The sequence below is a fragment of the Chionomys nivalis genome, chromosome 6, assembly GCF_950005125.1.
Source record: "Chionomys nivalis chromosome 6, mChiNiv1.1, whole genome shotgun sequence".
Lineage (NCBI taxonomy): Eukaryota > Metazoa > Chordata > Mammalia > Rodentia > Cricetidae > Chionomys > Chionomys nivalis.
The window spans coordinates 12,412,366-12,556,544 of record NC_080091.1 but is presented as its reverse complement, the minus strand read 5'-3'; the positions used below and the strand labels follow the sequence as shown (position 1 = coordinate 12,556,544).

The window sequence follows — 144,179 nt, the reverse complement described above, 5'->3', positions numbered from 1 at the left end:
TTACCTTCACTTCCAGGTAAAGTCACAGAGGTGACTCTCTTCAGGAATCTGAGAAAATTACCCTTCACGACACCACCATGAATCACACACATTTTTTTATTTTATTTATTTTATTATCCTAGAATTTTAAACATCCTTGATGTTCCTCAATTGTTGAACAGATAATGAAAATGTCATATATTTCCACATGAAAATATCATCCAATAAGTAAGAAAAATATGACAACTATGACAGATAAGACACTTATGATATTCCGAGGTTAAAGTTGTAGGAAACAATAATTCTTAGTGATGTGCCAAGATGGATAGGTACCACACTTGTCTTTTATTTGTTGATATCAGCTTTGAATATTTAGGTTGATATGTTTCTGAAAAAATAGCAAGAAATGTCAGAAAATTATTAGGAGGGCAAAGAAAGATTTTGAAAGGAAGGTGTTAAAAATTAGTGATATAAAAGCTTAAATGGGATTAATGGGTTGGAAAGAGTTTTAAAAGAGTGGGAGATGGAAGGTGAGGTAGAACAAAAACTCCAGAAAGACAGAGAACTCTGAACACGTTTGCAAAAATTCATTTAGAAACTTATGTATTTCTGTGGAAGACTTGTCTCCCCAGTAACTTTTTACTAGGTGAAAATGCTCTTACTAAACACCATAGGCTAGCAAATAAAAATGTACTATTTTAGGAATATGTCTGTTACTTTAGAGTGTTTGGCCAGTGAGGTCTCCTGGCCTCCCATGTACTGCAGGCTATTCATTGCCAATGTTCTTGTTACTTTCCAAAACTTGAAGGGGAAATTATAACATTGAAAACACCTGATATCCAAGTCACACAACTTATAGACGTTAAACTATACAGACAGGTAAATTTTTTCTCAACTGCACAGCATAAGTAGTGCTGAAAGCTACTATGGTTGCTACTGTTGAAAAGAAGCAAACACCAGTTTACTCTTTTATTTATTTGTTTATCAAAGATTTCTGCCTCCTCCCTGCCACCACCTCCCATTTCCTTCCCCCTCCCCCGATAGACTCCCCCTCCGACAGCAGCCCAAAGAGCAGTCAGGGTTCCCGGCCTTGTGGGAAGTCCAAGGTTCTCCCACCTCCTTCCAGGTCTAGTAAGGTGAGCATCCAAACTTCCTAGGCTCCCACAAAGCCAGTAAGTAACACGCATTTTTTAGGACTTACATTGGGCATGCAAGGGGGAGACCACATGTTGACGCTGAGCTTGCTCCTGGTAGCCACCCTAGTGACACCATGGACTCTCTGCAACATTATTTTTGACAGGTAATAACCGTTTGGAATGTTTTATAAACAATCACAACCATAAACTTTGTTACAATTAGGGACCCTCTTGGTTCTCCACAATGATACTGAGTATGCTCACAAGGGGTTCCCATTGTCAAATCTTAAAACAAGCATCTTTAAAAGAAAAAGACTCAGCAAACTACCATTTAACTTGTTTTCATGTTTCTTCACAAATGGTGAAAATACTAAAGTACAGACAGTATAAACATGATGTTGTGGCCAATATTACAAATATGGAATTATAAATTTTAAACATGTTCTGGTTTTAAAAAATAAATGTAGTCGTCCATGTAGCTCTGCAGGTCTCTCTAGTAGGGCCGGTCTCTAAGTTCCTGACTGTGCTCGCCTTTATCCATTTATGCAGGTCCTCCAAGTCCACCTCTTCTTCATTCCACCTGTTCCATCAATGGTCCAGGAGGACCCGAAGGACCACGTCGTATTCCTCCACCAAAGCCACCTCGGTCCAAGCTACAGACACCTCAGAAGCCACCTCTGTCTCCACCTCTGCCACTTCGGAACATTTCTCCAGGACCACCACGGTCCATAAGTCCATATCATTCTCGCTGCATGCCACCAGGGCAGCCTCAACAGGTGAAAACAGAGAGCCACCTTATGAAGGTCATTCTCTGCCCACACACACACACACACACAAAAAAAAACATAAAGCTGAGCAGGTCCCCTTTTAAGATTCTCAAACTCTGGGCTTTGAATGAAACAGAAAGGAACCAAAGGTTACACGATATCAGTGGTTATAGTGATAAAAATTCCTGAGCAAACAAATATTCGGGGACTATAAATCAAGACCCTGGCATTAACAGATAAGTTCTTCTAAAGTGAATTAAAATCAGTGACATTTTTAATGAAAACTAAGATCTCAAAATTTCCTTGAAGGTTGAAGAAACCAAGCCGGAAGGATTTCTTCCTGCAAATGATGACGATGGCCTTGTGCCTCAGCCTACCGCCGACACTGAATTACCTTCACTTCCAGGTAAAGTCACAGAGGTGACTCTCTTCAGGAATCTGAGAAAACTCCCCTTCACGACACCACCATGAATCACACACATTTTTTTATTTTATTTATTTTATTATCCTAGAATTTTAAACATCCTTGATGTTCCTCAATTGTTGAACAGATAATGAAAATGTCATATATTTCCACATGAAAATATCATTCAATAAGTAAGAAAAATATGACAACTATGACAGATAAGACACTTATGATATTCAGAGGTTAAAGTAGTAGGAAACAATAATTCTTAGTGATGTGCCAAGATGGATAGGTACCACACTTGTCTTTTATTTGTTGATATCAGCTTTGAATATTTAGGTTGATATGTTTCTGAAAAAATAGCAAGAAATGTCAGAAAATTATTAGGAGGGCAAAGAAAGATTTTGAAAGGAAGGTGTTAAAAATTAGTGATATAAAAGCTTAAATGGGATTAATGGGTTGGAAAGAGTTTTAAAAGAGTGGGAGATGGAAGGTGAGGTAGAACAAAAACTCCAGAAAGACAGAGAACTCTGAACACGTTTGCAAAAATTCATTTAGAAACTTATGTATTTCTGTGGAAGACTTGTCTCCCCAGTAACTTTTTACTAGGTGAAAATGCTCTTACTAAACACCATAGGCTAGCAAATAAAAATGTACTATTTTAGGAATATGTCTGTTACTTTAGAGTGTTTGGCCAGTGAGGTCTCCTGGCCTCCCATGTACTGCAGGCTATTCATTGCCAATGTTCTTGTTACTTTCCAAAACTTGAAGGGGAAATTATAACATTGAAAACACCTGATATCCAAGTCACACAACTTATAGACGTTAAACTATACAGACTGGTAAATTTTTTCTCAACTGCACAGCATAAGTAGTGCTGAAAGCTACTATGGTTGCTACTGTTGAAAAGAAGCAAACACCAGTTTACTCTTTTATTTATTTGTTTATCAAAGATTTCTGCCTCCTCCCTGCCACCACCTCCCATTTCCTTCCCCCTCCCCCGATACACTCCCCCTCTGACAGCAGCCCAAAGAGCAGTCAGGGTTCCCGGCCTTGTGGGAAGTCCAAGGTTCTCCCACCTCCTTCCAGGTCTAGTAAGGTGAGCATCCAAACTTCCTAGGCTCCCACAAAGCCAGTAAGTAACACGCATTTTTTAGGACTTACATTGGGCATGCAAGGGGGAGACCACATGTTGACGCTGAGCTTGCTCCTGGTAGCCACCCTAGTGACACCATGGACTCTCTGCAACATTATTTTTGACAGGTAATAACCGTTTGGAATGTTTTATAAACAATCACAACCATAAACTTTGTTACAATTAGGGACCCTCTTGGTTCTCCACAATGATACTGAGTATGCTCACAAGGGGTTCCCATTGTCAAATCTTAAAACAAGCATCTTTAAAAGAAAAAGACTCAGCAAACTACCATTTAACTTGTTTTCATGTTTCTTCACAAATGGTGAAAATACTAAAGTACAGACAGTATAAACATGATGTTGTGGCCAATATTACAAATATGGAATTATAAATTTTAAACATGTTCTGGTTTTAAAAAATAAATGTAGTCGTCCATGTAGCTCTGCAGGTCTCTCTAGTAGGGCCGGTCTCTAAGTTCCTGACTGTGCTCGCCTTTATCCATTTACGCAGGTCCTCCAAGTCCACCTCTTCTTCATTCCACCTGTTCCATCAATGGTCCAGGAGGACCCGAAGGACCACGTCGTATTCCTCCACCAAAGCCACCTCGGTCCAAGCTACAGACACCTCAGAAGCCACCTCTGTCTCCACCTCTGCCACTTCGGAACATTTCTCCAGGACCACCACGGTCCATAAGTCCATATCATTCTCGCTGCATGCCACCAGGGCAGCCTCAACAGGTGAAAACAGAGAGCCACCTTATGAAGGTCATTCTCTGCCCACCCACCCCCCCCCCACACACACACATAAAGCTGAGCAGGTCCCCTTTTAAGATTCTCAAACTCTGGGCTTTGAATGAAACAGAAAGGAACCAAAGATTACACGATATCAGTGGTTATAGTGATAAAAATTCCCTGAGCAAACAAATATTCGGGGACTATAAATCAAGACCCTGGCATTAACAGATAAGTTCTTCTAAAGTGAATTAAAATCAGTGACATTTTTAATGAAAACTAAGATCTCAAAATTTCCTTGAAGGTTGAAGAAACCAAGCCGGAAGGATTTCTTCCTGCAAATGATGACGATGGCCTTGTGCCTCAGCCTACCACCGACACTGAATTACCTTCACTTCCAGGTAAAGTCACAGAGGTGACTCTCTTCAGGAATCTGAGAAAATTACCCTTCACGACACCACCATGAATCACACACATTTTTTTATTTTATTTATTTTATTATCCTAGAATTTTAAACATCCTTGATGTTCCTCAATTGTTGAACAGATAATGAAAATGTCATATATTTCCACATGAAAATATCATCCAATAAGTAAGAAAAATATGACAACTATGACAGATAAGACACTTATGATATTCCGAGGTTAAAGTTGTAGGAAACAATAATTCTTAGTGATGTGCCAAGATGGATAGGTACCACACTTGTCTTTTATTTGTTGATATCAGCTTTGAATATTTAGGTTGATATGTTTCTGAAAAAATAGCAAGAAATGTCAGAAAATTATTAGGAGGGCAAAGAAAGATTTTGAAAGGAAGGTGTTTAAAATTAGTGATATAAAAGCTTAAATGGGATTAATGGGTTGGAAAGAGTTTTAAAAGAGTGGGAGATGGAAGGTGAGGTAGAACAAAAACTCCAGAAAGACAGAGAACTCTGAACACGTTTGCAAAAATTCATTTAGAAACTTATGTATTTCTGTGGAAGACTTGTCTCCCCAGTAACTTTTTACTAGGTGAAAATGCTCTTACTAAACACCATAGGCTAGCAAATAAAAATGTACTATTTTAGGAATATGTCTGTTACTTTAGAGTGTTTGGCCAGTGAGGTCTCCTGGCCTCCCATGTACTGCAGGCTATTCATTGCCAATGTTCTTGTTACTTTCCAAAACTTGAAGGGGAAATTATAACATTGAAAACACCTGATATCCAAGTCACACAACTTATAGACGTTAAACTATACAGACAGGTAAATTTTTTCTCAACTGCACAGCATAAGTAGTGCTGAAAGCTACTATGGTTGCTACTGTTGAAAAGAAGCAAACACCAGTTTACTCTTTTATTTATTTGTTTATCAAAGATTTCTGCCTCCTCCCTGCCACCACCTCCCATTTCCTTCCCCCTCCCCCGATAGACTCCCCCTCCGACAGCAGCCCAAAGAGCAGTCAGGGTTCCCGGCCTTGTGGGAAGTCCAAGGTTCTCCCACCTCCTTCCAGGTCTAGTAAGGTGAGCATCCAAACTTCCTAGGCTCCCACAAAGCCAGTAAGTAACACGCATTTTTTAGGACTTACATTGGGCATGCAAGGGGGAGACCACATGTTGACGCTGAGCTTGCTCCTGGTAGCCACCCTAGTGACACCATGGACTCTCTGCAACATTATTTTTGACAGGTAATAACCGTTTGGAATGTTTTATAAACAATCACAACCATAAACTTTGTTACAATTAGGGACCCTCTTGGTTCTCCACAATGATACTGAGTATGCTCACAAGGGGTTCCCATTGTCAAATCTTAAAACAAGCATCTTTAAAAGAAAAAGACTCAGCAAACTACCATTTAACTTGTTTTCATGTTTCTTCACAAATGGTGAAAATACTAAAGTACAGACAGTATAAACATGATGTTGTGGCCAATATTACAAATATGGAATTATAAATTTTAAACATGTTCTGGTTTTAAAAAATAAATGTAGTCGTCCATGTAGCTCTGCAGGTCTCTCTAGTAGGGCCGGTCTCTAAGTTCCTGACTGTGCTCGCCTTTATCCATTTACGCAGGTCCTCCAAGTCCACCTCTTCTTCATTCCACCTGTTCCATCAATGGTCCAGGAGGACCCGAAGGACCACGTCGTATTCCTCCACCAAAGCCACCTCGGTCCAAGCTACAGACACCTCAGAAGCCACCTCTGTCTCCACCTCTGCCACTTCGGAACATTTCTCCAGGACCACCACGGTCCATAAGTCCATATCATTCTCGCTGCATGCCACCAGGGCAGCCTCAACAGGTGAAAACAGAGAGCCACCTTATGAAGGTCATTCTCTGCCCACACACACACACACACACAAAAAAAAACATAAAGCTGAGCAGGTCCCCTTTTAAGATTCTCAAACTCTGGGCTTTGAATGAAACAGAAAGGAACCAAAGGTTACACGATATCAGTGGTTATAGTGATAAAAATTCCTGAGCAAACAAATATTCGGGGACTATAAATCAAGACCCTGGCATTAACAGATAAGTTCTTCTAAAGTGAATTAAAATCAGTGACATTTTTAATGAAAACTAAGATCTCAAAATTTCCTTGAAGGTTGAAGAAACCAAGCCGGAAGGATTTCTTCCTGCAAATGATGACGATGGCCTTGTGCCTCAGCCTACCGCCGACACTGAATTACCTTCACTTCCAGGTAAAGTCACAGAGGTGACTCTCTTCAGGAATCTGAGAAAACTCCCCTTCACGACACCACCATGAATCACACACATTTTTTTATTTTATTTATTTTATTATCCTAGAATTTTAAACATCCTTGATGTTCCTCAATTGTTGAACAGATAATGAAAATGTCATATATTTCCACATGAAAATATCATTCAATAAGTAAGAAAAATATGACAACTATGACAGATAAGACACTTATGATATTCAGAGGTTAAAGTAGTAGGAAACAATAATTCTTAGTGATGTGCCAAGATGGATAGGTACCACACTTGTCTTTTATTTGTTGATATCAGCTTTGAATATTTAGGTTGATATGTTTCTGAAAAAATAGCAAGAAATGTCAGAAAATTATTAGGAGGGCAAAGAAAGATTTTGAAAGGAAGGTGTTAAAAATTAGTGATATAAAAGCTTAAATGGGATTAATGGGTTGGAAAGAATTTTAAAAGAGTGGGAGATGGAAGGTGAGGTAGAACAAAAACTCCAGAAAGACAGAGAACTCTGAACACGTTTGCAAAAATTCATTTAGAAACTTATGTATTTCTGTGGAAGACTTGTCTCCCCAGTAACTTTTTACTAGGTGAAAATGCTCTTACTAAACACCATAGGCTAGCAAATAAAAATGTACTATTTTAGGAATATGTCTGTTACTTTAGAGTGTTTGGCCAGTGAGGTCTCCTGGCCTCCCATGTACTGCAGGCTATTCATTGCCAATGTTCTTGTTACTTTCCAAAACTTGAAGGGGAAATTATAACATTGAAAACACCTGATATCCAAGTCACACAACTTATAGACGTTAAACTATACAGACTGGTAAATTTTTTCTCAACTGCACAGCATAAGTAGTGCTGAAAGCTACTATGGTTGCTACTGTTGAAAAGAAGCAAACACCAGTTTACTCTTTTATTTATTTGTTTATCAAAGATTTCTGCCTCCTCCCTGCCACCACCTCCCATTTCCTTCCCCCTCCCCCGATACACTCCCCCTCTGACAGCAGCCCAAAGAGCAGTCAGGGTTCCCGGCCTTGTGGGAAGTCCAAGGTTCTCCCACCTCCTTCCAGGTCTAGTAAGGTGAGCATCCAAACTTCCTAGGCTCCCACAAAGCCAGTAAGTAACACGCATTTTTTAGGACTTACATTGGGCATGCAAGGGGGAGACCACATGTTGACGCTGAGCTTGCTCCTGGTAGCCACCCTAGTGACACCATGGACTCTCTGCAACATTATTTTTGACAGGTAATAACCGTTTGGAATGTTTTATAAACAATCACAACCATAAACTTTGTTACAATTAGGGACCCTCTTGGTTCTCCACAATGATACTGAGTATGCTCACAAGGGGTTCCCATTGTCAAATCTTAAAACAAGCATCTTTAAAAGAAAAAGACTCAGCAAACTACCATTTAACTTGTTTTCATGTTTCTTCACAAATGGTGAAAATACTAAAGTACAGACAGTATAAACATGATGTTGTGGCCAATATTACAAATATGGAATTATAAATTTTAAACATGTTCTGGTTTTAAAAAATAAATGTAGTCGTCCATGTAGCTCTGCAGGTCTCTCTAGTAGGGCCGGTCTCTAAGTTCCTGACTGTGCTCGCCTTTATCCATTTACGCAGGTCCTCCAAGTCCACCTCTTCTTCATTCCACCTGTTCCATCAATGGTCCAGGAGGACCCGAAGGACCACGTCGTATTCCTCCACCAAAGCCACCTCGGTCCAAGCTACAGACACCTCAGAAGCCACCTCTGTCTCCACCTCTGCCACTTCGGAACATTTCTCCAGGACCACCACGGTCCATAAGTCCATATCATTCTCGCTGCATGCCACCAGGGCAGCCTCAACAGGTGAAAACAGAGAGCCACCTTATGAAGGTCATTCTCTGCCCACCCACCCCCACACACACACATAAAGCTGAGCAGGTCCCCTTTTAAGATTCTCAAACTCTGGGCTTTGAATGAAACAGAAAGGAACCAAAGGTTACATGATATCAGTGGTTATAGTGATAAAAATTCCCTGAGCAAACAAATATTCGGGGACTATAAATCAAGACCCTGGCATTAACAGATAAGTTCTTCTAAAGTGAATTAAAATCAGTGACATTTTTAATGAAAACTAAGATCTCAAAATTTCCTTGAAGGTTGAAGAAACCAAGCCGGAAGGATTTCTTCCTGCAAATGATGACGATGGCCTTGTGCCTCAACCTACCGCCGACACTGAATTACCTTCACTTCCAGGTAAAGTCACAGAGGTGACTCTCTTCAGGAATCTGAGAAAATTACCCTTCACGACACCACAATTGATCACACACGTTCCTTAGTACCTACCCTGGGCATGCAAGGGGGAGACCACATGCTGACTCTGAGCCTGCCCCTGGAAGCCATACTGGTGACACCATGGACCCTCTGCAACATTAATTTTTTGAAAATTTATAAACATTTGGAATTTTATTTTTTTTGGTTTTTGGTTTTTCGAAGCAGGGATTTCTGTGGTTTTGGAGTCTGTCCTGGAACTAGCTCTTGTAGACCAGGCTGGTCTCGAACTCAGAGAGATCTGCCTGCCTCTGCATCCCAAGTGCTGGGATGGAATGTTTTTGAAAACAATCACAACCATGAACTTTTTTACAATTAGAGGCACTCTTGGTTCTCCATAATGATACTGATTATGCTCACAAGGGGTTCCCATTGTCAAGTCTTAAAACCAGCATCTTTTAAGAAAAAAACTCAGCACACTACCATTTAACTTGTTTTCATGTTTCTTCACAAATGGTGAAACTACTAAAGTACAGCCAGAAATAATCATGATGTTGTGGCCAACATTATAAATATGGAATTATAAATTTCACACATTTTCTGGTTTTAAAAATAAGTCTGGTCATCCATGCAGCTCTGCAGGTCACTCTAGTAGGACCAGTCTCTAAGTTCCTGACTGTGCTCGCCTTTATCCATTTACACAGGTCATCCAAGTCCTTCAGGTCCACCTCTTCTTCATTTCATCTGTTCCATCAATGGTCCAGGAGGACCCTCAGGACCACGTCGTATTCCTCCACCAAAACTACCTCAGTCCAAGCTACAGACACCTCAGAAGCCACCTCTGTCTTTACCTCTGCCACGTCGGAACATTTCTCCTGGACCACCACAGTCCATAAGTCCACCCCATCCTTGCTGCATGCCACCAGGGCAGCCTCATCAGGTGAAAACAGAGAACCACCTTATGAAGGTCATTCACTGACCACCCCACCCCCACACACATAAAGCTGAACAGGTCCCCTTTTAAGATTCTCAATCTCTGAGCTTTGAATCAAACGAAAGAAGCAAAGGTTACACGATATCAATGGTTAAAGTGATAAAATTTCCCTGAGCAAACAAATATTTGTGGACTATGAATCAAGGCCCTGGCATTAACAGATAAGTTTTTCTAAAGTGAATCAAAATCAGGAAAATTTTTAATGAAAACTAAGATCTCAAAATTTCCTTAAAGGTTGAAGAAACCAAGCCGGAAGGATTTCTTTCTGCAAATGATGATGATGGCATTGTGCCTCAGCCTACCGCCGACACTGAATTACCTTCACTTCCAGGTACAAGTCACAGAGGTGACTCTCTTCAGGAATCTGAGAAAATTACCCTTCACGACACCACAATGGATTACATACGTTGTTTAGGACTTACACTGGGCATGCAAGGGGGAGACCACATGCTGACGCTGAGCTTGCTCCTGGTAGCCATACTGGTGACACCATGGGCCCTCCGCAACATTAATTTTTGACAGTTAATAAACATTGTAATCTTTTTGAAAACAATCACAACCATGAACTTTGTGACAATTAGAGGCCCTCTTGCTTTTCCACAATGATACTCAGTGTGCTCACAAGGGGTCCCTATTGTCAAGTTTTAAAACCAGCAACTTTGAAAGAAAAAAAACTCAGCAAACTACCATTTAACTTGTTTTAATGTTTCTTCACAAATGGTGAAAATACTAAAGTACAGCCAGTGTTAATGATGATGTTGTAGCCAACATTATAAATATGCAATTTAAATTTAAAACATTTTCTGGTTTTAAAAAATAAATCTGGTCATCCATGCAGCTCTGCAGGTCTCTCTAGTAGGGCCAGTCACTGAGTTCCCGATGGTGCTCACCTTTATCATTTTATGCAGGTTTTCCAGGTCTTCCAGGTCTACCTCTTCTTCCTATCATTTCCTCCATCAATGTTCCAGGAGGACCCTCAGGACCATGTCGTATTCCTCCACCAAGTTCACCCCGGTCAAAGCTATGGCCTCCTCAGAAGTCACGTTTCTCTCCACCTCTGCCACCTCAGAACATTTCTCCAGGACCACCACGATCCATAAGTCCACCTCTTTTTCACTGCATGACACCACTGCCGCCTTGGCCACGATCACATCCTGAAGGTTGGAAGGGTTGCGGGAGGTATCCCTCAGGTTTGGTTCCTTACACTGCTTGCATTCTGTTCTCCAGGTCAAGTTCTGGGTTCCCCAGCCTGGCATGGGACACTGCCAAACTTCGGCTCAGTGCTGGATATTTCCTCCTCCAGAGGGGCTAAGGAGCCCCAAGGTTTTCATGGGGTGAATCCTTCTTTTCTCCTCCAATGCCTCCCATGCGACCCATGGGTCCTTTGGGACCTCTTGGGCTATTATGACCTCCACGGAGTGGTGGTGGCATCCCTCTGCCCTCATGAGGTGGCATGCCACTCCGCATGCTATTCTTTGGAGGCTTCTTTCGGGCAAGAGAAGCTTTAAGTTTGCTTCCTTGAAAATCTTTTCCATCAAACCATTCCACAGCAGCCTTGTCAGTTGGCATCACCTTTAGGTTTTCCTGTCCCCTTATCCAAATAGATGTGCATCATGTGATGCCTGGTTCTCTTGTTCATCTTGACAACTCCACACTGCTTACAGAAGTCTGCCAGATCATCCAGAGTCACATTGTCATTTAAACCTTGCAGATAAATTGCACTGTTATCAGAATCTTCATCAGGATCTATAGGAAGGCCTAGATCAGGACTTGGTCCTTCATCCATGGGTCTACTGGGCTTATTGATGTCACCTCGCTCTCTAATGCCCATTCCAACATGTCCTCCTCCCCGCCCACCTCTGCTCATGCCTCCATGATTAAATCCCCTTCTTCTCCTCTCCCGGTTATCAGGGCCACTCATGCTCAGCTTCTCTCCTGGTCCGGAAAATCCTCCAGACTCCTGCTCCCGACACCATGTAGTGTGGTCCTGTCAGAATGAACTCTGCTGCCCGTAGCTGCTGCTCTGTTGGCTATATTGACTTGGAGCCTGGCTGTAGGATCCAGTCGGAGGGGGGTAACTAGTGGGAGGCTGCTTCCCATAGCTGCTTTGTTGACCATAGCTACTCTGCTGTCCATAGTTGCTAGGTTGCCCTTAGATGTTCTGCTGAGAGTAACTGCTCTGATCGTAACTAGTTGGCTGTGAAGAGGAGGAGCTGGTAGGAGGATAGGGTGGAGGTGCGGTGACTGGCTGCATGGGGTAGCTCCCAGGTACCTGGGGATATCTGTAATTACTCTATTCATACCCTAGTCTGGGCTGGTTATAACCCCCTGTGCTAGATTGAGGTTGACTAGTCTCAGTGGGCAGTTACCGTCCTGTGGTCTTGCAGGTGCAGTGGCTGCTGGCCATAGGCTGGGTAGGCAGGCTGGGTGCCATATGCAGACTGAGCTGCACAAGAGGCTTGGGTTGTGGTGACTGGAGCAGTGGTGGTGTCATAAGCACCAGTGCCACATCCTTGTACAGGTTGCCCTATGCATGGGGGCAGTTGGAGTGGTATCACCTTGGGAGGCTGTCCATAAGAAGTTGCATATGCACTCTGCCTGTAGGTGGCAGTGCTCTGAGGCTGGGTAGAGCTGACATCAGTAGGCTGTCCATAGGTTCCATAGCTTTGTTTCCCATACGCCTGGGTGGTCTGTGCATATCGTTGAGTTGGCTGGGCTGTGTAAGCACTGTAGCCCTGCTGGGCTGCAGCTTGGCTGTAGGTACTGTAATCTGTGAACGCCATTTTCTCGCCTTTCTCCTCGTTCTCTCCCCCTCAGCAACATTCTGACCCTGTTCTTGAAACTTGCTTAGAAGAGAACACAAGTGTGGTAGCTTCACTACTGATCAGGAATCTGCTCTTGTTCATGTTCCAGGTGACACTTTCGACCCTCATAGTGCTAATGAGTATTTCAGTGCTACCAGTCCAGCTGAATACACCCACTATGCAACTCACTCCAAGGGTCTGCCGCTTTGGGAAGCAACAATGGCATTGCTCATGCTAACAACTGGAATATGGTTTCTGAAATTCGTATCAACAGTGATGATGTGGGTATTCAACCTAATTTAACACGTGACATGCATTAAAATGAGTTTAACAAGGTAAGTTAGACCACAGCTGTGGTTTAAAATAGATGCTAGAAATCCAATTCTCTTTGGCACCAATACATATCATAAATAAATTTTGTGATATATATGACTCTTTTTTTTTTTTTTTTAATTTTTGAGACAGGGTTTCTCCGTAGCTTTTTTTTGGTTGTTGTCCTGGAACTAGCTCTTGTAGACCTTTAGCCATTACCTAAAACTAGAAAAAAAGGTTATCTTTTCGAATCATATTGAAAATGCATCTAACATGAAACTTGTGTTGTCTGAATGGCTAAGCAGAGAAATGTAACCGTTAGATATTAGTTTCTATTTTTCTCTGTCCATACACTGTGACTTATGTGGATAGCATCATTTTGGAAATAAACACCCCCAAAGAAGCAACATGTGAGAATTAAAACCAATGAAATAAGACTCCACATTGTCACCACTTCTCAACTACAATGACATTCATTGTGACATGACACTACATATGATTCTACTGGTGATGCCTCTGTTACTGCTCATCCTGTCACTGCCACCAATGATGTTCTTGATACTACTGATAATTCTTGCTTTTCTTTTTAGTTGCTGCTGAAGCCTATGAGGAGCTACTACTGACAACAATGACAATTTCAGGAATATTTAAGAAAATTTATAAAATTTAATGCTAAATATTTCTTGACACCGTATATATTGATTTCAGTATATAATAGTTTTTTCATTAAAATATGTTTTAAAAATATTTTAAACTGTATCTTGGTATTGTACAAACTGTTGACATGATGTCTTGGTGACATGTTTAAGGAGAAAGCTTCTATAATACCTATCAGAGATAGAACAGGTAGTGGCATATCGAATCAGACAGAGCAGGAACAGATGTAGGCTGAACACCTGACTATGAAAGAAGCAAAAGCAGAGAGGCAGAGGGAGAGAGACAGAGGAGGAGACACACAGAGAGGGGGAGGAACATAGAGACAGGAGGAGACAGAGAGATAGGCTTAGAAAGAGAATGAGGAGCTGGGGTAGGGATGCTTCTGAACTAGAGGAAGGTTAGGGGAGGGCAGGAGGGTAGAAGACCTAGAACACTAGCATGGACTTTGAACTGTACAGCAGGTACTTGTGCCACTGAAGGAGCCTGGAGGCCAGTCTGTATCTTATTGTGATAATAGACACCACAGGCCACCAATATTCCCTACTTCTAGTGATAAGAGAAATGACACCTTTGGGTAGAAGAACTAACTTCACAAGTTTGTAAGGAATGTTGGCTTTTATCTATCCTCCAAATATCCTCCAAAGTCCAGGTTGAGCCCATTTCTGGGTATCTGAGCCTCCCATTACTTTTTTGGGAACTGGAGTTCAATAATAGGCGTCAATGAATTTTAGTGGATTTTCTAAGTCAAAGACCAGTCTTGTAGAGGTTTCCATACTCAACTCTAACATAAGTAAAAAGCACCACCCAAACTACTCTATTGGCCTTAACATCCACAGAGTTAAAGTGTGGCTGCTTACCTGAATTTCCTTTTTCTGTAATTTTTATGGCATCCCATCCCCCAGCACAAATTAAGTGAGAAAAGTCCCTCACTGAGGCTGGGGCCTTACGAGCTCCTTCCTGTGTGTGATGATCATTGTGTCCTTGACACCATTTCACAGAAACCATCTACAACCTCCGCCTCTCTCTTCCAGAGTAGTCCCTGAGGAGCCTTGGAGGGTGTTGTGCTTCAGATGTCCTGCTGAGGTCTGAGAACTGCACAGTTATGCATTCTCTAAACTTTGGCCAGGTGTGAGTCTATGCATTCACCAGAGCCCATTGACTAAAGAAACATCTCTCATTAGGGATCACAGTTGCTCGAATGTATAGGTGTCAGCGAGAGTACTTAGAAGGCAGCTTGAGTCTATGTAATTTTAACAAAACAACAACAGAGGGCCTAGTGTGTGAATTCAACACATCAGTGATTAACTCAGGGTCACCAATACTTCATCAGTGTGGCATTAAGGAAAGAAATAAAAGCACTTCCACTGGGAGTCATTTCCAGATTTGAATTTTCTACATGTTCCCTGTCTTCCCTTCTCTGTCTGGTGCATGAATCTAAATCTGTGCCTTTCTGAAGAAGTCTGTCTGTCCCTGTGTCTGTTTTCATGTCTGAGTCTGTGTCTGTCGCTATGTCTGTCTGTCCCTGCATCTGTCCCTGTGTGTGAATGTATGTCTGCCCCTTTTGTTGCTCACCCTTTTATTGAATTTCCCCATAAGAATCACCTGGGGAAGGAGTGGGATATCTTACAGAATCATTCGTGGAGTCTGACAAGGGATGAAGGTAATAACTGCGACTGATCCCAACTCACCCAGACAACAACAACAAAAAAAAAAAACATTACAAACACCATGTTTGCCCATTGATGATGCTGTGTTCAACTGTTTTGGTAGATATTCATTTAAGAGTGTTTTCAACCTCTGTGTATGCTGTTTTATACAAATTATACACATTTGTTCTGGATCAGGGGGCACAGAAGAAAATATTAGTTAAGTATTAGTTTAGTTTGTAAAAGGTGGCTATGTAGGAAGACCAAGGAAAGTAGTGGTCATTGTTACATTATTCTCTTAAAAGTGGGTTAACAATCAGTTTGAGTACACAGTAAGATAGCAGCCTTATATCTTAAATGACCTCAAAACATGTTATGACCTCTGACTGTGATGTCCAGCAAAGGTTTCAGTCTCTAGAATCAGAGAGATTTCCATATTACATCACCATGGCCTTAGTCATTGGGCTCTGAACCAGGTTTAGAGAACCAGCCAAGAGTTCCCTACTGTGTGGTAGACTTAAAATCAAGTCACAAACTTTATTGTTCCTATAAGAGTCAACACACTATCACACGGACAATATCTTGCCAGGCAAGTTGTCATATGCAGGGTCTACAGATGGGTAGAATCATCACCAACTTTCCTCATCCAGTAGCTTGCATAGAAGCTTCTAGTACTGTGAAACCTATACAGCACAGATACAACATGACCTTTAAATGTCCTATATCCCAAGTATATAGTGTGTTCAGAATTGTCCAACAATCTAATCCTCGTGTGTTAATGAGGACATTGGTAGTATCCTGTAATGTTTGACAGGAGCCCCCTTTCTTCACATCAGATTACACTATCTCACAGTATTGGAACCTTTGTTTAGTCAACTTAATCTTTGGGAAGAACATTACACATGCATGCAGGGCTCCTTCATTCAGTTGTTTTACGTAGGCTTCCAAGGATGCAACTCCATTCATTAGGCTTGGTGGCAAGCCACGGTTCATGTGTAGAGGTCAGAGCAGCATTTTCTAGATCATTTTCTTACCTCTACCATGTGGTTTCCCAACATCAAACTCAACAGCATATGGCTGGCATAAAGCACCTTCACATGCTAAACTATTTAACCAGCCCCTCAAATGGTTTTAAAGGACTTCAAATGTAGTATCTTTCCAAAAGGATTTTTTTCCTCCATACTTAATTTTGGTTAACCCTTTCCCCACCACCATGCTTCTCCCCTCGCTGATGAAAACTTTCCACTTTCAAGGTTTCCTTACCCCTTCCACAGTGCATTTCCTCTGCCATCCCACTTCCCTCCAGGCCTGTTCTCCACTATGATCCATTTCATGCTTTGAGTTTTACAGACACTCGAAATTTAAAACATTTATCTGAAAATTCAAAGCTTGGAACCACATGTAAGATAAATAATTCAATTAAAAATGGGGTACAGAAGTACACAGAATTCTCGGAAGAATCTTAAATGGCTGTAAGACATTTAAGGAAAGGTTCAAGATCCTTAGACATCAGAGAAATGCAAATCAAAACAACTCTGAGATACCATCTTACACCTGTAAGAATGGCTAAGATCAAACACACTAATGATAGATTATGCTGGAGAGGATGTGGAGTTAGGGGACCACTCCTCCATTGATGATGGGAATGCAAACCTGTACAATCACATTGGAAATCAGTATGGTGGTTTATCAGAAAATTGGGAATCAACATACCTCAAGACCCAACAATACCGCTCTTGGGCATATACCCAAAGGATGTTCAACCTTAATATAAGGACATTTGTTCAGCTATATTCATAGCAGCATTATTTGTTTATTTCCAAAACCTGGAAAAAATTAGATACCCCTCAACCAAAGAATGGATAAGGAAAATGTGGTACATTTACACCATGGAATACTGCTCAAAGGTAAAAAGTAACGACATCTGATATTTGCATGCAAATATATGGAACTCAAAAAGACCATCCTGAGTGAGGTAACCAACCCAGATGCAGAAAGATGAACATGGTATATACTCATAAGTGGATACTAACTGTAAAGCAAAAGATAATGCGTGTATAGTCCATGATCCCAGAGAAGCTAAGTAACAAGGTGAGCCCTAAGAAAAACATACTAGATCCACCTTAGAAAGGGGAAATAGATAAGATCACCTCACAAAATTGGGAGTATGGGGTGTAGGGAGAAAGGAGAATGGAAGGGGAAGAGGAGGGAAGAATGGAAACGGGGAGGAGAACTTGAGGGAATGGGATAGTTGAGAAGGAGGAAGGACAAAGATGAGAGCAAGGAAAGGGATATTTTGATTCAGGAAGCTCAAAGAAACCTGACACTAGGGAAATTCCCAGGAATCCACAAGATGACCCCAGCTATGACCCTAAGTAATAGAGGAGAGGGTGCCCGATCTGGCCTTGCTTTGTAGTCAGATTGATGAATATCTTAAATGTCATCATAGAACCTTCATCCAACAACTGATGGAAACAGGTGGAGACCCACAGTGGAGCACTGGGCTGAGCTCCCAAAGACCAGCTGAAGAGTGTGAGACGTGAGAATATGAACAAAGAGGTCAAGACCATGATGGGTACATCCACCGAAACAGTTCACCTGAGCTAATGGGAGCTCACCAATTCCAGCCAGACATGAAGAAGCCAGCAAAGGACCAAAGTAGACCCTCTGAATGTGGGTGATAGTTGTATGATTGGGGCAGACTGTGGGGAAATTGGCAGTGACACCAGGATTTATCCCTGCTGCATTCACTGGCTTTTTGGGAACCCATTCTCTTTGGATGGATTTCTTGCTCAACCTAGATAGAGTAGGGAGAGGGCTTTGGACCTTTCCCAAAGCAATATTCCTTACCCTCTCTGAGGAGTGGATGGGGTAATGTTTTCACAGTGTAGGTGGTGGGAATGGGACAAGGGGAGGGAATAGGAACTAGGATTGGTATATAAAATGAAATAGGATAGTTTGTTTTCTTTTTAAAACTTAGATTAAAAAATAAAAGGCAATATATTAAAAGAACAAGGGGGGGGAATACAGGGAAATCTGAGGAAAAAAGAAAAGGGGAAATGTGTAGTTATATTCTAATTCAAAATTAAAGGAAACAAAAGTATTTCAGTGTTGGACACTAAATCAGAAGTGAATAATGACAACTAAAGTTTAACAGACAAGAAAATATAGATCTAGAATATTAAGACTAGGAATCCACAAAAGGTAAACTATTTCAAAAGGCTAGAATAAGAAATATAAAATGATATATGGTACAAGAAAACTAAGTCTTTCGAGGAGAGAAAAAAAATGAAACAACCACTGAGCACACTGCAGATGGTGTCATTTATCCAGACTGACAGTGTGACTGCATGTGGTTGGCAGAGGGCAAGTGAAGCTACACTACAAATGGATGGCACAGCTGGTTCCATGGCTTCCACTTCTCCATTAAGTATGGGACCTGAGTTCCTATCCCCTGCACCCAGGTTAAAGTTTGGTGTCCTTGGATATGCACCTGCAACTCCCGCACTGTGAGACAGAGAGTCAAGGTGGCTGAGTCTGACTGGATGCCAGAGGAGGTCCAGGTTCAGCTGGAGTCTATGTCATGGGAATAAGGTGCAGAGTGAGCAAACAGGGCACAAGATGACCCCCTCTATCCTCTTCATGAATATTCACAGGTGTGCATCCAGTATATATGTGGGCATACATTATACCACCCATGTACATATATAATGATAATAAATTTAAATACATAATACTAAATATATGAAAATCTCAAAGTAAAATATGTTAAACAAGTACATTCAAAATCACAGTTAGTGCAAATAAATACCTTGGCTACCTATAGACTGTAGAATTACATAGGAATGCCAGATCTGAGTATATCCTGACCACATGAAATGCCAAATTATATGTGAGAATCAGATAGCATATTGTAGATACCAAAAAAACACATGTGGGCAAAAGGATGCAAGGAAGTTAGAATACACATAAAACTCCAAATTATAATCCAAATGACCTACGTAGTATAAAAAAAAGCAAAAACCTGATCATTTCTATATTGAATGCTATGCCATGACATAACTTGAAAACAAGTTAAAAGAGACAAAAAGAGTGAGAAAATTCATGTTGTTTTCCTTGTTTATAACATGAATGATTTGCGAGCCAGACATCTCCCCAAGTAGACTAACTTGATTGTGAGTTCATCCTTGATCAACCTTGTCTTCAGGCTGGAGAAATGGGTCAGTGGGGAACATACTCTGGAAAAGCATGAGTTAGAGCCTCTAAAGCCCACAGTAAAACACTGTACAATTGCATGTGCCTGTGCTAGGAAAGCAGAGGAAACCAGGAATTTCCTGGGCAACTAGCGTAGCTGAAAGTACAAACTTCAAGTTCACCGAGGGACCAACCTTATTTTAAGTCACTGATAGAAAAAGATGCCTTGCTTTCACCTCTGGCCTCTGCTTGTGAACATATCTGGATATTTCACAAATGCATACATACACAAACTCACACTAATACATTCACACTTATACACTGCATATGCACATATACACCACATTCACATGTACACACCACATATATACACACAACACACACATACACACATGTGGTTATATATGCACATGTATCATATACAAATACAACATAATGACATGAACCAGAAAAAAAACTAGAAAGAAAAATGGTCAAAAATGGCAAGGTGTCAAGAGATGAGGATCAGAAATACAAATGACAAAAGCAATAACCGGGAGTTGAAATTTTTGAATAAACTGATGACTTAAGCCTAACAAGTCTGTGAAAAAGTACAGAATCCTATAGTCAGCGCTGGGGGCGAATCCTCAGGGCAAACAGGCGGGCGGGAGTTCCCTTGTTTCACTGGCCTGCCTGCACCAAGCAAGGTAGGCGCTTTGTTTACGAACTACCCAACCAGCACGGAGATCTGAGCTCGGTACCAGGAGAGCCATCATTGGGGTAAGTTTGTGACCCATGGCAGCAGCCCCGGACAGGGAACTCAGAAGTTCCTCACACCCCTCCCATCCCTCCTGGGCTCCCTGAAGACAATCTACTCCCTGCAGACTGCCTCTCTCTTCCTACCCCACCCAGCTAGCATCCAGAACCCTTCTTCCTTCTGCCCCCTTCCTTCTTTGGGCACATAACACCACCTAGCTCGGCCTGTCTGGGCGCTGGGAGCGAATCCTCAGGGCAAACAGGCAGGCGGGAGTTCCTTTGTTTCACTGGCCTACCTGCACCAAGCAAGGTAGGCGCTTTGTTTATGAACTACCCAACCAGCACGGAGATCTGAGCTCGGTACCAGGAGAGCCATCATTGGGCACGGAGTGCTAATCTTGGCACCAGGAGAGCCATCATTGGGCACGGAGATCTGATATTGGCACCAGGAGAGCCATCACTGGAACACCAGGAGAACCATCACTGGGGAGTACCATCACTGGGAAGGTACAACAGTAGGCAAGGAGACCTGATCCTGTAAAAGAAGATCCACAGGAGAGCATTCGGAGGAAGAGATGGGCAGGTGCCAATGCAAGAATTCACCCAACAATCTGAAAAATAATATGAAACCACCAGAACCCAGTGACCTCACAACAGGAGGACATGAACACCTTAATCATGAAGAAGTAGAAAAAATTGACTTTGAAAGTGATTGACACCCTTAAACAGCATTAAGAAATGCCCTTATAGAAATGGATGAGAAGCATAACAGAAAGTTTGAAGAATTGAGTAAATCAGTGAATGATACCCTAGGAAACCAAGGAAAAACAATCAAACAGATAATGGAAACAGTTCAAGTCTTGAAAATTGAAATGGAGGCAAAGAAGAAAACACAAACAGAAGGCTGGCTGGACATGGAAAATCTAGGTAAACGAATAGAGTCTACAGAAACAAGCATAACCAACAGAATACAAGAGATAGAAGAAAGAATCTCAGATTCTGAAGATACCATAGAGAAAATAAACACGCTGATCAAAGAAAACAGCAAGGCCAACAAACTCTCATCACAAAACATTCAGGAAATATGGGACACAATAAAAAGACCAAACCTAAGAATAATAGGAGTAGAAGAAGGGGAAGAAGCGCAGCTCAACGGTCCAGAAAATATATTTAATAAAATTATAGAAGAAAACTTTCCCAACCTAAAGAAAGATATACCTATGAAGGTTCAAGAAGCATACAGACCACCGAAGAGGCTGGATCAAAAAAAAAAAAATCCCCTCGCCATATAATAATCAAAACACAAAGCATACAGAACAAAGAAAGAATATTAAGAGCTGCAAAGGAAAAAGGCCAAGTTACTTATAAAGGTAAACCTATCAGACTTACACCTGACTTCTCTATGGAAACAATGAAAGCCAGAAGGTCCTGGATAGATGTACTGCAGAAACTAAGAGACTGTGGATGCAAGCCCAGACTACTATACCCAGCCAAACTTTCGTTCACTATAAATGGAGAAAACAAAATTTTCCAGGATAAAAACAAATTTAAACAATACGTAGCCACAAATCCAGCCTTACAGAAAGTAATAGAAGGAAAATCACTAACCAAGGAGTCCAACAATGACCACAATATCTTAGACAACTAGAGACCCTTCACCAGCGCAATTCGAAGAAGGGAAACACACAAAATTTACTACTAAGAAAATGACCGGAGTTAACAACCACTGGTCATTAATATGACTTAATGTCAATGGACTCAACTCACCTATAAAAAGGCACAGACTAAGAGATTGGATACGAAAACAGGATCCAACATTCTGCTGTTTACAAGAAACACACCTCAACTACAAAGACAGACACCTACTCAGAGTAAAGGGTTGGGATAAGGCTTATCAAGTAAATGGACCTAAGAAACAAGCAGGTGTGGCCATACTAATTTCTAACAAAGTTGACTTCAAACTTAAATCAATCAGAAGAGATGGAGAGGGACATTTTCTACTCATAAGAGGAACAATTCATCAGGATGAAGTCTCAGTCCTGAATATCTATGCCCCTAATACAAAAGCACCCACGTACGTAAAAGAAACATTGCTAAAACTCAAGGCAGCAATCAAACCGCACACATTAATAGTAGGAGACTTTAACACTCCTCTCTCACCAATGGACAGGTCAATTAGACAGAAACCTAACAGAGAAATAAGAGAATTATTGGAGGTAATGAATCAAATGGACTTAACAGACATCTATAGAATATTCCACCCAAATAGGAAAGAATATACCTTCTTCTCTGCAGCTCATGGAACCTTCTCGAAAATTGACCACATACTCGGTAACAAAGCAAACATCCACAGTTACAAAAAAAATCTGTAACCACCTGTATCGTATCAGATCACCATGGATTAAAGCTAGAATTCAACAGCAATGCTACCCCCAGAAAGCCTACAAACTCATGGAAACTGAACAGTCAACTACTGAACCATACCTGGATTAAGGAAGAAATAAAGAAAGAAATTAAAGTCGTCCTTGAATTCAATGAAAATAAAGAAACAACATACTCAAACCTATGGGACACTATGAAAGCAGTCCTGAGAGGAAAGTTCATACCACTAAGTGCCCACTTAAAGAAAACAGAGAAAGCACACATTGGAGACTTAACAGCCCACCTGAAAGCTCTAGAAAAAAAAGAAGCAGACTCACCTAGAAGGAGTAGAAGACTGGAAATAATCAAACTAAGGGCTGAAATCAACAAAATAGAAACACAGAAAACAATTGAAAGAATCAATGAAACAAAAAGCTGGTTCCTGGAGAAAATCAACAAGATTGATAAACCCCTATCCAAACTAATCAAACGGCAGAGAGAGAATTTGCAAATTAATAAAATCAGAAATGAAAAGGGGGACATAACCACAGACACAGAGGAAATTCAGACAATCATTAGATCTTACTACAAAAGCCTGTATGCCACAAAACTGGAAAATGTTAAAGAAATGGAGACTTTTTTAGATGAATACCATATACCAAAGTTAAACCAGGACCAGGTAAACAACCTTAATAAACCTGTGAGTCGCAAAGAATTAGAAGCTGTTATCAAAAACCTCCCTTCCAAAAAAAGTCCAGGACCAGATGGCTTCAATGCGGATTCTACCAGAACTTCCAAGAAGACCTAATACCTATACTCCTAAATGTATTTCACAATATAGAAACAGAAGAGTCATTGCCAAATTCCTTTTATGAAGCTATAGTAACTCTGATACCAAAACCACACAAAGACTCAACCAAGAAAGAGAATTACAGGCCAATCTCACTCATGAACATTGACGCAAAAATTCTCAACAAAATACTGGCAAACCGAATCCAAGAACACATTAGAAAAATTATCCATTATGATCAAGTAGGCTTCATCCCAGAGATGCAGGGCTGGTTTACCATACGCAAATCTATCAATGTAATCCATCATATAAATAAACTGAAAGAAAAAATCATATGATAGTTTCATTAGATGCTGAAAAAGCATTTGACAAAATTCAACATCCCTTTATGATAAAAGTCTTGGAGAGATTAGGGATACAAGAGTCATACCTAAATATAATTAAAGCTATTTACAGCAAGCCGACAACTAACATCAAATTAAATGGAGAGAAACTTCAAGCCATCCCACTATAATCAGGAACACGCCAAGACTGTCCACTTTCCCCATACCTCTTCAATATAGTTCTTGAAGTCTTAGCAATAGCAATAAGACAACATAAGGGGATCAAGGGGATTCGATTTGGAAAGGAAGAATTTAAACTTGCGTTATTTGCAGATGATATGATAGTGTAGATGAGCGACCCCAAAAACTCCACCAAAGAACTTCTACAGCTGATAAATACCTTTAGTAATGTGGCAGGATACAAGATCAACTCCAAAAAATCAGTTGCCCTCTTATACACAAAGGATATGGAAGCAGAGAGGGAAATAAGAGAATCATCACCTTTCACGATAGCCACAAAAAGCATAAAATATCTTGGGGTAACTCTAACCAAGGAAGTGAAAGATCTATTTGAGAAGAACTTTAAGGCATTGAAGAAAGAAATTGAAGAGGATACCAGAAAATGGAAGGATCTCTGTTGCTCTTGGATTGGGAGGATCAACATAGTAAAAATGGCAATTCTACCAAAGGCAATCTATAGATTCAATGCAATCCCCATCAAGGTCCCATCAAAATTCTTCACAGATCTTGAGAGGACAATAATCAACTTTATATGGAAAAACAAAAAACCCAGGATAGCCAAAACAATCTTATACAATAAAGGAACTTCTGGAGGCATTACCATCCCTGACTTCAAACACTATTACAGAGCTACAGTAATGAAAACAGCGTGGTACTGGCATAAAAACAGAGAAGTCGACCAATGGAATCGTATAAAAGACCCGGATTTTAACCCACAAACCTATGAACACCTCATTTTCGATAAAGGAGCTAAAAGTGTACAATGGAAGAAAGAAAGCATCTTCAACAAATGGTGCTGGCACAACTGGATGTCAACCTGTAGAAGAATGAAAATAGACCCATATCTATCACCATGCACAAAACTCAAGTCCAAATGGATCAAAGACCTCAATATCAATCTGAACACACTCAACCTGATAGAAGAGAAAATGGGAAGTACCCTACAAGATATGGGCACAGAAGATCGCTTCCTATGTATAACCCCAGCAGCACAGACATTAAGGGCAACATTGAATAAATGGGACCTCCTGAAACTAAGAAGCTTCTGTAAAGCAAAGGACACTGTCACTAAACAAAAAGGCACCCTACTGACTGGGAGAAGATCTTCACCAACCCCACATTAGATAAAGGTCTGATCTCCAAAATATATAAAGAACTCAAGAAACTAGACGTTAAAATGATAATTAACCCAGTTAAAAAAATGGGGCACTGAACTGAACAGAGAATTCTCAACAGAAGAAGTTCGAATGGCCAAAAGATACTTAAGGTCATGCTCAACCTCCTTAGCGATCAGAGAAATGCAAATCAAAACAACTTTGAGATATCACCTTACACCTGTCAGAACGGCTAAAATCAAAAACACCAAGGATAGCCTTTGCTGAAGAGGTTGTGGAGAAAGGGGTACCCTCATCCATTGCTGGTGGGACTGCAAACTTGTGCAACCACTTTGGAAATCAGTGTGGTGGTTTCTCAGAAAAATTGGGATCAACCTACCCCTGGACCCAGCAATACCACTCTTGGGAATATACCCAAGAGATCCCTTATCATATGACAAAAGCATTTGTTCAACTATGTTCATAGCAGCATTATTTGTAATACCCAAACCTGGAAGCATCCTAGGTGTCCTTCAATGGAAGAATGGATGAAGAAAGTGTGGAATATATACACATTAGAGTACTACTCTGCGGTAAAAAACAATGACTTCTTGAATTTTGCATGCAAATGGATGGAAATAGAAAATACTATCCTGAGTGAGGTAACCCAGACCCCAAAAGAAGATCATGGGATGTACTCACTCATAATTGGTTTCTAGCCAGGGATAGGGGGCCACTGAGTCTATAACTTGTGGTCCTAAAGATGCTAAACAAGAGGGCAAACCCAAGGAAAAACATATAGTTATCCTCCTGGCTATGGGAAATAGACAAGATTGCCGGGCAAAAAATTGGAATCTTGGGGGTAGGGTGGGATGGGGGTAAGGGGAGATGGAGAGAGAAAAGTGTGAAGGAGAGGATGAGGGGAACTTGGGGAAATGGGATGATTGGGGATATAGGAAGGTTGGATAGGGGAGCAGGGAAACTCATATCTTAGTTAAGGGAGCCACCTAAGGGTTGGCAAGAGACTTGAACTTGGAGTGGCTACCAGATGCCCAGGGCAATGTCCCCAGTAAGTTCCTTGGGCACCTGAGGATAGGGAACCTGAAATGAACCTATTCTATAGCCATACTGATGAATATCTTGCATATCACCATAGAACCTTCATCTAGCGATGGATGGAGATAGAGACAGAGACCCACACTGGAGCACCGGACTGAGCTCCCAAGGTCCTAATGAGGAGCAGAAGGAGGGAGAACATGTACAATGAAGTCAGGACCATGAGGGGTGCACCCACCCACTGAGACAGTGGGGCCGATCTATTGGGAGCTCACCAAGGCCAGCAGGACTGTGACTGAAAAAGCATGGGATAAAACCGAACTCTCTGAACATGGCGGACAATGAGAGCTGACAAGAGGCCAAGGACAATGGCATGGGGTTTTGATCCTACTTCAGGTTCTGGCTTTGTGGGAGCCTAGACAGTTTGGATGTTCACCTTCCTAGATCTGGATGGAGGGGGGAGGACCTTGGACTTTCCACAGGGCAGGGAACCCTGACTGCTCCTAGGACTGGAGAGGGAGGAGAAGAGGAGTGGGGGGAGGGGAGAGGGGCGGGAGGAGGGGGAGGGAAATGGGAGCCGCGGAGGAGGCAGAAATTTTTTTTTTCAATAAAAAATATAAAAGATAAAAAAAAGAATCCTATAGTCTTTCTGAAGTGGAAAAATGAGCATAGAAAGCAGAGAACTAAGGTAGACAATGTTGCCAAAGAAAACACAGGAAGTCTCAGAACCAGAAGCCTTAGGAATGGTAACCACAACACAAGTGGAAGCCCTAGCCCAGGAAACTCAAGTTTGACTTACCTGTTGCACTGGCACCAGCCAAGTACAACCTTGGACAAGGACATAGATCTGTATTTCCCTCTCTCCTTTCCTAAGGGTTTCTTGGAAAGTCTTAGCTCACTCTGATTCCCCACAGCAAAAATATTCCCCATCCCCAGAATCACAGAAAATATGTTTATCACTTTTAAGAAGGATAGGCATTGCAAGATAAAGCCTTGTGACAATCATGTAGTGACTGCCTGCTTCATGAATAGAAGATAGTTTTCTTGCTCTATACTCATACAGGAAATACATGAATAATTGTTCTAATATTAAAAGGCAGAAATCTCCAAATAAACTGTTAAATATGATCACGACCCATTCTACTGACCTCCAACTGATCTTATATTGTAACATCATCAAATAACAAGATGTGGTTTCAACATGGGGAATGTAAGGGTAAGCTTTCATTTAGTGTGTGACAGTTACTGTATTCATTTGTAAGACAATGGTAATTGAAGATTGTTCTGTAATGATACCTAGTTCTCCTACACAGAATCAATACCAACCACTACCAATTTACAGTAGCCTTGACTTTTGCCATTGAGGAGATCAAAAGGAATGTCTTTCTTTTACCTAATGTGTTTCTGGGATATGGTATCTACACTTCTGGGACAGATCATCAAGGGACATATTTTACTTTTCACTTCTGGCTCATAGAGGAGAACAAACCATCCCGAACTACACCTGCAGAAAAGAGGAAAAATCTATGGCTGCAATCACAGGAGCAACATTGGGAATTTCTTCCCTAGTTGGCACATTTCTGGCACTTTATAAATAACCACAGGAGATATTGTATGAATGGGAACAAATAAAAAATTCTCCTTAATACCAACATTTGACTATAAAGAAAAAGCATAAAGGAGAAGACTCCATTTGTGAATAATTCAAATTATATAGTCTTTGTCTAGATTATGATGCAGGGTGCAAGCATGCATGCTGTGCATCATGACAATAGGGGATTGAAAGTTAGCACCACCCATGTCCTCATGACATCATAGCAGATAAAGGGATGATCTCTCTGACTTCCTGTCTTTAAGTCAGCCCAAAAGTCATGAGTTTGGAGACTTGCCTCAAGAAGAATACATTGATAAATGTAGAGAACACACATTTTCCTCTTATAGCCTTCATAGGCCTACACACATGTGTATACATGTACAAATTTGTCCAGATACAGTTCATGAACACATACACATCCACACAAGCAACTAAACAATCTTTGGAAACACATAGTGTTTTTGTTGTTGTTGTTGTTGTTGTTGCTGTTTATTTTTCCTTTCAAAAATTTACACTTCCTCCCCTCCACCCATTCCCCTCCTGCTCCCCCACTCACCCTCCTCTTTCCCCCTTCCTTCTTTCTTTTTTTTTACCAATTTATCTTTTTATTTAAAAGCAATATACAGACAGACTTTTCAAACTTTACTTAATGTAATATTACCATCCTTTTTCACTATTGTGTGAAATTACTTATTTCTTAAGCATTCATATGTCTTATTTTTTCTCTTTATTTTATTCTTTTTTATATTTATTTATTTATTATGTATACAATAGTCTGTCTGTGTGTATGCCAGAAGAGGGCACCAGATCTCATTACAGATGGTTGTGAGCCACCATGTGGTTGCTGGGAATTGAACTCAGGACCTTTGGAAGAACAGGCAATGCTCTTAACCGCTGAGCCATCTCTCCAGCCCCTATTTTATTCTTTTTTAATTAAGATTCCGCCTCCTCCCCATTTCCCATTTCCCTCCCCCCTCCCACACTTCGCCCCCTCCCCCCAATTCCTTTCCCCTCTCTCCATACCTCTCCCCCTCCCCCCACTCCATTCCCCCTCCCTCTCAAGACTGAAGAGCAGTTCAAATTCCCTGCCCTGCTCTGAACATGGCGGACAATGATGAGAAGCCAAGGACAATGGCACTAGGTTTCGATCCTAATACATGAACTGGCTTTATGGGAGCCTAGGCTGTTTGGATGCTCACCTTCCTGGACCTAGATAGAAGTGGGAGGACCTTGGACTCCCCTTTCCTTCTTAAGAGAGGGCAGGGAACCCTGCCCTGTGGGAAGTCCAAGGCCCTCCCCCTTACATCCAGGCCTAGGAAGCTGTGCATCCAAACAAACTAGGGTTCAAAAAAAGCCAGTATATGCAGTAGAAACCAGTCCCAGTGCCTTCTCAGTCAGCCCCCATTGTCAGCCTCATTCAGAGAGTCCAGTTTGATTACATACTCGTTCAGTCCCGGTCCAGCTGGATTTGGTGAGCTCCCATTAGAACAGGCACACTGTCTCAGTGGGTGGACCAACCCCTCACGGTCCTAACTTCCTTTCTCGTCTTCTCCCTCCTTCTGCTCTTCAACTGGACTTGGGATCTCAGTCCGTTGCTCTGATGAGGATCTCTATCTCTATCTCCATCAGTCTCCGATAAAGATTCTACGGTGATATTCGAGATAATCATCACTGTGATAGTGGGGCAAGAACATTTCAAACACCCTCTCCTCTGTTGACCAAGGACCTAGCTGGGGCAATCCCCGTGGACACCTGGGATCCCCTGTAGAGCCAAGTCTCTTGCCAACCCTAAAATGGATCCCTTAATGTAGTTATCTTCTTCCTTGCTCCTATATCAGCCCTTCCTCCATCTTCACAGAAGCTTCTCAGTTTCAGGACATCCCATTTATTCAGTGTTGCTCTTATTGTCTGCGCTACTGGGGTTGTAGGTGTTGCAGTCTACTTCCCACTTTCTCTTCTATCGGTTCAGTGTGGTCAGTTTTATATTGAGGTCTTTAATCCATTTCGACTTGAGTTTTGTGCATGGTGATAGATATGGATCTATCTTCATTCCACTACAAGTTGACATCCAGTTATTCTGGCATCATTTGTTGAAGATGCTTTCGTTCTTCTGTTGTATACTTTTAGCTCCTTTGTCGAAAATCAGGTGTTCATAGGTTTGTGGGTTAATATCTGGGTCTTCAATTTGATTCCATTGGTCGACATCTCTGTTTTTATGCCAATATCAAGCTGTTTTCATTACTGTAGCTCTGTAATAGAGTTTGAAGTCAGAGATGGTAATGCCTCCAGAAGTTCCTTTATTGTATAGGATTGTTCTGGCTATCCTAGATTTTTTGTTGTTGTTGTTGTTTTTCCAAATAAAGTTGATTATTGTTCTCTGAAGGTTTGTGAAGAATTTTGGAGGGATTTTGATTGGGATTGCATTGAATTTATAGATTGCCTTTGGTAGAATTGCCATTTTTGCTATGTTGATCCTACCCATTCAAGAGCATGGGAGATCCTTCCATTTTCGGGGGTCCTCTTCAATTTCTTTTTTCAAAGTCTTAAAGTTCTTGTCAAATAGATCTTTCACTTCCTTGGTTAGAGTTACCCCAAGATACTTTATGTTATTTGTGGCTATTGTGAAAGGTGAAGTTTCTCTGATTTCCCTCTCTGCTTCTCTATCCTTTGTGTATAAAAGGGCTACTGATTTTTTTAGTTGATCTTGTCTCTTGCCACATCGCTGAAGGTATTTATCAATTGTTGGAGTTCTCTGGTAGAGTTTTTGGGGTCACTGATATACGCTACCTAATCATCTGCAAATAACAAAGTTTGACATTTTTCCTTTCCGATTTGAATCCCCCTGATCTTCTTATGTTATCTTATTGCTATTGCTAGAACTTCAGGCACTATGTTGAAGAGATAAGGAGAGAGTGGACAGCCTTGTCTTGTTCCTGATTTTAATGGAATGGCTTTGAGTTTCTCTCCATTTAATTTGATATTAGCCGTTGGCTTGCTGTATATTGTTTTTATTATATTTAGATATGGTTCTTGTATCCCTAACCTCTCCAAGACCTTTATCATAAAAGGATGTTGAATTTTGTCAAATGCCTTTTCAGCATCTAATGAGATGATCATGTGATTTTTATTTTTCAGTTTGTTTGTCTGTGAAGTCCCTGGCCAGCAAGTGGCCCTGATCCTGTACCAGAAGATCCATCCTGAGGGGTGAGTGGGTGCCTGACAGGCCAGCCTGACTCCCCGGGAAGGGAGCACAGGCACCCTAAATTCCCCTAAACTTCCTGGCCATTCAGCGGGGGCTTCTCCTGGGCTACTGCCTTTCTCTTGTTATCCCATCCCAGCTTCCCCCCAAGAAGCTTTTCTATCTGCGGGGTCATAGGATCCCTCAACTCAGCCTGCTTTGGGGGCTGAGGGTCTGGGAACAAAGTGGTGAATGCACCTGCTGCAGGAGTTTCTTTGTTCCACTGAGCCTGCACCCAGCAAGCCCGTGCTTTTGTCCGTGAAATCCCTGGCCAGAAAGTGGCCCTGATATTGTACCAGAAGTTCCATTCTGAGGGGTAAGTGAGTGCCTGACTGGCAGGCTGGACAACCCGGGAACGGAGCACAGGTACCCCCCAATCCCTAAAACTTCCTGGCCATTCAGTGGGGCATCTCCCTGGCTACTGCCTTTCTCTACTTATCCCATCCCAACTTGCCCCAAAGCACTTCTTTCCATCTGGTGGGTCCTTAGATCCACCACCACAGCCTACTTCTGTGGATCTGAGAGACGACTCCAGTGCAGAGGGGACCTAAGAGAGGGCAGACCAAGAAAAACCCCTAAGTACACAGGTAGCCACAGCAAAGATTGGAAAAAGTCTCAAAGACGCTCCTAACAGCATTTGAAGGAAGAGATGGGCTACCAATACAAGAATTCCTCCAACAATCTGAAAAGCAACATGATAACACCAGAATCCAGTGAACATATAACAGGAAGACTTTTCATTGGGATGGTGCAAAATGTCACCAAGGGAACTTAAATAAATGGTCCTACAAGTACTCTAAAAAGGTATCTTGGGATTCTTTTTCCAAAGAGAAATTTTCTAGACTGTTTTACTATCTGACACAAAAATGTAGAGCTGGGTAAAAATCATAATTTAGGTGCCAATGTCATAATAGGAAATAAATACTTAAGAACCAAGGGCAAAAAAAATTTGTTCAAAAAGCCATCAGTGTCCTGCCCTTGTAAGGTTCTCAACAGGAAAACCCTGAACTTTTCCCACAAAGTTTCCAAATATGAACAAGGAGAGACTGTCATTTCAGGATCCTAAATAAATTGCATGTAGATTATGACATTCTGATTTCTGGAATTTTCTACAAGGTCTTGGTTATAAAGTGAAAGTAGGAACGTTTTCCCTATGTTTTCCACTGGGTGAACAATTGTCATAGACAGGAGAACAAGAGATAGAGAGGTGTAGAGTATTTAAATTATCTCACAGAACGATATCTGCTATAAACACTGTTTATTTCCTTTTTCTAAAATAAAATATGTGGATCGAAGCTACTTAAGTGAGAAAAGAATTATGTGACTCAAAATTCCAGTTTACAGTCCATTATCCCAAGGAACTCAAGGCAGTCAGAACTGATTGAAACAGCTTGTCACATCACCATCAACAGTGAAGAGCAGAGACCAGTGGGTTATTTCATAGATCCTATTGGTCAAGTGACTCATTCCAATATATTCTGTCCAGGCCCAGTTCATTAAATGATTCTACTTAAAGTCATGGTGGGTCTTTGTGCCCCAGTTAACACAAGTTACATAATCTCTCAGAGGCCAAATTAATCTAGGCAACTCTTCACTGGGACTTCTCTCCCAGGATACTTTAGAATGTATCAGGTGCATCGCTGAAACAAACCATCACAAACTTTGGTGATCAACACCGAAAACCATTTGAATGCATAGTGAACCAGAGACTTATCTGAACACTCTGTTCACATAATGCAAGGATAGTTTGGTTAATTCACTGTAATCGTTTATTTTTACTGTTACCAGCATATAATGATGTTTCATGTTGAAAAACACATTAATGAAAAAGTGAACATGACATGATTCCATTTGTTTTCTTTTAACAATTGGGCATGCCCATAATCAGTCATGCATCTTTCTTGGCTGAACCACATCCTGAAGAACATGCAATTCACAAATACTAGTGGAGATTCAGGAACCTAGAATCATTTAGAAAAATTACATGTATATTATGACATTCTGAACTTCTGGATTTTCCACAAGGTCTTGGTTATAAAGTGAAAGTAGGAACGTTTTCCCCATGTTTTCCCCTGGGTGAACAATTGTTATAGACTGGAGCACAGGAGATAGAGAGGTAGGGGTCATGCCACATTATGCTTTACAGAACAGAAAAAACTAAAAAACAAGCAAAATCACGCTTAGTGAGCTTCAAACCGCTTCATCGATTTAAAGATGACTGTACTAGCATATTCGCAAACTCAATTGCCTCAATCATTTATTTTTCATGGGTTAATTCCTGCTAATTATTAACATATTCTTTCAAATGTATATACATAATTATAAACACATGTTTATTTATATATTATTATGTGTGTTTATCAGTATATTTATATGTGTATTATTATATATTCTATCGTAGGATATATATATATATACATTCATTAATTAATGGAATATGGATATATAAAGTTAAATTTATCAATGGCCCAGTAGTCCCATGAAATTCAGTTACTAGATTAATTTTTTATTGATTTTTATTGAGCTCTCCATTTTTCTCTGCTCTCCTGCCTGCCTCTCCCCTCTCCTTCAATCATCCCCCAAAATCTCCATGTTCCCAATTTACTCAGCAGATCTTGTTTTTTTCCACTTCCCATGTAGATTATCTCTATGTATGTCTCTCTTAATGTCCTCATTGTTGTCTAAATTCTCTGGGATTGTGATTTGTGTGTGATTTGTAGGCTGGTTTTCTGTGCTTTATGTTTAAAAATCACTTATGAGTAAGTACATGTCTGGATTTCTCTGTCTGGATTACCTCACTCAAAATAATGTTTTCTAGGTCCATCCATTTTCCTGCAAAATTCAAGCTGTCATTATTTTTTTTCTGCTGTGTAGTACTCCATGGTGTAAATGTACCACATTTTCCTTATCCAGTCTTCAGTCAAGGGGCGTTTAGGTTGTTTCAAGTTTCCGTCTATAACAAACAATGCTGCTATGAACATAGTTGAGCACATGTCCTTGTATCATGATTGAGCATCCTTTGGATATATACCCAAAAGTGGTATTACTGGGTCTTGAGGAAGGTTGTTTCCTAATTTTCTGAGAAATTGCCACACTGACATCCAAAGGGGCTGTACCAGCTTTCATTCCCACCAGCAGTGCAGAAGTGTTCTCTTGTCCACACAACCTTTCCAGTATAAGTTGTCATCAGTGTTTATGATCTTGACCATTCTTACAGGTGTAAGATGGAATCTCAGAGTTGTTTTGATTTGCATATCTCTGATGACTAAGGATGTTGAACATTTCCTTAAGTGTCTTTCAGACATTTTAGATTCCTCTGTTGAGAGTTCCCTGTTTAGGTCTGTACTCCATTTTTTATTGGACTGTTTGTTCTTTTGATGACCAATTTTTTGAATTGTTTGTATATTTTGGAGATCAGACCTCTGTCTGATGTGGGGTTAGTGAAGATCTTTTCCCATTCTGTAGGCTGTTGTTTTGTCTCGTTGACCGTGTCCTTTGCTTTACAGAAGCTTCTCAGTTTCAGGAGGTCCCATTTATTAATGATTTTTCTCAGTTTCTGTGTTCCTGTGGTTATATTTAAGAAGTGGTTCCTTGTGCCAATGCATTCAAGTATACTTCCCACTTTCTCTTCTAAAAGGTTCATTGTGGCTGGCTTTACGTTAAGGTCTTTGATCCATTTGGACTTGAGTTTTGTGCATGGTGATCGATATGGGTCTATTTCCAGTCTTCTACATGTTGATATCCAGTTATGCCAGCACCATTTGTTAAATATTTGTTCTTTATTCCACTTGATATTTTTTTGCTTCTTTGTTAAAAATCAAGTGTTCAAAGGTGTTTGGATTAAAATCTAGGTCTTCGATATGGTTCCATTGGTTCTCCTGTCTTCTTATGCCAATACCAGGCTGTTTTCAGTACTGTAGCTCTGTAGTAGAGTTTGAAGTCAGGGACTGTGACACCTCCAGAAGTTCTTTTATTGTACAGGATTGTTTTGGCTGTCCTGGGTTGTTTGTTTGTTTGTTTGTTTGTTTGTTTTGTTTTGTTTTGTTTTGTTTTTTTGCTTCTTCATATGCAGTTGAGTACAGTTCTTTCACGGTCTCTGAAGAATTTTACTGGGATTTTGATGGGCATTGCATTGAATCTGTAGATTGCTTTTGGTAAGAGTGCTATTTTACCATGTTAATTCTGCCTACCCAAGAGCATAGGAGTTCTTTCCACTTTCTGGCATCTTCTTCAATTTCTTTCTTCAAAGATTTAAAGTTCTTGTCATACAAGTCTTCCACTTGCTTGGTTAGAGTTACTCCAAGATATTTTATGTTACTTGTGGCTATTGTGAAGGATGCTGTTTCTCTGGTTTTCTCCCAGCTCTTTTATCATCTGTGTACAGGAGGGCTACTGATTTTTTTAGTTAATCTTGTATCCTGTTACATTGCTGAAAGTGTTTATGAGTTATAGAAGTTCCTTGGTAGAATTTTTTGGATCACTTATATAAACTATCATATCATCAGCATAGTATGAGAGTCTGACTTTTTCTTTTCCAATTTGTATCCACTTGATCTCCTTTTGGTGTCTTATTGCTCTACCTAGGACCTTAAGAACTATATTGAATATAGAGAGAGTGAACAACCTTGCCTTGTTCCTGATTTCAGTGGAATTGCTGGAAGTATCTCTTTATTTAGTTTGATGTTAACTGTTGGCTTGCTATATATTGCCTTTATTGTGTTTAAGTATGTTCATTATATCCCTGCTCTCTCCAAGATCTTTATCATGAAGGGATGTTGTATTTTGTCAAAAGCTGTTTCGGCATCTAATGAGATGATCATGTGATTTTTATTTTTCAGTTTGTTTGTATGATGGATTACATTGACAGATTTTCATATGTTGAACCATCCGTGTATCTCTGTGATGAAGCTGACTTGATCATGGAGGATGATGGCTCTGGCTCTGATGTCTTCTTGGATTTAATTTGCCAGTATTTTATTTAGTATTTTTGCATCAATGTTCATGAGTGAGACTGGTCTTTAATTCTCTTTCTTAGTAATGTCTCTGTGGTTTGGGTAAAGGGGTAATTGTAGCCTCATAAAAAGAGTTTGACAGTGTTCCTTCTGTTTCTATTGTGTGGAATAATTTGAAAAGTATTGGTATTTATTCTACTTTGAAAATATTGTAGAATTCTGAGCTGAAACCATTTGGACCTGGGCTTTTTTTTGTTTGGGAGACTTTTGATGACTGTTTCTATTTCTTCAGCCATTATATGTCTGTTTAATTTGCTATCTTGTCTTGATTTAATTTCGGTAAGTGATATTTATCCAGAAAGTTATCCATTTTCTTAAAGTTTTCCAATTTTTTGGAGTACAGGTTTTCAAAATATGACCTGATGGTTCTCTGTATTTCCTCCATGTCTGTTGTTATGTCCCCTTTTTCATTTTTGATTTTGTTAACTTGGATATTCTCTCTCTGCCCTCTGTTTAGTTTGGACAAAGGTTTGTCTATTTTGTTGATTTTCTGAAAGAATCAACTCTTTGTCTCATTGATTCTTTATATTGTTTTCTTTGTTTCTATTTTGTTGATTTCAGCTCTCATTTGATTATTTCCTGCTGTCTAGTTCTCTTAGGTGAGTTTTCTTCTTTTTGTTCTAAAGTTTTCAAATATTCTGTTAATTCACTAGTATGGGATTTTCCCAACTTCTTTATGTAGGCATTTAGTTCTATGAACTTTCCTCTTACCACTGCTTTCATTGTGTCCCATAAATTTGGGTATGTTGTGTGGTCATTTTCATTAAATTTTAGGAAGTCTTTAATTTCCCTTTTTATTTCTTTCTTGACCCATTGATGATTCAGGTGAGCATTGTTTAATTTCCATGTGTTTGTGGGTATTCTGGAATTAGTATTGCTGTTGACTTCTAGTTTTAAAGCATGGTGATCTGATAAGGTACATTGGGTTATTCCAATTTTTTGTATTTGTTGAGGTTTGTTTTGTTACCGAGTTTGTGGTCAATTTTTGAGAAGGTTCCATGAGGTGCTGAGAAGAAGGTGTATTCTTTTCTGCTTGGATGAAATATTCCATAGACGTCTGTTAACTCCATTTGAGTCATAACATCTGTTAGTTCTCTTATTTCTCTGTTCATTTTTTGTCTGATTGACCTGTCCAGTGGTGAGAGGGGAGTGTTGAAGTCTCCCCCTATTAGTGTGTGGAGTTTAATTATGATTTAAGCTTTAGAAGTGTTTCTTTTACATATGAGAGTGCCCTTGTGTTTGGGGCATAGATGTTCAGTATTGAGATTTCTTCTTGATGGATTTTTCCTGTGACTAATATGAAATGTCCTTCTTTGTCTTTTTTGATTGATTTTACCTTGATGTCTATTCTTTTATATTTGAGTGAAATGTTGTGTGTGTGTGTGTGTGTGTGTGTTAAGTTCATTTGAGTCATGAAATTTTTTATTTCTGCTATTTCTCTGTTAAATTTCTGTCTGGCAATCATGTCCATTCATTAAAGTGGGGTGTTAAAGTCTCTCACTATTAGTGTATGGGGTTTGATGTGTAATTTAAACTTTTGGAATGTTTCTTTTACAAATGTGAGTGCTCTTGCTTTGGAGGCATAGATTCTCAGAACCGAGAGTTCATCTTGATGTATTTTTCCTGTGATGACTATGAAATGCCCTTCTCCAACTCTTTTGATTAATTTTAGTTTGAAATCTATTTTGCTAGATATTAGGATAGTTATACCTGCATGTTTCTTGTTGAATATATTTTCTTTGCCTTTGATCTAGAGTTCTTCTCCCTCTTCTACCCCTATTATTCTTAGGTTTGTTTTTTTCAAGGTGTTCCAGATTTCCTGAATGTTTTCTGTTAAGGATTTGTTGAATTTAATGTTTTCTTTAACCAATGAGTCTATTTCCTTTGTAGTATCTTCAGCGCCTGAGATTCTTTCTTCTTTCTCTTGTATTCTGTTGGTTGTACTTGCTTTGTAGTTCCTGTTCATTTACAAAGATTTTCCACATCAAGAATTCCCTTGGTTTGTGTTTTCTTTATTGCCTTCATTTCAGTCTTCAAGTTGAACTGTTTCCTTCACCTGTTTGATTGCTTTTTCTAGGTTGTTTTTGGGGGGAGGGGAATATCTTTTAGGGATTTATTCATTTCTTCCAACTTTTTGTTGTCTTCTCTTCCATTTCTTTAAGCGAGTTTTTTATTTCCTCTTTAAAGGTGTCCATCATTTTCATAAAGTTATCTTTAAAGTTGTTTCCTTCTACTTCTTCTGGGTTAGGATGATCAAGTTTGCTCGGTTCTGATGTTACCATGTTGCTTTTTAGGATATTGGAGGAATTCTTGCATTGGCGCCTACCTATCTCTTCCTTCAAATGAGGCTGGCAGTGTCTTGGCATCTTGTTCCAATGCTTGCTGTAACTGACTCTTAGGTCCCCTCAGTGTTGGGGCAATCTGTGTCCCAGGATTCCACTGAGATCTCAGGCAAAAAGGTGGGTCTGTGGGCAGGGTGGGTTGCAGGATAGCCCAGCCATAGGAATACTCCCTGCTGGCTGGCTAGAAGGACCAAGGGAGTTGTGGGGGGGATCCTTGGTTTTGTCCCACTTGGGGAGGTCCAGAGAGGATGACATCTGGCTGTCTGGCCCTGTGGCAACTGACTCACCTCTTAGATCCCCTCAGCATTGGATGAGGTGTATTCCTTAAAGGAGGAAGGGAAGGTTAAACACAGAAATACTAGAATTATGTAATCATAGATAATCAGCTTATCCTTCAGCCTACAGATAGCAATAGGGATTAAGTAAACGCATAAATAAAATTAAAAAGGGGAAACATCACAGTGAAGCCATGAAGCCCAAGGGAAAAGACCAATATGCTGCTGCTTAGTTGACATATTCTAGATACAAATAAATTTTTGTGGTGGAATATTATTTGTATTTTAATAAATACATTTTCCTGAAGACCAGAGGCAGAGTTAAAGTCACTAAAGGTCAGGTATTGGTGACACACACCATTAATCCCAGGATTTGGGAGACAGAGTCAGATGGATTTCTGTGAGTTCACTGCCACTCTGGGCTACACAAGATCAATGCAGAAACAAATCTAGGTGGTGGTGCCTCGTACCTTTAATCCCAGTCCTAGTGAGTCATATGCATTAAACCCAGCACTAAAGGAAATATAAAATGGAAGGAGAGAGAATTTATGGTCACCCAGCCTTGGTAGAAGTAAGACTTCTCTATTGGTTTGACTGCTTTGCTTTTCTGGTTTTCAGCTGAACCTCAATTTCTATCTCTGGGTTTTTATTATTTGTGCTACATTTGAGGAGATACCATGTATCTTCCAGAGGAGTAAGATGCCAGAATATTACCAGTAAGCCACAGCCTTGTGGCAATACATAGTTTAATGGAAATGGGTTAGTTCAGAAGAACACACTTTTAATAGCTGAACTAGGGACTCATTGTGGTTTGAAAGCAGTAACAATGGTAGCCTGGCTATTGCTGAGATACCTTTCTTGTTAGAACAGGTTGGTGATCAAGGGTGATTATTTCTGCCCTCAGCTTCCTGATATAAAATACTATTTATGAGTGGGTATGCACCCTGTGGATTCCAAATAGAGCTGACTGGTTGTCTTTCGTATTTAAAAGTTTAGGTTTGCTATTCCTATTGTGCCCAGACCCCTCAACCCCCAGAGAGACCAAGACTTAGATGAAAAAGCAAGGTTTATTATAAGTCACAAATACGAGACAGGCAAGGAACACGTCTAACATATTCAACACAGTGAGGACAGGAGGAGCTTCCCTTCAGGGCTTACAGGGCTTTTTATAGGCAAAACTTGTATGATCTTTTTTATAAGATTAGCTTTTGAGATGAATGCTAAAATAATAATTGATCCTGCCATTGTAACCACAAAGTGCATCCTGCCAGCAAACTAGCTGAGAAAGTTTACTTACACTCTGATAATCTATAACAAGTTGCTTGGGTGCAAATGTATGTGGGCTCTTGGGACAACTTGTTTTTCACCTGTAATACAGAAAAGGTTCAACCCTGTAAGGGATATGTAAAACATGCTGCTTTTTATTTGAATTCAGGATAATCATTCACTTAGAGATATCATGTAACCACATTATAATTTTTAAACTGCTTGAAAATTTTTGCTGGGATATATAAGCTGTAAAGGAAAAAATAAAGTTAGTTATAAGGAAAACATCAAGAGAGAAAGAAAAGAAACATCTGGATATACCTGGATATATGTAAGAAAAGAAATAAAAGATAAAAAATATGATAGTATGTGTGTGTGTGTCTCTGGTCTCTGTGTGTGTGTGTGTTTATTTCCCCTTTTGAACAAGACCCAGATAATCAAGTTTTACTCCCTCGGATACAAAATCAAAGATGAGTGATTAATCCATTGACTCTGCGGCTTTCCTTCTATCTCTGGGCTGCTGAAGCTGGTCGTCACAAGAGTGGTAGGTGCACGTGCTACTCTCTCAAACCCTACATATAGACACAGTAGAAATGGTTCAGAGCTTCTTGAAAGTTCTTGCATCTCTAATTTCACCCTCCTTGACAATATTGATCCCCACCTCCTTGACACACCATCTCTTGTTTGAGACCTTAATCTTTGCATATCAGCTATTGAATGATATTGACACTGACCACTTTGGAGAATGCTTGCTGTGTGTCCCTCCAATGTCAAACACAAAACCACCAGTTGTGGCCTTCATTTTTTTACTAGATTACTTCACCTTACTGACTGGAGCCAAATATCACTACCACCTTATCTCTTTCATATCTCTATTCAGTTCCACAGACTGCTTTAATTCCTCAGGAACACACCTGTGGACCCCAGATTCCACAGACAGCAATAATACCATAACCCATAGTACTATCACCCAGCTCCTATGTCCAAACATTCACAATGACTCTATTTGCTGTGGCATTCATGTTTATTGGAACCTACCTGCTAAGTGGTCTGGGATGTATGCCCTGGTATTCCTTTTTCCTGAATTAGGTGTGGTACCCAGTAAAGAGCCCTTGCCAGTTCTCATCACTAGGTTCATAGCAGCATGGTATAACAAATTCAGGTCAGACCCTTTCTAGCAGCCCTGGGAAAAACTGATGGTGTCACCACTGAGCAGTGGGACTTGCTACTTCCTAGCTATTTACCATCAGGTTTTTTTTTGTTTGTTTTTGTTTTTGTTTGTTTTTTTTTTTTTTTTTTTGCAATTCACCCAGGTTTGTAAACATGGCCCAAAGTATCCTTACCCTTTAGGGGTAAGTAGACTCTCCAGCCAGCATAGTACTACAAAATAGGAGAGGATTCGATTAACTAATAGCAGAGAGAGATGGTCTTTGTCTCTTCCTCAGGGAGGGATGTTGTTTCTATGTTAACCAACTAGGTAGAGTGAAACACAAGATCCAACAACTCCAGATGGATCTTCAAAAACAAACAGCTTGAAACCTCTGGCAAGTGGCTCACTGATAGTCAGATACAGGACTGGATGCTACCCATCTCAACCCCTCTTCTCTTCTCTTTCTTAATCCCACTGATTGTACTCTGCCTCGTAAACTTCTTGTCTAAATTTCTTCAACATCAGATCCAAAAGGTTTATAAACCAGACTTTTAACCAGTTTCTATTACAGGTTTACCAACCTATAGGAATGGAGACAGGGACCTGAACTATCCAGTTACATCCTGACAAAAAATAAGGATTGCCCAAGAGCCTCAATGGCCCCATTCAACAGGAAGAAGTCTAATGATAATGGAACCCTATTCCAGGCCCTTGTTGATTAATTATAAACAAAATGGGGGGATGTATGGTAAAAGAGGCTGGTGAAAGAACACCCTAGACCTGAGACCAGAGCCAAGGAAACACACCCTGCCCCTAACCCATTCAGAAATTGAAATCCAACCAATCCCTAAGCATGAAAACCAAACCCAAAGCATGAAATCCAACCAATCTCTGAGCTCATTCCAAGCTCAAGAAACGCGATCCTACCAGTCCCCACCCTGAAAATCTTCACTTTGGAATGTTTATCCCCTAAAAAACTCTATATAGACAGTTTCCTGCCCTTTCACTAAGGCTACCAACCCAGACCAGTGAGTGCCTGACTAGAGGGCAGGCCTCAAGGTCCCCGCCAGGGAAAGCGGCCCCCGCCTGCTGGGGCTGCAGTCTCTGCTGTGATCTCCTGGACCTGCTCTGCCTGCGCCCTACTTCCCTTAGTCCCTGGCTCATTGGGGCATCCAGGAGTTCCTGTGTAGGTGCCGAGAAGTTTCATCGGGACGGGTGAGTGTGTACTATCCTGGGGCGGACTGTCCCGGTAGAGAGCACAAACGCCCCTCCCCCAGCTCCTGTTGCAGGGCTTTCTCTCCTACACACCCGCCCCCACCCCCACCCCCAAGCCTGCCTTGTCTGCAAGGTCCTTAGCTGTGGAACAGTTTCCTGCCATTTCACTAAGGCTACCAACCCAGAGCAGTGAGGGCCTGACTAGAGGGCAGGCCTCAAGGTCCCCGCCAGGGAAAGCTGGCCCCCGCTGCTGGGGCTGCAGTCTCTGTTGTGATCTCCTGGACCTGCTCTGCCTGCGCCCTACTTCCCTTAGTCCCTGGCTCATTGGGGCATCCAGGAGTTCCTGTGTAGGTGCCGAGAAGTTTCATTGGGACAGGTGAGTGTGTACTATCCCGGGGCGGACGGTCCCGGTAGAGAGCACAAACACCCCTACACTAAGGCTACCCAACCAGAGCAGTGAGTGCCTGCCTAGCGGGCAGGCCTCAGCAACCCCCGAAAGGGAACGCAGGCACTTCCAGCTTGTACTGCAGTGTCGCCTGTGTTCTACTCGACCCCGCCCAACCCCTTGCATTCGGCCTTCTTTACGCGGGTCATTGGAATACCACGCATCCATGTTTTGGTGTTGAGGAGTTCATCTGGAAGGGAACGGTTCCTGCCCCCACACTGAGGAGATACACCTAGAGAGTTAGTCACAGCAAAGACTGGTCCAAGACATCAGGCCTCTCCTGGCTCCATTTGAAGGAAAAGATGGGCAGGCGCCAATGCAAGAATTCCCCCAACAACTTGAAAGGCAACATGACATCACCAGGATCCAGGAATCCCGAAATGAGAAGTGTACACCCTAATCCAGAAGAATTAGAAGAATTCGACTCAAAAGTGAATTTTATGAAAATAATAGAGGACCTTAAACAGGAGGTGAAAAACTGCCACAACCAATTAGAGATTACAAACAAAAAGGTAGAGGAAATGAATAAATATCTCAAAGATACCCAAGAAAACCAAGAGAAACAAGAAAAAGTAATCAAACACATAAGGGAAACGGTTCAAGACTTGAAGAATGAAGTGGAAGTAATAAAGAAAACACAAACCGAGGGAAGGATGGAGATGGAAAATTTGGATAAATGAACAGGAACTACAGAGACAAGTACCACCAACAGATTACAAGAGATAGAAGAAAGAATCTCAGACACTGAAGATACCATAGAGAAAATAAACACTCTCATCAAAGAAAACAGCATAACCAACAAATCCTCATCACAAAACATTCAGGAAATCTGGGACACAATAAAAAGACCAAACCTAAGAATAATAGGGATAGAAGAAGGAGAAGAAGTACAGCTCAATGGTCCAGAAAATATATTTAATAAAATTATAGAAGAAAACTTTCCCAACCTTAAGAAAGATATTCCTTTGAAGGTCCAACAAGCATACAGAACACCAAATCGACTGGATCAAAAAAAAAAACATCTCCTCGTCATATAATAATCAAACCACAAAACATACAGAATAAAGAAAGAATATTAAGAGCTGCAAAGGAAAAAGGTCAAGTTACCTATAAAGGTAAACCTATCAGACTTACACCTGATTTCTCGATGGAAACCATGAAAGCCAGAAGGTCCTGGATAGATATACTGCAGAAACTACGAGACGATGGATGCAAGCCCAGACTACTATACCCAGCCAAGCTTTCGTTCACTATAAATGGAGAAAACAAAATTTTCCAGGATGGGGATGTTCTATCAGGAACTCACCAAGTCCAGCTGGCCGGGGTCTGAAAAAGCATGGGACAAAACCGGTCTCGCTGAACATAATGGACAATGAGGACTACTGAGAACTGAAGAACAATGGCAATGGGTTCTTGTTCCTATTGCACATAATGGCTTTGTGGGAGCCCAGGTAGTTTGGATGCTCACCTTAATAGACCTGGATGGAGGTGGGTAGTCCTTGGACCTCTCACAGGGCAGAGAAACCTGCTTGCTCTTTGGGCTGAGGAGGGAGGAAGACTTGATTGGGGGAGGGGGAGAGAATGGAAGGTGGTGGCGGGGAAGAGGCAGAAATCTTTAATAATTAAATAAATTAATTAATATAAAATATAAAAAACAAATTTAAACAATACGTAGCCACAAATCCAGCCCTTCAGAAAGTAATTGAAGGATAATCACAAACCAAGGAGTCCAACAATGCCCACAATAACTCAGACATCTAATGACCCTTCACCAGCACAACTTGAAGAAGGGAAACACACAAACTCTACTACCAAAAGAATGAAAGAAAGAAAGGAAAAATGACCAGAGTTAACAACCACTGGTCATTAATATCACTTAATATCAATGGACTCAACTCACCTATAAAGAGGCACAGGCTAAGAGATTGGATACGAAAACAGGATCCAACATTCTGCTGCTTACAAGAAACACACCTCAACCACAAAGACAGACATCTACTCAGAGTAAAGGGCTGGGAAAAGGTTTATGAAGCAAAGGGACCTAAGAAACAAGCAGGTGTGGCCATACTAATTTCTAAGAAAGTTGACTTCAAACTAAAATCAATCAAAAGAGATGGAGATGGACATTTTTTACTCATAACAGGAACAATTCACCAGGATGAAGTCTCAATCCTGAATATATATGCCCCTAATATAAAAGCACCCACTTATGTAAAAGAAACCTTACTAAAACTCAAGGCAGTCATCAAACCACACACACTAATAGTAGGAGATTTCAACACTCCTCTCTCACCAATGGACAGGTCAATCAGACAGAAACCTAACAGAGAAATAAGAGGATTAAGGGAGGTAATGAATCAAATGGACTTAACAGACATCTATAGAACATTCCACTCAAATAAGAAAGAATATACCTTCTTCTCTGCAGCTCATGGAACCTTCTCGAAAATAGACCACATACTCGGTAACAAAGCAAACTTACACAGTTACAAAAAAATATCGGTAACCACCTGTGTCTTATCAGATCACCATGGATTAAAGTTAGAATTCAACAACAATGCTATCCACAGAAAGCCTACAAACTCATGGAAACTGGACAGTCAACTACTGAACCACACCTGGATCAAGGAAGAAATAAAGAAAGAAATTAAAGTCTTTCTTGAATTCAATGAAAACGAAGACTCAACATACTCAAACCTATGGGACACTATGAAAGCAGTGCTAAGAGGAAAGTTCATAACATTAAGTGCCCACTTAAAGAAAACGGAGAAAGCACACATTGGAGACTTAATAGCCCACCTGAAAGCTTTAGAAAAAAAAGAAGCAGACTCACCTAGGAGAAGTAGAAGACTCGAAATAATCAAATTGATGGCTGAAATCAACAAAATAGAAACACAGAAAACAATCCAAAGAATCAATGAAACAAAAAGCTGGTTCTTGGAGAAAATCAATAAGATTGATAAACCCCTATCCAAACTAATCAAACGGCGGAGAGAGAATACGCAAATTAACAAAATCAGAAATGAAAAGGGGGACATAACCACAGACACAGAGGAAATTCAGAGAATCATTAGATCTTACTACAAAAACCTGTATGCCACAAAATTGGAAAATGTAAAAGAAATGGACACTTTTTTAGATAAGTACCATATACTAAAGTTAAACCAGGACCAGGTGAACAATCTAAATAGACCTGTTAGTCGCGAAGAATTAGAAGTTGTTATAAAAAACCTCCCCACCAAAAAAAGCCCAGGTCCAGACGGCTTCAATGTAGAATTCTACCAGAACTTCCAAGAAGACCTAATACCTATACTCCTTAATGTATTTCACAATATTGAAACAGAGAAGTCATTGCCAAATTCCTTTTATGAAGCTGAAGTTACTCTGATACCAAAACCACACAAAGACACAACCAAGAAAGAGAACTACAGGCCAATCTCACTCATGAACTTCGACGCAAAAATACTCAATAAAATACTGGCAAACCGAATTCAAGAACACATTAGAAAAATTATCCATTATGATCAAGTAGGCTTCATCCCAGAGATGCAGGGCTGGTTCAACATACGAAAATCTATCAATGTAATCCATCATATGAATAAACTGAAAGTAAAAAACCATATGATCATTTCATTAGATGCTGAAAAAGCATTTGACAAAATTCAACATCCCTTTATGATAAAGGTCTTAGAGAGATTAGGAATACAAGGGTCGTTCCTAAGTATAATAAAAGCTATTTATAGCAAGCCGTCAGCTAACATCAAATTAAATGGAGAGAAACTCAAAGCTATTCCACTAAAATCAGGAACACGACAAGGTTGTCCACTCTCTCCATACCTCTTTAATATAGTGCTTGAAATTCTAGCGATAGCAATAAGACAACCTAAGGGGATCAAATGGATTCAAATTGGAAAGGAAGAAGTTAAACTTTCATTATTTGCTGACGATATGATAGTGTACATAAGCGACCCCAAAAACTCCAGCAAAGAGCTCCTTCAGCTGATAAACACCTTTAGTAGCGTTGCAGGATACAAGATCAATTCCAAAAATCAGTTGCCCTCCTATACACAAAGGATAAGGAAGCAGAGATGGAAATCAGAGAAGCATCACCATTCACGATAGCCACAAATAGCATAAAATATCTTGGGGTAACTCTAACCAAGGAAGTAAAGGATCTATTTGACAAGAACTTTAAGTCAATGAAGAAAGAAATTGAGGAGGATACCAGAAAATGGAAGGATCTCCCTTGCTCTTGGATTGGGAGGATCAACATAGTAAAAATGGCAATTCTACCAAGGGCAATTTATAGATTCAATGCAATCCCCATTAAAATCCCATCAAAATTCTTCACAGATCTTGAGAGGACAATAATCAACTTTATATGGAGAAACAAAAAAACCCAGGATAGCTAAAACAATCTTATATAATAAAGGATCGTCTGGAGGCATTACCATCCCTGACCTCAAACTCTATTACAGAGCCTCAGTATTGAAAACAGCTTGGTATTGGCATAAAAACAGAGAAGTCGATCAATGGAACCGAGTAGAAGACCCTGATTTTAACCCACAAACTTATGAACACCTAATTTTTGATAAAGGAGCTAAAAGTATTTCAATGGAAAAAAGAGAGCATCTTCAACAAATGGTGCTGGCAGAACTGGTTGTCAACGTGTAGAAGAATGAAAATAGATCCATATCTATCACCATGCACAAAACTCAAGTCCAAATGGATTAAAGACCTCAATATTAGTCTGAACACACTGAATCTGATAGAAGAAAAAGTGGGAAGTACTCTACAACATATGGGTACAGGAGATCACTTCCTACGTTTATCCCCAGCAGCACAGACATTAAGGACAACATTGAATAAATGGGACCTCCTGAAACTGAGTAGCTTCTGTAAAGCAAAGGACACTGTCACTAAGACAAAAAGGCAACCCACTGACTGGGAGAAGATCTTCACCAACCCTGCAACAGACAAAGGTCTGATCTCCAAAATATATAAAGAACTCAAGAAACTAGACTTTAAAATGCTAATGAACCCAATAAAAAATGGGGCACTGATCTGAACAGAGAATTCTCAACAGAAGAAATTCAAATGGCCAAAAGACACTTAAGGTCATGCTCAACCTCCTTAGCGATAAGGGAAATGCAAATTAAAACAACTTTGAGATACCATCTTACACCTGTCAGAATGGCTAAAATCAAAAACACCAATGATAGCCTTTGCTGGTGAGGTTGTGGAGAAAGAGGCACACTCATTCATTGCTGGTGGGAATGCAAACTTGTGCAACCACTTTGGAAATCATTGTGGCGATTTCTCAGGAAATTTGGGATCAACCTACCCCAAGATCCAGTAATACCACTATTGGGAATATACCCAAGAGATACCCCATCAAATGACAAAAGTATCTGTTCAACTATGTTCATAGCAGCATTGTTTGTAATAGCCAAAACCTGGAAACAACCTAGATGCCCTTCAATGGAGGAATGGATGAAGAAAGTGTGGAATATATACATATTAGAGTACTACTCAGCAGTAAAAAACAATGACCTCGAATTTTGCGTGCAAATGGATGGAAATAGAAAACACTATCCTGAGTGAGGTATCCCAGACCCAAAAAGAGGAACATGGGATGTACTCACTCATAATCGGTTTCTAGCCATAAATAAAAGACATTAAGCATATAATTTGTGATCCTAGAGAAGTTAAATAAGAAAGTGAACCCAGGCAGGCTGGAGAGATAAGCATGGGTTGAAACTGGACTCTCTGAACAAGGCGGACAGTGAAGGCTGATGAGAAGCCAAGGACAATGGCACTAGGTTTCGATCCTAATACATGAACTGGCTTTGTGGGAGCGTAGCCTGTTTGGATGCTCACCTTCCTGGACCTAGATAGAAGTGGGAGGACCTTGGTCTTCATGTAGAGCAGGGAATTTGGACTGCTCTTCAGTATCGAGAGGGAGGGGGAGTGGATAGGGGGAGGGGAGCGGGGGGAGGGGGCAATATGTGGGAGGAGGGGGAGGGAAATGGGAAACGGGGAGCAGTTGGAAATTTTAAGTAAAAAAGAATAAAAAAAAAAACTGAAAAAAAAAAAAAAAGAAAGTGAACCCAAAGAAAATCATATAGTCATCCGCATGGAGAGGGGAAGTAGACAAGATTGCAGGGCAAAAACTGGGAACTTGCGGGTGAGGTGGCATGGGGCAAAGGGGAAATGGGATGAGAAACATGAGAAGGGGAGGATGGGAGGAGCTCGGGGGATTGGGATGGTTGGGATATAGGAAGGGAGGATACGGGAGCAGCGAAGTATATATCCTATCTAAGGGAGCCATCTTAGGGTTGGCAAGAGACTTGACTCTTGAGTGGTTCGCAGGTGTCCAGGAATATGTCCCCAGCTGGTACCTTGGGCAACTAAGGAGAGGGAACCTGAAATGACCCTATCCTATACTGATGAATATCTTACATATCACCTTAGAACCTTCATCTGGCGATGGATCGAGGTAGAGACAGAGACTCAATTTGGAGCAACGGTCTGAGCTCTTAAGGTCCAAATGAGGAGCAGAAGGAGGGAGAACATGAGCAAGGAAATCAGGACCACGAGGGATGCACCCACCCACTGTGACAGTGGAACTGATTTATTGGGAGCCCACCAAGGCCAGCTGGTCTGGGACTGAATAAGCATGGGTTGAAACTGGACTCTCTGAGCATGGCGGACAATGAAGGCTGATAAGAAGCCAAGGACAATGGCACTAGGTTTCGATCCTAATACATGAACTGGCTTTGTGGGAGCTTAGCCTGTTTAGACGCTCACCTTCCTGGACGTAGATAGAAGACCTTCGTCTTCCCGCAGGGCAGGGAATTTGGACTGCTCTTCAGTATCGAGAGGGAGGGGGAATGGTGTGGGGGGAGGAGAAGAGGAATGGGGATAGGGGGAGGGGAGTGGGGGGAGGGGGCAATATTTGGGAGGAGGGGAGGGAAATGGGAAACGGGGAGCAGGTGGAAATTTTAATTAAAAAAGAATAAAAAGAAAAGAAAAAAAAACTCTATATAAACCTTTTACCTGTTCAGTTTGGGGCTGCCTTTTTCTATCCTGGCAGAGGAAACCACTCTCCTGTATTCCTCCATCCCAAAAAGTCTCTTGAGTGAGGTTTGTTGTAACAATTTTCTTTCACCAAAACAGAGTAGAGTAGAGATGTAACAACTTTTGCCAGAGCCCAACAGAGCTGTAATGGCTCTGGACAGAGCACAGTGGAGCAGAGGGGAGTAGAACTGTAACACTTTGGATGAGAAAACTTTCCCCTTGATGTAGCAGAATTTTTACACTCCAAGGAAGCTGAGCAGAGTGGAGCAGAGCTATGATAATCCGGCTGGGAAACCCTCCCCTGCTAGAGCAAACATCTCTCCAGAGCAAAGAACAGAACTGTGACCACCCTGCTCGAGAAACCACTCATGCAGGAACCAGGTTGTTAGACTGGCATCAGGGAAACCTTTCCGGGAACAAGGACTTTAACACTTTGCTGGGGAGACGGTCCCCCCACTCTGGAACAGAGCTGTAAGACTTCTGTGGGGATGCCTTTCCTTTCAGAGCTGTAGGTATCCCTTGGCCTCCAACTGCCAGGATACATTTCCCTTTAGAGACATAACACTTAGAGGTTTTCCTTGGCTTCTGGCTGCTAGGATACAGTTCTCTCTGAGCTATAGGCATTCTTTGGCTTCTGACTACCAGGATACCTTTCTGTTGAGAGCGGTAACACAGCATGGATAGGAGTAGGCCTCTTCATTCATGTGGTTATTTGGTTTCTATGGGTTTTAATTTAAAATTGATAACCTCATTTGAATTTTCACCTCTTTCACACCTTCAACACTTGACAGACATTATTGACGAATTCTGCTCAAATCATGAAAAAGTTTCTGGAGTTATAAATGGTCACAGTCTCACCATTTTGTAAAGCTCATTCATTTTTGTTGAACAATGACAATTCCCAAAACAACACGATTTGGTTCCTAGAACTAACATTAGTTGATTTTCTATATTCTTGTCTTCTAACCTGCATAGCTGACCCAGAGGTGGCCTGGCTGCAAGCACATTCTATGGGTACAGCAGTCAGTCTTCAGCCACACACTGTAGAACCTCTGCCTTCACCTGACTCCTATCAAGAATCTCCCAAATTCTCCTTAGAGCCCCCAATATGCTGCTGCCTGACACTCTACAGCACCCATAGTGCTTCTTTTCTCAAATAAATGTTTTGCTTTTCAATATTCCTCTGAAATTTTGTCTAGTGTGTTTGTAACTGGGTTATAGGAATGCTGCTCATTTATATGTGTTGATTTTATGTCCTTCTACTTTGCTGAATATCAGCTTTAAGAGATTTGGGGTGGATTTAAGAGTCTCTTGTGTACAGACTCCTGTCATGTGTATATGTATGACACTTGACATCTTTCCCCAACTTCCTTTATCTCCCCTTGTCTTAGAGCTCTAAGACTTAAAGCATAACATTGAAGAGTGGAAAGAATGTACATGCTTAGTTTCCCTGATCTTAAAGAGGATGCTTTGATTTTTGGTCATTTAAGATGGTATTGGCAAGCTGTCACATGCAACCTTTTCTAAAAACCTCTTAACCAAAGATGATAGTTCCATTATGGTTTTACTGATCTTTTCTTTAAATCAGGAAGACGTAGAGACTCTTAACTTGTCCAAGTTCTGAGAGAAATGACTATTTAATGCTTGACCCTAAGTAAGAGAATTATATGAAACCCATAAGTCAGGGAACATCATGGAAGAGGAGATAGAAAGAATGTTTGTGGTGGAGGATGGGAAGAAGAGATGTGAACCAGTGTCTTCTGGGCAGGGCATGGCTAGTGTACTTAAGAATTCACAGCAGCTGTGCTTACTGCACGTGATCAGCCACAATATCAACATGACCATCCACATCCTAGCAGGCAGAAGCACTAGCTGGACTCATTGTGATACAAGAAATAAGATGTGCAGGTAAGAGGGAACACATTGGGTTTGCCCAGAGAAGGTTGAGGATTAGGGTGGATATGATCAATGCATATATCTATGAAACTGACAAAGGGAAAATAACAGATAGGTAAGTCTCTCAGAAAGACAACAAATCATTTATTGAGAGCTACTCTATGTCCAATACACGACATATGTTAGATGAAAATGCCTGAAGCCCCACAACAAAGGACATAGGAGACGGGAAAATGGTAGTATTTGTGCCACTGAAGTGGGACGTGCTCTTTTCAAAACATGTGGAGCTTCACAGCTGTAGAGCACGAAGGCAAACTAATTTGGGGCAGTAACTCATGTTTCTCCTTGCTGCATGAAGCCCTTGTCATTTGGTCCCATCCAACCATGCTTTGAATTAACAAGAAAGTTCCTCCACTTGAATTTCCATAAGCCAGAGAGCGATTAAAAATAGGCTCCTGAAATCTTCTCAGAATGTCGCTCCATTGTATATTTAAAGGCAAGAAATGATGTTAACCCTGAAAAACACAAAAGAGAATTACCTCTTCATCAATCAAACATATTGACCCAACAATTATCCTTAATATCTTGTCTGCAGGGGCATCAGTCTCACATGTACACAGAGATCAATAGAAGCAGACTACAAGCATAAACACTGAAATTTTGTTCATGCTTTTCCTTCTTTGTGATTCCTTGAGTTTAACTAGTTATTTGTGTGAGTATCTTTAGGATGGTGGGTTGGTGATTTACTAGAGCATAGGCAATTTATCAGTGGTACACTACCAAGCAATAGGAAAGTTGTCATGGCTAATTTTATCCATCAGCTTGACACAATCCAGAGTCACCTGAAAGAGAGGCTCAGTGTGGTATTTTCAGATCAGGTTGGCCTATGGATATGCCTTGACTATATTAACTGATGTGGAAATAGCCACCTACCATCAGTGGTACCGATCCATGGAAAGGTGTTTCTAAACTGTAAGGGTGGACAGAGTATGCTGAGCACTTGCATACATGCTTTAGTTCATGGCTGTCGGCTCCTGACTGTGAATATAATGTGACCTATTTCAAGAGCCAACTGCCATGGCATCCCTAAAGATGAACTATTATCTAGAAGTGAGATAAAATGAACTCTTTCTCCACTGAGTTGCTTTCTTCAAGGTCTTCTGTCACAGCCACAGAAAGTGAAGCTATGACAGACCCATATGGCACAGCATTCAATATGCACTAAGTGAATAGTGAAGTCACAGTGTGAAGTTAAGGTAAAAATCCACTTAATACAGCAAATAGTGTGTGTGTGTGCATATATGGGTAAGCGTGTATTCGCTCTGTCCTTATTAGTGTATTGAACAGAACAATGTGTTTCTCTGTCATGGTTTCATTCACACATATCATGTACTTTGATCACAACATGCCTATTCCCTGTTCTTCACCAGTCTCCACTCCCACTGATCATTGTTTCCTCCCAAATGGTTATAGTTTTAATTTTGTGTCACTTATTAACCTGAATTCCATGTATGACAGACAGCGTGTGATTATTTGTACTTCTGTTTCTGGATTATTTCACTTAACAGAATGATACCAAATCTAACCATGTTTCAGAAAAAATTACCCCATTTCCTTTGGGTGGCAGAATAAAACTCCACTGTGTGCATACCGTCTGTGATGGTTAACATTGACTGTCAACATGACAGATTCTAGAATCACTTAGGAGACAAATCTCTGTCTGTGCCTGAGATGCACCATCCAGATTGCATTAACTGAGACTGGAAGGCCCACTCTACATGTGGTGGACCCATTCCATGGGCTGGAGGAGAAACGTGAGAATGTGAGCCAAACACTACAGTTCATTTCTTTCCTTCCTAACTCAGATACCGTGTGACCAGTTGCCTATGGTTCTGCTACTATGATTTATTTTCCATAATGCACTGTACTCTTGAACTGTGACAGAATAAACACCCCCTTGAGCTGCTTCTGTCACGTATTTTGTTCCAGCAACAAGAAAAAAGTAACCGAGACACCTTCCTTGACTAATCCACTTATCTGTTACTTGGCAGCAAGACTGGCCACAGAACTTGAGAATGTAAATTATTACATCCTATTAAACCAGTAAGAACATCTCCTTGATAGCCTCATAGGTCATTGGCTAGGATAAAATCCTTAACATGTATGTTGTCTTTGCACCAATAGATCTAACCTCGTTTAGTTTGCACAGTTAATAAGTCATAGAGGTGGGTGTAAACCTAGGCATCCTGCTCTAATATCCCCATCCATCAGTTGTGCATGAGCACACTTAGCAGCCAGCAGTACTGACACTGTTGAGTTTGCTGAGCAAATGTGCCCCTTCCAGTCAACATCAGTGGGAAACACATAGTCATTCCCTCACCATCTTGGAAATGGGTTGCATAGATGTCAGTAAGATCCCTGAAGTCTGGGAATGGGAGCTGGATTCAGTCTTCCTGCTGATGACTTTCCTATATTCATCTCGTACCTGAGAGGGAGACACAACAAAGTAAGGTAAATAAGGCTGGGATTGGACCAGTCAGTAAGTTTGCTGCACAACATGATATCTTGGGTTTGGATCTCCAGCACCGACATAAAAAAAGCTGAGTATGGTGCTCAGCCCTAAACAGGACACAACATCACCCAACACACCAAGGGCAGGGAACAACATGGAAGATAAGGTAAAAAGAATGTAAGAGCTGGAGGAGGGTGCTGTGAATGCAGTCTTCCAGAAATGACAAGGCTATCACACTCATGGACTCACAGCAACTGCCAGTGCCTGTACTAGATCAAGCCGGCCACATCATAGCATGGATTGGGAAAAAGACCTACAGGCCCCTCCCCTTACTGAGAAATGATTGCTAGTTGATCATTTCTGAGACAGAGAAAATTTTCCTTCTCTGGGGATGTGCTCCAGTGGATGTCCCCACACCCATGCATATATGGAAACACTAACTAGACCTAGTAGGGTTTTTCAAGTCATGAAGCATGAAGTTGGTTGAGAAACATGTTCAGAAGAATATGTAAGAATCTGGGGGAAGAATTGGAGTGGATATGAACCTAGTTTATTGTGTGCTTGTATGAAATTGTCAAAAATAGAGAAAATTCAGAGTGGAATCAACATGGAGGCAGAGACAGAAGGATGCTTGCTAGGCCTTGACTGACAAGCCTAGCTCAACTGATGCTCCAGGTTCAGTAAGAGACCTTGTCTCAAAGGACAAGCTAGAAGAGCTAGAGAGAAGATGCAGTGGTTAAGAGTGTGCCTTGTTCTTGCAGAAGGCCCGGGTTTGGTTGTAAACACCTATGACAGGAGGCTCACAAACACCCACAACTCCATCTCTAAGTGATCCAGTGTCCTCCTCTGGCTGCTGCAGGCACTACACTCATGCTCATAGGTGTGACAAAACATTCTTCTGTAAATACCCTCTGCCTTAGGAGACCTTGAACTTTTCCCAAACCTTCCAACTAGGTTAATAATTTACCTTGAAATCATCTAAGACTGTGTGCTCAACCTTCTCTCCTACCATTGCCAAGCCTGCCTAATTCTATGCTGCCTTTAAGAGGACAATGTGCCTAACCTTACAGAGCCTTGGATTGCCCATGTTATCAGTTTTTAAAATCTAAGCCAAAGACAGAGCTTTAATCATAAATTATGTGTTCTCCCCTTTTCCTAGAATAGTGTGTGTGTGTGTGTGTGTGGTGTTGTGTTGTGTGTGTGTGTTGTGGTGATCATTTGCTGAGAACAGCAAACAGGTTGAATACAATCTGAAGAAAAACAAATATCCCCTAAATGTGGGAAAAAACACATAGATACAGATTGATAAGATCTGCAGTTCTGAGTGCTCTCCTAGGTCAGCTGTGGTCAGTAAAGTAATTACTCCCCTTGTAAAACTCTGTGAAAGACTTCTATGAGTAATTACTTGACCTTTTCCATGCTATGTTTTGTGTGTGTGTGTGTGTGTGTGTGTGTATGTATGTGTGTGTGTGCTGTCCAATAAACACAGAGTGATCCCTTTGCTAGACAGAGGCACAACAGATAGACAACACACACAGGCAATACAGACAGATCCAACATATAGCACATGTAGGTCAGACAGACCATAGACCACAGACTGAAGACAGACAGGAAGCACAGGCAGTAAGACAGAGAATTCAGTTTGGCTTTCTTTTGGTCAAACTTCTCCAAGAGGAGATCACACACATGTCCATATGAATTTAAATAAAGTACCAGATGTGAGGGGGACATGATGGAGAAAGCACCAAATGTCAGTCTCTAGTCTCCAGGAAAACAAGAGCACATGTATGAATACACATGTACAACACACAGTTACGTACACATACACACAAATACATACAACACACATGCATACACAACACAGAATTCTATATAAGAAAGTGGGTCTGCTTCAGACATAGGAAGTGGATGGTTCTATGCAGAGAGGAAGGTGGAAATGGGCAGCCCCATACCTGGCGGTTGAGCAGACAATGAATGAGGAAGATGAAGGCCCCCTGCAGACTGTTGATAATGGTGAACAGGTACGCCATGGTGCTTGCCATCGACTCAATCTGGAAAATGCCCAGCACCCAGGAACAGCCCAAGATGAAGATCTGGGCAACGGCCTTGAAGGTAAGCAGCCTGGAAGGTAATGTGTACAGAAGGAATTGTCCTGAGAGCCGGTATGGTTTCCATGGAAACACCTAGCACTGTCTGAGGATGATATCAGCTGGCTCAGCACCATGCTGGGGATGCAGACAGAGTGAAATTTGATGACACAGGATAAAAAAATCAAGTCCTATGGGCAACTAAAATGCTGTTGTCCAAAGATACACATGGATTCAAAAATTGTGGGTGTGTGTATTGAATAGATTTTAGTTTGGCGGTGAATGGCTATAAGAGCCCATTGTCCAGACCCTTAGACATCATTATATGAAAGCTAAACCCATGGTTATAAAATACTAAGAGTTCCTTCTTTCATTCAGGCAAAATTCACCATTTTGAGAACACAAACTGTGATTCTGTGACTTGAGTATACTCACACGTCCTGTGACATCACTACTATGAAGTTCCAGATCCTTTTATTATCTTAAAAATGAAACGTACACATATAATAAAAGAAACACTGTACATGCAAAGTACTTATTCTCTTTTCCCCCTCCCGAGGAAGACAATAGCCAAATATTCCTCAACATATAAATGAATATAATAATTATAGGTAAATATAAGGTATATCAGACATGGCATTTATGGTTAATGGTCATACTGTAGAATAAAGAAAATGGGGCATGGCCATTCAAAGCTGCCATAAAAAAGGAATGAGGCACTGATAGCTGACAAATATGGACAAATCCTATGAACTTCATAATAAATAAAAATCTAGGTAAATGCCATTTATTACATGAATTTATTTAGATATCAAGGCTAGATTAGGAGAGACAGATGGGGGAAGAGAGAAACAGAGAACAAGTAAAGTCAAAGCTGTTTTGTAAGATAGTACGATGGTGACAACAGTGTGAAGGAAAAGAGGAGAGTGCGTGGCCACCTGCTTCATTCACTAGTTCTCAGACATTTGTGAGGCACTCACCTTCTCTGTACCTCACACTTTCCACATGACTCAGCGGCTCACACTGTCTCCCTAGCCAGAGAAAGAGATTCCAGGCCAGATCATATGACTCCCTGTAACCCTAGCACCCAAGAATCATGGATTTCAGACCTGCTGGTCCTATGGGAGAATCTGTCTCAAAATAGAGATTTTAAAATATTAGCGTTTTATCACATTTCTGTGTGGTGTGTGTGTATCTCTGTGTATACATATGTGTGTGGTGTGTGTACATGTGCATGTGAATGCATGTGTGCATGTATGTGGGTGGATGTGCATTTTGTATGCTTGTATGTGCTTGTGTGTGACTGAAAATGCATGTGTGAATGTGCATTGCGTATTTACATTTGAATGTATGGGTTTGTACATGTGTGCTCATGAGAGTGTGTGCATATTGTGCATGCATGTATATGTATATTTGGGTGTGGGAGTGTGTGTGTGCATGTTTATATTATTTGCATGTATATGTGCATATATCCATGTTTATATTTGTGCATATGTCCATGTTTGTCTGTATTCATGTGTGCATTTGTAAGTATGTATGCATGTATGAGTTCATGTTTGTAAGAATGTGTGTGCATGTATGTATGCATACATCCATGTTGGTGTACATGTGTGTGCATATCTGTGTTGGTTTGAAAGAAAATAGCCTACAATGGTTGTGGCAGTACTGGGAGGTGTGAATTTGTTAGAGTTGGTATAGCCTTCTTGGAGGAACTGTGTCAATGTGGGGGTGGGCTTTCAGTCCTCCTATGCTCAAGCTACTTCCAGTGTCACAGTCTACTTCCTGTTGCCTGCGGGATTAATATGTAGTAGCTCCTTCTCCAGTGCCATTTCTGCCTGCACACCTCCATGCTCCCCACCATGATGATAATGAACTAAACCTCTGAAACTGTAAGCCACCACTACTGTGGGACAATGGTCTTGTATTCTGTAAAGTTTTGTCACTTATACTGATTTAGTAAAATGCTGATTGGCCAGTTGCCAGGCAGGAAGTATTGGCAGGAGAGTTCTGGGAAGAGGAAAGGCTCGGTCTACAGTCATCACCTAAATGCAGAGGAAGCAAGATGAGAAGGTCTCACTGATATAAAGGTACCAAACCACATGGCTAACACAGATAAGAATTATGGGTTAATTTAAGATGTAAGAGTTAGTAAGAATCTTGAGCTAATAGGCCAACCAGTTTATTATTAATGTAGACCTTTGGTGTTTCTTTGGAACTAAGCAGCTAGAGGACCAGGCGGGAGAGAAACCTCTTAACATGCCACCTCAATTAAATGTTTTCCTTTATAAGAGTTACTGTGGTCATGGTGTCTCTACACAGCAATTAAAACCCTAATACAATGCCCATATTTTCATGTGTATCTGTATGAGCATGTATGCTTGTGTGCATTATATATATATATATATATATATATATATATATATATCCATGTTTTATGTGTATGCATTGTGCGTGTATGTCCATGTTTTCATGTGCATGTGCTCACACTGAATGTATTGACAATCTATAGAAGGTTTGGTGTTCCCAGAAATTGTGGCAATGCTTATTACCAACCTAAAGGAAAACATATCACTATTCTTTCCCTACAGATGAAGAAACTGAGCTCTGTGAAGGTCATGTAACCAATGCAATGTCACACAAATCATAAATGGCATCGATTGAATAGGCAGTTTGACATCTGGACTCTGCTATTCTGTACAAGCCCCATCACTTGAATACCATGAATATACAAAAGGTGATCACAGTCCAGCAGGTGGCTCAATGGGTAAATTGCTGCTTGGTGCACAAATGTGAGGACCTAAGTTCAAATCCTGAGGACACACGTGAAGTCAAGTGCAAAATGTGTAATCTGTAATCCCATTACCCTGTGTTGAGAAGGGAGGAACAGACAGGAGGATTGAGCCAGATGTCCCAGCATACACAGTGATGAACTACAAGCAACTCTATCTCACACAAGATGGAAAAAAACAGCAAGATGTCCTCTGACCCCTACATGTGTGTCATAGCATGCATGTACCTGCATAGGCACACGATATATACAGAAAAGTGACTGGTGGGGCTCTTTCAGAAGAAGGAAGACAAAAGGGGAAAAGTCAGAAAGAGGTTGCACCTGGTGTCCTTGAGTTTTGAGACTTCTGAGCTGACGCTGCAGAGCTTCTGCCTTAGCACCCACAGGGTCCAGGTGAGGAGAACAGAATTGATCTGCAAGGTCAAGCAGAGGGTAGGTAGACCAGACACACAGACCGATCATAACCAATCTGACATAGAAATCTGGCCTCCAGTCACCCATCCAGGATGCCAGACTTCGATCCTGGATTTGTCAGATCCAAATAACCAGGACTGAATCAGTTACAGATGACTTCCCAACTGATGCCTCTGCTTCCAATTTAGGATGAGCAGCAGAAAGCCATCATCACTCCCGACTGACCACATCAGACACCCCACTTGTACTTAGTTGACCTGCTGCTTCCCCATGCTACAGCATCCAAAACACACTTCTTATGCAGTGAAACTGGTCCCTCCCTGCTCCTGAGACCACACTGTGACAGTTATATATACCTCCTGTATTACAATAAAACAACCTTGCAACAAATTGTCTTTGCTGTTCCCATGTTGTTGTTTTTTTATTTCCACCATCTATTAAATTAGAATTGAAGCCAAGGTTGGTGTTATAGATTATGACACCCGAGAGTTGGTTGATTCTCTTCAAATGTATTTCCCAAGCCTCCTCAAAGTGGTTTGATGGTTACTATTAATTGTCAACACCTAGGAGGCAAGCCTCCAGGAACACCTGTAAGAGACTGTTTAAGGGTCATCTCTAAGTATACATGTGGGAAGTATCTTGACTAGAGGGAAGACTCGGCCACTGTGGGTGGCACTATTCCCTAGGCAGAGGCTTGTGTATATATGAGAGTGGAGAAACTGAACTGAGCACAGTATGCATGAGCTCATTGCTCATTGGTCTCGACTGTGGGTGTGATGTGACTAGTTGTTTGACTTCCTGTGGTCTTGATTTTTCACAAAGATTGTCTGTAACTTGGAACTGAGAGCCAAATAGGTCCTTTCTCCCTTAAGTTTCTTTGGTAATAGTGTATTGGGGGGAGTCCACTATAATCATAATCATTTTCTCCTTCTCTTTCCTCCCTTCAGTCCCTCCTTGCTCGCTTTCAAATTCATGGCCTCTTTTGTTAGTTGTTGTAATATACATATATGCAAACACACCTGTTTATGTGGGTGTGTATGTGTGATCTGCTGTTTGGCAGTATCTGCCTGCCTTTGTTGCTGTGGCCCTGCAATATAATTTGATTTAGTTTTGTTTCTTGTTCATTATTATTTTACCTGCATGAATGTCAATGTGAGGGTGTCAGAGCCCTGAAACTAAAGTTACAGACAGATGTGAGCTGCCATGTGGGTTCTGGGAATTGAACCTGGGACCTCTGGAAGAGCAGCCATCTCTCCAGCCTCAACTGCACTATAATCTGAGGTCAAGTATTGTGACAACTCCAGTCATCATCTCCTGATGACTTATTTGGTTATTTCTGATCTTTTATAGTTCTGTGTAAATTATTGGGTGGTTTTTATAGATCTGTGAAGTATTTTTATGGAAATTTCACTGAATATGTAGATTACTTTTGATAAGAAAACCCAGCCATTTTACTACATTAATTCTGCCAATCCAGAATCATGGACAGTCTTTCTGTGATCTGGAATCAGATATCAATGACTCGAGGAAAAAGGACCAGGGGTGACAGCAGAAACACAACTTCATAAGAAGCAGAGGCTTAATGGAAGGCAAGTAGCAGAGATAATGTTTGCCACATTTGACTTTGACAGCCAGTGTAACACAGTCTACAGTCACCGCAGGAGAGAGTGCCAGCTGAGGAGCTGCCTGGGTCGGACTGGCCTGTGGCTATGTCTGAGCGTCACTGTCTTGATTGCTATTTTCTGTTGGAGGGCCCATGCCAGGGTGGGAGGTACCATTCTGACAGCAGATGGTCCTGACATGTTAGAGCAAGCTAAGCAGGAGTCCACGCCTGGACCAGCAAATGGCAATGCTTTTCAGGCTTCTATTTCAAGTGCCTCCTTGCATTCCCACCCTGGCTTCCTTCAATGATGGACTATGGCCTTGTCTTAAAGTTCCTATTGCTGAAAGGAAACACCATGGCCAGGAAGCAAGTAGCAGAGGAAAGGGTTTATTTGACTTATACTTCCACATCCCTGTTCATCTTTGAAGGAAGTCAGGGCAGGAACTCAAACAACACAGCAACCTGGAAGCAGCAGCTGATGCAGAGGCCATGGGGGTGCTGCTTACTGGCTTGCTCCTCCGTCTTGCTCAGTCTTCTTTCTTATAGAACTCAGGACCATCAGTCCAGGAAAGACCCTATCCACAATGGGGTGGGCCTTCCCTATCAATCACTAATTAAGAAAATATTCTACAGCAGGATCATATGGAGGCATTTTCTCGATGGAGGCTCCCTCCTTTTAGGTGACTCTAGCATGTGTCAAATTGTCATAAGCCCAGCCAGAATAGACCTGAAGACTGAAATAAACCCTTTTCTCCTTGATAACTTTTTGTGCACATTTTACTGCAGCAACAGTAAGGGAGCCAAAACAGTACTCAGGATCTGCAAATATCACTAGGTTTCTGCTTTTTTCTTAAAATTTCTCATCTCAGTTTTTCTAATCATGACCATTGTTCGTCACTTTATTCCTTATCTTCCTTATTTTTCTTTTGGGTGCAGTGTCTTTCTATTTTGCAATGTATCCCTAGCTGGTATAAAACTTAATCTGTTATGTAGACCAGGCTGACATCAGACTGACAGATATCTTCCTGCTTGTATATCATAAGTGCAGTTAAATTCTTTTTACCTTGTCTTCCATTCAGCATCTAGACCTAGAAGAGACTGATGGATCTATTTCTCCCCTAAAACACAAAGCATGAATAAGAAGGGTTGTTGCTCCTTCTAGATGTTTCTGTACCTGAGCATGACTGAAAAGTGACAGACAGAGAAATCACACCCACCTGGGCGAAATCTCAAGAACCAAGAATCATATGAGTGTTGAGAGTAGTAGACTTTGCAGTGTGATGACAGTTCCTAACTTTGGCTTTCCTTGTTCCCAAAATGTCCTTGAACACAGTTTTCCTTACCGTGATGATCATGCAGACTGGCCCCAGGAAACTCCAGATGAACCCAGTCTCTCTATTCAGCCAACAGCTGTAGAGCAAAACACAGGAGGCATGAGCATTTGTCTCACCACACCAACCTGGCAATTGTGCCTTCTGCAGAACACTGCAGGGTGAGATGCATATGGAAGCACTGCTGGTGGGGTGGGGCACACCAGTGTCAAATGAGCCAAGATCCACCATGGGCAAATACTCCTGAGACCTTCACCTAGAATGGAGTTCAGGCTGACGACTGGTTCATAACTTTCACAGAACTTTCTTCCTCCATGCGGCGCTCCACTAGTACACTTTGTTACTCAAACCCCACCTCCAACATTTCCTCCAGTGAGAGCTGATTACCCACCACTTCTGACTAAGAAATATACTAGGGTCTTATCAGCTTTCCACCCCCTCCTCTTCAATGTTCCCTGAGCCTTAGGTGTTTCAGTTGGAACTGGGCCCCACACTCTGCATTTTGATTGGTTGTGGTTTTCTATAAAGGTTCTGTCTATTGTAAGTTTTTAGGTTTCCTTGAGGAGGGGTAAGGACTATATTTATCTCTGTACAAAAGGAAAAATATTTAGAATATGGTTAGAAATTATGCCGATTTAGTAAAGTACTGGTTATTCTTCAATATCGGAGACTTCACTAGCCTTTAGGAAACTGACAAAGGTTCTAGTACCAGGTATGATTTCTCTCTTGTTGGGCAGGTCCTAAGTCCAGAACAGGTCTTGGAGAACTGTTGGTTACTACCAAGGTGTGGAGACCACTGTTGCACATGTAGGGTTATCCTGCCTGGCATCGTAGTTGTAGTTCATAGGCTTCCTATGGGGGAAATTCCGCCAGACCTCACCCCTACACAAAGAACTGCTGTCAACTAAGGAAGGCTAAATGCGGGAGACGTAGTCTCCAGGGAAGAGCACACCAATTGGTTATCCAATATTAAATGGCTAGTCCTGAAAGCAAGCATACAAGTAGCACTGTGCATTCTGAGCAGGTTTTATTTATGCATTTAGGAAAACAGTAAAAATAGCCCAACTAGATAATCTCTTCCTGGGAAGTTAAACTTACACAGTTGTGAGTCCTCTCTGTAGTGAACAATTTGGTGGCCCTGATACCAACAAAACTAGAGGACCTACTCCTTCCTATGGCTCAGCAAGAGTTGAGCATTGTTAGAGTAGTGTAAAATGCTATTAAGCCAGCATTTAGTATTCAAAATAAGGCCCAATTACAAGGGTTCGTTTTGATATTTTAATAAGTTTAAATATTGGTGTCCATGTTGAGTTGACTATATGACTGACAGCTATTACACACTTCCTGGGAACCCCAGCTTCCTTGAGAAACAGACTACCAGCCAAGCATACGCCCCCATGTGAACACAGCTAACTTAGTACACCACAGGCCCTACCTCTCCTGTGGATCTATAGGCAGCTATTAGTTGCTGGGAGAGAGAGAGACAGAGACACTTTCTTCAGTGGTGCAGCTTCTGGCAAGTTGGTCACACTCCTGGAAATAATCCCTCACCCATACTCTATAAGTAACCCCAATTAAACTCATTGGTGTACCCAAAAATGACATGAAAGTTGAGGTGTCCTCATTGGGAAGATGGAGATCAGCATGGTCAATTGGAAGTAATTTAATTGATGTGGAAAGACCCATACCACTGTGAGGAGAACCATTCAATATTCTGGGGATCCTAAACTGTGTAACTGGAGAAATGTGAGAACAAGCAAGTGAGCATGCGTGCGTTTATTCATCTGTTCTTCACTGTGGATGTCATGTGACCAGCTGTTTGATGTTGCTTTTTAGCTTCCCCATAATGATGGACTATCTCCTGGAACTACAAGCTAAAATAAATCCTATTCTCTATGGCATTGCCTTTTGTCAAAGTAGTTTATCAGAACAAGAGAAATGAAACTATAATGCCTCCAACCTGAGTACTTTGAGCCTCAAATCTCTGACTTTTATACCCTGGACCTGTAGATGCCTAGCTCCTGAGGCTTAGAGCTATAAGGTATCTACATCAGCCTTGAACACCCAAGGGCCCACACCTTCCACCCTGGAAAGTTTCTCCTTGTCTATACACATTATCCTTCTGGGTAGAGTGAAGGGTTTCCATCTGGTCAACTGGTAACATCACTGCTAGAGTGACTGTTCTTAGTGGCTGCATTGTGGTTTGAATGTTATGCCAGTTAACATTCGTTAACTCAGTACAAACTAGAGTCACCTGGGAAAAGGGAATCCCAATTGAGGGATTGCCACCATTAGATTGGCCTGTGACTATACTTGTGTGTTATTTTCCAATGCTAATCAATACAGGAGGTCCTAGCCCACTGTGAGCAGCACTATGCCTAGGCAGGTGGCCCTGTGCTGTAAAATGCAGCTCAATGAGCATGGCTATAAGCATGCCAGAGAGCATCATGTCTCCATAGTCCCTGACTCCAGGTTCCTACCTTGAGTTCCTGCCCTGATTTCTCTGCCATGATAGACTGTTCCCCTTCAAATGCTCTTAAGTAAAACAATTATACCTTGATTTCATTATTATTTTGGGTACTTTTGCCATGGAAACCATTAAGGTAGCTAGTACAGCCATCATCACAAAGCCTGGAGCAAGATCTTCAAAAAGAAGAAAATGACACTCACATATTATGCATCCCATAGCCCTGTGGCTGTACGCTGGCAGAGATCACGACAACCAGGCCTGGAAGCCCATAGCCAAAGGCACAGAGGTGCAGCATCTTGATGTTTCGAGAGCTGAAATAATTGACCACCTTCAGGTTTCTCACCATCAGGAAGAGCATCACTGCCTCCACCAGCATCCAGAAGAAGCAGGCAAGGAAAAGATAGTGCAGGAATCCCGCAATGATGGCACAGGCCGTCTGCAGGGGAGAAGTCTGCATATCAGGATCCTCCAACACGGGCAGAAGGTTGAGGGACAAGAACAAGTGCGGGATGGCCTCAACTGGGGTTCCTCAAACAACCCAGCCTGTTTTTTCTGAGCATAATGTAGTCACTCCTTCACCATGATGGAATAGTGAATACCCAAGCCAGGTAGCCATGGCAACAAAAAGAGAAATGTCTATGGTGATGGAGCTAATAAAAGGGGAAGAGAGGAAAGCCACCTGGGACTCCAGGTGCTACTTACTCCAGGTTTCCCTCAGCTGAAAGTCACCCTAGAACTTAGTGTACATAAGCAAAGGGAAGAAGTTAAGGGAGGGAGGGGCTCTATGATGCAGCTTCCATGAAGACATCATCCATGATGGTGTGGGACATATGCAGTGATGCAGCTGTTTGTTGGTCCCTCAGACTCCTGTGCTCTGGAAGCACTATGCACATTTGTTCTTCAACTGGACCCGTGTGGAACCTGATTTTGTTTGTCATCAGCCAGTAAAGTATTTCCCCCAATCCATGCACCACGGGTGAGAAAATCCATTCCCAGCACCCTGATACAAGCCAGGCTGCACACCTGTGGTCACCTAGTAGGGAGCAGAGACAGGGGCTGCCTGGGGATCACAACTAGCCAGCTGAGCCTACTTGCTTAGTTCCAGACCAATGAGAGACCCTGTCTCAAAAAAGCAAGGTCAGGCCGAAAAGATGGCTCAGTTGATCAATGCACTTGCTCCCAATATTGATCACATGGAAGGAGAGAACCAACTCCTACAAGATGTTCTATGTATTCCATGACAGGTGCATGTGTGCACACATTCAAGTACACACCCAGGCAAATAATATATAATGCACAATATTTTGAAGTAGGGGTAGTGAGTTTCTAAAGTACTTGCTACATGAGTGTAAGGGCTGAGCCAGAGTTCAGATCTCCAGAGTCTGTATAAGCGCTAAGTGGGCATACTGGCACACCTGCAATTCCAGCTCTGGAAGGAAGCCTGCTAGTGAGATGATTCACATTGTCCAACTCTGGATTGGTTGAGAGACTTCACCTCAATAAGAAATGTGGAAGAGTGATTGAAGTTGAGTCATTACACCAAGTTCACATGCACACTCTTGTGTTCACACACATGCAAACACGCATGCACGCATGCATATGACACATACAAGAAGAAAGAAAAATAGAACAATAGGAAGAAACAAAATAATTCATAGCATGATCAAGGAGCTGATTTTAAACTGACAACTGTCACTAGAAGTCAACCCAGTGAGAAACTGACTATGGTGGTTAGCTTCCTGTCAACTTGACACAAATGAAATTCAACTGGAGTGATGGAACTTTGATAAGACTGACCTATAGGCAACAGTGAGAGGATTGAGATGGGAAATCATTGTGGGCAATACTATCACTGGGATGGTGACCCTAGGTTGTATAAGAAAGCAGACTGGGTACACCAGGAGAAACAAGGCAGCAAGCAGCTTTCCTCCACGGCCTCTGCTTCCTCTCTTTGATTCCCTAAACAGTGAACTGTGACATCAAAGTATAGGCTGGAATAAACCCTGTCCTGCTGAAGTTGCTTTTGGGTATTTATCACATCAACAGAAAGAAAACCAGTGGCCCTGGGGAGGGAACTAGATAGTGATGAGGAGAGGAACATGGGAAGATGGTGCAGCTGCATTAGAACACAGTCCAAAGGTCACTAACCTGGTTGTCTGTCTTGTCTACACCCGTGAGGAAGAGAAACTTGGCCAGGAAGAGACACACACAAAGGTGCAGGTGCATGTAGGTGTTCTGGTTCTGAACAGCACGGCATAGCAGGAAGGTGGCTATGGCCAAGGCGAGGCACACCAAGGAGATGACTGTACCCACGTGGCTGATGACATACAGGGAGAATTCCATCTAGCAGGAAGGAAAATCATTGTTGGCCTCACAGTAGAACTGAAATTCATCCTCAACCCCAGAAAGAAAGAAGAGAGCACCTTATTCAGACCTGAACTGGGAGGAGAGTCCCAGGGCTTCTGTCCCCTAGAGTCAAAATAATCTGAATGTCATTCCGGAAACTCTGAAAAATTCAATAGCATCTCTGAGTACTCACTCCCCATCCCCAATGAATGTTGGCCTTCCATACTGGAGAGAACATCCACAAACTACAATTCCCATAATTGCTTGCTGTAGAAATCCTGGATGTAGTATTGATTCTCCAAGGAATATGGACATTTGAGAATGTAGAAAAAGAGGAAGCTACCAACCATCTGTAGGTATAGGCAAGCTGTGGCCAGACTCCACACCCTAACTCTTTAGCCCCACCATTGCCTAGAAACGTAGCATATGTGACCCTAGCAATCTTTGGGCCCTTTGAACTGAGCTGTGAGGGGAGGGAATCATGAAGCTCCTATATCTCCTTCATCACTCAAAATGTCTGAAGCAGTTTCTTCCTCTGGGTTTGAGCACTACCCAAGATGCTGATATCTGAAACATTTCAGCTTAGAATGAAACTAACAGTCATACTATTCATTAATGTGTAGTTGTAAAATTCCTGGTGCCTTCTGTGTGTTAAAGATATTGCCAGTCAGGGTCCTCTACACAGTGTTGTCATACACTGTTAAGAAAATTGCCCACACAGGGAACCCTGACTGCTCTTCGGGCTGATGAGGGAGGGGAACTTGATTGGGGGACGGGGAGGGAAATGGAAGGCAGTGGCGGGGAGGAGGCAGAAATCTTTTTTTTTTTTATTTTTTGAGACAGGGTTTCTCTGTAGCTTTTGGTTCCTGCCCTGGAACTATCTCTTGTAGACCAGGCTGGCCTCAAACTCACAGAGATCCGCATGTCTCTGCCTCCCGAGTGCTGGGATTAAAGGCGTGTGCCACCACCGCCTGGCTCAGAAATCTTTAATAAATAAATAAAAAGAAAGAAAATTGTCCACAATTTTGCCAGATCCCAGGTATAAAAACTTTTGAGAAGACATAAATACCTCAGCTTGCTAATCACTAAAAGAAGGAACATAAGAACTGTCTTGTTTTGTGTGCACGTGTACATGTGTGTATACACTGTATGTGCAGGTACACATGTTCACACAGGCACATAGAGACCAGAGGACAGCCTTTGCTCTCTCATAAGGAATATCATCCACAGGAACTTTCATCAGCCTGGAGCTCACCGACTGGACGAGCCTAGATTACCAGTGAGTCCTGGGGGTACATTGTCTCTGTCTCCCACCACGGAAGGAATTCCAAGCCTGTGTCACCACCCCTGACTTTTGACATGGGTGCTAGGGAATGAACTCAGATCTTCATGTCTCAAAGCAAGCACTCATCAGACTCAGCCATCTCTTCAGCCTGTGGCTGCTTTTTATGGCCATTTCTATAGAATCACAATAAATCATATTAGTACTTATAAATGTATCTTGTCATGTTAACTGTGTGTTAGTTTTTTTTCTTCTTGCTGCTTTACATGGGAGCTGGGTTCCACTCAGATAGGCTAAGTGGCTTATCCAAAAACAAAAACATGACTCCCACAGAATCTAAAAGGGAATGTTATTATCATCCCACTGCAAGTCCTCAGCCCACAGTCCCCTGCATGGGTCTTGGTACCTCTGTTGTAGGGAAGAGCCCCTCTGTTGTGTAGTATTTTGATCACATTCTGACAATAAAGCTTGCTTTGAATCAGAGGGTGGAGCTAGTCACTACTTGACAAAAATAACCATAGAGTTTATAGGACTAAGAAAAGATAGAGACAGGAAGTGGTAAGGCAGGAGTTAGGATCTCAGTCCTTTCCGATGGAGGAATTGAAGAGATGGGAGGTCACTGGTGGCTTTTCCACTGCTGCTCTGATCATTCAGGTTCCCATATCTGACTCCTGATTTTTTTATTGATAAAGAAATTTGATAGGCACAGAGTGGATCAAGAGGTGAGAGAACAACTCCCCAACTAGTCAGTCCAGTCTCTAGGCCCTAGGCCCTGGGGCAAAACCCGGGCCCCTCCCCAACCTGCCTCAGCTTCACTAGCCTTCCAGGAGTCAAGCTTCCTGCAGGTAAATAGCTCTAACCCCACATAGAACAGACCCTGTGAGCTACAAGTCCTACTCCACCCACAAGCCCACGCTTGCCCAGTGACCTCAGAGGACCTCTGATGTACAGACTGCAAATGCATATGGCAGACCTAAAGGTGAGTGCCCAGCTCCCAAGCTGGATATCCCAGGCTCTAGGCCCTGAGGCAAAACCCAGGGCCACTCCCTCACCTGCCTCAGCACCACTAATCAGGCAACAGGAAAGCCTCCTGCAGGTAGGCTGCTCCACTCCTGCATCAATCAGACCCTGTAAGCTACAAGTACCATTCTGCCCCCAAACCCACCCATCCACAGTGACCTTGACAGCTCTCTAAGGCACAGACTGTGTCTGCACGGAGCGGACCAAGAGGTGAGTGGCCAGCTCCCTAAGTGGTCAGTCCAGTCTCTAGGCCCTAGGCACTGGATAAAACCCTGGGCTGCTCCCGCACCCACCTCAGCTTCACTAGCTGGCCAGTAGGCAAGTCATCTGCATGGCTCCAACACACACTCATCAATCAGATCCTATAATCTACAAGTCCTACTTTGCCCCAAATCCCACCCATCCATGGAGACCTCAGCAGCTCCCTGGGACACAGAGAGCAACTGCACAGAAAAGACCAAGAGCAGCTACCTAAGACACAGACAGCAATTGCAATGATCAATCCAAGAGAGGAACCCTGAGACACAGACACCACCTGTGAGGATTGAACCAAGGGACAAAGACACTTCCAACACCAGTTGGAGGAAGAGATGTGTAGATGCCATTGCAGAAATACATTCAGCACCCTAAAAAACAACATGGCAACACCAGAACCCAGTGGTCATAAAACAGGAAGACCTGAACATCCTAACCCAGAAAAATCAGAAGAAAATGAACTTAAATATAACTTTATGAAGATGATAGAGACCCTTAAAGAGAAAATGAAAAACTCCCTTTAAAAAATGGAGGAAAAGGTAAACAAAAAATTAGAAGAAACCAATAAATCTCTTAAAGAAAGCAAAGAAACACCATAGAAAAACAATCAAACAGATGAAGCAAACAGTTTAAGACTTAAAAACTGAAATGGGGCAATAAAGGAAATATAAATCAGAAACACAGTTTGCTCCAATACTGAGGGGACTTAAGAGGTGAGTGACAACCATCCAGTAGGACACCCCACTCTCTAGGACCTCCAAAGTGGGACAAAACCCTGGGCCCCTCCTCTAACCCCCTGAGCTTTTCTAGTCAGCCAGCAGGAGAGTTTCCTGTGGGTAGGCTCCTGCATTATCCAACCCCATCCACCAGACCCTACAAACTACTAGCCCCCTCCTGCCCCAACTCACCTATCCTTCTTCAACCTTGGTGGAACTATGAAACACAGCTTGCCCCAATACTGAGGGGACCAAGAACTTGCTATAATACTGAGGGGACCAAGAGCTTGCTACAACACTGAGGGGACCAAGAAGAGAGGACCAAGAGAGCAAACCAGGAGAAAAGACAAGAGAACAGGCTTAGAGAGAACTGAAATGTTTCTTGCAACACAAACATTGACAGTATAGCAGACCAAAAAAAAAAAAAACTCCCAAACACTCAGACAGCCACTGCAGGGATTGGACCAAGATGCAAAGACACTGGAAGACTCATTTGAGGGAAGAGATGGGTAGGCGCCAATGCAAGAATTCATTAGACAATCTAAAAATCAACATGGTAACACCAGAATCCAGTGGTCACACAACAGGAATAATTGATCATCCTAACCCAGAAGAAGCAGAAAAGAGTGACTTTAAATGTAACTTTATGAAAATTATTGATGGAGGAAGGTCATTGGTTAATTAAAAAAGAAACTACTTGGCCCTCATAGGTTAGAACATAGGTGGGTGGAGTAAATAGAACAGAATGCTGGGAGGAAGAGGAAGTGAGCTCAGATGCAGGGCAGCTCCTCTCAGAGACAGACGCCATGCAGCTCATCACCAGGGCAGACGCGATGAAGCAAGCCACCAGGTCAGACATGCTGAATCTTTCCCAGTAAGACTGGTGCTACACACATTATTAGAAATGGGCTAGTCCAGATGCAAGAGTTAGCCGAGAAGAGGCTAGATATAATGGGCCAAGCAGTGTTTAAAAGAATACAGTTTGTGTGTCATTATTTCGGGGCATAAGCTAGCTAGGCGATCAGGAGCTGGGGCGGCAGGAACACAGTCCACAGCTCCTACTACAAATTATGGGGACCTTTAAAGAGGAAATGAAAAATTCCCTTAAAGAAATGGGGGAAAAGACAAACAAAAAATTGGAAGCAATTAATAAATCCCACAAACAAACCCAAGAAAACCAAATAAAAAAACAAACAAACAGGTGAAGGAAACAGTTCAAGACTGGAACACTGAAATAGAGGCAATAAAGAAAACACAAACTGAGGGAATTCTGGATGTGGAAAATCTGAGTAGATGAATAGGAACTACAGAGACAAGTATAACCAACAGAATAGAAGAAATAGAAGAAAGAATCTCAGGTGTTGAAGATACTGTACAGGAAATAAACTCATTGATCAAAGAAAACATTAAATCCAACAAATACACCCAGGAAATCTGGGACACCATGAAAAGACCAAACCTAAAAATAATAGGGGTAGAAGAAGAAGAACTCCGGCTCAAAGGCACAGAAAATATATTCAACAAAATCATAGAAGAAAACTTTTCCAACCTAAAGAAGGATATCCCTATGAGGGTACAAGATGCTTACATAACACCAAATAAACTGGATCAAAAAACATCCGCTTGCCATATAATAATCAAAATGCAAAACATGCAGAATAAAGAAAGAATATTAAGAGCTGCAAAAGAAAAAGGTCAAGTAGCATATAAAGATAGACCTATCAAAATTACACCCAAATTCTCAATTTCCATTGAAAGTCAGAAAGGCTAATGTGCTACAGACATTAAGAGACCATGGATGCAAGCCAAGACTATGATACCCAGCAAAACTTTCTATCACCATCAATGGAGAAAACAAGATATTCCATGACAAAAACAGATTTAAACAATATGTATCCACAAACCCAGCCCTACAGAAAGCACTAGACAGAAAACCCCAACCCAAGGAAGCAAACTGCACACACAAAAACACAGGGAACAGATAACCCTCCACCAGCAAAACCCAAAGAAGGGAAACACACAAGCACTACTACTGAAAAATAACAGGAATTAACAAGCACTGGTCATTAATATCTCTTAATATCAATGGACTCAATTCACCTATAAAAAGACAGGCTAAGAGAAACCTTGGCCCTTTCTTTTATCATCTGTGTAAAGGAGGGCTACTGATTTTTTTGAGTTAATCTGGTATCCTGCTACATTACTGAAAATGTTTATGACTTGTAGAAGTTAGGACCTCAAGAACTATACTGAATAGATATGGAGAGTGGGCAACCTTGTCTTGTTCCTGATTTCAGTGGGATCGCTATGAGTTTCTCTCCATTTAGGATGGCCCTTGGCTTACTCTATATTGCCTTTATTATATTTAGTATGTTCCTTGTATCCCTGCTCTCTTCAAGACCTTTATCACGAAGGGATGTTGTATTTTGTCAAAAGCTTTTCTTTGGCATTTGATGAGATGATCATGTGGTTATTTTTTTCCAGTTTGTTTATATAGTGGATTATGTTGACAAATTTTCAGATGTTGAACCATCCCTACATCTCTGGGATGAAGCAAACTTCATCATGGTGGATGATGGTTCTGATGTGTTCTTTTTGCCAGTATTTTACTAAGTATTTTGGCATCAATATTCATGAGTGAGATTGGTCTGTAATTCTCTTCCTTAGTAACATCTTTGTGTGGTTTGAATATCAGGGTAATTGTAGCTTCATAAAAAGAGTTTGGCAATAGTTCCTTCTATTTTTAGTGTGTGTAACAATTTTGAGGAGTATTGGTATTAAGTTTTTTTAAAAAGTCTTGTAGAATTCTAAATTGAAACCATCTGGTCCTGGGCTTTTTTTGGGTTGGGAAACTTTTGATGACTGTTTCTATTTCTTTAGCAGTTATAGGTCTGTTATATTTGCTTACCTGGTCTTGATTTAATTTTGGGAAGTTATGTTCTTGATATTTATCCAGAAAGTTGTTCATTTCCTTTAAGTTTTCCTATTTTCTGGAGTATATGTTTTTGAAATATGACCTCATGACTCTCTGGATTTCCTCCTTGTCTATTGTTATATCCCCCTTTTCATTTCTGATTTTGTTAATTTGGATGTTCTTGCTCTGCCTTTTAGTTAGTTTGGATAAAGGTTTGTCTATTTTGTTGATTTTCTGGAAGAACCAACTCTTTGTCTCATTAATTCTTTGTATTGCTTTCTTTGTTTCTATTTTGTTGATTTCAGCTCTCAATCTGATTATTTCCTGCCATCTAGTTCTCCTGGTGAGTTTGTTTCTTTTTGTTCTGAAGTTTTCAAATGTTCTATTAATTTACTAATATGGGATTTTTCCAGCTTCTTTATGTGGGCATTAAGTGCCATGAACTTTCCTCTTACCACTGCTTTCATTGTGCCCCATAAATTTGGGTATGTTGTGTGGTCATTTTCATTGGATTTTAGGAAATCTTTAATTTCTCCCTTAATTTCTCCCTTGAGCCATTGGTGATTCAAGTGAGCATTGTTTAATTTCCATGTGTTTGTAAGCTTTCTGTAATTAGTGTTGCAGTTAAATACTAGTTTATAGCCATGGTGATCTGATAAGATACATGGGGTTATGCCAATTTTTTTTGGTCTGTTAAGGTTTGTTTTTTGTTGTTACTGAGTATGTGGTCAATTTTTGAGAAGGTTCCATGAAGTGCTGAGAAGAAGGTATATTCTTTTCTGTTTGGATGAATATTCTATAGATGTCTCTTAAGTCCATTTGAGTCTGTTAATTCCCTTATTTCTCTGTTAGTTTTTTTGTCTGACTGACCTGTCCAGTGGTGAGAGCAGAGTGTTGAAGTCTCCCCCTATTAGTGTGTGGTCATGACAGGAGAACTCACAGAGTGAGCTCCAGGGAACTCATTGACTCTGAACTAACAGTGAGGGAGCCTCCATGGGACTGACTGACCTAGGCCTTCTGCATGTGTCTGACAGTTGTGAAACCTGGGTCTGTTTGTGGAGCTCCTAATAATGGGATCAGGATCTGCCCCTGACACTTGAGCTGACTTTTGGGAACCCATTCCCCATAGGTTGCCTCACCCAACCTTGATGCAGGAGGGAGAGCTTGGTCCTGCCTCAACTTGATGTGGCCTGCTGTATTGACTCCCATTGGAGGTCTGCCCCTTTCTGAATGGAGATGGAGGAAGAGTAGGTGGGAGGATAGAAGGAAAGTAGGAGGAGAGAGGGGAGGGGGAAATGGTCAGTATGTAAAACAAATGAAAAAAAAATAATTAAAAAGAACAGGTTAGGAAAAATTCTGCCTTAATAGAGCCTACTTAAAATAATTCCCAGCCTATTAAAAGATATCTGTGGAAAATCCTTCCACAAGGAAGGTTAAACAGTTCCCCCTTGTGTCAATATTTTGTACAAAAGCCATTGGAAATAATCAGGTTTCTCAATCTATAATTTACCATTATATGGATGATATCTTGCAAGCTGATTCAGATGTAAATACATTAGAAAAATGTTTAAGGAATTACAGAAAAATTTGCCTTGTTGGGGATTACAAACTGCTCCTAAAAAACATTTCAAAGGGAGAGTCTATTACTTACCTAGGATAAACACTAGGTTTACAAAAAAATCAACCACAGAAAGTACAAATCAGGAAAGATCAATTATAAAATAATAATGATTTTCAAATATTGCTTGGAGATATTAACTGGCTATCACTCACAATTGGAATGACAACTCAAGAACTAAGTAATTTATTTCAAACATTACAACGTAATAAAACTTAAATAGTCCAAAAGATGTATCTGCTGAGACTGAGAAATAACTAGTTTTAGTTTAAAAGTATTTACAGGATGCACATGTGTATTGTTTGGATCCAGACCTTCATTTTCTTCTGGTTATTTTACCTTCTATGCATTCTCCTACTGGAATTCTAGAAGAGGAGCTAATATCTTAGAATGAATATTTTTACCAAAAAAACAAAGTAAAAACTTAAAGACCTATGTAGAAAAAGTTTCCAAATTGATTCTGAAAGGAAAATTAAGACTTCATCAATTAGCAGAAATAGACCCAGTGGAAATTGTGGTACCTTTTACTAACGCTGAAATCTCCTCATTATGGACAGAAAATGAACATTGGCAAAGATATTGCAAAAATTTTTGGGAGAGATTAGCAACAAATATTCCAAAAGCAAGAGTCTTCTGTTTATAAAGAGAACGAATTAGCTCAAGTGGTACAGGGAACATCAATTTCCTGAGTCCCTACAGCCTATACTGAGGCCAACCAATCAGGAAAGGCACATTTTTAAATCAGGAATTAAAGCGACTCAAATCCCTTGCGATTCTGTTTAAAACTTAGAATTATATGCTATTCTCGTGGCATTATTAGATTTTCCAGAACCACTTAAGATAGTTACTGACTTTCAATGTGCAGAAAAAGTTGTTTTACATATTGAAACTACTGTATTTATTGCAGATGATTCAGAATTAACTTTAATATTTATTAAATTACAAGTAATAATCAGAAATGGAAATCATTCCTTGTATATGACACAGGTCAGAAACCACACAGGTCTACCAGGCCCTCTAGCACAAGGTAATTATGAAATAATACTGGTAGGGAATGTACTAGAAGCCTCATAATTTCATGAGAAACACCATGTTAATAGCAATGGTTTGAATAAAAATGTTTCCATCACTTGTCAACAAGTTAAGGAAATTATAAGGAAATAGCCTACTTGCTTTTCATATGACCAAACTCTACTATCTCCAAGAAATAACCAAAAGGGAACTCAAAAAATAAAATTTGGCAATGGATTTGTTTCATTTTGTAGAATTTGGAAAACTGAAATATGTTAGACCACACCATACATACATATTCAGGATGGGCATCTTCTTTGAGCTCTAAAAAGACTGATTCTGTAATTACACATTTATTATAAGTTATGGCCATCATGGGGATACCTGTAAAAATTAAGACTGACAATGTTCCAGCATACATCCCTAGTAAAGTGAAACAAATTTTTATATATTACAACATAAAGAATATTACAGGTATACCACAAATTCCTACAGGACAAGCATTTATACTAAGATCTAATTGCACTCTAAAAGAAATGATTAATAAACAGAAAAGGTAATAAAACCCCAAGAAATAGATTGAACAATGCATTATTAACTTTAAATTTTCTAATGCTAATGAGAAAAAATGACAGCTGCAGAAAGACATTGGATATAGAAAAAAACTGCTGAATTAAATCAGCTCATACACTTTAACGATGTGTTGACCTAGAGTAGAAACCAGGATGTGTGTTCTGTTGGGGAAGAGGTTTTGATTTTGTTTCTACAGGAGAAGAAAAGCTATGGATACCATCAAAATTGATAAAGATTATATTTGAACATGAGAGACCTCTTGATTAGAAGAGGTGATAGTTTATCAAACAGCATGAGCATCCAATCTAAACTGAAATATAAGACTAACAAATGTCTTTCATTTGATCAGATATAATTTGCCAAAAAGGATATTCCCAAAAGTAGGGTTGGGACAGGGTTTTGTTTTTTACTTTCCAGAAGAATGAAGGCATTCAACTAAGAAAAGTGAAGAGCACTGGGCAAAAGGCACATCTGAAGAAAAAGTACAAATCATCCAGAGGAAAATGCACCCCCAAAAGAGTAAATTGTCCTAGTGGTATAACACATCTCCAACAGATAAAATTTCATATATTTTCCCAAATGTTTGTTTCTGCTGGTCTCTATAGACATATAGGGCAAATGGTCTTTTTGTAGTTCCAGTTTAATAAAAAATTAAACTGACTTTGAAGTTGGAGCACACCTCTCTCCTTCTCTAAACTCAAGCATGCTTGTTAAAGTAAAATCCAAAATCTCTGTCTTATGTCAGAAGAGCCACCTGATATGGGACAGAAGAAAAAACAAAATTAAGGGACTAATTGTCACTAATCTCATATTCAGTTGGTTTTATTTAGACTTAAAAATTTTAAGGTATAAATATTATCTCAAACTTTATAAGATTTACATATGTACATATAGATTTTTAAACTTTCTGTTAATGACTATATAATGTACTAATTTTAGAAAGAGTCTCCATCTAGCTCCCTGTATGTGATTTCAGGTTTGAGTCTCTATCAGGTAACTAGGAATTATGTTTTTGTCCCCTGTATTGTACTTCCCAAATTATGGTCTTTTAAGCTCTCTGAGATCTCCTGCATATGACATTTAAAATGGTTGTTTTCTGCAGTGTACCATGGCCATTCCTAACAGCAACCTTTGACATTTCCAAAAGGATGATGGGGCGCCAAAACAATAATTCCACCTGGATTGCAGTAATGCCACTAAGATGACAAACACCACCCAGAGATCATCTTTGTACTACAAACTGCTCAGAAAAATTGCAAGCCTCATGCACTGATCCAGCCAGAACTTCAGAAAAGCCCTATGTTTTCTCACTACAAAGAGAATGGTAACAAATGACACAGCTAACTCTCCCAGGACTTGACCATTATTTCAATTTGATCATGATCCCCTAAGGATGCCATCACCCCCCGCCGCCCCCCCCGCCAGACAGCAGGAAGCAATCTAGAGAACATAAAGCCAACATTGCCAGTAGGTGGGATGGATGATTTTTTTGTCACTCCATGAGTAATGGATATTTGTCATTATTTAAGGGGTTGTTATAAGTTGCTGTTGGTAATGGTCAAGAAAAAAAGCATAAATAAATAAATAAATAAATAAATAAATAAATAAATAAGCTGAACAAAGGATATTAGATTCAGGGATCACATTCTGAAAAGAGAGGGGAATATAGAATAATGGGATAAAAGGGTAGATTATTGAATCTACTTTTAAACTAAAAATCAATTACTATCCCCAAATATTTTACATTGGTATGAAATTTTGGACATTGATGCAAATTTGAGGTTATTTTTGTTATGCTGTATATATTTCTACTCTTGTTGAAGATATTTTTATATATGGATGCCAACCTAAAGTTGGTTTTGTTAGAACATACTGTACACATATTTCTACTCTTATTTAAAGTATTGTACTGATGCAGCTCATTCAACAATGTGATGTGAGTTTCTAGTCCTTGAAAGTTATTATTACAAACTATTTAGGATAATAAAGAAGTGCAAGTTAGTCACCTATTACAATCAAACCTGTATTCATGTTAGATATGTTTTCAAAGTTAAACACAGATATATTGTAGAGGGACAGGTGATTTTCAAATGCTTTAAAGATCCACAGGATATGGCATTATTTTAATAATATAAAGCTTTTTATGACAACAAGACATGTCTTCTCCTGGCAGTACCAATCTACTTCAGAGAAGATGATTGGCATTGAAGAAACTTCATCTAGAGTTTGCTTTCTTTGGGGCAAAAGTTAGCCACTGGGCAAGAAACTGTCCTTGCCTCAACTGCTGACATTATGCTGTCCAAATTGGACAAGCAAGTCACAACAGAAAGTGTCTGCCAAACTTTGTTAAAGTAAGGCATTCCTTCAAAATTCCTGCTTCACAGGTTAGTCTGTCAGATATTCAGGCTTGTAGACTGAAGACAGATGCCCCAATATTACAGAGCAGCCTTGGGTTACCATCCAGGAAGTCAATTGTTTCTATCATTTCTTAGTTTTGGAAATTGTTTGCTCGGTGCTACTTTATTTGGGTAATATTTATATCCTTTCCATGTCTCTGATGTAATTAAAGACTGGATATTTATAGTTTTCTCATTACAAAATACAGAAAAGAAACTCACAAAAGAGGTGTAAAGTGTATAAGTTTGAGACATAAAAGGATGGCAAGGGATTCTAGGGACTGTGGTTTGTAGATGATCTTTCTAGTGAATGGACTACAGAGCATTCTCTGGGGAGGGGATAAGTATGGGGGGTGTCAGAATATCATCAGCCTTCGCTGGCACCCAGAAATTCCCACAACTCAATTTGTGGTTGATGTCTACAGTTTAGAACAAAGAGAATTTTGGTACAAAGCTTTCTCAAGGTTCAGGTACCACCTCCACCACTTACTAATTCCATGATAATGCAGGTCACTAAGCATCAATCTTCTATCCCATGAACTTGACCAATAAACAATTAGCTTCGAACAGAAAGTCACAGCATAAAGTAAGTGCTCATAGAGCAAGACCTGTGAAATATATTGAGTATGCCTGTATGAGACTGTGACACCTCATCTTGGTGGTCAAGGCAAATAAATCTGAAATCCAACAAATGGCCATCTGTTGGGCACACCCATGACAAATGTTATCAGTCAAGCTATGTGAAAGACCCATCCTAGATCTGGTTGGCAGCCCAAATAAAAGGAGTTCTACGGGAAGAGCTTTGCTTTTGGTTTCATTTTCTTCACATCTTGCTGGCAAGTTTATCTATTCTGATATTGTTGTTGCTTCTGTGTTCCTTGGGTGATACAAAAACCCAGATTTTTCAGGTTTCCAATGTGGACAGAAACCCAGAGTTTTCCAAATATCCTTCAGACTGTTAGTGCCAGGCTGATGATATCCAACTCCTTGGCCTGAGTGTTTACTGGGTTACTGGCCTCTCCAGTGTGAAGGCAGCAATATGTAGAATGCATAGGTCATACCATGCAAACCAATATATAATACAGCTCCACTAACACATGATCATTATCCTGTCCTGTCCCTCTTAGAAAGCCTGACCAAGGCAGGGCTATTACATCTGACTTTGTACTTTAGTTCCACTTCTAACCACATCATGAATTCCTCTATCATGGGGCTACGACACACATCTTTCTCCCTCTGTGGTTACTTTCTGCAATACTCAAGACTAGGGGTAAAAACCAATGACGTTCTATCAACACATCTCAAGAAGCATGAAGAGTTGCCAATACTCACTGTGAGCTCCTGAGAAGCCATGATGATGGCCAAGTTTGCCATCCGGTTACAGCTGCACTCTGTGTATGTCTCAGATGCTTTGGTGATCTCACAGCCTGAGCGTGTCCATCTCCCATCCTCCACATTAGGGTTCCAAGAGACACAGATGGGCCTCTCAGACTTCTGCTTTGGCTGAAAGATCAGAGGACCCAGTCACCTGACAACTTCACTGGGATGGATTCAAGGTGACCAAACTCAATCACCATCTGAAACCAGAACTTCCAGGGAATGGAAAAACTGACTATTTCAGTTTGTAGTGTTGCTTTACCTGGTGTTAGACCACACAGTTAGTGTTACAGGGAAATTCCTTTCAGAGCTGGGGAAATAGCTCAGCAGATAGAAGTGCTTGCTGTGCATGCATGAGGAACTGAGTTCAAATCCCCAGCGTGTACATAATAAAAGCTGAGAGTGGAATCATAGGCCTATAGTCCTAGGCCTGGGAAGCAGAGATAAGAGTTTCCATGAGGTCTGCTGATCAGACAGCCTGACTGAATCAACAAACTCTGGGTTTACTGACTGATCTGGCCTCAAAAAGTAAGGTTGAGAGGAGACTGGAGAGATTGCTCAGTGGTTAATGACAATTCCTGCTCTTCCAGAGGAGCTCAGTTGAGTTCCTAGTATCTGTATTAGGTGGTTCACAACCATGTAACTCCAGCTCTGTGGAACCTGATGCCTCTGGACTCCATGGGTACCTGCACTTGTATGCATACACACACACACACACACAAACACACACACACACACAATTGTAAATAATAAATGTAAATCTTTAAGGAGACACCTAACAATCATCTTTAGTTGCCACATTTGCTAAGGACTGCATGCATGTGAGCATGCATGCACACACACACACACACACACACACTCATACATACCTGTACAAATTCATCTACATGAGCATGAACACTTTTTGTATCAGTAGTTGCACTGTGTCACCACTAAGAAAACTTGGAAGAGGGTACACAAGATCTCTCTTAGTAAAGACGAAATGGAAATCCATTTCCTTCACTCAAATATGTTATTGTTTCAAAACAAAACTATCAGTTGTTTCTTAAACAGGTACCGTCACAGCTGGGGTGGCAGGACTCCTTGGGAGATAGACAGGGGTCTCAGGAGATTCTGCACAAACCTGGATGTGCTGGAGGGTGTAGACAACAGTCTTGGAGAAGCCATCCTTCTTTTCCCCAGTCACAATGCCACCAACAACACGGGAATTCATCCTCAGCTTCCAGGAGGCCTGACCATCTTCGAAGAAGCGTTCATCTAAAATCGATTCCATGTTTGCAAAGGAGACAAAAGCCACTCCTGTGGTCCCTGTATGTCCCCAAAATAAAACAAAATAGAATTGCTTATTCTGTTGATAATATACATGACACATTGCACAACAGGCACATGGTCAACATGTGAGCACAGGCAACATGTGCACACACAGGCAACACATATGACATGCACATAGACAGACTCTCCCCGATTTACTCTAAGGTTGAAATACCAGAGAACTTGCAGATCAACTGAGGCATGAGAGAGGAAATAAACCCCATCCACACTCCTCATTCATCCCCGATATAAACAGGGAAGCTTGTGAAACCAAGAGACTTCGTGTACAAAGGAGAGTAGTTTTCAAGAAGCTGAAGGAACAGACCTCATGATTTTTCTTAAATTTTAAAGTGTGCTTAAGTTTAGCTTTGCCTCATCTGTAAGTCTTGCGACAGGACTGAGGACTCAGCAATAGAGAGCTTGTTCGTGTGTGTGAGGCCTCCTGCTCACTACCTAGTGCCATACAAAATACATTGTTTGCAAATTATGCCATTGATCAATGTAACTTAGAAGCCACCGGATAACATACACAGTCATTGTAAAGACACCTGGACTGGAAAGATGTCTCATAAGAGGAAGGTGTTTGTCACCAAGCCTGAAGACCTAAGTTACATAAATTCCCCCACACAGTAAAGAAGGGAACTGAACTGACTCCCAAAAGTTGTCTCCAACTGTCATTTTTGTGCCTTGGTATGTTCATATACGTATGTACTGTCACAAGTAGATGGATGTACGGACAGATGAACGGATGAACAGATGGATGGAAAGGATGTCTAAAAGATTCTTTGTCTCTCCCTCTGCCTCTCTCTGTCTAATTTAATCTACTTACTGTTGTATTAATAAATCCATTATTCTCTAAAATTTTGTCAGAGCAGGTATCCAAGTAGTTAGTTACACTGAATTCATAGTCAAGAGCAAAGAGAGAATGCACATCTTATCCTGCTTGCTCTCTGAACTGCTCATCTTGCTTCTCTGTTCTTCCACAGTCCATGGATCGGTGCCACCCACAACTGGGTCTTCCCAATCAACTAATGTAAGACAAACCCCACAGACACAGGCACAGGCCATCCTGACCTAGTCAGTCTCTCATTAACTCTTCCCAGATGATACTAGGCTGTGAGAAGTGAGTAATTAAATCTAGAAAGCACGGATTTTAAGTGTCAAAAGCAAGACTTGGAGGAAGGGATGAGAAAGGGAGAGGAAAGAAAGACAGGGGAGGGGGAGATATTCCAACCCATAGAATCAGCTTGTACAGCCTGAGTATACAGCCATCTGCTGGGTCCTGGGCACTCTACCCAGGGCCACATCCTGAAGCAAACTGGTGTTGCTTCCTCAGCTGCTAATAGCTCCTCACCTGAGGGTCTCTACCCATACTGGAATTTTTGACATGAAACATTAAGTTCTTAAATATGTAAAGCCAGGCATAGTGGCACAGGCCTTTGATCCCAGCACTTAGGAGGCAGAGGCAGGAGGATCTCCTTGAGGTAGTTATAGGACAGCTAGAACTAAATAAGGCACTACTCCTACCCCATAAAAAAACACAAGATCTGCTATTGGCAGGTTCACAAACTACACTGTCTAGTTTTGCAGAAACAGCCTAGAACTGGACAGGGGAAACGAGATTCATGTAGGCTCACAGACTGACATCAACCACACAACTTGGGAAAGAAACCAAGATGCTCATAGGTGCAGAACCTGAAGCTACATTCCACACAGGCAAGGACATCCCCAGGACAAGGCTGTCCCATTTCCCATTCACCACTCTTCCTGTTATTGTTTGTACTTCTGTTTGCATTTTATTTCATCCCCTTATCTTTGAATGCTTTTGCTACAGTGTGAGTCCACTGCTCACAGTGGGAGTAGGCCATGAGGTATGTGTGGAGGTGAGAGACTAGCATGTGGAAGTCAGCTCTTTCTTTTGTAGGTCCTGGGGACTGAACTCAGGTGGTCAGGCTTGGTGACATGGGCCCTTACCCAATAGCTCCCTAATTCTGCATTTATGGATTTTTTTCTATCTCTTTTATCTCTTCTCTAATTTTTATTCTTTTATTTAGATGTGTGCACTTTTCAACAGAAGTTGCTGTGTTATTCCCATGGTGTGAAAGTGTCTGTAGTAGGAAAGAGAAGCCAAAAGTTGGGAGGCTCACCCAAGAGCACAGAACTGTGTTGGGAAGTCCAGTTTCGTGCCTCAACTTCCATAGTGAGTCCCTGCCTGATGTGAGTGTTCACTTTGGTGATGACATTTCTAGGTGTTGCTATTTGTTCTTTGACTTGGAAGCCTCCTCTGAGGGACCCTGCTCTGCCTGGGACATTCTTGATTGAGAAACACAGTTGATTGCCTAAGTGATGTGTTCCCCAGTTAATATCGGATGAGTCTTTTGAGAACCAATCTGATATTTGCTGTCTGTCCATTCATCTATCTATCTGTGTGTCTGTCTATATCTATCTGTCTGTGTCTGTCTATGTGTCTGTCTGTCTGTGTGTCCGTCTGTCTGTCTTTCTGTCTATCTATCAATATCTGTCTATCTATCCATCTCTGCCTATCTATCTTCTATTTATTCATTTCTTTGCCCTGCTATGACCTAACACTGGATGTGCAAATACCAATGTAGTAATACATAAAAGATGGAAAAACTCAAGGCTAATGCAAAAATGACCAATTCCACAGCAAATGTCAGTGAGGGTGAAATGGGTGAAATCTCAAACAAACAATGCAAAAATATGAGAGCATCAGTGCTCAACTGTAAGCGGGACATTGGTATTACCTCCCTTTCCTCACAGTTCAGGAATCTGCCTAGCAGAGGGGGCAGGGAGATTATAGGAGTCAGAGAGAAGGAACATCCACAGAAAGCCAGCATTATCCAGACATGTCAGAGATGATTCACATGAACTCTCCCAGCAGCTACGGCTGCATACATAGACCAAGCCAGACTGAAAACCCATCCTGGATGTGGGGAGGCTCATGGAGTCCCACCCCAGCTGAGGAACTGTTTGCAGCTGATAGCTACTGGAGAGTCATTGCCTTCACGGATGCGTACCCTGAGAAGCTACCCATCTTCACAGATGAACCTACACCCCTGCACTTACAGGAAGCATGAAGTAAACTTGGTGGGTTTAAAAAACGTACAGTTAAGAAAGGCAAACAGTGCGAGGCAGGGAAGGGATTGGAAAGGAGAAAATGATGGCTGGATTTTATCAAAATGCATTGTATGTATACACAAAATTCTCTACAAAAAAAAATAATTGAAGGGAGAAGAGAGGCAGGAAGGGGAGCAGAGAAAAATGTAGAGCTCAGTAAAATTCAATTAAAAATTTCAAACATTAAATGTTAAACAATATTTAACAAAAATCAAACAGGACACAGATAAACTCAATGAATCCAAACAGGATACAAATATACAGCTGGATAAAATAAGAAAGGCAGACTGACCACAAAAGACACAGTCAATAAACGAAACACTGGCAGCATCACAGTGATATGATAGAAAAGAGGATCCCCCCCCAAGAAAAATCAAATTTTAGAACTCAGTGGAAAGCATCACAGTAGAATGATCCAGATCGAGGGCTCACCACAGCTCAAGAGATCAAGAGTCCCACATGGCTGGTGGCCACACTCTACTGGGTGGTGACAGCACCATATTCCATGTCATGCCCTTAATGTTCGACATTCCTGCCATGTAGAAAACTCTGAGTGCATAGTGCTATCCCTGCCTCTCCTCTCATCTGTTCTCCACCATCCGTATCTGCCTTGCATGACTATGGATGATTTGTAGGGCAGGTGGACTGATGCTCCACTACCTTGGTGCTCAGGATGACTGTACCTGTGGATTCTGATTCCTCGATGATGGAACAGCTAACATTCATCTCATCACCTCTGGCTTTCAAGTTAAAGGAGACATTCTCATCATTGCATTCTTCATTGATAACTTTGCTTTCGATGTCTAAAAGGAAAATGGAGTGTTTTTGTTAAGACATGAGAAAGTATATCTATCTTGAATTTTATTTCTGTCCAGCGAAGATGCACAGGGACTGGTGGCGTGGTTCAGTGATGAAGATCACTTGCTGCTCTTTCAAGGACCCAGGATCAGTTTCCAAAACCACCTGCACCTCCAGGGGATCCAGTGCTCTCTTCTGGCCTTCACAGACACCTGCACTCACATGTACATACTCACAAATAGACACGCCAAGACACATAATTTAAAATAATGAAAAGTAGATCTTTAAAAAAGAAAATATGCATATATATATATAGTTGAAAGCAAAAGGAAACCATGGAAAACCAGTTCATTGTAGGGAAACTCTTGAGTCCTGATGGATGATGGGAAGTGTTACGTTTGGAGTACAATTCACCGTAGCTGTGATTTGGGCTTTAGTCAGGTCACTTAAGGAAGAACACAGCAAGCAGACAGAAATGATAAAACAAAGTGCGGAAGCTATAGAGACCAGATCAGATACTTCCGGACCAGAGGTCTGAGAACTAAACAGCCAGTCACAGTCCTGAATAGCACAGGGTACCATGGGGGACATCTTCTCCTGGGTGAGAGTGTCCCCTGGCCATCTCTACCACAGACATCTTTCTATCACCGGCTAAAGAGTAATTGATGCTTACACCTTGGAAGGTGCCTGAGAATGCTACACACACCCCCAGCCATATTCAAGACACTGTAGCAGTAACTCTTTCTGTTCTAAAGGCATGGTATTTCTACTTGGGCTAATTTTTTTCTTTTTTTTTAATTCTCAATTTCCCTTCTCACAGAGTTGGGAGACCATCCTGGACAAAGGGTGCTGGAGGGTAACCTATCCCAAACATGTTTGAGTCTGAAGGGGATCCCATCCCACCTCCACAGCTGGCTCAGTAAGCTTAAACAGCACAGAACAATGCATCCATGTGTATTATGCAGGCCTTAAAACAAAGTAGTGAGAAGCCTCGCTGTAACTTCAGAAGGGGTTTTTCACATCTGGGATATAGCTCAGTAGGCATAGTGCTCACCTCACAAGCATGGAAACTTGGGTTCTGTTCCCAGAAGCCTCATATAAGAGACATGCAGGGATGGTGGTACACACTTGCAAATAGCACTAGGACCTATTGGCCATCTGAAGCCATACAGTGAGTTTCAGGGCAGGGAGAGACCCTGCTTCAAAGAAACATGGACAGCGCCTAAGAGAAATTAAAGCCTAGCATGTCTTCTGGCCTCCACTTGCATGCACATATACACATTCACACCTGCACACACATGAAGACAAAGAGAGGGGAGCAATCATATTTTAAGGGGATGCATCAGAGAGCAATAGAGTTGAAGTCAGCTGCAATAATTTGATTGTGGAATTTCCCCCTAAGAATACTTACATTGAAGGCTTGGTCCCCCATTCATGACACCAGTGGTAAGTGGTGGAAATCTTAGGCTGGGAGCCTGGGACAAAGTTAGGTCATTACTGGCATCCCTTAGAGAACTATTGCTCTTGTGCTCACTCTGTCTCTCCCACTCCTTCCCATAAGCATGAAGGGAGACACCTCTTCAATCCACACTCTTCCATAATGTGCTGCGTTTCCACAGACCCAAACCAACCATGGTTGAACCCTCTAAAAACATGTGCCATAATCAACCCTTTCCATTATAAAGTTGATGTGTCTCAGGAATTTTTTGCAGTAACAGAAAGCTGACTGATATACCAATAGCATCAAAAGTCAGTACCAATACCAGAGAGTTAAATGCCATCCCTATCCCCAAATTTCCAGTGCTGCCCCAACATCTCACTTCAACAAAACTTTCAGTACTTTCTCCCTTTTTTTCCATGAGTCTTTCTCCTACAAAGCCACCACTGCCCACTCTACTTCAGTCACACTGGCCTCTTGACTGCTCCTTACAGCTTCAGCTATTTTGGAAATCACTCATCTTGAAAGTGTGGTGGTGTGGGTCTTTAATCTCAGCATGCAAGGGGCTGAAGCATGCAGCTCTCAATGAATTTGAGGCCAGTCAGGGGTACGGAGTGAGCTGAATAAATTGTACTTCTAGCATGTACATTATTGTGTAGTAAGTGGCATTTCATTTGTATTTTAATAAATAAAACTTGCCTAAGGATCAGAGAGTGAAAGAGCCCCACTGCTCAGCCTTACAGACCAGGCAGTGGTAACATACCTTTAATCCCAGTAGCCACATTAGTTGCTGTAGAAACTGGGTGGTACATGCCTTTAATACCAGTGGTGCACACCTTTAATCCTAGCCCTAGAGAGGATTATAAAATGGGAAGAAACAGCTCTCAGTCTCAGTCTCATTCTGAGGTTCCTGGAGGCAGGATCGCCATTTCAGACTGAGGTAGAGGTAAGAGCCAGTGGCTGGCTGTTTTGGTATTTGGATCTTCAGAGTGAACCCCAATTCCTCTCTCTGAGTTTCTATTAATCATGCTTCATTTGGTGCCCAATGTGGGGCACAGATTTCTGGGGGGGGGGAGCTGTTTGCCTGAGGCTTTTTAGCCACCTGCCCAGTGGAGCTGGGATTGGAATGACACCCCTAGGAATGGAAACCCAAACCTAGCCAACCACCTGAGTTCAAGAGAAGCACTAGCACCCCCAGCTCCTCCACACCCCTCCTTCCTCCCGTCCCTGATATCCATCCTGTGTTAACCATGTGAAGGATTTCTGAGAGAACCAGTTTAAAGCAAGAAACACTGACTTCAGAGGGTTTGAGCCATTGTGGCAGTCAGGAGTCAAAGGGAAAGAGTGAGAAAGTCCATGCCTGCAAACTGCCCCTTCCTTCTCCTGTTTGACCCAATGGGCACTGTCAGCTGCTATACAGCCCCACCCTCACTCCAAGGGGGCCTTCCCCACCCACTGCCTTCCCACAAACCAAGACACCTCGAGAGATGCCATGGAAGATACACCAAGAAAGTGCTTTGCCACTCACAATTTGCCAGCACACTGCCCTGGTCATAGTCCCTGATTACACTACATAGAATATCTTAGTTCATAATTTCCTCAGTCTATGGGATTTTTTCTTGATAGCATTTTATCTATATCACATATATCAGATGTCTAAATTCCTAAAGCTGATAAAATACTACCTATATTCGTATCCCTGAATCAGAGCAGGTATTAAAAAAGAATTTCCAATATCCATGGGACTGACCAATACGCAACGGCTAACTGGAGTGAGAAGTGCATACAAAGATCAGTGGCATCCAATATCCCCAAGTGGTCAGCAATCAAGCATGTATCAGTCAGGAAAGGATAAGCCATGGTACAGTAACAAAGAGCCCCCAAGTCTTCCAGGATTAAAAATAACACATATTTCTCGATAATTCTTTGGGTCCTTCATGAATTGATTTGCACCCTATTTTTACTCTAAGACACGAGAACGTGGAATAGCTGCGGTGCTAAGATGCTCAGTCACTAAGGGAAAGGAAAAGAATATTCTAAAATTTGTGACATAGTCACAAATTCCTTCCTAATGCTACATCGAGAAGTAAAATCCACCATCATCTTGGCAGGGAAAACTGGAAATAGCTAAACAAGAAAATGATTATCACATCTTAAATCATATAGTAGACATCCCACATATGTGCATTGAATGAATTAAGGACACACGCTCGGTTTCCTCTCTAATCCTGGCCAAGTGATTGATAAATTGTCAATGTCACTAATATATGGACCTGCCTTGCTGTGCGTTAGAGGTTTGGCATGTTGGTGAAAGTCATGAGAATCCAACTATGCCGTCCCTGAAAATCAGCCTGGCCCCCAAGGCTATGCAGTACCTAGGTTTTCTGTCCGAATGGTCTGACTGACGTTTCTGGAGGGTGTCAGAAGTGTGGCCAGCATGGCACTTTCCACAGTCTCCAGCACGATGGTGCCCAGGGCTGATGTCTCCTCTCTGCTGATCTCAGTCCGCATGGGTACTTGCTCCAGCACAAGGGAGATGCTCATAGCTGCACTCTGCAAAGAAACATTTCCTAATGTTTTCACCCCTCCCACTCCTCCCTTTCCTCCTCCCACCTGCTCCTTCTGTCCCTCTTCCTCCTGTTCTTCCCCCTACTCCTTCCCCTCCTTCTCCTGCTCCTCTTTCACGCCCACCCCTCCTCCTCCCTAGGTTCCTCCTCTTCTTGCTCCTCCCATACCTCTTTTTTCTTCTCCTTCCTCCCTTCTTCCCAACTCCTCCCCTGCTCACTCCCATCTTTCTTCTACTCCTTTTCCTCCCCCACTCCTCCTCCATCTTCTCCTATTTCTGCTCCTCCTCCTCCCCTTCTCTCATTAGCAAAATGACCTATGTCATCTTTAGCACTAGGAAGCAGAAGACTGGGGCTAGTGTGCTATAAAGATTTGCATTGGTATAGATCTTGGTCTATTGACACAAATTTTAGGTCAATTTTGTTATATGTATATTTCTGTTCTTGACTGAGGTATTGTGTTTGTACAGCTCATTTTAAAATGTAGTGTAAGCTGCACTGTGGTGACACACACCTTTAATCCCAGAACTCAGGAGGCAGAGGCAGGAAGATCTCTGTGAGTCTGAGGCCAGCCTGGTATAGTTCCAGGACAGGCTCCAAAGCTATGGAGAAACCCTGTCTCAAAAAAAATGTAATGTATAATTAAGAAATATGTTAACCAACGATAGCCTTTGCTGGATAGGATGTGGAGTAAGGGGTACACTCATCCATTGCTGGTGGGAATGCAAACTTGTGCAACCACTTTGGAAAGCAGTGTGGCGGTTTCTCAGGAAAGTCGGGTTCAACCTACCTCTCGACCCAGCAATACCACTCTTGGGAATTTACCCAAGAGATGCCCTATCATACAACAAAAGTATATGCTCAACTATGTTCATAGCACCATTGTTTGTAATAGCCAGAACCTGGAAACAACCTAGATGCCCTTCAATGTTAGAATGGATGAAGAAAGTATGGAATATATACATATTAGAGTACGACTCAGCAGTAAGAAACAATGACTTCTTGAATTTTGCATGCAAATGGACGGAAATAGAAAACACTATCCTGAGTGAGGTAAGCCAGACTCAAAAAGAGGAACATGGGATGTACTCACTCATAATGGGTTTCTAGCCATAAATAAAGGACATTGAGCCTATAACTTATGATCCTAGAGAAGCTAAATAAGAAGGTAAACCCAAAGAAAAATATATAGTTATCCTCCTGGATATTAACCTTCATCAGGCGATGAAAGGAGACAGAGACAGAGACCCACATTGGAGCAATGGACTGAAATCCCAAGGCCCAAATGAGGAGCAGAAGGAGAGAGAGCACGAGCAAGGAACTCAGGACCGCGAGGGGTGCACCCACACACTGAGACAATGGGGATGATCTATCAGGAACTCACCCGACTGGGTCTAAAAAAAGCATGGGATAAAACCGGACTCGCTGAACATAGCAGATAATGAGGGCTGCTGAGAAGTCAAGAACAATGGCACTGGATTTTGATCCTACTGCACGTACTGGCTTTGTGGGAGCCTAGGCTGTTTGGATGCTCACCCTTACTAGACCTGGAAGGAGGTGGGAGATCCTTGGACTTCCCACAAGGCAGGGAACCCTGACTGCTCCTCGGGCTGCTGAGGGAGGGGGAGTTGATTGAGGGAGGAGGAGGGAAATGGGAGACGTTGGCAGGGAGGAGGCAGAAATCTTTAATAAATAAATAAATAAATAAATAAATAGAAATATGTTAATAGATAACCATCTATAATAGTCAAGCTTTGTAATCATGTTAGTTAGGTTTTCTAGCTATATAGAGATATATTTCAGTTAGACAGATAATCTTCAAACCTTTCAAAGACCTATGGAATATGGCATTTAAAATGTTTTAAGAACTTAGGACTTTTCATGACAGTGAGACACAGCTGCTCCTGGCAGCACCAGTTACTTCCAAGAGGAAGATGGGCATCGAAGAGGCTCTTCATGGAGTTTGTTAGCCATTTGGGCAAGAAACTGCTCTGCCTGGACTCCTTGATATTATGCTGTATAAACTGGACTGGCAGAACCCACAGAAAATGACTGCTGAACTTGCCTAAAAGTGAAACTGTCCTTTGGGGTTCCTGCTTCATGAAAGAGACTGCCAGACATTCTGCAGGACACAAAAAAGTGTCCTGACAAACTGCCAATATAGGCTGAACTGTCTTTGAAATTTCCTGCTTCATGGAAAACTCTGCTGGATACTATGGGCCTGTAGGCTGAAGATGGATGCTCTAATGTTACAGAAGAACTTTGGGTGACTGTCCAGGCAGTGAGATGTCTCTGTCAATTCTAGAGTTTTGGAAGTTACTTACAGTGCACTTCATGTTTACTTAGGTAATATTATTTCCTTCTGTATTCTTGATGGAGTTGAAGAATAGATAGGTATAGTTTTCCTCAGTTAAGATGAAAGATAAAGTCGATATAAATGTTATAACTATAATTCTTGCTTGATAACTGTTTTGTTATATATAATTTTACTGTGCTGAAGTTAAAACCTTCTGAAGAGATAGCTCAGAGGTTAAGTGCATTGCCTGCTCTTCCAAAGGTATTGAGTTCAATTCCCAGCAACCACGTGGTGGTTCACAACCCTCTGTAATGAGGTCTGGTGCCTTCTTCTGACCTCAGGCATACACACAGACAGAATATTGTATACATAATAAATAAATATTTAACAGTTTCCTGCCATTTCACTAAGGCTACCAACCCAGAGCAGTGAGTTCTTGACTAGAGGGCAGGCCTCAAGGTCCCCGCCAGGGAAAGCGGGCCCCTGCTGCTGGGGCTGCAGTCTCTGCTGTGATCTGCTGGACCTGCTCTGCCTGCGCCCTACTTCCATTAGTCCCTGGCTCATTGGGGCATCCAGGAGTTCCTGTGTAGGTGCCAAGAAGTTTCATCGGGACGGGTGAGTGTGTGCTATCCTGGGGCGGACTGTCCCAGTAGAGAGCACAAACACCCCTCCCCCAGCTCCTGCTGCAGGGCTTGCTCTCCTACACACCCGCCCCCACCCCCACCCCCAAACCTGCATTGTCTGCAAGGTCCTTAGCTGTGGAACAGTTTCCTGCCATTTCACTAAGGCTACCAACCCAGAGCAGTGAGTCCCTGACCAGAGGGCAGGCCTCAAGGTCCCCGCCAGGGAAAGCGGGCCCCTGCTGCTGGGGCTGCAGTCTCTGCTGTGATCTGCTGGACCTGCTCTGCCTGCGCCCTACTTCCCTTAGTCCCTGGCTCATTGGGGCATCCAGGAGTTCCTGTGTAGGTGCCGAGAAGTTTCATCGGGACGGGTGAGTGTCCAGGTAGAGAGCACAAACACCCCTCCCCCAGCTCCTGCTGCAGGGCTTGCTCTCCTACACACCCGCCCCCACCCCCACCTCCAAACCTGCCTTGTCTGCAAGGTCCTTAGCTGTGGAACAGTTTCCTGCCATTTCACTAAGGCTACCAACCCAGAGCAGTGAGTCCCTGACTAGAGGGCAGGCCTCAAGGTCCCCGCCAGGGAAAGCGGGCCCCTGCTGCTGGGGCTGCAGTCTCTGCTGTGATCTGCTGGACCTGCTCTGCCTGCGCCCTACTTCCATTAGTCCCTGGCTCATTGGGGCATCCAGGAGTTCCTGTGTAGGTGCCAAGAAGTTTCATCGGGACGGGTGAGTGTGTACTATCCTGGGGCGGACGGTCCCGGTAGAGAGCACAAACGCCCCTACACTAAGGCTACCCAACCAGAGCAGCCGGCAGGCCTCAGCAACCCCCGAAAGGGAGCGCAGGCACCTCCAGCTTGTACTGCAGTGTCGCCGGTGTTCTACTGGACCCCGCCCGACCCCTTGCATTCGGCCTTCTTTACGCGGGTCATTGGAATACCACGCATCCATGTTTTGGTGTTGAGGAGTTCATCTGGAAGGGAACGGTTCCTGCCCCTACACTGAGGAGATACACCTAGAGAGTTAGTCACAGCAAAGACTGGTCCAAGACATCAGGCCTCTCCTGGCTCCATTTGAAGGAAAAGATGGGCAGGCGCCAATGCAAGAATTCCCCCAACAACTTGAAAGGCAACGTGACATCACCAGGATCCAGGAATCCCGAAATGAGAAGTCTAAACCCTAATACAGAAGAATTAGAAGAATTCGACTCAAAAGTGAATTTTATGAAAATAATAGAGGACCTTAAACAGGAGGTGAAAAACTGCCACAACCAATTAGAGATTACAAACAAAAAGGTAGAGGAAATGAATAAATATCTCAAAGATACCCAAGAAAACCAAGAGAAACAAGAAAAAGTAATCAAACAGGTAAGGGAAACGGTTCAAGACTTGAAGAACGAAGTGGAAGTAATAAAGAAAACACAAACCGAGGGAAGGATGGAGATGGAAAATTTGAATAAACGAACAGGAACTACAGAGACAAGTACCACCAACAGATTACAAGAGATAGAAGAAAGAATCTCAGACACTGAAGACACCATAGAGAAAATAAACACTCTCATCAAAGAAAACAGCATAACCAACAAATTCTCATCACAAAACATTCAGGAAATCTGGGACACAATAAAAAGACCAAACCTAAGAATAATAGGGATAGAAGAAGGAGAAGAAGTACAGCTCAATGGTCCAGAAAATATATTTAATAAAATTATAGAAGAAAACTTTCCCAACCTTAAGAAAGATATTCCTTTGAAGGTCCAAGAAGCATACAGAACACCAAATCGACTGGATCAAAAAAAAACATCTCCTCGTCATATAATAATCAAAACACAAAACATACAGAATAAAGAAAGAATATTAAGAGCTGCAAAGGAAAAAGGTCAAGTTACCTATAAAGGTAAACCTATCAGACTTACACCTGATTTCTCTATGGAAACCATGAAAGCCAGAAGGTCCTGGATAGATATACTGCAGAAACTACGAGACCATGGATGCAAGCCCAGACTACTATACCCAGCCAAGCTTTCGTTCACTATAAATGGAGAAAACAAAGTTTTCCAGGATAAAAACAAATTTAAACAATACGTAGCCACAAATCCAGCCCTTCAGAAAGTAATAGAAGGAAAATCACAAACCAAGGAGTCCAACAATGCCCACAATAACTCAGACATCTAAAGACCCTTCACCAGCACAACTTGAAGAAGGGAAACACACAAACTCTACTACCAAAGGAAAGAAAGAAAGAAAGGAAAAATGACCGGAGTTAACAACCACTGGTCATTAATATCACTTAATATCAATGGACTCAACTCACCTATAAAGAGGCACAGGCTAAGAGATTGGATACGAAAACAGGATCCAACATTCTGCTGCTTACAAGAAACACACCTCAACCACAAAGACAGACATCTACTCAGAGTAAAGGGCTGGGAAAAGGTTTATCAAGCAAACGGACCTAAGAAACAAGCAGGTGTGGCCATACTAATTTCTAAGAAAGTTGACTTCAAACTAAAATCAATCAAAAGAGATGGAGATGGACATTTTTTACTCATAACAGGAACAATTCACCAGGATGAAATCTCAATCCTGAATATATATGCCCCTAATATAAAAGCACCCACTTATGTAAAAGAAACGTTACTAAAACTCAAGGCAGTCATCAAACCACACACACTAATAGTAGGAGATTTCAACACTCCTCTCTCACCAATGGACAGGTCAATCAGACAGAAACCTAACAGAGAAATAAGAGGATTAAGGGAGGTAATGAATCAAATGGACTTAACAGACATCTATAGAACATTCCACCCAAATAGGAAAGAATATACCTTCTTCTCTGCAGCTCATGGAACCTTCTCGAAAATAGACCACATACTCGGTAACAAAGCAAACTTACACAGTTACAAAAAAATATCGGTAACCACCTGTGTCTTATCAGATCACCATGGACTAAAGTTAGAATTCAACAACAATGCTATCCCCAGAAAGCCTATGAACTCATGGAAACTGGACAGTCAACTACTGAACCTCACCTGGATCAAGGAAGAAATAAAGAAAGAAATTAAAGTCTTTCTTGAATTCAATGAAAACGAAGACTCAACATACTCAAACCTATGGGACACTATGAAAGCAGTGCTAAGAGGAAAATTCATAGCATTAAGTGCCCACTTAAAGAAAACGGAGAAAGCACACATTAGAGACTTAATAGCCCACCTGAAAGCTTTAGAAAAAAAAGAAGCAGACTCACCTAGGAGAAGTAGAAGACTCGAAATAATCAAATTGAGGGCTGAAATCAACAAAATAGAAACACAGAAAACAATCCAAAGAATCAATGAAACAAAAAGCTGGTTCATGGAGAAAATCAATAAGATTGATAAACCCCTATCCAAACTAATCAAACGGCGGAGAGAGAATACGCAAATTAACAAAATCAGAAACGAAAAGGGAGACATAACCACAGACTCAGAGGAAATTCAGAGAATCATTAGATCTTACTACAAAAATCTGTATGCCACAAAATTGGAAAATGTTATAGAAATGGACACTTTTTTAGATAAGTACCATATACCAAAGTTAAACCAGGACCAGGTGAACAATCTAAATAGACCTGTTAGTCGCGAAGAATTAGAAGTTGTTATAAAAAACCTCCCCACCAAAAAAAGCCCAGGTCCAGATGGCTTCAATGCAGAATTCTACCAGAACTTCCAAGAAGACCTAATACCTATACTCCTTAATGTATTTCACAATATTGAAACAGAGAAGTCATTGCCAAATTCCTTTTATGAAGCTGAAGTTACTCTGATACCAAAACCACACAAAGACACAACCAAGAAAGAGAACTACAGGCCAATCTCACTCATGAACATCGACGCAAAAATACTCAATAAAATACTGGCAAACCGAATCCAAGAACACATCAGAAAAATTATCCATTATGATCAAGTAGGCTTCATCCCAGAGATGCAGGGCTGGTTCAACATACGAAAATCTATCAATGTAATCCATCATATAAATAAACTGAAAGAAAAAAACCATATGATCATTTCATTAGATGCTGAAAAAGCATTTGACAAAATTCAACATCCCTTTATGATAAAGGTCTTAGAGAGATTAGGAATACAAGGGTCGTTCCTAACTATAATAAAAGCTATTTATAGCAAGCCGTCAGCTAACATCAAATTAAATGGAGAGAAACTCAAAGCTATTCCACTAAAATCAGGAACACGACAAGGTTGTCCACTCTCTCCATACCTCTTTAATATAGTGCTTGAAATTCTAGCAATAGCAATAAGACAACATAAGGGGATCAAAGGGATTCAAATCGGAAAGGAAGAAGTTAAACTTTCATTATTTGCAGACGATATGATAGTGTACATAAGCGACCCCAAAAACTCCAGCAAAGAACTCCTTCAGCTGATAAACACCTTTAGTAGCGTTGCAGGATACAAGATCAATTCCAAAAAATCAGTTGCCCTCCTATACACAAAGGATAAGGAAGCAGAGATGGAAATCAGAGAAGCATCACCCTTCACGATAGCCACAAATAGCATAAAATATCTTGGGGTAACCCTAACCAAGGAAGTAAAGGATCTATTTGACAAGAACTTTAAGTCAATGAAGAAAGAAATTGAGGAGGATACCAGAAAATGGAAGGATCTCCCTTGCTCTTGGATAGGGAGGATCAACATAGTAAAAATGGCAATTCTACCAAGGGCAATTTATAGATTCAATGCAATCCCCATCAAAATCCCATCAAAATTCTTCACAGATCTTGAGAGGACAATAATCAACTTTATATGGAGAAACAAAAAACCCAGGATAGCCAAAACAATCCTATATAATAAAGGATCGTCTGGAGGCATTACCATCCCTGACTTCAAACTCTATTACAGAGCTACAGTAATGAAAACAGCGTGGTACTGGCATAAAAACAGAGAAGTCGACCAATGGAACCGAGTAGAAGACCCTGATTTTAACCCACAAACTTATGAACACCTAATTTTTGATAAAGGAGCTAAAAGTATTCAATGGAAAAAAGAGAGCATCTTCAACAAATGGTGCTGGCAGAACTGGTTGTCAACGTGTAGAAGAATGAAAATAGATCCATATCTATCACCATGCACAAAACTCAAGTCCAAATGGATTAAAGACCTCAATATTAGTCTGAACACACTGAACCTGATAGAAGAAAAAGTTGGAAGTACTCTACAACATATGGGTACAGGAGATCACTTCCTACGTTTATCCCCAGCAGCACAGACATTAAGGGCAACATTGAATAAATGGGACCTCCTGAAACTGAGTAGCTTCTGTAAAGCAAAGGACACTGTCACTAAGACAAAAAGGCAACCCACTGACTGGGAGAAGATCTTCACCAACCCTGCAACAGACAAAGGTCTGATCACCAAAATATATAAAGAACTCAAGAAACTAAACTTTAAAATGCTAATGAACCCAATAAAAAAATGGGGCACTGATCTGAACAGAGAATTCTCAACAGAAGAAATTCAAATGGCCAAAAGACACCTAAGGTCATGCTCAACCTCCTTAGCGATAAGGGAAATGCAAATTAAAACAACTTTGAGATACCATCTTACACCTGTCAGAATGGCTAAAATCAAGAACACCAATGATAACCTTTGCTGGAGAGGTTGTGGAGAAAGAGGCACACTCATTCATTGCTGGTGGGAATGCAAACTTGTGCAACCACTTTGGAAATCAGTGTGGCGATTTCTCAGGAAATTTGGGATCAACCTACCCCAAGATCCAGTAATACCACTATTGGGAATATACCCAAGAGATGCCACATCAAATGACAAAAGTATCTGTTCAACTATGTTCATAGCAGCATTGTTTGTAATAGCCAAAACCTGGAAACAACCTAGATGCCCTTCAATGGAGGAATGGATGAAGAAAGTGTGGAATATATACATATTAGAGTACTACTCAGCAGTAAAAAACAATGACTTCTCGAATTTTGCGTGCAAATGGATGGAAATAGAAAACACTATCCTGAGTGAGGTATCCCAGACTCAAAAAGAGGAACATGGGATGTACTCACTCATAATCGGTTTCTAACCATAAAATAAAAGACATTAAGCATATAATGTGTGATCCTATAGAAGCTAAATAAGAAAGTGAACCCAAAGAAAATCATATAGTCATCCGCATGGAGAGGGGGAAGTAGACAAGATTCCAGGGCAAAAACTGGGAACTTGCGGGTGAGGTGGCATGGGGCAAAGGGGAAATGGGATGAGAAATATGAGAAGGGGAGGATGGGAGGAGCTCGGAGGATTGGGATGGTTGGGATATAGGAAGGATGGATACGGGAGCAGTGAAGTATATATCCTATATAAGGGAGCCATCTTAGGGTTGGCAAGAGACTTGACTCTTGAGGGGTTCGCAGGTGTCCAGGAATATGTCCCCAGCTGGTACCTTGGGCAACTAAGGAGAGGGAATCTGAAATGACCCTATCCTATACTGATGAATATCTTGCATATCACCTTAGAACCTTCATCTGGCGATGGATCGAGGTAGAGACAGAGTCTCAATTTGGAGCAACGGTCTGAGCTCTTAAGGTCCAAATGAGGAGCAGAAGGAGGGAGAACATGAGCAAAAAATCAGGACCACGAGGGATGCACCCACCCACTGTGACAGTGGAACTGATTTATTGGGAGCCCACCAAGGCCAGCTGGTCTGGGACTGAATAAGCATGGGTTGATTCCGGACTCTCTGAGCATGGCGGTCAATGAAGACTGATGAGAAGCCAAGGACAATGGCATTAGGTTTCGATCCTAATACATGAACTGGCTTTGTGGGAGCTTAGCCTGTTTGGACGCTCACCTTTCTGGACGTAGATAGAAGGACCTTGGTCTTCCCGCAGGGCAGGGAATTTGGACTGCTCTTCAGTATCGAGAGGGAGGGGGAATGGAGTGGGGGGAGGAGAAGAGGAGTGGGGATAGGGGGAGGGAAGTGGGGGGAGGGCAATATTTGGGAGGAGGGGAGGGAAATGGGAAATGGGGAGCAGGTGGAAATTTTAATTAAAAAAGAATAAAAATAAATAAATAAGTAAAAAAAAATAAAAAAATAAAATAAATAAATAAATATTTAAAAACCTTCCTTTTTATTTAGATGGAAAATGGGAGGTGATTTGGGATTCCCCTCTATAAGCTGTGAATACCATTGGTTAATAAAGAATCTGTCTTGAGCCTGTGAAAGGGCAGAATAGAGGTGGGTGGGGAAGACTGAACTGAATGCTGGGAGGAAGAAGGCAGAGTCAGACAAAAACCATGTAGCCACCGGGCGGTGGTGGTGCACGCCTTTAATCCCAGCACTCGGGAGGCAGAGGCAGGCGGATCTCTGTGAGTTCAAGGCCAGCCTGGTCTAGAAGAGCTAGTTCCAGGTCAGGAACCAAAAGCTACGGAGAAACCCTGTCTCAAAAATCCAAAAAAAAAAAAAAAAAAGAAAAAGAAACCATGTAGCGCCACCAGAGATAGACACTGGATGGAATTTTGCCTGTAAGCCACAGCCATGTGGTGATACACAGATTAATAGAAATGGGTTAAATTAAGATGTACAAGCTAGCCAATAAGAAGCTAGAGGTAATAGGCCAAACAGTAATTTAATTAATACAGTTTCTGTGTGGTTATTTTGGGGCTGAGCAGCCAGGAACAAACAAGCGGCCTCTTACAATACTAGTGGGTTCTGGGCTACTTAGCCATTAAAGGCTATTTTGAATGACAGAGAGACCCTGTCTCATAAACAAAAAGCCAAAAGTGACATCTGCTCAGTTCCATTTCTAGACTTCAGGGCCCCATTAGGAATATTTAAGCCCAGTCTTACCTTTGCAGGCCACAGCAAGCCGGTGTCTGAGCCAGCTTATACTCCACATGCTGTTTGACCTAGAAGCTTCTTCTATGGATTAATCTCTCCAGACAAACTTGAAAATTTCGCAAAACCCTCCCTCACTGGTAATCATTTAAATTGTTTTCTGAAATATTAAGTTCTCAAGAAGTTGCTTAACAGTTTGAACATGAAATTCAGTCACATAGTTCCCGACAGAATCGCTAGGGAAGAATGCTGTGTGAAGCCACATGTGTGAACAAGCAACATGACACATATATGTGCTAAGGAGAGAGAGTTATGAACTAACATTCGTGTCTTATCTAGTGAGGCACAGGAACAACAGCATTTGATATGTACTTCAGAGACTCATATTGTGCTGGAGTGCTAAGAATAAATGAATGATAAACACTCAACCCAAGACAGGACACGTATGTCATATCTCTATCCCAACACCCAGGGAACATTCAGATGTGGGGACATGATGGAGGAAGGTCATTGGTTAATTAATAAAGAAACTGCTTGGCCCTGATAGGTTAGAACATAGGTGGGTGGAGTAAACAGAACAGAATGCTGGGAGGAAGAGGAAATGAGCTCAGAAGCAAGGTCGCTCCTCTCCAGGGCAGACGCAATGAAGCAAGCTACCAGGTCAGACATGTTGAATCTTTCCCGGTAAGATTGGTGCTACACAGATTACTAAATATGGGGTAGGCAAGATGTAAGAATTAGCCATTAAGAGGCTGGAACTAATGGGCCAAGCAGTGTTTAAATGAATACAGTTTGTGTGTTGTTATTTTGGAACATAAGCTAGCCAGTCGGCCGGGAGCTGGGTGGCAGGAAGCGGCCTGCAGCTCCTTTAACAGGGACAGAAAGAACGAAAGAGCTGGAATATGGGGGAGAGCTTCATGAAATGTTGCTGCCAGATACAACATCACCATGGCAACAACAGCAACAGTGGACATCTGCAGAAGACCTGACCACAGGAGGAAAGAAATACACGAATAAATCAGCTTTTAAATCCTGCATTTAACTTTAGAGATCCAGAATCAAACACTGAATGTTTATTCGGTATACTAAACTTCTTGGTTAGTGCTCGACAGACAGTTTGACCGTGTGTGTGTGTGTGTGTGTGTGTGTGTGTGTGTGTGTGTGCATGTGTGTGTATGTGTGCATGTGCATACGTGCACATGTGCATTCTCACATGTGTGTACACTGAGAAGATAAAACAGTTGCTGTACTACTTTTTTTGTCAACTTAACACAAGATAGAGCCATCTGGGAAGAGGAACCTCAGCTGAGAAAATGTCTTCATCAAACTGTCTGCAGGCAAGTCTGTAGTGCATGTTCTTGATTGATGGTTAATGCAGGAAGGTCCAGACCACTGTGCTATCTCTGGACTGGTGACCCTGGGTTCTTTAAGAAGGCATGCTCCATATATTTTTCATGAACATTCAATTTGAATTATCTAGTATGCATAGTCTCTCACATTAAAAAGGGTTTTATTAAAATTTTTCTTAAAAACATACTTGGATTGTTGGAACAACTGATAATTTTTATAGAAATCTTATATTCCATTTCTAGGGACTGTTAATAAAATGTATCATGTCTTGAAGAAAAAAAAGAAAGTAGGCTGAACAAGTTATGAGGAGCAAGCCAGGAAACAGCACTACTCCATGGCCTGTGTATCAACCCCCTCCTCCATGTTCCTGACTTGCATTCCCACCTGATGTACTACAAACTGTAAGTTGAAATAAGCTCTTTGTTTTTCATATGGGGCCCACACTCACTGTCCTCCTGACCCAGCCTCCCATGTGAAGCACTACAATCATGCTCCAGTACACAGAGTTTCCATACCTCCCACGTGGAGCACTACAGCCACACTAGAGGACTCAGAGTTTCCACACCGCCCGTGTGGAGCACTACAGTCACACTAGAAGTACACAGAGTTTCCACACCTCCCACGTGGAGAACTACAGCCACACTAGAGAACACAGAGTTTCCACACCTCCTGCGTGGAGCACTACAGCCACACTAGAGGACTCAGAGTTTCCACACCGCCCGTGTGGAGCACTACAGCCACACTAGAGGACACAGAGTTTCCACACCTCCTGTGTGGAGCACTACAGCCACACTAGAAGTACACAGAGTTTCCACACCTCCCTGTGGAGCTCTACAGCCACACTAGAGGACTCAGAGTTTCCACACCTCCTGTGTGGAGCACTACAGCCACACTAGAAGTACACAGAGTTTCCACACCTCCCACATGGAGAACTACAGCCACACTAGAGGACTCAGAGTTTCCACACCTCCTGCGTGGAGCACTACAGTCACACTAGAGCACACAGAGTTTCCACTTACATAACTTCTCTGAAATGATAAAACTGTAACAAGAGAGAGGTATCGGGGTTCTAGAGCTGAAGGGAAGTCCAGGCTGGGTGCAGCTCTGGTGGTCAGATGTTGTGGTGGCCTTTAGTTCCATCCCCCACATCACAGGAAAAGGAAACTGGCTGAATCCTGATTTATAAGCCACTTCCATGCAGAACTGCACCTCAGGGAAGAACAGAAGTAGCTTCACCTTCCATTCTGTTTCCAGGCTTATAACTACAATCAATCAAATATGAACTTTGTGTACCCAATGCTGCCCCAGGGAGTTCAAAGCTCGGCACAGGGCTTGAGTCGATACATGCTTGCTGCATGAAGACCCGAGTAAGGTCCCCAGAAACCATGTTTCAAAATAATTTGGGCAACAGTATACAGACTGAGCAGGGTACATTTATGTGTTTAGTTATGTATATGTACATACATAAACATGTGTAACAAGTAACACATGTAATGAAGCATGTACTGTAACATATAATGTAGCATGTAATGTAGATGGTAGTGGGAAGGGTGAGCTGGGTGAGATATGACCATGGTTTATGAAGGGAGCAAGCACCTTGGTCTGCCATTTTGACTTCAGACTCCATTTTGCTTGCAAAGTATTAAAGTTCAGGTTCCAAGCCATAGTGAAGCTGAGGCCATTCCAATGACTGCTCAGCTTCCTCCCAGAAATCATAGAATTAGTTTTCATGCATCTTTCGTTCTTTATAAGCTTCATGGCTGTTCCCAACAATAGAAGGAACAAATAAATCTGATTGGTTGGACTGGAAGACTTGCATTATATTGATTGACAATGATGGGACATTCAAGGAAGCCCCTAATTCAAGGAAGCCTCTGAAACCCAGTTGGTGAAAATTATAACTGTAACTTGGCAATAAATGTAAATTTTATGTTTATAAACCCCACTTCCGCCCTTTCTTGGTGCTGTCAGGAGAAACAAGACCCCTTGAGTCCTTGTCCTGAAACCCTGATCCATCAGTGACCCAGTTATGTGTGATTTATCAATGTCTTTGGAACGCATAGTGCTATCTCTCTCCTTCCTCATGGCGCATAATGGGCTAGGTGGGACAGTTTGCATATGTGAAATTGTGGCTAACATGTATGAAATTGCTGGAGAACAAACAAAATATACTCTATTTTTGAAAAATAACATAATTTCAAAATAAAGAATAAAGAAAGTGACATGTTTTGAAATCAGAGAGTGAAGAGATGGGTCCAAGACAGGAAGGGGTGGGGATACAAAAAAAAATAATAATGACACACAGTCCTGAAAATGTCAGGACAAGACCCATTATATTCTATGCTGAAGAAAAAACCTAAAAGTGAAGATATGCTGAGATGCTGAAGACAATATCTGAGGTTAATACCTGGCCTTCACACACATGTGCATACACACACACACACATTCATGCAGCCATGCATGCACACACTCAGATGATGGGAAGAGACAGACAGACAGATGGAGAAGGTGCTACCGTTACCTGTAGGGACACTGGGGCACTTTTGTTCTCACACGTGCTATCCAGGATGCTGAAGGTGGCATTCACAAGTGTGCAGAAGGAGGCCTGTGTCCCAGGAGAAAGAGCACATATGAGTACCAGCAAATTGGTTGTGAATCACAAAGTCTACAAATTGAACAACTAAGTCCAACATTTGAGTCCTCCAAATTCCTGAGTCTCAGTCCTGAGGGAAATAAACATCTTCTTATCAAGCTTTTACTTTAGAGAAGTTGAGAAGGTTGAGGATAACAGACCCATTTGCTCAGGAGAATTCTGGAACACTCTGGCCCGCAGGGAGACCACAGTTTACAAGGGCCTAGTAATCAGAAGAGGCGAAGGCTCCAGCTATAAACAAAGGGCAAGAAGAAAGAAGTGCTAAACTGCCCTGATTTAATTGGCGCACATTGTATACCCATGTTGAAACACCCGATTTGATTGGTGCACATGGTATACCCCTGTTGAAACGCCCAATTTAATTGATGCACACAATATACCCATGTTGATACACCCGATTTGATTGGCGCCCACGGTATACCCCTGTTGAAATGCCCAATTTGATTGGTGCACACGATATACACCTGTTGAAACACCCGATTTGATTGGCACACACAGTATACCCATGTTGAAACAGCCCAAATACACTCATTGGTATGGAGAGTTATTTCATTTCTGATGCTCAGATAAAATACCTTGACAAAATCAACTTGGGGAAGAAAGGGTGTGCTTCAGTTTGCAGTACTAGGGTACTGTCCATCTTTGTGGCAACTCAAGGTAGGAACCTGAAATGGCTCATGGAGTGATGTGTACACGCCTGCTCACTCGCTTGCCTATGCTCAGCTCTGTTTCCCACTCTTACACAGTTCAGGATCCTGCCTAGGAAATGGTGCTGCCCATTGTGGACTCGGCCTTCCCATATCAGCTAACTCAATTAAGATAATCCCCCCATAGACATACCCACAGGACAACACAATATAGGCAGTCCCTCATTGAGACTGTCTTCCCAGGTTGGGTCAAAATGGAAATTAAAATTAATCACTAAGGTTGGAGGTGGTGGTGCACACCCCTAGTCCTAGCACTTGAGAGGTCGGAGCAGGCAGATCTCTGTGAGTTTAAGGTCAGCCTAGTTTTCATGTCAAATTCCATGCAATCCAGAGCCACACAGTGAGGTCTTCTCTCAAAAACAAACAAAACCAAAAGTATCTAGTCTTCACCCACGTTAATAAAACAAATGTATGAATGGCCAGCCTGTTCCCCCCAAAAATGTGAATGCCCAAGAGTTACATGGAAAAAAGTTCTATTCTTGGCCATAAATGAAAATACATATCAAAACAATATTAAGATTCCATCTCATCTGAATCAGAAGGATACCCTCCAAAAAGACAATGGCAGCATTAAGTGGACTCGGTGGGTTTACAAAGAGCACGTGAAGCTGGGAGGGAATGTGGTGCAGGGATTAGAAGAGAAGAAGCGAGTGGATTCGATCAAAACATGTGTATGAAATTCTCAATCAGTAAGACGGTACAGTAAAATGACACCCAGTGGGGGTTCTGGGGATATCCTCTGTGCACTGCTGGTGGGAATGCGGATAGTGTTGTAGAACTCAGTGTGCAGGCTCTCAGAGAAGGAAAACTCATCATGGGGCATGGCCTGAGGATGCACCTCAAGGAATTGTCTTGGCTACAGGAAATGGCCAGAATATAAAGATTCATGCAGAGAAAGCTAATTAGTGTTCCTGGGGCCTCCAGGAGGTGTGGCAGCTCCTGTGAATGGGTGCAGAAATTCCACAGAGAATGATGAAGATCCAGAACAAGCTACTAATGGCATTTTCATGACAATGTAAACTACTGCAAACTACTAAACTGCACACTTTTAGATGGTGGGGTAATGGCCAATCTCAATTTGATGAAAGACACACTTTGGGTATGCCTGTAGGGGATTCCTTCTCTCTCTCTCTCTCTCTCTCTCTCTCTCTCTCTCTCTCTCTCTCTCTCTTTCCCTCTCTCTCTCTTTACTATTTTATGTGTACGGGTGTTTTGATCACCTGTGTGACTGTCTGGTATCTGCAGAGGACAGAGAGAGTGTAAATTGCCCTAGAACTGGAGTTTAAATGGTTGTAAGCCACCCTGTGGGTGCTGGGATTTAAACCTGAGTCCTTTGGAAGAGCAGGCAGTGTTATTAATTTCTGAGCAATCTCTCAAGCCTCCTGTGAGACAATATCTTAATTAGGTTAATTGGGGTGGGAAAACCTGCCTGCTGCAGGTGGCATCTCCTCTTGGCTAGAATTCTGCTCTGTATGTATGAAGGCGAGTGAGCTGAGCTCTAACATTAATTGCTCTCTGCTTCCTGGCTTCAGATGCAATGTGACCAGTTGCCTCAAAATCTTGCTGCCAACCCACTGACTGGGAGAAGATCTTCACCAACCCCGCAACTGAAAAGGTCTGATCTCCAAAATATATAAAGAACTCAAGAAACTAGACCGTAAAAGGCTAATCAACCCAATTATAAAATGGGGCACTGAGCTGAACAGAGAATTCTCAACAGAAGAAGTTCAAATGGCCAAAAGACACTTAAGGTCATGCTCAACTTCCTTAGTGATCAGGGAAATGCAAATCAAGACAACTTTAAGATACCATCTTACACCTGTCAGAATGGCTCAAATCAAAAACACCAATGATAGCCTTTGCTGGAGAGGATGTGGAGAAAGGGGTACACTCATCCATTGCTGATGGGAATGCAAACTTGTGCAACCACTATGGAAAGCAGTGTGGCGGTTTCTCAGGAAATTCTGGATCAACCTGCCCTGGACCCAGCAACACCACTCTTGGGAATATACCCAAGAGATGCCCTATCATACAACAAAAGTATATACTCAACTATGTTCATAGCACCATTGTTTGTAATAGCCAGAACCTGGAAACAACCTAGATGCCCTTCAATGGAAGAATGGATAAAGAAAGTATGGAATATATACATATTAGAGTACTACTCAGCAGTAAAAAACAATGACTTCTTGAATTTTGCATGCAAATGGACGGAAATAGAAAACACTATCCTGAGTGAGGTGAACCAGACCCAAAAAAGAGGAACATGGGACGTACTCACTCATATTTGGTTTCTAGCCATAAATAAAGGACATTGAGCCTATAATTCGTGATCCTAGAGAAGCTAAATAAGAAGGTGAACCCAAAGAAAAACATATAGGCATCCTCCTGAATATTAACCTTCATCTGGCGATGAAAGGAGACAGAGACAGAAACCCACACTGGAGCACCGGACTGAAATCTCAAGGTCCAAATGAGGAGCAGAAGGAGAGAGAGCATGAGCAAGGAACTCGGGACCGCAAGGGGTGCACCCACACTCCGAGACAATGGGGATGTTCTATCAGGAACTCATCAAGGCCAGCTGGCCTGGGTCTGAAAAAGCATGGGATAAAACCGGACTCGCTGAACATAGCGGACAATGAGGACTACTGAGAACTCAAGAACAATGGCAATGAGTTTTTGATCCTACTGCACGTACTGGCTTTGTGGGAGCCTAGGCAATTTGGATGCTCACCTTACTAGACCTGGATGGAGGTGGGTGGTCCTTGGACTTCCCACAGGGCAGGGAACCCTGATTGCTCTTAGGGCTGACAAGGGAGGGGGACTTGATTGGAGGAGGGGAGGGAAATGGGAGGTGTTGGCGGGGCGGAGGCAGAAATCTTTAATAAAAAAATAAATTAATTAACTAATTAAAAAAAATCTTGCTGCCAAGCCCTCCTCACCATGACTGACTGTTTCCTCACACTGTGAGCCAAGCCAGGATTCTTTTGTCACAGTATCTTATCACAGCAATAAACAAGTATCCCACATAAGCAGATTATTTATTGTATATATTCTACCACAGAAAACCACAAAAACTGTGTGCCAAGGCATGTTCAAGTTTCACAGATAATGTGTAAACTCACATTAATGTTGACAATTTCTGAAGGTGGATATGAAATCTTTTTTTTTTTTTCCCGAGACAGGGTTTCTTTGTGGCTTTTGGTTCCTGTCCTGGAACTAGCTCTTGTAGACCAGGCTGGCCTCGAACTCACAGAGATCCGCCTGCCTCTGCCTCCCGAGTGCTGGGATTAAAGGCGTGCGCCACCACCGCCCGGTGGATATAAAATCTTTTACGAGACTGGCGGCGGCGGAAGCAGCCCTGGACAGGGAACTCTGAAGTTCCTCATCCCCCACCCTATACTCCCTGGGCTCCCTGCAGGGGCTCTACACCCTGCATACTGCCTCTCTCTTCTTGTCCCACCCAGCTTGCATCCAGAACCCTTCTTCCTTCTGCCCCCTTTCCTCTTTGGGCACATAACACCATCCAGCTCAGTCTGTCTGGCGCTGGGGGCAAATCCTCAGGGCAAGTAGGCAGGCGAGACTTCCTTTGTCTCTCCAGCCTGCCTGCATCAAGCAAGGTAAGGCCTTTGTTTACGAACTACCCAACCTGCACAGAGATCTGATCTAGGCACCAGGAGAGACAGCAGCGGGGTGAGTTTGTGACCTGACCGGCGGCCGCGGAAGCAGCCCTGGACAGGGAACTCTGAAGTTTCTGATCCCCCACCCTATACTCCCCGGGCTCCCTGCAGGGGCTCTACACCCTGCATACTGTCTCTCTCTTCTTGTCCCACCCAGCTTGCATCCAGAACCCTTCTTCCTTCTGCCCCCTTTCCTCTTTGGGCACATAACACCATCCAGCTCAGTCTGTCTGGCGCTGGGGGCAAATCCTCAGGGCAAGTAGGCAGGCGAGACTTCCTTTGTTTCACTGGCCTGCCTGCACCAAGCAAGGTAAGGCCTTTGTTTATGAACTACCCAACCTGCACGGAGATCTGATCTTGGCACCAGGAGAGCCATCAGTGGGAGAGCTAATCTGGGTACCAGGAGAGCTGTCTTTGGGCACGGAGATCTGATATTGGTACCAGGAGAGACATCACTGGAGCACCAGGAGAGCTATCACTGCAGGGTGCCATCACTGGGAAAGTACATCAGTAGGCAAGGAGACCTGATCCTGTAAAAGAACATCCAGAGGGGAGCATTCGGAGAAAGAGATGGGCAGGCGCCAATGCAAGAATTCACCCAACAATCTGAAAAACTATATGAAACCACCAGAACCCAGCGACCTCACAACAGGAGGACATGAACACCTTAATCATGAAGAAGTAGATAAAATTGACTTTATGAAAGTGATTGACGCCCTTAAACAGCATGTAAAATATGCCCTTATAGAAATGGATGAGAAGTATAACAGAAAGTTTGAAGAATTGAGTAAATCAGTGAATGATACCCTAGGAAACCAAGGAAAAACAATCAAACAAATAATGGAAACAGTTCAAGACTTAAAAACTGAAATGGAGGCAAAGAAGAAAACACAAACAGAAGGCCAGCTGGACAGGGAAAATCTAGGTAAACGAATAGAGACTACAGAAACAAGCATAACCAACAGAATACAAGAGATAGAAGAAAGAATCTCAGATTCTGAAGATACCATAGAGAAAATAAACACGCTGATCAAAGAAAACAGCAAGGCCAACAAATTCTCATCAGAAAACATTCAGGAAATATGGGACACAATAAAAAGACCAAACCTAAGAATAGTAGGAATAGAAGAAGGAGAAGAAGCGCAGCTCAACGGTCCAGAAAATATATTTAATAAAATTATAGAAGAAAACTTTCCCAACCTAAAGAAAGATATACCTATGAAGGTTCAAGAAGCATACAGAACACCGAATAGGCTGGATCAAAAAAAACATCCTCTCGCCATATAATAATCAAAACACAAAGCATACAGAATAAAGAAAGAATACTAAGAGCAGCAAAGGAAAAAGGCCAAGTTACTTATAAAGGTAAACCTATCAGACTTACACCTGACTTCTCTATGGAAACCATGAAAGCCAGAAGGTCCTGGATAGATGTACTGCAGAAACTAAGAGACCATGGATGCAAGCCCAGACTACTATACCCAGCCAAGCTTTCGTTCACTATAAATGGAGAAAACAAAATTTTCCAGGATAAAAACAAATTTAAACAATACGTAGCCACAAATCCAGCCTTACAGAAAGTAATAGAAGGAAAATCACTAATCAAGGAGTCCAACAATGACCACAGTAACTCAGACATCTAGAAACCCTTTACCAGCACATCTCAAAGAAGGGAAACACACAAAATCTACTACTAAAAAAAATGACCAGAGTTAACAACCACTGGTCATTAATATCACTTAATGTCAATGGACTCAACTCACCTATAAAAAGGCACAGACTAAGAGATTGGATACGAAAACAGGATCCAACATTCTGCTGTTTACAAGAAACACACCTCAACCACAAAGACAGGCACCTACTCAGAGTAAAGGGCTGGGATAAGGCTTATCAAGTAAATGGACCTAGGAAACAAGCAGGTGTGGCCATACTAATTTCTAACAAAGATGACTTCAAACTTAAATCAATCAGAAGAGATGGAGAGGGACATTTTCTACTCATAACAGGAACAATTCATCAGGATGAAATCTCAATCCTGAATATCTATGCCCCTAATATAAAAGCACCCACGTACGTAAAAGAAACATTGTTAAAACTCAAGGTAGCCATCAAACCGCACACATTAATAGTAGGAGACTTTAATACTCCTCTCTCACCAATGGACAGGTCAATCAGACAGAAACCTAACAGAGAAATAAGAGAATTAAGGGAGGTAATGAATCAAATGGACTTAACAGACATCTATAGAATATTCCACCCAAATAGCAAAGAATATACCTTCTTCTCTGCAGCTCATGGAACCTTCTCAAAAATCGACCACATACTCGGTAACAAAGCAAACCTCCACAGTTACAAAAAAATATTAATAACCACCTGTATCTTATCAGATCACCATGGATTAAAGCTAGAATTCAGCAACAATGCTACCCCCAGAAAGCCTACAAACTCATGGAAACTGAATAGTCAACTACTGAACCATACCTGGATTAAGGAAGAAATAAAGAAAGAAATTAAAGTCGTCCTTGAAGACAATGAAAATAAAGAAACAACATACTCAAACCAATGGGACACTATGAAAGCAGTCCTGAGAGGAAAGTTCATAGCACTAACTGCCCACTTAAAGAAAACAGAGAAAGCACACATTGGAGACTTAACAGCCCACCTGAAAGCTCTAGGAAAAAAAAGAAGCAGACTCACCTAGAAGGGGTAGAAGACTGGAAATAATCAAACTGAGGGCTGAAATCAACAAAATAGAGACACAGAAAACAATTGAAAGAATCAATAAATCAAAAAGCTGGTTCCTGGAGAAAATCAACAAGATTGATAAACCCCTATCCAAACTAATCAAATGGCAGAGAGAAAATTTGCAAATTAATAAGATCAGAAATGAAAAGGGGGACATAACCACAGACACAGAGGAAATTCAGAGAATCATTAGATCTTACTACAAAAGCCTGTATGCCACAAAACTGGAAAATGTAAAAGAAATGGACACTTTTTTAGATAAATACCATATACCAAAGTTAAACCAGGACCAGGTGAACAACCTAAATAGACCTGTTAGTCGTGAAGAATTAGAAGCAGTTATCAAAAACCTCCCTTCCAAAAAAAGTCCAGGACCAGATGGTTTCAATGCGGAATTCTACCAGAACTTCCAAGAAGACCTAATACCTATACTCCTTAAGGTATTTCACAATATAGAAACAGAAGAGTCATTGCCAAATTCCTTTTATGAAGCTACAGTAACTCTGATACCAAAACCACTCAAAGACCCAACCAAGAAATAGAATTACAGGCCAATCTCACTCATGAACATCGATGCAAAAATCCTCAACAAAATTCTGGCAAACCGAATCCAAGAACACATTAGAAAAATTATCCATTATGATCAAGTAGGCTTCATACCAGAGATGCAGGGCTGGTTTAACATACGCAAATCTATCAATGTAATCCATCATATAAATAAACTGAAAGAAAAAAACCATATGATCATTTCATTAGACGCTGAAAAAGCATTTGACAAAATTCAACATCCCTTTATGATAAAAGTCTTGGAGAGATTAGGGATACAAGGGTCATACCTAAATTTAATTAAAGCTATATACAGCAAGCCGACAGCTAATATCAAATTAAATGGAGAGAAACTTAAAGCCATCCCACTAAAATCAGGAACACGCCAAGGCTGTCCACTCTCTCCATACCTCTTCAATATAGTTCTCGAAGTTTTAGCAATAGCAATAAGACAACATAAGGGGATAAAGGGGATTCAAATTGGAAAGGAAGAAGTTAAACTTGCATTATTTGCAGATGATATGATAGTGTACATGAGCGACCCCAAAAACTCCACCAAAGAACTCCTACAGCTGATAAACGCCTTTAGTAATGTGGCAGGATACAAGATTAACTCCAAAAAATCAGTCGCCCTCTTATACACAAAGGATATGGAAGCAGAGAGGGAAATAAGAGAATCATCACCTTTCACGATAGCCACAAAAAGCATAAACTATCTTGGGGTAACTCTAACCAAGGAAGTGAAAGATCTATTTGACAAGAACTTTAAGGCATTGAAGAAAGAAATTGAAGAGGATACCAGAAAATGGAAAGATCTCCCTTGCTCCTGGATTGGGAGGATCAACATAGTAAAAATGGCAATTCTACCAAGGGCAATTTATAGATTCAATGCAATCCCCATTAAAATCCCATCAAAATTCTTCACAGATCTTGAAAGGACAATAATCAACTTTATATGGAGAAACAAAAAACCCAGGATAGCCAAAACAATCTTATATAATAAAGGAACTTCTGGAGGCATTACCATCCCTGACTTCAAACTCTATTACAGAGCTACAGTAATGAAAACAGCGTGGTACTGGCATAAAAACAGAGCAGTCGACCAATGGAATCGTATAGAAGACCCGGATTTTAACCCACAAACCTATGAACAACTAATTTTCGATAAAGGAGCTAAAAGTATACAATGGAAGAAAGAAAGCATCTTCAACAAATGGTGCTGGCACAATTGGATGTCAACCTTTAGAAGAATGAAAATAGACCCATATCTATCACCATGCACAAAACTCAAGTCCAAATGGATCAAAGACCTCAATATCAATCTGAACACACTCAACCTGATAGAAGAGAAAATGGGAAGTACCCTACAACATATGGGCACAGGAGATCGCTTCCTATGTATAACCCCAGCAGCACAGACATTAAGGGCAACATTGAATAAATGGGACCTCCTGAAACTGAGAAGCTTCTGTAAAGCAAAGGACACTGTCATTAAGACAAAAAGGCAGCCTACTGACTGGGAGAAGATCTTCACCAACCCCGCTACAGACAAAGGTCTGATCTCCAAAATATATAAAGAACTCAAGAAACTAGACTTTAAAAGGATAATTAACCCAATTAAAAAATGGGGCACTGAACTGAACAGAGAATTCTCATCAGAAGAAGTTAAAATGGCCAAAAGATACTTAAGGTCATGCTCAACCTCCTTAGCGATCAGAGAAATGCAAATCAAAACAACTTTGAGATATCATCTTACACCTGTCAGAATGGCTAAAATCAAAAACACCAAGGATAGCCTTTGCTGGAGAGGTTGTGGAGAAAGGGGTACACTCATCCATTGCTGGTGGGACTGCAAACTTGTGCAACCACTTTGGAAATCAGTGTGGCGGTTTCTCAGAAAAATTGGGATCAACCTACCCCTGGACCCAGCAATAGCACTCTTGGGAATATACCCAAGAGATGCCCTAGCATATGACAAAAGCATTTGTCCAACTATGTTCATAGCAGCATTATTTGTAATAGCCAGAACCTGGAAGCAACCTAGATGCCCTTCAATAGAAGAATGGATGAAGAAAGTGTGGAATATATATATATTTAGAGTACTACTCTGCGGTAAAAAATAATGACTTCTCGAATTTTGCATGCAAATGGATGGAAATAGAAAATACGATCCTGAGTGAGGTAACCCAGACCCAAAAAGAAGATCATGGGATGTACTCACTCATAATTGGTTTCTAGCCATGGATAGGGGCCACTGAGTCTATAATTTGTGATCCTAAAGAAGCTAAACAAGAGGGTAAACCCAAGGAAAAACATATAGATATCCTCCCAGCTATGGGAAATAGACAAGATTGATGGGCAAAAAATGGGAATCTTGGGGGGTGGGGTGGGATGGGGATGAGGGGAGATGGGGAGAGAAAAGTGTGAAGGAGAGGATGAGGGGAACTGGGGGAATCGGGTTGATTGGGGGTAAAGGAAGGTTGGATGGGGGAGCAGGGAAACTCATACCTTAGTTAAGGGAGCCACCTAAGGGTTGGCAAGAGACTTGAACCTGGAATGGCTACCAGAAGCCCAGGGCAATGTCCCCAGTTAGTTCATTGGGGCACCTGAGGATAGGGAACCTGAAATGAACCTATCCTATAATCATACTGATGAATATCTTGCATATCACCATAGAACCTTCATCTAGCGATGGATGGAGATAGAGACAGAGACCCACACTGGAGCACCGGACTGAGCTCCCACGGTTATAATGAGGAGCAGAAGGAGAGAGAACATGAACAAGGAAGTCAGGACCATGAGGGGTGCACCCAACCACTGAGACAGGGGGGCCGATCTATTGGGAGCTCACCAAGGCCAGCTGGACTGCTACTGAAAAAAACATGGGATAAAACAGGACTCTCTTAATGTGGTGGACAATGAGAGCTGACGAGAGGCCAAGGAGAATGGCACAGGAACTTTCATCTGGCGATGGATCGAGAGAGAGACAGAGACCCAATTTGGATCAACCGTCTGAGCTCTTAAGGTCCAAATGAGGAGCAGAAGGAGGGAGAACATGAGCAAAAAATCAGGACCACGAGGGGTGGACCCACCCACTGTGACAGTGGAACTGATCTATTGGGAGCTCTCCAAGGCCAGCTGGTCTGGGACTGAATAAGCATGGGTTGAAACTGGACTCTCTGAACAAGGCGGACAATGAAGGCTGATGAGAAGCCAAGGACAATGGCACTAGGTTTCGATCCTAATACATGAACTGGCTTTGTGGGAGCTTAGCCTGTTTGGATGCTCACCTTCCTGGACCTAGATAGAAGTGGGAGGACCTTGGACTTCCTGCAGGGCAGGGAATTTGGACTGCTCTTCAGTACCTAGAGGGAAGGGCAGGGGAGTGGGGAGAGGGGGAGGGGAGTGGGGATAGGGGGAGGGGAGCGGGGGGAGGGGGCAATATGTGGGAGGAGGGGGAGGGAAATGGGAAACGGGGAGCAGTTGGAAATTTTAAGTAAAAAAGAATAAAAAAAAAAGAAAAAAAGAAAAAAAAATCTTTTACGATCACAGTAAGTTTTAATAAGTCAGGTTCTCCACTCACAACCCACTTCTGCCTGAGAAGTGTTTGCATGACTCCAGGGTGTAAGTATGTATGTATGTATGTATGTACATATGTATATAAGTACGTATGTATGTATATATGTTTGTATGTATACATGCATATGTACATAAAAAAACATTTGCTGGTAATAAATCATGAAATTTATCTCAAAAAATTCCTTGGTCTTAGGAAGCAACCCAAAAGCAGAGAGCCTGCCTAGTAGGCACAAGACCCTGGGTTAAATGCTCAGCATCATAGATAAATAATTAAAATTCAAAGACTTGGTTTTGTACGTGTGTATGCATGTGCACACACACACACACACATTCATGCATGCATGCTCTCATGTACCTGTAAATGTGATTGTTTTGAGGACAAAAAGCGTGTCCCTGGAAGCTGGAGTTTTAGGCAGTTGTGAGCTGACTGACGCGGGTAGTGGGACTCTAACTTGGGTCTTTGGGGAAAGCAGCCATGTTCCTGACTACTGACTTAACTCTCCAGTTGCCCTGCTTTTGTTTCCCTTTTAAAAGAACTCCTCAAGTTTTGACAGGAAAAATATTTTGTCTTCCCAATAGTTTAATATTATTTTGGTCAATGCATTGTGACTAAAAGTAATACTTAGGAATATTCCTCTTTTGGTGGGGAGTGTCAATTTAAATCGTTTTTTAGACTTTTCATTTTCTGTTTAGGAAACAGCACTTATAAAGCACAATGTCTTACTTCCACTCCCTGTGCACGTGTTCCAAATTTAAGCTCTCTTGAAAATATTCAGTAATTTATTGTAGCAGCTTATATTTAAAACTGCCAAGTAAAATGCTAAACCTGGGTACTTCAAATGTTTCCCTGTGGAACAAAACTATGCCTCTACTTGGATTGGCTTAATCCACCTCTTCAATGGTGGGTCCTGAAGAAGCACCATGAGAGAGAGGGGTTCTCCCCACCAAGGAAGCCCAGGCATTGTGCCAGCACTCTGGTACAGCTTGGTAGTCATGGTTTCAGACTTTCTCCAGTTCTTTCTGCTGGTGTTCAGATTCTTCCTTCTCTGCAGTCTGATTCTTATACAGGCAACTGATGATTTCATTAAACTCATCTAGAATCTTCCATTTGTCCTCTATTGATTTGCCTGGAAGCGTCTCATCTTCAGCTCTTGCTCTCTCATGCTAAATGCGTATGACTCCATTGAATTCTTGGGCAGTACCTTATCTCTTTGCTTTTCATATCTACCTTTAAACTTCTCAGCTTCCTGGGTCATGCACTAAACATCCTCCTTGTTCAAGCAGTTGTTGTCATAGGTGGTGGTGACCCTGCTTTCCTTTCCTGTGCTCTTACCTCTAGAAGCATTGAGGATGTCATTGGCATCAATGTCAAAGTGACTTAAGTTTGAGAAATGCCCCTGGGTTTTGGAGGTATGCCTGTGAGTTCAAACTTTTCAAGCAGGTTGTTAGCCTTGGTCATGACCTTTTCACCTTCATACACCTGAAAAGCACACCTAGCTTGTCAAAGTAGGTGGTGAAGGTCTGTGTCTTCTTGGTATGAATGGCAGTGTACTGCACTTGGTGAGGACAGTCATGACCTCATCAACAGTTTCAATACCAAAGGAAAGAGGGGTGACATTTAAAAGCAGCAAATCCTGAACATTCTCAGACTTGTCTCCAGATAGAACAGCTGCCTGGATCGTTGCACCATAAACAACAGCTTCAATGGGGTTAATGCTCTCATTCAGTCCTTTTCTACTGAAGAAGTCTTGTAGAAGCTTCAGAATATTGGGGGTCCTGGTAGAACCCCCGATCAGGACAATACCATGGATCTATGACTCGTCTACTTTGGAGAGCCTTTTCTATAAGACCCAGAGTGCCATGGAACGGGACAGCATTCGTTCTTCAAACTGAGCACAGGAAATGGAGGTATGGAAGTCAATTCCCTCATAGAAACAATGTTACTACCGGCCTGGGTTCTGGAAGAGAGAGTACATTTAGCCTGTTCACAGGCAATATGGAGTCTGACTCTGGTTATCAAAGTCATCTACACCAAGGAGGGTGTCTCCAGCTATGGATTTGACTTTAAAAGTTCCATCCTCAATAGTGAGGATTGACACATCAAAAGTACCACCTCCAAAGTCAAAACTGAGCACATTCTTTTCAATTCCACCTTCTTATCTAAACCATGTTCTTCTCTTAACTTTTATTGATTCTTTGTTGACTTCAAATTATACATTCTGACCCTACTTATCTCCCCATCTCTCCATATCTTCCTCTACTCCTGCAACCTCAACTTCAAATCAAAGTAAAGTTTGAAAAAAAGAGAAACAATAATGAAACAAAAAAAAAAAGAATCTTGTCGTGAATGCTGTAGTGTGGCCCATTGAGTCACAGTTTTCTCTTTAGTCCATTCATTTTACTTGCAAGTGTTCACTGGTCTGGCTCAAGGCCTCCGGCTTCTGTTCCACCACCAATATCAGACTCTCACTGGGGCTCCTCTTGGATACCCTGTTGTTGTCCTGTGTTATGAAGACCCTGTGGGTTTAGATCTGTAGGTCCATGCCCTTCACATGATCCGCCAGTTCACAGATGTTGGAGTGGGTCAGCTCAGAGCCCTGGTTATGGGCCTGTTCTTGCATCCTCATATCTGGGTCCCTCACACTCACATCACCAGGGTCAACTCTACTTCTTTGCCCAGGCAAGGTACAAGGCCCTCTCTCCTGATTCCTGGAGGGGGGATATGAGGAGGGCACAGGGTGAGCTCTCCCCATCTCATGCCCTCAGGGCTGGTTCATTTGAGACCCCAACAATAACTTAACAGGTAGGGTGCCAGGCCCACTCTTCTGTAAGCTGCACTGGTGCAGTAAAGGGGTAGTTTACTCACTCTCATGACCCTTGGCTGTCTTTCTCACCTGCCACAGGTAGCAAGAGGGAGAGGGAGAGGGTGTCTTTATCTTACCCATGCCTTCGAATGTCTAAACCATATTCTTAAACTGGAAGGAGACTTTAATTTTTTCTTGTCCTCTCTCCACTACCTAAAACACAGATCGGATGGCAGAAACCAGAGCAGTCATCTTGGGCCACAGAGAGGGCGTTTTGCAAGAAGAAAGGAATAGTTTCCACTTTTAAGAACAATACAATCACTATGGGTTTTGCTATTTTGCTATTGCGTTTATTTTAAGATTGCTGAAGCAATCTTTAACCTAAGTAGCTTCTTGGAAAACATCAAGAACTAAGAGTGTTCAACAATGCTTACATATTCAATAATAATATGTACCCAGCCCTAAAAGGGGCATCTATATCAAAGCCACACACACACACACACCAAGACGCAGAGAGCCTAGTGGGCCAAGAAGTGGAAAGAAAGTAAGAGCAGAAGGGTGGGGAAGAAAGCAGTGAGATGTTGTCTTCTGGAGATAACATGGCAAATGCACTCAAGAACACATAGCAGCTATGGGTATCTACACAAGACCAAGCCAGCCAAACTTCTGGGCATAGACTATGGAGATCCTCTCCAGCCCCCCTCCATGAAGAGCTCATGGCTGTGATAGCTACTAGGAAAAGGAAAATCATTCTTTCTTGGGGCTGTGGCATCTGGTGGTGTCCCATGCTCCAGTGGATGCCCCACACCCATGCATCTATGGGCAACACTGGCTGAATAAAGTGAGTAATCAAAGAAAAACAGGACATGAAGTTGGAAGAGATCCAGGTTGAGAGAGGTTGGACATCAGGGAAAAGTAGGGGTTGGTTATTATCATATTAGATTGTATACATGCATGAAATTCTCAAGAATAAAGAAAAATATTATGTTATAAAACTTACATCGTCAAGATCCCTGGCTCTCCCTGTTTGGCACTGCTGTATCTGCTCACTGTTAGGTATCAAGTCTTCCTTACACTTGAAGGGAATCCCTAGGAAGGAAGAAGAAAACCCGCAGCAAACAGTAAGGTGTGACTACAAGTCAAACTGATTCTGTGACTTATATACACAACATCCAACCTTGCACAAGCAGGGACTAGAACCAAACTCAGTTAAACAGCAAGTTAAGAAGCTCCAAGGGCATGGCACAGGCTTAAAGGGAGCAAGACAGGACATGACACAGAGTATGATGCCCAATGCCACAGTGACGATTCCGTCAACTACGATCTCAACAGAATCCAGGATAACTTGAGAGGTCAGCCTCTGGGCACTCCTGTGGCAGATCATCTTAATTAGATTAACTGTGGGCAGGACCGTTCCTTGGACAAGAGAGCCTGGACTGCACAGAATGGGAAAATCAAGCAGCAACAGCACGCATAGCTCTCTGCTCCTGACTGTGGATGTGATGTGACCAGCTGCCTCAACTTCCTCACACGGAACCAAGACCAGAATAAATTCTTTTCCCTTGAGTTGCTATTGTCAAGTTAATTTTTCACAGTGACAAGAAACTAAGATACCATTGATGTAAAATTCTAAGGCTGTTGTGATCTGGGACCAGTCAGGACCATAAATTATTTCTTAGACCAGAGGGGAGGCATAAGAATAATTGAGGTACAACTCACATGCCTTTATCGGAAGGGAGTTTTTAGGGATCCCTCATGAAATCCTGAGTTCACAACCTCAAATATCACCAACGTTTATTCTCCAAAGAGCTTTTATACCAAAAGGTAAACTGAGGGGGAAATTTATTAGCATTTTGTTTTCTAGGTAGTAGGACTTAGGTCACATCCACAACTATGATGGCTCTGTCACTTAGACTAAATTAACACCTCTTCCCCAGGCGACCTCCCACAATTACAAAGAAGGAGCCGAGTGACATTAGCATATCCTGACCCTTTGTTTAGAATGGTGTTAGCTGGTCTAAAATGGCTAGGTGCCCACCTTCTGTGTAGCAAGTGAGACTGTGGTCGCCATGCAATATAAAAATATGGGCCTGTCTAATATGACCCTCCATAGGACAAACAAAGGTAAACAAGCTGGTGCATGCCTGAAGGCAGAATGATTCTTTTCAAGAAGAAGAATAGAATTAAGAAGAGATATCAGCCTAGCTGTCCATCAACAGATGAGTGGATAAATTAGATAGATAGATAGATAGATAGATAGATAGATAGATAGATAGATAGATAGATATAGATATAGATATTATAGAAGAATATTGTTCAGCCATATGAAATTTCTAAGAAAATTAATGGAACTGGAAAATATTATATTGTGGTAACAGAGATTTATAAAAAATCCAATACTACATATTGTCACTCATATACAGATTCTGATTTCCACAGGTTAAATATATTTAAGTGGATGTTAGTGTGTGGAGAAAGTGGCAAGTCAAAAGGGGCTTTAATGAATAGACTGTAAAGGGTAAGAAAAAGCATGAGATATGAGAGGAGAGGGGAAGATGAAGAGGAGTAGGAGGAAAGGAGGGAGGAGGAAAGGAGGAGAAAGGGAGAAGAAGAAGGAGAGAAGAAAATAGTAGATGAGAGGGAAGAAAGGAAAAGGGAAGGAGAGAAGGGGAAAGGGAGGAAATGAGGAAGAAGAGGAAGGGAGAAAGAATGGGAGGAGGATTTGCGTCTGAATGATGCTCTTCTCACTGTTTTCTCAGAACAAACATAATATTTACATTGTGTTAGGCACCATAAATAAAAAATTAACAGTGGGAATGAAGAGGTATAATAATAACTATTTCTAAATGGTTCATTGTGAGGAGGAGACAGAAAAAATAAAATAGGGAAGGAGCAAGCGGAGGACACATGGCACGGGTGATATGCTGAGCCCTGTGGCGGGAAGGACCTTAAGTACATTTGTGTTGTCATTGTGCTTCATTGCAGCCATTCAGGCAGCACACATTCCACTTTAGATTTTAGTGTGTGTGTGTGTGGTGTACATGTGTATGAACATTTACATGCATGTATAGCATGTATGCCTGTGCATCTGGAAGTCAGAGGTAGCACTGGGTGTCTTCCTCAATCACTCTCCACCATCATGGACTCTAACACTCTGAAACCCTAAGTTTCTAAAGTTGTCTTGGCCATGGTATTTCATCATGGCGACAGAAAAGTAACAATACACAGGGGCACATCCTTGGAGAAAACTGGCCCTCCCTGGGCAGTTAGCAATTGCCCCCCGCGACAGTAGGCTCATGAGCTCCTCCCCAACCTGTGTTCATGCTCAGTACTGTGATCTGGCCAAAAACATTTTAATATCCATTACTTAAAATTTTTTAAGCTTTTAAGCCAGGCAATTGTGTCATACACCTTTAATTTCAGCACTCAGAAGGCAGAGGCAGGCAAAGCTCTGTAAGTTTGAGGCCAGCCTGGTCTACAAGAGCTAGTTCTAGGACAGGCTCCAAAGCTACAGAGAAACCCAGTATTGAAAAATAAAAAAAATAAATAAAAAAAAAAATAAAAAAAGCTTTTGTTCTTGAGAGAAAAAATGAAATGCTTTCACAAGACACCAACACCCCAGGGAGCCTGAACTCTTCCCATGGTTCCTGTTTACATCTAAAACTACTCACACTGTGTGAACCCCAGGACCTTTGTGCATACTGTAACCTGGGACAATATGACCTTCACTCTTTCGGGTTTATAATTCAAACTGCATGTGGTCATGAACACCTACGATTCCAGCAATTGGTAGATGGAAGGATGAGGAATGGGGTTCAAGGCCAGCAGTGAGTTTGTGGCTAACCTGAACTACATGAAACACTGTCTGAAAAAAGAAAGCATACTTAATCCAAAATCCACTCAATAACTTATTAGTGAGTGGACCAATGAATCCATAAAGGAGTAAATAGGAGGAAAATACTGCATAGGTGAGATAAAAGTAAGCAGAGAACCCAGTTAATAGAAAAGAAAAAGGTTTTACAAGTAAAGCAAAGACACAGCTACCCTTGCCAATACACTAAGACATTACTTTTGCAACTGAAGTTGCCATATGCCTGGGATCCTTCTGGATCTGGCTGGAAGTTGGGAAGGCAGCCGCAGATGTAGGATCCTGGGACATTGGTGCAGGCAGAATTTTGTCCACATGGGGATGGATCTTGGATACATTCATCAATATCTGCAATAAAAAAGCAAATCTATAAAGAACTTCATAAAATGCGGAGAAGGCCACATCCTAGGCCACCTGGGAAATCCTCGGCTCACCTTCACATGCCACTTCTGGGTCTGTGAAAGTCACTTGTCCGCTGCTGGGTGCAAAGCCAGGATGGCAAGTGCAGAAGTAGCTCCCAGGAGTATTCGTGCATGACGAGTTGGGAGGGCACATGACATGGCACTCATCAATATCTGTACAGTGGGGAACGAGTACATGGGAGAGCAATGATTCTGTGCATAAAGAATTTGCAGAGCAAGGATAAGGAGCTCAGTTTGACCCTAGCAGCTGGTGTCACTGATTTCACTTCTGTTGCCTACGAGAAAATACCCAGGCAAAAAGCAGTTTAGGGAAGAAAGGGCGTATTTTAGCTCACAGCTCCAGCTTGTAGCCATTGTTGTGAGGAAGTGAAGAAAGGAACTTGAAGTGGCCCGTATGGAGGCCCTAAGAGGCCAAAGGTCAGAGAGTTTGGGACTTGTTTTTAGTTTATTCGAGATTATTGTGCCTCTAACTCACAAAAGCAGAGAGAGAATGAATGTGTGATTCCGGATTTGAGCACATGCATTCAGAAACCCCAGCCTAGGGAAGAGTGCCACCCATAGTGGGCTGGGTCTTGCCACATCAATTAATATGCAATCAAGACAATCCCCCATAGACATGCCCATAGAGCCACATGATCTAGACAATCCTTCATTGGGACTCTTTTCCCAGATGATTCTAGCTTGTGGCAAGTTAACAACTAAAGCTAATCATTTTGCACATAACAAAAGAGAGCCCCAGGCTCAGTGGAAGACTCTCAAACAAGCAAGGTGGATGGACCGTGAAGAACCACACCTGAGGTTCAACTCTGGTCTACTTGTGCACATATTCATGTACTACATGGTCACACGTGTGTACAAGCATACCCATGAATACACACATAGAGACGCATACGCCCAAAAAAAGGAACAAGAAAAAGAAAATGAAGCTGAGCTGGTGAATGGCCTAGCTGTTTATTTAGCATTAGCTAAAATAAATCCTTCTTCCCAAAACTGTTTTTTTCATTTGTCACATGGACAGAAATGGTCTTATCTGCCCAAAGTTCTCTTTGGTCTTGCTAGGGATCCTGAATGGCTTCATGGGAAATAATAAGGCCAAATTAGTTTAACTCTACGGCCTCTTTACCTTTTTCTACTTCTATTGTATTTCTTATAATAATATCATCTAGAAAAGGTCAACAAGTCATGAGAAATATAGTATTGTAAGTCAATAAAAACAAGCATTTCCCTCACAAAGACTGGAGATGCACACTGAGCTCTAGTGTATGGTAGATACAGCAAAGATGGCTGTCTTCCACCCCTCTACTTCCTCAACACACGCATGACTCCATGTCCTAGTGGTTTTTTCCAGTTACTTTAATAAAGTACCCTGAAAAAAGCAATTTATGGGAGAAAGTACTATAAGTATGTCATTTCATGACTGCAGGAAAATCAAGGCAGGGACTTGAACTAGTCAGTCACATCCATAGTCAAGAGCAAACAGAGCTGAAGGTATTAATGCTCACTGCTTGGCTCACCTCTCCACTCCCAGGTAGTCAGGACCTACAATGAATGGCACCATCCATGATGGGAGGATCACCTCACATCAATTAACAGAGTCATGACAATCCTCCACAGATGTGCTGTTCTAGTTAGCATTAACCATCAACTTGACCAGTTTAGAAACACCTAAAAAGACATTTTCACTAATTGTCTTCATCAGATTGGTCTGTAGACATATCTGTGAGGAACTGGCTTTGTTGTCTTAATTGATGGAACCAAGTCCCCTGTGAGTGGCACTATCCCTGGGCAAGTGGTCCCCAACTGAAGAAGGAAGTTATCTAAGAATGAATCTGTGAGCAAAGCTGAAAGTGACCTAGCCAATAGCATTCTTCCACGGCTCCTGCTCCAGATTCCTGACATGAGTTCCTGCCCTGATTTTCCTCAGTGACAATCATTGTGACCTAGAAGTGTAAGTCAAATAACCCCTTGCCTCCCTAAGCTGCTTTGATTATGGTGTTGTCATGGCAACAGAATGAAACCAGAATGCATACCCACAGATCAACCTGACCTAGACTCCTCCTCACCAAGACTCTTCCAAGACAATTCTAGATTGTGTCCAGATGACAACCAAAATTAACCAAGTGACATGCAGAGTTTTTCCCCTTTGGATTCTAGTTTGGTTCCTGATTGTAACCAACAGGATAAGATATTAGTGATATTCTGAGATCTACAAGCTCAGACTCTTAAATACCTGGCATGTTCTGCATTCTTGCTCTTAGAATCACACTTTTTTCAAAACAGAAGGAAGCTCGAGTGTCACTGTGGAAACTGGTGTCTCAGTAGAGTGCCCAGCCAGAGACAATTATTGAGACCTATCGGCTACTATAGACACAGGCCCTCAGGACACTAGATGAAACAGAAAAACTAGTTCATTGTTAGCAAGAACAAATGCCCATTTTTTTATTAATTAATTTATTTAATTATTAAAGATTTCTGCCTCTTCCCCGCCACCACCTCCCATTCCCTCCCCCTCCCCCAATCAAGTCTTCCTTCCTCCTCAGCCCAATTGTCACTATATTTGGGATTCATTTAATACCCATTGAGTCCTCTACACGGCTAAGGAGATTACCTGTACAGTTAATATCTGCTGTATTATCAGGAATCTGAGAAACTGACAAAGAGAATCCAGATGGGCAGGAGCAGCTGTAGGACCCCGGGGTATTGATGCAAATCAAGTTGTGGCCACAAAGAGTGGCGTTCCTGGAGCACTCATCCACATCTAAACAGAAAGTCGAGTTATGAGGAACGATGACATTTGAGCCAGGAAAGTATTAGCATGTAAAGTTCTGGCTGGGACTAAATGCATTATACATTATGATATGGCCACGAGCCTGTGGGGGCCAGGGGCTGGAATGTGGTGGCTTGGGAATGAATGATCTCCAGAGGCTCAGGCATCTGGACACTTGGTACCCAGCTGATGGTGCTGTTTGGAGAGGTTCGAGAACTGAAGCCTTGCTGGAGGAAGTATGTCACTGATAAAGCGGTACTAGCTCATAAACACAGGTACAGAAAGACCAAGGTCAGGTAGGCTGTGCTCTCTCTGACAGCAATCCAGAACCTTAGTATGTTTATGATGCACAGCTCACAGGGAGGAGTTAGGTAATCTTGGTAGGTATGCAGTGCAGCAGCAGAAACAAGAGAGATCTGTCTCCATAAGGTGCAAGTAGCAGAACCAGCTCCCAAAAATTGTTCTCTGACCTCCACACATGTACCATGATGTACACATACCCAAAAGCACGGCAGGAACAAAGGAAGGACGGAAGGGAGGGAGAGAGGGGAGAGGAGGATTGGGGAACAGAAGGAAGAACTCTTGGCTTCAGTTTTTCAGATGAAAATCTTGAATTCATCCTAAGCCCAAACTTTTTATAACTGCCTTTGCAACTAGGTTTTATCTAAGTTCCTGGTCAACACCTTCACCTACCTTCGCAGGATTCTCCCAGGCCCTGGAATGTTGACCCTCCACCACTAGATTCGAGTCCTGAGTCACATGTACAATAATAACTTCCAACAGTGTTGTGGCAAGAAGCATTCTCTGGGCAACTGTTGTGTTCCGCACATTCATCTTTATCTGATGAGTTGGGGGGGGGAAATGTAGGAGAATTTAAGTGGGGGATCAAGAAGAGAAGACTACACATGAGAGATGCACTCTCTGTGCTAACTGGTAGCTGGCATGATGAAGACCCTCCAACACACGTGCTCTCTTTCCTTCTGGCCACTCAGAGGCATGCTTCCAAGCCTCGCTTGCAGCTATACATAGCCATAAGAATAAATTCTGGCCAAAAGAACATAAGTGAAAATGTTGCAAAGAGTTTTAAAACATGATTATCAACATTCACAAAAAATAGCCATTATCCTTCATTCCTCCTACAACTACACTTTGGGGTGTGGATTTAATGCCACTTGGTTTCTCCACTACTCTCACAAGGAAATGACGTTTGATTCCCCCACCTCCTTGAATCCATCTTGTCCTTTTGCTTGTGCTAGCCAATAGAATGCACAAGTGGTGGGTGTTAGTTCCAAACTTGGGTCTCCAGAAGCCTGATTGCTCTGCTCTTTCTCTGGGACTAATTGGCACTTGCACATGAATGAGGCCCAGGCTAGTGTCAAGAATGGAATCTAGGGGGCTGGAGGGATGGCTCAGTGGTTAAGAGCACTGCCTGCTCTTCCAAAAGTCCTGAGTTCAATTCCTAGCAACCACATGGTGGCTCACAACCATCTGTAATGAGATCTGGTGCCCTCTTCTGGCCCGCAGGCATACATGCAGACAGAATACTGAGAATACTGTACACATAGTAAATAAATAAATAAATCTTAAAAAATAATGGGATCCACATGGAAAATGGGCAGAAGGAATGCAATGGCCAGAGGATGGAAAGGAGTGCTGTTATGTACCACATTTTCTGGACAGGACAGAACTGTTGTGCACATAAACTCCCAAAAGTTGCGGCAGTTCCTGAGGCCCCACTCCTCCCTGAGCAGCTATGGTTACTGCAAATGGTAGGAAGGGAGATTTCCTTCAGTGGTGTAGACATTGTGAAGTTTCTCTTGGTCACAGCAAACACAATCAAGTGCAACAGGGCCACAACAAAGGCATGAAAGGAGGCAGTAAAATTGTTGGTTAAAGGGGGGAGGAAGAGTTTGGCACAATTTGTGAATGGTTAAATTTAAAAAGAGCCAAGTGTAGCCGAGTTGCCCAACGTGGCAGGTGCTAAGCCTTGGGTTCTGTCATCAACACAGACAAAAACATATAGGAAATGACAAAAACCAAGTGCCACAAACCTTCACAAACAAGGCCATTCCGGAAGAAGCCAGGTTGGCAGGTGCACTTGTAGCTTCCCACAGAGTTTGAACAGTTGGAGTATGCAGGGCAGATCCCAACCTTCAAACACTCATCGATGTCTGCAAGGCAAAGGAAAAGAATGAGGGAAGAGAATCAAGTTCTGACCACCAAAGACCCATAGCAGAGAGTCTGAAGACATTACCTTTGCAGAGAAAATTATCTGAACTTCCCAGAGTCCAGCTCTTCCCAGTGGGAGAAGAGAAGCCACTAGTACAGTTGCACTGGGATCGCCCAGGCAAATTTTTGCAGACTGAGTTAGGACCACAAGGTGAGTCGCTTTGAAGACATTCGTCAACATCTGAGCAAAGAGAAAAGTTGGAGTGACAAACTGCTCTCGCCCTACAGATTGAACCTCCTTTTATTTGTTTTATCAATCCTCATCATTTGGCGACTTTGATGGGGTCCAGGGTCTCTCTTTGTAAACCTGATCAATCTTAAACTTGGGTTCCCAGGTCATAACAGTGGGTTGCTAAGCCAAACACCACATCTTGTCCTCTTGAGACACTCAGTCTTGAGGCACAGCCATCTGTGAGATTTTGCAAGGAAGAGGAGTCAGGAGAAATAGTGAATGAAATGGATGAAGGGAAGGAGAGAGAGGTGTGTGGAGATTGATATTCCCATGTGTGGACAGATGTGTGGATGGGTGGGTAGAAAGAGAAGGGAGAAGAAAGGGAGAGAGAGACGCAAGGAGAGAGTAGTGTAGATGGTTTTCCTCTGTGTGGACAGACAGATTTATTGATGGGCATAATGAGTTGGCAGACAGACAGACAGATGGAAGGGCAGATGGATAGGCAAATGCATAGATAGGTGTATAGATGAAAAGGGAAAATAAGGCGGGCATGAGGGAGGAAAGGGAAAGCTTTGTGCCTATTTAGATATGTATTTGTACTAATGGATAGATAGAAAGGAAGGGTGCCCAGGAATTTGGGGCGTGTGGTAGGAATGGCAGGAAGTAACCACACCCAGTGCCCAGCCAGCATGAGCCTGACCTACCAAACACTGGAAGGCTTCAATGGAATGTGAACACTTGTGTAGTGATTTCTTCTGAACTGAAGCACACCCTCCGCAAGGAGGAGGGACTCCCAAGACTCAGGAAGTCAAGATACCTTCCATAACAGATTCACAAGGCCCTCCCCATGGTTATATGATTGATAAACAATTGAGCTGCCTGAGCACGGTGTGGAGGATTGTTTCTCTGTCCTGTGGCCACCGCCATACATGGGGTTTATACGTCCCCAGAAAGTCACACGACAAAAACCCACCTTTACACTCCACTCCTGGGCCCTTAAAGTTGGTTTGTCCATTGCTGGACTGGTAGCCTCGTTTACAGGTGCAGTAGTAGCTGTCCGCGGTGTCAGTGCAGGTGGCATAAGCCGGACACGTGGTAGTGTCTTCACACTCGTTCACACCTGGGTTGCCTGGAAAGAAAAGTGTGGATGTCTGAAACACTGTGATGGGGAATCCAAGGAGTCGTGTAAAGGAATGGAGGAGGAGCACCCTGCTTCCTGCCAGGGTGATCTTCTCCAGAAAGTGGCCTTGTAGTTGTGAGAGATGAAGGTGAATGGATGGAGAAACTGGTCTTTATAAGAACAGCCTAGAGACGAGCACTTTTGTATTTGGATTGACTCCCCAAGTGTAGCTTCCTTAAGTAAAAGCAGAAAGGACATCCAAACCAGCACAAGAATGAATGACAACAGAAAGCCAGGAACGGGAAGAAGCCAGGTGACATGATTTCTCCAACGACTATGGGTCCTGGACTACTCAAGCCGTCAGTGCTGATGGGAGTAAAAGCCTGAGTGAAAGCTTGAAACTGAGCTACCAGAATCATCTGTGACCCCAAAGGCTGTGTCAGCAAGCGGGGTAACAAAATGAGGAAATCCACTCTGAATGGGAGAGGAGAGGCAAAACACAGAAAACAAGTCAGTGTAGGAGATGGGCCTCTGAAATACAGTCCAGTTAGCAAAGCTGAGGATCTGTGGGTATTGGGCTGTAAACACCAGACCTGTTGAGGGGAGAGCAGCTGATTTATCGGTTCTTATTGAGCTCTACATTTTCTCTGCTCTCCTTCCTGCCTCTCCCCTCCTCTTCAACTTAGAAGAGCTTGTCTTTTTCTACTTCACATGTAGATTAGACCTATGTATGTCTCTCTTAAGGTCCTCATTGTTGTCCCTGTGCTAATGCGTTCAAGTGTACTTCCCACTTTCTCTTCTATAATGTTCAGTGTGGCTGGCTTTATGTTGAGGTCTTTGATCCATTTGGACTTGAGTTTTGTGCATGGTGGTAGATATGGGTCTATTTTCATTCTTCTATATGTTGATATCCAGTTATGCCAGCACCATTTGTTAAATATGCTTTTTTTTCCATTTTATATTTTTAGCTTTTTTGTCAAAAATCAGATATTTGAAAGTGTGTGGATTAATCTGGGTCTTCGATTTGGTTACACTGGTCCTCCTCTCTGTTCTTTTGCCAAATACCAGGCCATGTTTCAGATTGTTAAACCACAGTGGAAACCATCAACAGATACCCCCAAGAAGAAAAGTAATGTTGGGATAAAGGACAAGATTAGAGAACTCTGCCTGCAAATGCTATCAAGGAAAGTGTCCCCGCTGCCCAAAGATGACAACCCAACTTTAAGGGACAAGGAATATAATATCACAATAAGTTTATGTTGTGTGACTTCCTGAGAAGACACAAATAAACCTCTATTCTCACCCCAGGTAGAGCACTGGCCACAGTCCAAAGAAATTATCCCAAACCACACTCAAGAAGCTCAATTGGTTATTGCTCATATAACCATGTGAATCTGATGTGGAAGATATTTGACTTCCTGAATGTGTGGTAGATGCTTGCGTTACTTATTTTTGGGACTCTGGCCAGTGATGAGTGTCTGCATGACCCATGAGCCTCTGACCAAGGCTGAGAGCACAAATCTCTAGACATCAAAGTAAATTGTCAAAACAACACACCACTTCCCACCTACTTCCCCCACTGGGCCTTGTACATACAACAGTAGGCTCTCACTAGGGGATGAAGGAAGAGGAACTTTGCAAAGAGTACAAAAAGTTAAATAATTAAACTTCATAGCACACCAGATGGTGGATAAAGATCAAGTTAAAAATAAAAAGAACTGAGGAGGAAAGAATTGGAAGGTAGAAGGAGGCATAATTTCGTTAGAAGGAATCCCATACAGACTTCCTTCAGACATTTCACAAAATCCTGAAAGGAATAAACAAGAATTGTGGAGCTTGGACCTGCAAGAGGGCTCAGTGGGACAAGGTGCTTGGGCCAGTCCTGATGACTTTAGCTCAATCCCTGAGACCCACATGGTAGAAAAAGAGAACAGACTCCCTTCACATTGTCCTCTGAGCTGCATGTGTGTACATGCAAATAAAGGCAGACAGACAGACAGAAAGAGATAGATAGATAGATAGATAGATAGATAGATAGATAGATAGATAGATAGATAGATGATGATAGATGATAGATAGATAGATAATTAGATAGATAGATAGATAGATAGATAGATAGATAGATAGATAGATAGATAGATAGATAGATAGGTAGGTAGATAGATAGATGATAGATAGATAGATAGATAGATAGATAGATAGATAGATAGATAGATAGATGATGATAGATAGATGATAGATAGATAGTTAGATAGATAGATAGATAGATAGATAGATAGATAGATAGATAGATAGATAGATAGATAGATAGATGATAGACAGACAGACAGACAGATAGATAGATAGGTAGATGATAGACAGATAGATAATACAGTAATATTTCTTTTAAAGATGAGTTGTGGAGACATATAAGTAAAAATAATAATGCAAAGACCCTGTGTCAGAACTATTCCTGATCCTACAGGTAGCAAGGAAGTCAGTACAAATTTGAGGCCAGAATGAGTGAGGGGAAGTAGAGAGGGCAGAGGAGACCCACAGTCAGATGGACCTTCTAAGTCATTGTATAATTCTGATTTTGTGTGTATAAAAGAGTGTGGTAATTCATTTGTATTGTCAGTTTGACTGAATTTAGAGTCTCCTAGGAGACACACCTCTGCAGTGTCTGTGATATACTTGCAGGACGAAGCACCCCCTGAAGTAAGTCGGCACCCCACCAGCTGGGGATCTAGACAGCACAAAGGGACGGGTGATGAGTACATTCTACACCCTCACCATGTCTGTGATGCAACCAGTTGCCATCACGCCTTTCCCGGCATTAACACACTCTCTCTCCAAGCCAGGAGCCAACCAACTCTTCCTCCCTAGGTGTCTCCTTGCTGGGTAGGAGGTTACAGCAATGTGAGAAGCTGCTAATGAGATGAGTGATAGAAGCCATGGCGAGGATTTGGATAGAGGAAGCCCGGTGACAATTCTAACTGCTGGAACTGTGAGCTTCAGAAATCCAGAAGCCAGATGGCCAGGGGTGGATGATTGTCCCATGCCTGTGAGAGGCATGTTCAGTATAATCCAGGCAGAAATGGGAAGAGTGTGGAATTCTGGGTAGGTCTGGGAAGTAATGCCGACATGGGTGGTAGATAGAATGGGTGCAGATACTGGTTTGAGCCAACTCTTGTGCAGCACCATGCTGTCTATCTAACTGTGGCTCTGTGGGATAATGTGAATCAGGGCAGGGGTACAGCCAGCCTGTCCTCTAGTCAGAACTGCCTTTGGCTCTTGGGGGCCTGCCGTGCTTCTGTATGAATCTGAGGATTTTTGTTCTATTTCTGTGAAGAACAGTGTTGGTGTTTTGATGGGGATTGAGCTGACTGTGTGGATTGTGTTCAGCAGGATGGTTGCTCTGTGTTCTCTCTTCCCACAAGAGGAACACAAGAGGCCGTTCTATCCACAGTGACAGCCTCAGTTCCCTCCTCCGGTGTTTTATAACAGGTAGACGCTGTTCCCTTTTTCATTTATCCCCAGATGAGATGTGAGTGAGTGTGTGACTGTGCACGTGTGCTCGTATCTCTGTCTGTCTATGCATGTGTGTATGTGGGTATGAGCCTGTATATGTGTGTTTGTGTGCCTATGTGTGTATGTGTATATGTTTGTGTTCCCTTCTTGTGTGTCTCTGTGTGCGTGTATGTGTGTGCATGTATATGTGTGTGCACATGTGCATGTTCTGTTTGATTGGTTCAGTTTGGAGATATTGTGAGTGAGTTTTGTTCCCTGATTTCTTCTCAGCAACTACGTCATTTGTATAGGAATACTACTGACATTTTTAGTTAGGAAGACAGAGGTCAATGGAAGTAAAGGGTGGGACACAAGACCAGGCAGTAAGGTGGATATACATGTAAGAAAATGGCATAGCAAACCTATTATTGTGTATAATTCTATGTGCTAATAAAAACATTTAAAAGCAATGATAATGCAGACATCAAATGGTAGGGTGAGACCCTTGTGAAGTGCCCTGAAACGTGAAGACAGACGATCACTGTTATTACATTTCTCATTGTGTTCTTGCCACACTGCCTGAGAGCCAACTTCAGTCTGCCTTCAGTCTACCCAATGTTTCCCACCCACACTTGGGGCCCCAGCTCTCTCTCCGGCTTCCTTTGTCTCTGCAGTGGCCACATTGCACACTTCCAGCACCCTCTGTCTCTTTGGTTTTTTCTTTTGGGACCCTCCATGTAAACCTCTGAAACTTTAAGTCCTTCCAAAGCCAGAATAAGAACCCTGTCCTGGGTGACTGGGTACCTACTGACCTCCCAGCTCAAAGCCTTCCCTGACCTAAAAGCCATCTCTGCATCCCCAGTACCTTTGGACATGCTCTCCTGATACTAGATTGGCCTCCTGTCCCCACTGTTTTACCTTTTTAAAATTAGTTTTTAAATAGAGAGCACATGAAGCTGGAGGGTATGTTAAGGAGAGTGGGGGTAAAATGATTATATTTCATTGTTTGGACATGAGAAATTTGTCAAAAAAAATTTAAAATAAGTAAGAGATAGATGATAGATAGATAGATAGATAGATAGATAGATAGATAGATAGATAGAGAGATAGAGAGATAATGATGATGATGATGATGATGATGATGATGATGATGAAGATAGATGATAGATAGATAGATAGATAGATAGATAGATAGATAGATAGATAGATAGATAGATAGATGATAGATGATGATGATGAAGGTAGATAGATGATAGATAGATAGATAGATAGATAGATAGATAGATAGATAGATAGATAGATGATAGATGATGATGATGAAGGTAGATAGATAGATGATAGATAGATGGATGGATAGATAGATAGATAGATAGATAGATAGATAGATAGATAGATAGATAGATAGATAGATAGATAGATAGATAGATAGATAGTCTCAGCAGATAAATGTCCTTCCCTCAAACCTTATTGCCCAAATTCAGTTCCAGGACCCATGTGGTAGAGGCAGAGAATCTTCCACTCTCCTGGGCTGCCCTCTGACCATCACACATTGCCACAAGTGTGCAAATGCATATATACACACAAGTAAATAAAATTCTAATAAATGTTTAAGTTTTGATAAGTCTAAAGTTTACCACAGTAAAAGCAATAGCTACTTGATGAAATCCACGGCCTTGGGAGAGAGATGCTGTACAAATCAGGGGATGCGAAAGACTGTGTAGTTTTCTGGCTCTTCCTAAGCCTTTGCTGTTTTCTTGTCCCTATTCCTCCTGTCAATAGAGCGCACTGTATTCAAGGTAAACTAACACTGGTTATGGAAGCATGTGCCGACAATTCTAGTCACTTGGAACCTGAGACAAGAGTTCACAAATTCAAGGCCAGTCTGGACTGTACAGTCAGAGAGAGACAGAGAGAGAGAACAATTTTTGAGTACAGATCCTGGAGTAACTACGGAAATCAGGAAAATAAAAATGGGCCACAAGGTGTGGGGACCCTAGAGAGGGAAACATAGAGATTATGGGTGATATGAAGGGGGGGATGGAAAAGTAGGGATGGAGGCTTTCATTGGGAGGAGTGATAAGTAACACTAAGAATTTCTGGAAAACCATAGAGTCATTATTTTATATTTACCTAGAATTATATATAAAATACACATATGTATGTATATATGCATATATACTTATGTATCTATATATGTATATACACATATGCATAGATACATATATACATAAAATAAAGTTGTCACACCTGAGCTGGCAATGCTTCCCAATGACAAGATGTCCCTAAAGGCAAATCAGTAGCACTCATACCTCAGAGGTGACCATCAGCTGACTAATTGAATTGAAGACCCACTCAACAGGAGGAAAGTCATGTCTGGAAACCCAGTCAACTACCCAGGGCTAGCGAAGTGGTGGATCTTAAAGGTGAGCCTGTTACCGCCACTTTCCTAAACTAGGGTCATTTCTAACTGCATTCTAAAAATGCATCCTTCTACCCACAGATCAGTGGAGCTCTCAGCCCTCATCTGAAGCAAAGGAAGGCCATTACAGAAAGCCACAGTGCAGCAGGTCCACATGCACAGAGAACTAACTGATCAGAGAGGGGAGCCTGGCGCCTGAGAATTTATCTGCATCACAACTCCTGCACCTAAGGCTCGGGGAATACCAAAAAGACAGGGTGGAAAGATTGCAAGAGCCAGCAGACCAGGAAGTCTGCTGAGGGATCCTGTCTGCAAGAAGTGACAGAGACATTTCACCCATGAACCTCAGCAATACAGCTGCCTAAGCATCACTGAACAAGGATGACACTGGCAGGCATGCTAAAGTGGAAGGCCTCACAGGCCCCCACCCCTAGATAAAGAAAGATGGGAAACCAAAGAATGTGGAGAGAGGGGGAACCATTCTTTCCAGGGAATAGCCCCCAGTTGGTTATCCCACGCCAAGAGGTCACTTCTGAAATCGTCTTCACAAGAGTAGAGCTAAATGAATTGAGCAGGTTGCATGCATGTGTGTATTGTGGGGGGGGTATATAAAGGAGTATGTGTGTATATGTATGTGTACATGTATGCAGCGGGGGTAATGTGGGGTGGTGTCTATGTATATGTGTATATATGTATGCTGTGTTGGTATTTGGGATGTATTTGTATGTACATATGTGTACGTGAAAGTATTGTGTATATGGGGTATGTGTGTGTTTGTGTGTGAGTGTTGTTGTGTACATATATATGTATGGTATGCTAGGGAACTGTTTGTGTGTATGCAGGTGTGTATATGTTGATGAGTGTGTTGGTATGTGGAGGGGAGAATATGTGTGTGTGTATGTGTGTACCAATAACACAAGAACAATTAAATAAAAAGGCCAGAAATGTGAAGAGTGGCAGGAAAGGGACATGGAAGACGTTGACAGGAGGAAAAAGAAGGACAAAATGATGCAATTATATTTTAATTTTCCATCATTTTACATAAATAATAAATAAAAGGAAAAATAGAGAGAACATGGGAGTTAGGAAGAAGAGTGGTGGCAAAGACAAAGGAGGAGCTGGAGGAAAGGGAATCGAGATGTGAATATTACATAAAATATTCAAAATTTAACGTTTATTTTTTAATTTAACTTTTAAAAGAAGACAGAGCTGGGAGGGAGGATGAGAGTGGTTCTGGAAGGAGACAGAGGGGGAACTGAGAGATGAATGGATCAAAACACACAGTGTCCTTGGATGAAATTCTCAGAGAATTAATACACATGCCATATTCTAGGCAAGTTTCAGATCCCTGCTTTTGCTAATTACTTTCTTCATGGACTGACAGACGCCTCACAGACGCCCCCTTGATGCTGTGACAGACGCCTCACAAATGCCCCCTTGATGCTATGACAGACGCCTCACAGACGCCCCCTTGATGCTGTGACAGACGCCTCACAGACATCCCCTGATGGACTGACAGACGCCTCACAGACGCCCCCTTGATGCTGTGACAGACGCCTCACAGACGCCCCCTGATGGACTGACAGATGCCTCACAGACGCCCCTTCAGGGAGGAAGCAGGGTGAGAAGATCAAGCGGTCCCGCGGCATCCGCAGTCCGGAAGTAGAAAAGTAATGATGTTCTTTGGAACTAACCAACCCAGGTTGGAGATCCCTGTCAAAAGGAGCCAAAACGAACCTCTTCTCTTTATAAATTGATTGACACTGATAACCTTTATAGTCAAAGATGGATTGCACAGCATTAGTCCCTGGCTCATTGGGGCATCCAGGAGTTCCTGTGTAGGTGCCGAGAAGTTTCATCGGGACGGGTGAGTGTGTGCTATCCTGGGGCGGACTGTCCCAGTAGAGAGCACAAACACCCCTCCCCCAGCTCCTGCTGCAGGGCTTGCTCTCCTACACACCCCCCCCCACCCCCACCCCCAAACCTGCCTTGTCTGCAAGGTCCTTAGCTGTGGAACAGTTTCCTGCCATTTCACTAAGGCTACCAACCCAGAGCAGTGAGTTCTTGACTAGAGGGCAGGCCTCAAGGTCCCCGCCAGGGAAAGCGGGCCCCTGCTGCTGGGGCTGCAGTCTCTGCTGTGATCTGCTGGACCTGCTCTGCCTGCGCCCTACTTCCATTAGTCCCTGGCTCATTGGGGCATCCAGGAGTTCCTGTGTAGGTGCCGAGAAGTTTCATCGGGACGGGTGAGTGTGTGCTATCCTGGGGCGGACTGTCCCGGTAGAGAGCACAAACACCCCTCCCCCAGCTCCTGCTGCAGGGCTTGCTCTCCTACACACCCGCCCCCACCCCCACCCCCAAACCTGCCTTGTCTGCAAGGTCCTTAGCTGTGGAACAGTTTCCTGCCATTTCACTAAGGCTACCAACCCAGAGCAGTGAGTCCCTGACCAGAGGGCAGGCCTCAAGGTCCCCGCCAGAAAAAGCGGGCCCCTGCTGCTGGGGCTGCAGTCTCTGCTGTGATCTGCTGGACCTGCTCTGCCTGCGCCCTACTTCCATTAGTCCCTGGCTCATTGGGGCATCCAGGAGTTCCTGTGTAGGTGCCAAGAAGTTTCATCGGGACGGGTGAGTGTGTGCTATCCTGGGGCGGATGGTCCCGGTAGAGAGCACAAACGCCCCTACACTAAGGCTACCCAACCAGAGCAGCGGGCAGGCCTCAGCAACCCCCGAAAGGGAGCGCAGGCACCTCCAGCTTGTACTGCAGTGTCGCCTGTGTTCTACTGGACCCCGCCCGACCCCTTGCATTCGGCCTTCTTTACACGGGTCATTGGAATACCACGCATCCATGTTTTGGTGTTGAGGAGTTCACCTGGAAGGGAACGGTTCCTGCCCCTACACTGAGGAGATACACCTAGAGAGTTAGTCACAGCAAAGACGGGTCCAAGACATCAGGCCTCTCCTGGCTCCATTTGAAGGAAAAGATGGGCAGGCGCCAATGCAAGAATTCCCCCAACAACTTGAAAGGCAACGTGACATCACCAGGATCCAGGAATCCCGAAATGAGAAGTCTAAACCCTAATACAGAAGAATTAGAAGAATTCGACTCAAAAGTGAATTTTATGAAAATAATAGAGGACCTTAAACAGGAGGTGAAAAACTGCCACAACCAATTAGAGATTACAAACAAAAAGGTAGAGGAAATGAATAAATATCTCAAAGATACCCAAGAAAACCAAGAGAAACAAGAAAAAGTAATCAAACAGGTAAGGGAAACGGTTCAAGACTTGAAGAACGAAGTGGAAGTAATAAAGAAAACACAAACCGAGGGAAGGATGGAGATGGAAAATTTGAATAAAGGAACAGGAACTACAGAGACAAGTACCACCAACAGATTACAAGAGATAGAAGAAAGAATCTCAGACACTGAAGATACCATAGAGAAAATAAACACTCTCATCAAAGAAAACAGCATAACCAACAAATTCTCATCACAAAACATTCAGGAAATCTGGGACACAATAAAAAGACCAAACCTAAGAATAATAGGGATAGAAGAAGGAGAAGAAGTACAGCTCAATGGTCCAGAAAATATATTTAATAAAATTATAGAAGAAAACTTTCCCAACCTTAAGAAAGATATTCCTTTGAAGGTCCAAGAAGCATACAGAACACCGAATCGACTGGATCAAAAAAAAAATCTCCTCGTCATATAATAATCAAAACACAAAACATACAGAATAAAGAAAGAATATTAAGAGCTGCAAAGGAAAAAGGTCAAGTTACCTATAAAGGTAAACCTATCAGACTTACACCTGATTTCTCTATGGAAACCATGAAAGCCAGAAGGTCCTGGATAGATATACTGCAGAAACTACGAGACCATGGATGCAAGCCCAGACTACTATACCCAGCCAAGCTTTCGTTCACTATAAATGGAGAAAACAAAGTTTTCCAGGATAAAAACAAATTTAAACAATACGTAGCCACAAATCCAGCCCTTCAGAAAGTAATTGAAGGAAAATCACAAACCAAGGAGTCCAACAATGCCCACAATAACTCAGACATCTAAAGACCCCTTCACCAGCACAACATGAAGAAGGGAAACACACAAACTCTACTACCAAAGGAAAGAAAGAAAGAAAGGAAAAATGACCGGAGTTAACAACCACTGGTCATTAATATCACTAAATATCAATGGACTCAACTCACCTATAAAGAGGCACAGGCTAAGAGATTGGATACGAAAACAGGATCCAACATTCTGCTGCTTACAAGAAACACACCTCAACCACAAAGACAGACATCTACTCAGAGTAAAGGGCTGGGAAAAGGTTTATCAAGCAAACGGACCTAAGAAACAAGCAGGTGTGGCCATACTAATTTCTAAGAAAGTTGACTTCAAACTAAAATCAATCAAAAGAGATGGAGATGGATATTTTTTACTCATAACAGGAACAATTCACCAGGATGAAATCTCAATCCTGAATATATATGCCCCTAATATAAAAGCACCCACTTATGTAAAAGAAACGTTACTAAAACTCAAGGCAGTCATCAAACCACACACACTAATAGTAGGAGATTTCAACACTCCTCTCTCACCAATGGACAGGTCAATCAAACAGAAACCTAACAGAGAAATAAGAGGATTAAGGGAGGTAATGAATCAAATGGACTTAACAGACATCTATAGAACATTCCACCCAAATAGGAAAGAATATACCTTCTTCTCTGCAGCTCATGGAACCTTCTCGAAAATAGACCACATACTCGGTAACAAAGCAAACTTACACAGTTACAAAAAAATATCGGTAACCACCTGTGTCTTATCGGATCACCATGGATTAAAGTTAGAATTCAACAACAATGCTATCCCCAGAAAGCCTATGAACTCATGGAAACTGGACAGTCAACTACTGAACCTCACCTGGATCAAGGAAGAAATAAAGAAAGAAATTAAAGTCTTTCTTGAATTCAATGAAAACGAAGACTCAACATACTCAAACCTATGGGACACTATGAAAGCAGTGCTAAGAGGAAAGTTCATAGCATTAAGTGCCCACTTAAAGAAAACGGAGAAAGCACACATTGGAGACTTAATAGCCCACCTGAAAGCTTTAGAAAAAAAAGAAGCAGACTCACCTAGGAGAAGTAGAAGACTCGAAATAATCAAATTGAGGGCTGAAATCAACAAAATAGAAACACAGAAAACAATCCAAAGAATCAATGAAACAAAAAGCTGGTTCATGGAGAAAATCAATAAGATTGATAAACCCCTATCCAAACTAATCAAACGGCGGAGAGAGAATACGCAAATTAACAAAATCAGAAACGAAAAGGGAGACATAACCACAGACTCAGAGGAAATTCAGAGAATCATTAGATCTTACTACAAAAATCTGTATGCCACAAAATTGGAAAATGTTATAGAAATGGACACTTTTTTAGATAAGTACCATATACCAAAGTTAAACCAGGACCAGGTGAACAATCTAAATAGACCTGTTAGTCGCGAAGAATTGGAAGTTGTTATAAAAAACTTCCCCACCAAAAAAAGCCCAGGTCCAGATGGCTTCAATGCAGAATTCTACCAGAACTTCCAAGAAGACCTAATACCTATACTCCTTAATGTATTTCACAATATTGAAACAGAGAAGTCATTGCCAAATTCCTTTTATGAAGCTGAAGTTACTCTGATACCAAAACCACACAAAGACACAACCAAGAAAGAGAACTACAGGCCAATCTCACTCATGAACATCGACGCAAAAATACTCAATAAAATACTGGCAAACCGAATCCAAGAACACATCAGAAAAATTATCCATTATGATCAAGTAGGCTTCATCCCAGAGATGCAGGGCTGGTTCAACATACGAAAATCTATCAATGTAATCCATCATATAAATAAACTGAAAGAAAAAAACCATATGATCATTTCATTAGATGCTGAAAAAGCATTTGACAAAATTCAACATCCCTTTATGATAAAGGTCTTAGAGAGATTAGGAATACAAGGGTCGTTCCTAACTATAATAAAAGCTATTTATAGCAAGCCGTCAGCTAACATCAAATTAAATGGAGAGAAACTCAAAGCTATTCCACTAAAATCAGGAACACGACAAGGTTGTCCACTCTCTCCATACCTCTTTAATATAGTGCTTGAAATTCTAGCAATAGCAATAAGACAACATAAGGGGATCAAAGGGATTCAAATCGGAAAGGAAGAAGTTAAACTTTCATTATTTGCAGACGATATGATAGTGTACATAAGCGACCCCAAAAACTCCAGCAAAGAACTCCTTCAGCTGATAAACACCTTTAGTAGCGTTGCAGGATACAAGATCAATTCCAAAAAATCAGTTGCCCTCCTATACACAAAGGATAAGGAAGCAGAGATGGAAATCAGAGAAGCATCACCCTTCACGATAGCCACAAATAGCATAAAATATCTTGGGGTAACCCTAACCAAGGAAGTAAAGGATCTATTTGACAAGAACTTTAAGTCAATGAAGAAAGAAATTGAGGAGGATACCAGAAAATGGAAGGATCTCCCTTGCTCTTAGATTGGGAGGATCAACATAGTAAAAATGGCAATTCTACCAAGGGCAATTTATAGATTCAATGCAATCCCCATTAAAATCCCAGCAAAATTCTTCACAGATCTTGAGAGGACAATAATCAACTTTATATGGAGAAACAAAAAACCCAGGATAGCCAAAACAATCTTAAATAATAAAGGATCATCTGGAGGCATTACCATCCCTGACCTCAAACTCTATTACAGAGCCTCAGTATTGAAAACAGTTTGGTATTGGCATAAAAACAGAGAAGTCGACCAATGGAACCGAGTAGAAGACCCTGATTTTAACCCACAAACTTATGAACACCTAATTTTTGATAAAGGAGCTAAAAGTATTCAATGGAAAAAAGAGAGCATCTTCAACAAATGGTGCTGGCAGAACTGGTTGTCAACGTGTAGAAGAATGAAAATAGATCCATATCTATCACCATGCACAAAACTCAAGTCCAAATGGATTAAAGACCTCAATATTAGTCTGAACACACTGAACCTGATAGAAGAAAAAGTTGGAAGTACTCTACAACATATGGGTACAGGAGATCACTTCCTACGTTTATCCCCAGCAGCACAGACATTAAGGGCAACATTGAATAAATGGGACCTCCTGAAACTGAGTAGCTTCTGTAAAGCAAAGGACACTGTCACTAAGACAAAAAGGCAACCCACTGACTGGGAGAAGATCTTCACCAACCCTGCAACAGACAAAGGTCTGATCACCAAAATATATAAAGAACTCAAGAAACTAAACTTTAAAATGCTAATGAACCCAATAAAAAAATGGGGCACTGATCTGAACAGAGAATTCTCAACAGAAGAAATTCGAATGGCCAAAAGACACCTAAGGTCATGCTCAACCTCCTTAGCGATAAGGGAAATGCAAATTAAAACAACTTTGAGATACCATCTTACACCTGTCAGAATGGCTAAAATCAAGAACACCAATGATAGCCTTTGCTGGAGAGGTTGTGGAGAAAGAGGCACACTCATTCATTGCTGGTGGGAATGCAAACTTGTGCAACCACTTTGGAAATCAGTGTGGCGATTTCTCAGGAAATTTGGGATCAACCTACCCCAAGATCCAGTAATACCACTATTGGGAATATACCCAAGAGATGCCACATCAAATGACAAAAGTATCTGTTCAACTATGTTCATAGCAGCATTGTTTGTAATAGCCAAAACCTGGAAACAACCTAGATGCCCTTCAATAGAGGAATGGATGAAGAAAGTGTGGAATATATACATATTAGAGTACTACTCAGCAGTAAAAAACAATGACTTCTCGAATTTTGCGTGCAAATGGATGGAAATAGAAAACACTATCCTGAGTGAGGTATCCCAGACTCAAAAAGAGGAACATGGGATGTACTCACTCATAATCGGTTTCTAGCCATAAAATAAAAGACATTAAGCATATAATGTGTGATCCTATAGAAGCTAAATAAGAAAGTGAACCCAAAGAAAATCATATAGTCATCCGCATGGAGAGGGGGAAGTAGACAAGATTCCAGGGCAAAAACTGGGAACTTGCGGGTGAGGTGGCATGGGGCAAAGGGGAAATGGGATGAGAAATATGAGAAGGGGAGGATGGGAGGAGCTCGGAGGATTGGGATGGTTGGGATATAGGAAGGATGGATACGGGAGCAGCGAAGTATATATCCTATCTAAGGGAGCCATCTTAGGGTTGGCAAGAGACTTGACTCTTGAGGGGTTCACAGGTGTCCAGGAATATGTCCCCAGCTGGTACCTTGGGCAACTAAGGAGAGGGAACCTGAAATGACCCTATCCTATACTGATGAATATCTTGCATATCACCTTAGAACCTTCATCTGGCGATGGATCGAGGTAGAGACAGAGTCTCAATTTGGAGCAACGGTCTGAGCTCTTAAGGTCCAAATGAGGAGCAGAAGGAGGGAGAACATGAGCAAAAAATCAGGACCACGAGGGATGCACCCACCCACTGTGACAGTGGAACTGATTTATTGGGAGCCCACCAAGGCCAGCTGGTCTGGGACTGAATAAGCATGGGTTGATTCCGGACTCTCTGAGCATGGCGGTCAATGAAGACTGATGAGAAGCCAAGGACAATGGCACTAGGTTTCGATCCTAATACATGAACTGGCTTTGTGGGAGCTTAGCCTGTTTGGACGCTCACCTTTCTGGACGTAGATAGAAGGACCTTGGTCTTCCCGCAGGGCAGGGAATTTGGACTGCTCTTCAGTATCGAGAGGGAGGGGGAATGGTGTGGGGGGAGGAGAAGAGGAGTGGGGATAGGGGGAGGGAAGTGGGGGGAGGGCAATATTTGGGAGGATGGGAGGGTAATGGGATATGGGGAGCAGGTGGAAATTTTAATTAAAAAAGAATAAAAAGAAATAAATAAGTAAAAAAAAAAAAAAAAAGATGGATTGCACAGACCCAAAACAAGCTCACATCCAATGATTAGATTTGATTATAGCTCTCCAGATTTACAAAACAGGAAAAGATATCCTAATGTCCCTATTACTATCTCAAAAACCAGGA

At 41.9% G+C, this 144,179-nt stretch overlaps 1 protein-coding gene and 2 pseudogenes across 1 annotated transcript; all 3 read right to left on the bottom strand.

The window, feature by feature from the left end:
• Positions 1–8,422: 8,422 nt before the first annotated feature.
• Positions 8,423–13,287, bottom strand: LOC130875526 (RNA-binding protein EWS-like; annotated as a pseudogene).
• Positions 13,288–51,998: 38,711 nt separating this feature from the next.
• Adgre1 (adhesion G protein-coupled receptor E1) lies at positions 51,999–133,538 on the bottom strand. Its single transcript, XM_057771717.1, has 21 exons — positions 133,529–133,538; positions 129,028–129,183; positions 127,908–128,063; positions 127,705–127,824; positions 126,347–126,493; positions 125,495–125,644; positions 122,899–123,039; positions 122,666–122,812; positions 119,597–119,685; positions 104,404–104,487; positions 89,603–89,780; positions 85,675–85,794; positions 81,666–81,850; positions 80,498–80,668; positions 67,183–67,377; positions 65,235–65,470; positions 62,577–62,643; positions 59,538–59,629; positions 56,294–56,462; positions 54,210–54,314; positions 51,999–52,344 (listed from the first exon to the last, which is right to left on the bottom strand). The coding sequence occupies exons 1-21, from the start codon at positions 133,536–133,538 to the stop codon at positions 52,339–52,341; spliced, it is 2,724 nt and encodes a 907-aa protein (XP_057627700.1). The 3' UTR covers positions 51,999–52,338.
• On the bottom strand, positions 116,792–118,737 carry LOC130875579 (heat shock cognate 71 kDa protein-like; annotated as a pseudogene).
• Positions 133,539–144,179: the final 10,641 nt, after the last annotated feature.

Bases quoted from the DNA above. Each gene is read 5' to 3' on its own strand.
- Adgre1 (XM_057771717.1), bottom strand. The intron at 85,795-89,602 runs GTACTGCATAGC...TTTTCCTTTTAG, and splicing joins CATTCGGACAGAAAACCTAG to ACATCGAAAGCAAAGTTATC. The intron at 80,669-81,665 runs GTTTGTGCAGAA...CTGATCTTTCAG, and splicing joins ACACCCTCCAGCACATCCAG to CCAAAGCAGAAGTCTGAGAG.